The 121,896-nt window shown below is 38.6% G+C and overlaps 3 protein-coding genes across 9 annotated transcripts; all 3 read left to right on the top strand.

Moving 5' to 3' along the window:
* Positions 1-1,754: 1,754 nt before the first annotated feature.
* On the top strand, positions 1,755-12,516 carry LOC311072732 (NACHT, LRR and PYD domains-containing protein 12-like). 7 transcript variants are annotated; one of them, XM_084097924.1, is made up of 15 exons: positions 1,777-1,827; positions 2,093-2,155; positions 2,582-2,726; positions 2,929-3,039; positions 4,853-4,957; positions 5,054-5,117; positions 5,225-5,429; positions 5,518-7,312; positions 7,386-7,559; positions 7,648-7,815; positions 8,195-8,368; positions 9,626-9,784; positions 10,007-10,180; positions 11,243-11,413; positions 11,628-12,516. In XM_084097924.1, exons 3-15 carry the CDS (start codon positions 2,620-2,622, stop codon positions 11,785-11,787), a joined length of 3,567 nt encoding a protein of 1,188 aa, XP_083954050.1. In that variant the 5' UTR covers positions 1,777-1,827; positions 2,093-2,155; positions 2,582-2,619; the 3' UTR covers positions 11,788-12,516. The 7 variants fall into 7 exon arrangements, with proteins under 7 accessions (XP_083954046.1, XP_083954050.1, XP_083954052.1 ...); XM_084097926.1 differs by having other exon boundaries at positions 1,778-1,796; XM_084097923.1 differs by having other exon boundaries at positions 1,780-1,796; positions 2,084-2,155.
* On the top strand, positions 12,278-20,842 carry c1qtnf7 (C1q and TNF related 7). The gene is made up of 3 exons (XM_084097928.1): positions 12,278-12,407; positions 17,981-18,220; positions 19,002-20,842. The coding sequence occupies exons 1-3, from the start codon at positions 12,380-12,382 to the stop codon at positions 19,628-19,630; spliced, it is 897 nt and encodes a 298-aa protein (XP_083954054.1). The 5' UTR covers positions 12,278-12,379; the 3' UTR covers positions 19,631-20,842.
* A 1,587-nt stretch (positions 20,843-22,429) lies between these two features.
* cc2d2a (coiled-coil and C2 domain containing 2A) lies at positions 22,430-69,664 on the top strand. Its single transcript, XM_084099451.1, has 41 exons — positions 22,430-22,473; positions 22,742-22,839; positions 22,926-23,001; positions 24,403-24,459; positions 26,643-26,723; positions 27,314-27,431; positions 28,738-28,829; positions 28,908-29,009; positions 37,870-37,962; positions 38,205-38,423; positions 39,162-39,321; positions 39,398-39,534; positions 41,707-41,838; positions 47,181-47,390; positions 47,471-47,577; positions 48,827-48,967; positions 49,031-49,187; positions 49,349-49,593; positions 51,270-51,447; positions 51,531-51,684; positions 52,367-52,514; positions 52,593-52,731; positions 52,948-53,151; positions 54,109-54,201; positions 54,799-54,890; positions 55,278-55,292; positions 57,664-57,831; positions 57,905-57,998; positions 58,640-58,749; positions 59,780-59,876; positions 59,955-60,053; positions 61,926-62,102; positions 62,264-62,278; positions 63,810-64,013; positions 64,105-64,194; positions 64,968-65,081; positions 65,501-65,635; positions 67,150-67,272; positions 67,360-67,418; positions 68,164-68,341; positions 68,902-69,664. Exons 2-41 carry the CDS (start codon positions 22,826-22,828, stop codon positions 69,088-69,090), a joined length of 5,016 nt encoding a protein of 1,671 aa, XP_083955577.1. The 5' UTR covers positions 22,430-22,473; positions 22,742-22,825; the 3' UTR covers positions 69,091-69,664.
* Positions 69,665-121,896: the final 52,232 nt, after the last annotated feature.

Below are 121,896 nucleotides of genomic sequence, written 5' to 3'. Positions count from 1 at the left end.
TTGCGACCTATTTTAAGTCTATTGGATAATTTAAATATCTTTATTTTTGCATAGTAACTTATTTGATGTATTGTGTAAAACGCTGGACCCAGATTATGGTCTGAGTGAGTAGCGAAGGTGTTTCTGGGAACTTAAACCCGCAGTCCCTTTTTCCGTGTTCAACACTGTTGCTTCGTACGTGAATGTGTGGGTTTTCGTTGTTGTCGTTTTGAAAAATCATATTTATTTGACTATTTTTGTAGACAGATAACTATTTGATTTAAATTGTATTTTTCTATTTCTGTAGACCTCTGACTGTCACTTGATTTGCCCACGTATTTATGGTTACGTTCACACGCAAAAGGCTGTTTCTTGAATCATCATCATCATCCGTGCAGTTGTGTATGTGTGTGTGTGTGTGTGTGTGTGTGTGTATGAATCTATTTATGTATTATTGCTTAGCACACATGGATTTGATTACTATTTAAGTTGGTGGTGTAGTTTATTTGAAGGAAGGAAGCATTGAGGGTTCTACTATGTTCATGGAAAACACTTGAGACTCTCCCTGGTTAGATGGAGGGGTATCAGCCCTCCCCTCACTGATACTCAGAAACTTGAATATAACACATTTTGAAAGGCTTACTAACCTCGAATCTGTGTTGTGACGTGCAATACTGTTTCTAATGTTTGTATAAAAAAAGTGAGAATTGCAGTGTATACCTTTTTAAATGCAGATTTATTTTTTTCATTGCATATTTTGCAAATTTCTGATTCACAGTGTCATTTTTTACTGTCAGAAAAGATGAAACCCCTTTTTTTCATTGCAACTATTTTTAAATCCAGATATCTTTGTACTGATGTAAATGATTGTAGTTATTTTGGATAGTGTTTTGCTAACAAAAGGAGAAACTTTTTCATGCATATTTCTATTTCTTTTTTGTTTGTTGGTTTGTTTTTGTTTCTTGTTTTTTTTATTTTACTCTAATAGTAGCGAAATATTTGGGATAATTTTTCATATTATATGTCATTAATATTATTTTGTATTTTTATGTGGAAAGATATGAATATATAATTTTATGATGCTAACTGCTAAGATATTATTTCAATTTGGATTATTTTTAAAGCTAAAATCTTTGTAATAATGTTAATGTTCTAGTTTCTAAATCAAGTTTGTGTATAGATTCACACAAGTGGTTTATGAAGTGTTCAGACTGTAATTATTACTGAATGGCTCTTTGATATGCAAACTGAATATCATGTTGTTCCTTATTTTTTGATTTGTTTTGTATTTAAATGGGGTGTTGATTACAATCTTTTTCTTTGGTTTCCTGAATAAAGACCCATTCTGTTCAGACACAAGCCACGTCTCAGCTGCATTCTTTGGCTGAACTATTTGTGGTTTGGTCTGGTTTTTGCCATGTTGTTTGACATTTAGGAAGACATATGGCAGTGGTTGTGATTATTGTACAAAGCACTTTTTATAAAGTCGTTTTGTAAAGATTTCCACACGCAGCTCACGAGAGGAATTGAATTCACGAGCCCTTAGGCGCCCCCTGGAGGACAAAACACTGCCCAACCCGGAAGATTATTTAATTCAATTAATTAATTAATTAAAATTTCATTAATTAAAATTTGATGAAAGAGAAAATGAAAATTACCTGCAATATATATCATGTATATTGGCCAAGACAAGTTCACAACATAACCTCTGATGAATGACCTGACGTTACTGTGCCTGGCTCCGCCCATTAATCATGTAATGTTCAGTCTTGAATGAGAACAGAAACCGAAACTTCAGTCAAAGCGTTTCCTCACAGGTAGGCCTGCCGACGCACAAACACAAACAAGGTAATTAGACTTGTGCAGATAGTTGTACATACCCTCAGAATTTGTTAAACCTGTAAAATAAGATAACAGATTCCCCGATGGCGAAGATAATATTTTTACATTAAGCTTTTCCCGTCTTAAAAAGAGTAAAAATATGACAGGACAGGGTTATTCGTTCGTCGAAAAGTTGTGGGAACTCTGTGAAATTGTGTGTTTGTGTTAAAGATGATGTAAAGGCCATTCAAATTGGTCATGTGGAATTCTGTAAAAATATGAGGTGTTTCAGAAGCTGCTGAATGGCCAAGTGAATAAGAACCAAGATGACCATGACCGTGAAGATCAAATTCAGGTTTATTTACTTCTTTAAATATGCCGTGTGAAATTCAGTTTCCTTCAGTGTTCAAATTTAATGGGAGAAGGAAAAAGGAGAGAGAGAAAAATCTCTATCACCCTCTCTATGTCTCTCATAATTTGGAAAAACAAATAAATAAATAAAACATTTATTCCAGAATGAGAATTAAACACGTCTGGTCATTCTAGTCATCTGCACTAGACATGATTATTGATTAGGAAGTTCTAATGTAATGTTATTATTTTAGTATTATTATTATGTACTTTATGCACTACATAGAAGCCTTTTTTTTTTTTTTTTTTACTTTCAAAAACTCGTCCACATTTAAAAATTTGAACACTGGTGGCAATCATGTTATACACATACTGGTGCAAATGATGCTCAACTGACAGAAAGCACTTTGGGTGTCTTGTGCCACTATAGACTTTAGGACAGAGTAAGGTGGGCTGAAAAACGGCACCATGAGTGAGTCTAGTGAAATCAAAGATAATGTCACAACCAGCCACGAGGACAAAGATGACGGCAGCTTCTCTCCTACCGAACCTCACATGTTCAAAGAATCCGAAAGGTATGTTTTATTTTTATTTTTTATTTGTACTTGCTTATTACTGCATTTTCAACTAGAAAGAAGAAATGTAATATTTTCCATCTTCTCAGTATGTCTTTAATATAATTTGTCAATTTGATTGTTTTATACTAAAGTCTTTTGATTAGAACAGTTATTAAAATGAGCCTTATTCAGTTCCTGTTATTGACTGGTGTTTTTCTAGTGTTGAGGTTCATCAGCAGAAGAGAGTTGCATCTCCAGTGCTTAGCTGTGTTTCTATGAAGAGTAATGCATCAATGGATCCTCCAATTAAATTCCAGCAGGAAGGTCCAAGGTAAAACACATTTACTCAGTGAGACTATACTGGCGCCTTGCCTTGCTGATTTGACTGACAACTTTCTCATCATGAGCCAACATTCAAAATATTTCTTTCCTAGTTTAGTTTGCTAAATGTCTGTACTTAGAGCAGAAAATATAGATGGTTATTCAAAAGCACCATTGTCGATGCTCATTTTTAGTTGTAGGTGAAAATTTTGAAGATCCAGTTCAGATGAAGTGTAATATTTTCTAATAGTAACTCGATTTTAAACCTACATTATTGTTGCAAATTCTAATTTTTCTTATTTTTGTCACTGAGTAATATAATGTAAATATTACTGTTACTGTGCACAGGAAAAAGGAGAGGCGAGGATCTAATTACAGCAAAGTTTATTCAAAAACGCAAACAAAAGATAATCCAAACCAGTAATAGGAAAAAAATAAAATAAAGGAACAAGACAAGTTGCAAAGACAACTACCAACAACAGACTACTGAAACACAGGGGTATACATACACAGGGAAACAAGGGGCTAACAAGGAACAGGTGTGAACAATTAATCACTATGGAAACTAATGAGGGTAACTATAGGCAAATTCCAATCGGAAATTTGAAATCCGATCAGAAACAAGGTTGTGTTGTTGCAAAGTGCCGGATGAGCAGAAAATGACAATATAATGGAGATGACAGAACAGAATAAAGCCGCTCACATCAGCATGGGACACACACACTGGATCTGAACGGTTGCGATACAGTGTGGACAGTCAATCATTTTAGATCATATTCCAATCAAATAAATCCCAATCATAAATAATTGGATTTGGACTGACAGTGTGAACATAGCCAAAATTAAGACGTTTGGAACGCACATGGCAAAGGCAGCAATTAATAAAAGACCACATCATTTAATCATTAGCTTCACCTCGAATGTTACCACTACAAAGCTAGGCAGTGATAACAGGAAGATCTTAGTATTGCTGTTAATATGATACAAATAAAAGTACATTTATAATGGAGTTTTTAAAATATGCTTTACATGTGTTACCGATCAGCTCTTAAATTATAAGTTAAGCATTAAACACATTAGGCATTAAACAATTTTTTTTACCAATGAAACTTTTTTAAACTTAATATGAAATGGGTTATTATAGCCAATATCACAACAAAACAACTTATTCTGTGAATTATTGTGTTTATACGTTAACTCCAACTCTCGCGCCATATCTAGATTTAAAATGAACCGCGAGGACTTGACACCCTTGGTCACATGACCATAAATGATTAAATTACTTCCTTGTAGTGACCATAGCACATTCCCTTCGCTCACAAACTTGTGGAAGGGCCCTTTGTGAAGGGATTCAGTTGTTCACTTTCATTTGGGACGGCACTACAAATGGCGTCCCCTTCCCGAAATGCCCTTCAAGGGTGCAAAAAAGCAGTTTGGAATTGCCCTATGGAAACAAAAAAAGGCAGCTACGGAAATAAAGGCAAACAGGAACTAAACACAGTAAGTTAAACACTGGTACAAGGGGAACAGAAAATACTCAAGTCCATGTATCAAAACCAAGAAACACAGATCAAGAGAACATGTAATAATTACTCACTGACAGAAAAACAAGAATTTGCAAGATGCTTTTAAACTAAACGACTTTCAGTCATTCAAGATGTACATTTTATAAGTATTCATGTTCAGTTAAACCCATGTGTTGTTTGCACTATTCTCTACCATTTGAGCTCCCTTCACACCATGTATGTATGATGACGTTCTTCTCTTTACTTATGAATGAGGCTTTTCAGCCATTAAATCACTGTGTTTTGTTCTGCCAAAAGTCTCCCAGCAGACTGGCTTGGTTCTTCCGCCAACACCCATGTGTCCGTTCAGAGTAACTGGTCAATGGATCCACCAACTAATCTCCATATGGCTGATTCTGTATTGTATGTCTGGTCTTGTTTGTATTCTTTTTTACCCTCATAAATATTCGATCATAATTTTTCTGAATCAAAAAGTTGAATACATTGTTTTTTTCGCAGAGAGCAGCCAGTAGAATTGCACACTCAGTCATCCCGAAAGACACAAATGGCTGCTATTTTGAGGGTTAGCCTTTTTTTCATGTTTTACATCATTCACATTCAAAAGAATAGTATATTGTTGAATAAAATATTGTCTGAATATATTTTTCGTTTTTGTGCATTTTGCCTTAGCAACTTCAACGCAATGTGATCACTTTTGTAAAGAAGGAGCTCAGAAAAATCAACAGCGTTTTGGACTCTGATCTCACAGAGTGTACAGAGAGTCAACCAGAAGGAGAAGAAGATGGTCTTGAAGCCAAAGAAGCAGCAGTCAAAATCACATTGCACATATTGAAGTCTATGAAGGAGCAAAGCCTCTTTGACAAGCTACTTAAATGTTAGTATGTGTATATGAGTAGAACATAGTTATCCATTAAATACAGACAAAGTAACAATTTGATTGTTATCTTCCTTATTGTATTTAGTTCATCAGATTGACGCATATCAGCAAAAGCTTAAATCCAGTTTGAAGAACAGGAGCCAGTGTGTATTTGAAGGTATTGCTAAGCAAGGAAATCCATCCCTACTCAAGAAGATCTACACAGAGCTCTACATCACAGAAGGAGGGAGTGGAGAGGTCAACAATGAGCATGAGGTGAGACAGATTGAGACAGCATCCTGGAAACCAGAGACACAGGAAACACAGATCAAATGTAATGACATCTTTAAAGTCCTACCTGGGCAAAACAAACCCCTCAGAACTGTGCTGACTAAAGGAGTTGCTGGAATCGGAAAAACAGTCTCTGTGCAGAAGTTTGTTCTGGACTGGGCGGAAGGAAAAGCCAATCAGGATGTTCATTTCGTGTTCCCATTGCTTTTTCGGGAGCTTAATTTGGTTGGCAAAGAGGAGTACACTTTGGAGAAACTTGTTAATTTGTTCTTCAGAGAAATTGAGGGATTCAAATTTTCAAACTTTGAGAAATACAAAGTCATATTCATCTTTGATGGTTTGGATGAGTGTCGACTTCCTCTTGATTTTAGGGATAACATAAGGTGCTCTGATACAACTGAAGCCGCCTCAGTGGACGTGCTGCTGACCAACCTCATCAAGGGGAATCTGCTTCCTTCTGCTCTCATCTGGATCACCTCTCGGCCAGCAGCAACCAGTCAGATCCCTCCCGAGTGTGTCGACCAGGTCACAGAAGTCCGAGGGTTCAATGATCCTCAGAAGGCAGAGTATTTCAGGAAAAGAATACCTGATCAGAGTCTGGCCAACCAAATCATCACACACATCAAATCATCAAGAAGTCTGTACATTATGTGTCACATCCCAGTGTTCTGCTGGATTTCAGCCACTGTTCTAGAGAAAATGTTGGGTGACAAAGAGATTTTCCACATCCCCAAGTCTCTGACTGAAATGTACACACACTTCCTGATTTTCCAGACATTACAGATGAAGGATAAGTACAGGGATCTCTCGGATTCACACTTGACCAGAGACAACATTCTGTCACTTGGAAAACTGGCCTTCCAGCAATTGAGGAAAGGTTTTGTGATCTTTTATGAAGAAGACCTGGCAGAGTGTGGCATTGATGTCAAGGATGCCTCACTATACTCAGGACTGTGCACGCAGATCTTCAGAGAGGAGTTTGGCTTATACCAAAGGAAAGTCTATTGTTTCGTGCATCTGAGTTTCCAAGAGTATCTTGCAGCTTTGTTTGTTCACCTTCACTGGTTTACAACTCAAAAGCCCAGCAGCGATGAATTCAATATACCATTCCAAGACACAGACTTCGGAAAGCTCTGCATGGATTCATCTCTGTTTGACCTACATAAGAGTGCTGTAAATCAGGCTCTAGAGTCGAGGAATGGGCACTTTGACCTTTTCCTCCGCTTCCTTCTCGGCCTTTCACAGGAGCACAATGAGACCTTGTTTCGACACCTTTCAGTACAAATTGAACACACCGCACACAGCAGTGAGGACACAGTCAAGTACATAAAGGATAAGCTTGGGACAAGTCTTAGCTCAGAGAGGTCCATCAATCTATTCCACTGCCTTAATGAACTGAACGACCATTCTCTTGTAAAGGAAATCCAAACCTTCCTTCACTCTGGAAGACTTTCAATGGAGGTACTTTCAAATGCGCAGTGGTCAGCTCTGGTCTTTGTGCTGCTCACCAGTGACAAGGGACTGGAGACTTTTGACTTGAGAAAATTCTTCAAATCAGATGATTGTCTTTTGAAGCTTCATCCCGTTGTCAAAGTCTGCCAGACTGCCATGTAAGTGTCATCGACTTTTAAATAAAGGTTCAGTATTGAACACATTTTAAGAAATGTTTTTCATAATTCTTAGATTGTCCTCGTGTAAACTGACAAAGAAAAGCTGTCCAGCTCTGGCTTCTGTTCTTGAGTCCAATCCCAGTGTTCTGAGAGAACTGGACCTGAGTTTCAATGACCTTGAAGACAGAGGGGTGAAAAGTCTCTGCTCTGGGCTGAGGAGTCCACATTGCAAACTAGAGACACTAAAGTACTTTTATGCCTCTATTCTATTAACAGTATTAGAAATCAATACAATTGGTATATGGCTGTCCCTCTAACCTGTATTTTTTTTCTAGATTGGAGTTTTGTGGACTCAGAAGAGACAGCTGTTCAGCCCTTGTTGCTGCTCTTAAGTCAAACCCATCACATCTTAAGGAGCTGGACCTGAGCTGCAATAACATCGGAAATGAGGCCGCAACCTGGCTTGTGGGTTTATTGCCTGACTGTGGGCTGGAGACTCTCAGGTCTTTATTTATTTATTTATTAAAAAAAATTCAGTGACGTTTTGATGAATATTGATATGGCAGTTAACAACTTAGTGAATCTGGCCAAAGGATTTCAACCCCTGAACTCTTTCCGTAATCCTTTAATGAAGTAAACTTATCTTTGAATGGGTTGGAAAATGTAACAAATTTGCTCTTTCCAACCAAACCATGCAGTGCAGACCAATTGGTTGTGCACTAAAAGATACAGAATTACTAAAACCCAGTGGCAACATGGCACAGAGCAGCACATAACTATTTGGCTTCCCAAATTGCTAAAAACCACAAGAACTAGTAGAAAGAGTTGATGACCTCTGACTAATGTTTGCATCTTTCAAGAGCTTTTCAATGTCACTTGCAGACTTTCAAGCTGTGGGATCACAAAGGAGGCCTGTGCTTTCCTCACATCTGCTCTGAGTTCAAAACCATGCCAACTTAAGAAACTGGATCTGAGTGATAACAAACTTTGGGACTTGGGAGTCGGGCTGTTTTCTGGGTTACTTGCAAACCCGAACTGTAACATCGAAGAGTTGAGGTAGGCGTGTTATAATATTATCTCTGTAAAATTTCTTTTCTTTTAAGTTTTTGTACTGTTTAGGTGCCTGGAACAGAAGGTATGTCGTCAACTGTTGTATTTGTTCATTTGTTTAAACAGTATTGTGGTAAAAATGGAACACTATGGAAACAGCTTTTTTCTCCTGTACGCGACGGCGATTCTTCCTGTTGAATAAAGTGTTATATAAATGAGTGTCCTGTCATTCTAAAATACTCCTTTACCTCAGCGTCTGTGAAGTGGAGCAGGACAACGTCCCACCAGTTCTTGTTTAGGATTCTCATCCACATACGACTGGTTTTGGGCATTTTTACTGCGTGATAAATAAACAGCACGGCACAACGGTTCATGTGCTCTTTGTCTTCAAATTATGACCATAAATGGATAAATATTAAGCCTGCTGTTTAAAACAAATAAAGAACCAATGTAGGAGAATGGTTATTATGCGCAAACAGCGGGAAACTCTATATTTGTGCAGTGTGCGCATGTCAAAAAATTAATTCTGATTTAAAGCTTGTGAGATATAAACACACACATCGATCACTTGTTTAGCGTTCATGTAAACACTACATTCAGATTCATCAATCGGAATGAATTCAGTCCGATTAAAACAAAAGTTGTGCATGTAAACATAGCCAATGTTGACTACAAACACAGATTCTCTGTCATGCCGTTCTCTCAATATTTACGATTCTTTGCAGTCTTTAGCCGCTGTCTACAATGCGCTGGATCTTTCGATATTCACCGAAAGTAACTCACTCCCGCTGAATGTTTACTCTTTGAATTCTTGCACCAGAGAACAAAACAAGTCGACACCATAATGACTAAAAGTTTGCTAAGCAGTATTTCCTACTAAAGTAAGGTAGTATTTTACTCTTCAAGCATATCCATAACATAATGGTGGGAGTGGCCTTGGATGGCAACATGTTTTCTCTAGTCAGGTGTTTTCTGATCAAGTTTTATTGAAAGCCCATTTTTCCAGCGGTGAAGTAACCCTTTAAAATCTTTAAAATTTTAAAAATTTTATTTTAAAATTTTAAAATTTTAAAAATTTTATTTTAAAATTTTAAAATTTTAAAATTTTAAAATTTTAAAATTAAAATCTAAATTATAGATATAGTTCAAATTAGAACATATCTGCTGCCATGCTTAGCTACATAATTGCTGTATTTTTGGGCCATGTTTTTGTCAAAAGTAATAATAAAATAAAAAAACAACATATTTTTTCTCTTTTTTCAGATTAGAGAGATGCAATTTTACATTTAGAAGTTGTGGACTCAGTATGGAGCACTCTCGTCTCACAGCTCTAGATCTTTCTGACAATGACGTACAGGATTCTGGGATGAAGCAACTCGCGAACTCACTGAAGAATCCATCCTGTAAACTTCAGAAATTAAGGTTATGCTTCATTTTTCACAGCACTTGATCAGCCCTGTTATCGTATGTGACGTTTTTTTTTTTATAAATGATATTGTCTATAAGTTAATCACCTTGTTGAAACTCATGTACTCATAATAATCGACTACTCAACTGCTAGGCTTTACATGTGATATTTATTGACTATCATAGCATTATACTCTATAACTAGATGACTTGAAAACGTGTTGTCATATTCTGCAGGCTGTCGTGTTGCAGACTGACGGATAAGGGTTTCTCATCTCTGGCTTCAGCTCTGAGATCAAACCCCTTCAGCCTCAAAGAGCTGGATTTGAGCAACAATTTCCCTGGATGCTCTGGAATAATGCAGCTTTTTACAGTCCTTGGAGAAAAGAGCTGCGCTCTCGAAAAGATGTGGTCAGTATTTTCCAAAAGCATTTAAAAACAAAACATGGACCTACCATCTATATGCGGACGACACCCAACTTTACTTGCCTTTGAGGACAAATAGTAGGGACTTGAGTGCAAAACTCTTTAGGTGTCTAGAGGAACTAAAACTTGGATGGATGATAATCTTGTCCAGTTGAATAAACGGAAAACAGAAATTATTTTTGGCCATATAGTTTGTAATAAGACTGTAAATGATAACTTAGGCCCATGGGTTAGTTACCTGCAGGGTCAAGTAAAGAACTTGGGAGTCAACTTTTATTCCTCTGAAGTTCGATAGACAGATAAAAACTGTTGTTTGGAACTGCTTTTTTGTTATCTAAGGGCAATAGCCAAATAAATTCGATTCTCTCAGCTAGTGATTTGGAAAGAGTCATTCATGGTTTTATCTTTTCTCGTTTAGATTATTGTAATTGGGACCTGTCATGGTAATGTTGCACGTCCACCTAGTACAAATGTCACGGCAAGGATGCTTATGAATGCTAAGAAGACTGACCGTGTTACGTCATTGTTATCCTCACTGGGCTGGCTACCAATATAGGATTCATTACAAGATTTTGATATATGTTTTTAAAGCAATCAATGGAATGGCTCCAGAATATTTAGTTGAGCTTATTAAGCCTTATAATTTAAGTTTAATGCCAAGATCCATAAAACAAGCTCCTTTTACAATTCCCAGAGTGCGTCTCGAAGGCTGATCTCACTTTGTTTGTCGCTGGTCCAAGATTATGGAACAACCTGCCCATTAAGATTAGATCTTCCTCAACTTTACATATTTTTAAAGACTGTTTAAAGTCATACCTGTGCTTGCTTGCATTTTGACAGGTTTATATTATTTGCATTGGACAGCACTTTGGAGTTACTGTGAGGCATAAAAGGGGCTCTATAAATACCATAAAAAAGTATAATTGAGAGTAAATTATTTGGAGTAAGTGTTGGAGAGATGAGACTCGATGTTTGCATCAAGGATATCAATTATTAAAAGAAAATACATTTTTGAAGATTATAATTGATCTGTTTTTAATCCTGCAGCCTGGACTCTTGTAAACTCACGCCAGATATGTGTGGGCTAGTGGCTAAAGGTCTAAGCCAAAACTTCAGCCTGAAAGAGTTGAACATGAGCAACAACAGTCTTAAAGATGAAGGTGTTCGGTTGCTCTGTCTTGGACTACAGGAGGGCAGTTGTGCATTGAAGACTTTAAAGTAAGATCAAATAACCATTTACAAAATACCCTAATTTCTGTCTAATTTCATTTCATGTATGTGAACAAACAACAGTAATATAACATTACAACAAAACAAGTACACCCCAAAACAACAACAACCAAAACCAATTTAAATAAATAAAATACTCATTTGAGAGTGCAGGTTCAATGAACAACGTCATGACTTTGTTTCCATATGTTTTCGTTTTTAGGTTATCCAACTGTGCTTTCGGTGACAGCTGCTGTGAATACCTGGCATCAGTTCTCAGTTGTCAGTCCGTATCTGTTAAACTGGACCTTAGCAGAAACAACATCAGCCAGGAGATGGAGCAATTTCTGAGCTCTATATCAAACATCAATCTTTTATTCTAGTGTAGATGCAAGTGTAGTTTCACAGGTCAATTGGAAAGTTTAGGATTTTCAGTACCCTATGTATACTGTAGATATTAATGTAACAGGGGGTGGTGGTGGGGTGGGGGGGGGGGAGTACATGAAAAACAGAAGACAAAAAGTGTTCATGAAATGGAATAGAATGTAAAAAGACTTGCATTGAATTAGAAGACATAATAAAGTGCAAATATGCTGCAGTTTGTGCTTAAGTAATTGTCTCAGCAATACTTCATTGTTCTTTGTGTAGTGAGTGATTGCCGTGGCAAGCGTGACCTCACTAAGGAACTCGAGAGGTGTGTCTCTCATAGTCAGCACATCGGGAAAGCTGAACAATCACTGCAAAGATCTTACAGAGATGCACTCGTTCAGAGAGTTGATAAACAGAGACGGACAGAAGCATGAGGTTCGCTAAAGAGAAGCCAGAGAGAGTACAGATTGTGCCAGACACTATGTGCTGCAGGCATTTGGCTTGTTCATGGATGTACAGAGAGGAAGAAAGAAGAAAATAGGACACAGCTCAAAGTTAGGAGTTCAAAAAGGCCATTAAAGGACATTACTGAAAGACTAAATCAAGATGACGAAAACGATCCTGCAACTTACTGGCAAGTTACTATTTTTGTTGTAGTTGAAAGACATTGTATTTTTGTTTTTGTAATTGATTCTAAGATGTGCATTATAACGTTTCAATAAAAGCTGTGTTTTGATTTATCACCATTTGTTGTGTTGTTAAGAGATGTCAGAAGATTATGTTTTGCTAAGATTAGGTCTCGTTTTTTTCATGTGTTGGAAACGTAAGGAATAGTTCACACAAAAAAGTCATGTTGTTCAAAAACCCATCTGAGACCTTTTTCTTCTGTGAAACACTGAAGAAATGTGTGAGTAACAACTTAGATTAGGGTCTTTTTCCCTCACGCAAATATTGTATAGAGCACAAGTCATATGGATCACTGTTATTTTTTTAAGGTGCTTTCATGGAGTTTGTGCAATTTTAAAGGGGTCATGAACTGCACTGTTTTATCGTTTTATAATGTTTCCTGTGGTGCACTTATAATGTTAGAATGATTTTTCCATCAAAAATGGTCATACTTTTTCAATTCATTTTTCCTACTCTGATTTTAGCCTCTGATTTGAACTGTTTGAAGGGCCGTGTCTGCTGTGAGACTTCAGTGTAAACGCCCACTGCTGACATCTTTGCATATGCAATAAGTACTACATGTGGAACACTCTCGAAAACTTTTAGCACGTTTTTACTATTACAGCTCTCAAGGTTAACTAATCGTGAAAATCTATAGCATTATATTTAGATGGAGGCATTAAAGGTTGCAGTGATGATGAGCATGTAGTCGATCACAGACATGTTGAGTGCATGAATGCAGTGATCTCGTCATTGCAACTCAATTTCTGCACTCTTGCGAGTGCTTAATGCTTAAGAGATTAATTTATTATAACTGGAGTTTTGGCAAGAGTCTGTGGTGTTTGACAGCTCCAGCGATTAAGGGATATATATATATATATATATATATATAATTTAATCATAGTTTAAATAACAGATTATTTTCATCCTACTAAGAGAAACAATGTGAAGATGAACATTTAGTCACTGGTTTGATTTACTGACACATAGTCAAAGAACCTCTGACTGTACATGAATTATTACATATCAGAAATATAAATTGCCGGAATTGCGACTGATTTACCAAAGAATCCTCGGTGAAATAATACCGAATACAAATAAATAATGCTCAGATAAGACATTTACATTGTTGAAAATAAATAACCACATTTCTAGCATGAGATCCTTTGGAAGGTAATGTTATTTTAAATGTAATGATCCTGCATCTTTCTTCTCTCCTCGTCATCTCACTAAAACGCCAGTGGGCGGAGCCAAATCTGCAATGATGAAGTAGATGTTGATTTTCTTCTGCAGAATGTGTTAGATAGGCACATTCCACAAGTCCTTCGCTGGGCTTGGTAACAATTAAAGCTGATTTTGGACCAACAGCATGAGAGCGAGTAAATTATGCCAGAGCTTTACTTTTTGTGTGTGTGTAAAGTGTGTGTGTGTGTGTGTGTGAACGGTTCCTTTAACAGACTATAGTTCTGTGTTTAGACAGAGTTGAGTCTGTCTGTTGTCATAGTAGCAGTGTTTGTATATAATTTCACACTTCAGCTGATCATTACAGATGTTTCATTGCATTCTCAATCACAAATTGGATTTAAAAGCATATAAATGCGCGTTACGGTCCAATCTGCTGTCACAGCTGTGCTTGACTCATCAGACAGCACCAAATGTGTTTCTCCAGTAAAAGTATGAAGTACTCCTTTTCAATTTTACTTAATACTCAAGTACTTTATTTTAATGCCATTAAGTAAAAAGTACTGATTAATGACTTTGTCACACATTGATAACTACTGATAATTATTGATAATTCAAATGTGCAAACAAGTAAAAATAACAAAATATACCATATAGTATAAAAGAGGAAAAACAAAGTGTGTAAATGTGTTGACAGATATAAACTCAATTTAAAAACAGATGTCACATAGGACAAAACGTATTAACATTTTAAAAGAACGCTATGCAAACATGCACATTTTTTAGAAACTACGGCAGAGAAAATGCCTGGTCATGAATTTGTGTTATACAAATCAGTCTGTTTAAGGTTGTGGGTTGGTTTAGTGCTGGAAATCAGGTAATCTCACTATTCAAGTGGCATAATTCAGATAGTCAAAGATAAGCAAAGCAGCATGGATGTAGTCAAACTTTCTCTTGGCCAATACTACAACATGTGCTTGTTTTCATTATCAGATGTCTTTTGCAAATCTTGCAAACCTGAATACTGAAACTACCGAAAATCTGCCACCCAAATATTAAAGGAACAAACCGACTTTTTGGGACTTTAGCTTGGTGTTTGGTGTTTTAAGCCCCCAACGGCGCCTTCCAGGCAGCGAGGGGATGGGTAGGTTTAAGGTTGAGGGTAGGGTTAGCTGCCTCTAAGGAGCCATTGGGGGCTTAAAACACCATCGAGCCTTTAGCTTATTCACTGTATCCCCCAGAGTTAGATAAGTCCATACATACCCTTCTCATCTCTGTGCGTGCCGTAACTCTGTCTGACGCTCCCACCGCTAGCCTAGCTTAGCACAAAGACTGGAGGTAAACAGCTCCAGCTAGCATACTGCTCCCAGTAAGTGACAAAATAACACCAACATTTTCCTATTTACATGTTGTGATTTGTATAGTCACAGCCTGTACAAATAACAAGGTCCATATACGTGTGTATTGACAAGGGAGGATTAGTGGAGTACGAGGGCTGGGAGGAAAGCCCTGCCCACAACCCCACTGCGGTGGATGGGAATGCTATGGCCTTTGGAACAGTTTTTGTATTTTTGGAGGTGTTTGTAGATGCATTACTCCTATTTCTCCAGCATCTACAAACACCTCCAAAAATACAAAAACTGTTCCAAAGGCCATAGCATTCCCATCCACCGGTTGTGGGCAGGGCTTTCCTCCCAGCCCTCGTACTCCACTAATCCTCCCTTGTCAATACACACGTATATGGTCACGCTCCGGGGCAACGACTCCTGTCCTCTCTTCAGGCTTATCGATCACCACAGGCTGAAGTCCACTGGCTCTCGGATCTCCATCGTGCCGGTCGTCGGTGGCGGATGGCTGGTCTCTGGATGTGCAGTGGGGCTGGTATCGTCCTCAGCTGAGACAATGGTGAATGGGGAGTTAACCAGCACCCATGCCACAAATGCAGCGAAGTCTTCCCTTGGACCATCCACTAGAAGGTGTGCTTTGGACCGATCGCTCAATTTGGTGTGATAAAATACACAGAGGTCCGGGTAGTGTGTCTGGCACACAAGCTGGATAAAGTCCCGAGTCTGGTCTTCCAGCAGACGGTCTCCCTGCTCCAAGCACAGCAGGAATGTCCATGACAAAAAAGGAACAAAAAAGGGGAGGGACGGGTGTGCGTGCGTGTTGTGTTGTGTGTGTTTACACAGGGAACACGCATCCACTTTACAGATGAGACAAGACAACAAACTGAACAAAATAGGGAGTACTTAGGCCCCGTTTACACGTACATGGTTATTTTAAAAAACGGAGACATTTCCCTTCGTTTGTGCCCTTCGTTTACACGCAAACGGAGAATTCGACTCTGAAAACGATTCTTTCTAAAAACTCCGGCCAGAGTGGAGATTTTGGAAAACTTCATTTGCACATTTGCATGTAAACTGAGAAAAACTATTCGTTGCTGTTGTTGCTATTTTCGGGATTCTGATTGGCAAACGTGGGCTTGAGCTTCTCGTTACACTGCCACCTACAGGTTTGGCATGCTCTTGACAGCATATATACACAGGTTCGTGTAAATGAACACTTTTCTGAAAACTGACAGGTGTGCACAATGTTATTTTTGAAAACGGAGAGTGCGAAATGTCCGTTTATGAAAATAGCCGGCCACGTGTAAACGTAGCCTTATACAGGAACTAAACGAGGGAACTAATGAGATAATTGATGAACACCAGGTGAACTAAATGACTAATCAAACACAGGAAAACTAGGTCACAGGGGAAACACAATAAAACATAACGTAACTATGACAGTATGATAATAATTGCAGATTTTTTTGTGTGTTTTTTTTGTATTGAACATTGATGGAGCAACAGATTTTGTGTGAAAAAAAACCTTTTTTTTTTCTTCATTTTTAAAATTCTTGTGTATGATGTATGTAATGTATAAGGTGGCAAGATGGGCCTTTTAACCCACAGATACATGGGGCAAAAGGAGTTTATTGTTAAATAATATTAATATGTTTTTAACCATGTCTAAGTTAATACTTGTTCAAACTGTTGATTTATTTACCTTAAACAAAACTGAAAATCATTAATAGACCTTTGTCTCAAAATATATTAAATAATTGTAGTGATTCTTATTTGCTACTTAAATCTTCACCATTTAAAAACAAACAAACATCAATTTAGTGCAGATTCAACTTTGCGCTGCTGTCCAAGATCGCGTCAGGGATCAGACGGATCCCAAAAGCGGATGTTTTGAAAGTGCTGCGGCAAGTTTTTGTGCCATTTAGTGGTTTAGAGGAAAATGAAATCAAAGCTGCCTTTTACCCTACCCAACTTTAGCCCCGTTGTACCCTATATCTTATTTTAAGGATTCTTGGATATCACTGGAAAACAAGACTAAATGAAATTTTTCAGCATTAACATAGAGTAATTTGAAGGTATTTTGCAGCGTTTTGCACTCAAGTTTCTCTGTGATGTTGTAGCTCAGGAATGAGCTGGATCAGAGCCTCAGACCAATTACCATATCATCATTCAGAGAGGTCTATAAAATCACTCCTGCTACATGCCATGCATCTGTCAAAACACACACAGTCCTGCAAGAGTTCAGATTTTATTTGTGCATATTTGTGTATGTACTGTATGAACTCACTGTTTGGGTAATGCATGCCCGTGCACTTCTGAATTTGTTAGGACACATCGTGTGATCTTATTTGTATACTTGGAAGGGATACAGTGAGATGTATAATCAGAATCAATTGCTCATGCAGTTGTTTTCCCACTGAAAGCACGTGCTGAGAAGCTGTGCAGTCTGTTTCTGTCTCTTTCAAGACTGGACTTGCAGTTTTTCCTTTTCAAGAGTCTCAGTATTGTGTTTTCATTTCTATTATTTAGCATGTCCACATGCCTTTGGTAAGTTTCCCCTTAGGATCTGGTATCTCTTTTAGTGCTGTAGGTGTTTAAATTTTATAACATTATGTTTTTTTTTTCCTGATATGATGCAATAAAAAGCAAATAATAATGGTTGATGTACATAACGTATGTACATAACATCTGCATTTTTCTAATTTAATACACTTTTTTTTCAATTACAAATAATATCAGTGTGTGGGTGGTCAGCAGACAATCAAAACAATAAAGTGACCTGTTATGAAGTTCAAAAACAGCATTCATTAAGGGGTCATTAATCATCCTCTTCTACTTCATGTGGGATAGTTTATTATTCTGTAATAGTGACATATCTGAATCCTTATAAAAATATACTGGCTTGGGGACCAGCAGGCTAAAGGAAGAGTTCAGACAAAAATGAAAATTCTTGAGGTGAACAATTTGGTTCATTGTTTTTTTACTCCCTTGCTCTTCTATTTTTCTCACTTAGGTCTAAGGATGTGGACAATGGTGGGTGTGATCTGTCTCTCTCAGTGCATTATGGGACAGCAGCTGGAGGCCAGGTCCAAAGGAGCCCTGCCTCAATTCATTTGCAGCATTCCAGGGATGCCAGGGGCACAAGGAAAGTCTGGCCCCCCTGGGCCTCCTGGGGAGGATGGCCATGTCGGAATCCCTGGAAGAGATGGGAGGGATGGACGGAAGGGAGAAAAGGGAGAAAAAGGAGATCCAGGTAGAGTTCTCATTGAATCCAGTTCTCATTCAATGGTGTCAATGTAGGCAGATCAATAATATTGTTGAATATTAACTGTCCCCAACTAAGCAAGCCAAAAGCCAAAGGCGACGAAGTTGCAAGGAATCAAAACTCCATCAGGCAGCATTACAGGTCAGAAGTCAGAGTGGATCAGAACATTCAGAATATTTATCCAGTTTCATCTGGTTGAAGATCGGAGTCATCACGGAGACGGGTTTGTTGAGGATCAGTGCCAATGGCTGTTGTGTCGATGAGGCCTTCACAGGAGAGTCTAGTTGACACAACCTCTGCTGACACTTCTGGGATGTGTTGTGGTTGTGTCTCGGAGCAGGTCCTCCATCTGATCTGGATACGGCCCGGATCCGGCTGACTACAGTAAACCTCAGGATAAACAGAGAGACTAATATTAGCATAGATGCCATTCTTCTTATGATTTAACGAGTACATTGGTGTTAGTGGAAGTGTTCCTGGTTCTGACTGACCTAATTTATGCAGCCTAATTGATGAGTAGTCATCCAAATCTGCTCCTGGTGAGCTCCTGTCCTGCAGAGTTCAGCTCCAACCCCAATCTAACACACCTGAACCAGCTAATCAAGGTGTTCAGACTTACATGGAAATTGCGGGCAGGTGTGTCGGAGCAGGGTTGGATCTGAAGTCTGCAGGAAGGTAGCCCTCCTGGAGCAGGGTTGGAGATTCCTTATCTAGGGTATGGTTTTACCCCAAAAATTCAGCATCTTTAAGAGGACTGTGTTTGTTTCAGGGCCCAGAGGTCGATTCGGGCCAGTGGGAAAACTTGGAGATCGTGGGGAGAGAGGTTTCATTGGGAAACGTGGACCTGAGGGTGATCCTGGAGATTTAGGGCCTCCTGGTTCTGCAGGACGTCGTGGATATAAGGGTGACAAGGGCCAACGTGGCCCTCAGGGAGAACCAGGTATCTGCAGATGTGGAAGTTTGGTTCCCAAATCTGCTTTCTCAGTAGGCATCACCAGTAGCTACCCCACCGAACAATCCCCTATCAAGTTCAACAAAGTCCTGTTTAATGAAGGTGGCCACTACAACCCCGAGACGGGAAAATTCATCTGTGCATACCCAGGAATATACTACTTCTCTTATGACATAACTCTGGCCGACAAGCATCTGGCCATTGGGCTTGTCCATAACGGAGAGTACCGGATAAAGACTTTTGATGCCAACACCGGAAACCATGACGTAGCGTCTGGGTCAACCGTGATGTTTCTCAACCCAGAGGATGAGGTATGGCTGGAGATCTTCTACAAGGACCAGAACGGCCTGTTTTCTGACCCCGGCTGGGCTGACAGTCTGTTCTCTGGGTTTCTAATTTATGCAGATACAAACTATATGGATACATTGGCGGAAGACTACAAATAGCAGCTACGGTAACATCACTAAATGGTGCTACCTATGTACAGTCCATTCCTGTCTGTGACCCTGTATTGGGTCATGCTGTTATTTTCAGCACCTCATGCCATGAACGTTGCATTTACAGACACTGTTTCAATTGATAAAAAGCAGTTGTTAAGAAAAATAAATAAATAAATAAATAGTACAAACCTCAAGAACTCTGAATTCTGTTCCGTCAGCTGTTTTTGCACGGAAGAAGATCTGACTTGCTGAAAGTCACCATGTATATTGTTGACACGAAATACATTATGGTGAAAATGATGATGTTACCGATTATACAAAGGATGAGATCTTTTTTTGACACTTTATACTTATAATTGATCCGTGTGAAATCACAGTCAATCACACAGTTATGATCACTTAATGTCGCACTTTTTGAACCCAGCAATAAGACTCTAATGCTAATGGTTTCAACTGGGGATTTTACCATTGTTAGGCTGGTTTTTCTTTTCCCACATTTATTGGGAATTAACTTTTCCCATATTTTGTACAGTCTGTATATGGCCCACAGCATATTCAAATTCATATAAATCTCACTTAAAATATTTGTATATATATTTTAAGTGTTGATTATATGTCCAAGTTATTTTTATTAATGTTAATATTTACTCACTAAATATACAAAAAAAAGTTGATGCGAAATATTCATTCCCTTGAATTTGATCAATTTTACCCTTCCCTTTGCGAAGTGTTCATTACACTTGTATATTATAAATGTACAAAGAGTATATATTGTTTAATTTGCTGACCAATACACCATTGCTGAGTCTGACTATAATGACATTGTTTGGCATGTTCAGCTAATGCTACATTATTTATTTGCTATGAATTTACGAGTCAAATAAATCCAAATATTTGAACAGAAACTCCCATGGTTTTATTGTGTCGATGAGTCACTTGTATCTTGAATTCAGTTCAGTTTGTCATGGGAGAGTTCATGTGCTGTCAGAGAAAACAGCTCAACCATCTGGACTGTTCAGAGACCTTGACCTGAACAAAAGGATCTAATGGTGTTAGAGTTATATAATATTTGTTTTGAATATGCTGGAGATAAAAAAAAAAAAAAAAAAAAAAAAAGATTTTTTAAATCTGTTTATAAAAATAATAAATAATCAAACATTTTGTTTCAAGGTTGATTTCAAAGATCACATTTTAATAAATGGGATGATTGGACCAGTGTATCCGGCCTTTAATTCTGCTTATATGTGCATGTTAGTGTGTAATTCTTCTCCATATGACACCGACTAGAAATAGTGGGAAAATGTGTTATGGCCAGACAGATGATTTTGGCATTAAAAAGTTTTATATTTTATATATTACACTAAATATCAGTGTAGGCTACTTTATTACTGCCTGCTCTCTGTAAAACACCCTCTCTGAATTCTGATTACAACTATCTGAACAGGATCAAACAACATAAAGTACAGAATTAGTGAATGTATACTCACCATATTGGTTGGTTTTGCATTCTTTAGGAAAAGATGAAACTTGAACAGCTTTAGAGCATATTTTCTGGAGCAAACAGGAAATACTGTGAATAAGGCCTTATTTCTTCCACTAACGAAATACTTGTTTGCATATTGCAGTCGAATAGTTCTCTTTAGTGGTTTAGTCATCTTAGATTATAATTACAATCTACATTATAATCTTAGATTATATACAGTCCAATAAATAGTTGAAATCAAAACGGGGTGTAACGTTTGTTACTGGAACTGGTCTGTTTCAGAAATAATATCATTTTTAAATAATACATCTATTCTGTGTTTAATTAACATCACTCAGACTATGATTGATGTATGGTTGGTTTTGTTTAAATAATCCCCTCTGGCAGCAGGTCCAGTCACAGAAAAGAAGGAAAAGCCCCGAATCCCTTTTAACACATATCATTAAGACTATTCTTGTTATCATGAGCATCAATCGGTCTGAGATTACTGTACCTTTCATGAATAAAAGTGGAGTATTTTATGTATCATTCAAACACTTTGATACAGAGTAATGCTATATGGGTTGTAATGGTGATGATGAATAACGGTAATGCCAACATGGTAATGAATTCTGTATGGGAGACAGAAATAATACACTGGTTGTAGCGTGTGAGATACTGTAAATGTTGACCTGGTATAATGCAGTGTCGCATTTGTTAATATGTAACCAACTCGGTTGATAGTTGTTTTGTAAAATGGTAAGAAATATGCAGTGTTGTTGTCTATTGTTATTTGGGTTTATGAACAGGGGTGGGAGTCAATAAGCTTGTCTTCTTCCCACTCCTTTTCGAGCTGTAATGTAAATTATTTTGTCTTTTTTTCTCTTTTATTATGTATATATATATATTTCTGTTTTTCTTTCTTTAGCTCGAAATAAAATATTCAAATCAAATAATCAGGATTAATGAAAGCGGCAAATTCGTGGTATTATAATTTGAGTGTAAATTGTTATTGCATCTAAGACAATACTGCAGTAATATGTTAGACCTAATCTTTGAGAAAACACTCCTCGATGGAATACAATTAGGCTAGTTTAAAGGTTCAAGAATTATTTTTATTTTTTTTGTGAACATATTTTTGTTTTTACATTAATGATAATTTTAGTCGTATTGTAAACATTGTGTACAAACAAATAAAACATTCATGCAAAATGATCGGATTTAAGCGCTGCCTAGTGGCGTCAGCAGATTTATGTGATTGACGGGAGTCTGGGCCAATGAAAAGCCGCCCTGACACTGAGTGGGACGGACCGGACGCAAACCGCTGTGGGTTCGGTTGCAGCAGATTATTTACATCCGTTACCAGGCAGCGGTACGCAGCATGACGGTAAAACTCTACCAAAATACATATTTAATATCTGCTCCTTCAATGAATTTATGCTTTTCGCATTGTTGCAGTCTGGAAAGCATTTGCATTATTTTTTCACTCAGGGTGATGTTTATTTCCAGCACCGAGAGAATAACGTTACAGAGATTTACTTACTGCACTGGAACTTACTTTATAAGAGAAACATCATGTGTGTGTTTATAGACGAGCGTGTGTTTGCTGGGGATGAGACAGTCAGTCCCTCTGTTATAAACTCACTTTAATACAGTTTCATCAAGAAGTTCCTGTGAAGTCCTTACTTCTGATCTGATATGAATTGGGAAGACATCTGACATCAGTAATTGTATTCAAAATGTCTTCGCCCAGGTAATCTTCCCTTTTTACTACTTCAGGAATACAAAACATAAAGTGTGATTGTTGTACGAGTAAGTTTTCTGTCCTGTTGTCTTCAGTGATGTGCGGGAGAAGATGAGGAAGAAGAGGAGAGAACTGCAGGAGTCTTTAGGAAGAGTCAGAGATGATAAACAGGTTATGATCATAATCAGTATGCAGAACATTATTATTATTACTGGGGGTTTTCAACCTGGGGTCCCGGGAAAAGCCTGGAGAAAAACTTCTAAATAATAAGATTAAAATAAAATAAACAGTATTTAAATAAATTAATTTCAATCAAATGAATGAATACAAAATGTGATAAAAATAAAAATATTAGTTGTTCATCTATTAAATATCTTAAATTAGATTAAAATAAATAAATAAAAATGTATTCATATAAATAAATATAAATTAAACAAAAAATGTATAAAACAAATGTAATTATCTGTTGATACATTTACTGTAGTGAGTAGACACATATATAATGTATCTAAATAAAAACTAATTTTTGATTCATAATATAAATTTTTCAGTGTATAAATTGGGTGTTTTTTATGTAAATTTTAGGACAGGGTCCCTCACACGAGGATGATCATATTTGGGGGTCTGCATCATCTAAAGATTGAAAACCCCTGGTATAATATAATGAACAGTGATTGCCATTTACTATGTTTGCTGTTCATCACCTGTTTTTTACTTTTAGGCAATAGAGCGAAACCGTCGGGTTCCGGAAGTCCATTCATTTTCTCCATAGGGAAAACCGATAACTTCTAAACCTTTAAAGACCGCCCTACCGTGGGCCGTGAGGTTGTTAATCGATAGCATTTGCTTCTGTTGAAGCCGTCAACCCGCATTATTTCAGCTTAGTTTTAAAATAATCATGTTTATTAGCATAATTTGTGGTGAAAAACTACACCACCCATGATGCTGTGCAGAAATTACACCAATCAGAGAGTAGTAACAAGAAAACCCCGCCTCTTAGCTCCGCCCACTCCCATGACACACTGCGAATGACGTAATCATGACGCCCATCCCTACACTCTCTAAAAATATTGAAATGTTCATATATGCAATAAACCTAAAATATATAGTTTTTATACATATAATCAACATTTGTCAACGAGTAGTTTTATATTTTGCCATCATTTTTTATTTGATGATACTGTTCACAATGCTTCATGGGATTGTAGTTCTTTCCCTCACTAAAATTAAGTACACAGTCTGGTCCCTTTGTCTTTTTGTCCAATTTTCAAAACCTTTTTTTGCTTCAAATCACAGTTTCGTTGCTGGCTGGTTTGTTTCATTGCTAATATCCCTCTAACAATATTTTCAAATCCCTATGGGAGAAATGAAAAAAAAAAAAAAACTTCCGGAACCAGTGCCGCTGGAAAAGTGTGCGGGCACTATATGCACATGCACTTACATATTTGCTGTATTTTCTATCTGAAGTTGCTCGACATGTTTGTTATATTAGCATACGAGATGAGCAGAATAGCGCTATAGCTTCACTGAACACATGATTGTGATTGTCAAGTGTGTGCTGATCTGCTGTAGGCTCTGGTTCCGTCAGACTGGGATCTGTCTCGGGACACTGATCACACTGCGGTGGAGGTTGGTTCTGGACTCACCTTTTCATCTTCCTCTAGCGCTCTAACACTTCCCCTCTAGGCTTTCCTTCAGTGTTGCTTAGCTCTTAGTTCTCTCAGATATAAGCATTCTGTCGTCACTCACTCAGCAGAATCTCCACGCTGCTCTTTTCCACACAGTTCAAGTGGAGGGTGATTTAAGGAGTAAAGAGCACCACACCTGTGAATGTGTCTTTAAACTGGTGCATATGATTCCAGGTCTTCTGAAGCCATATGCTTTTACATGAAGCATATGAATCATATGGACCAGTTTTATTTTAATAGGCTGAGTAACACATTTCATTCAATGCTTTTCTTCTGGACTCTCTAGATCATTCTTCTTGTATCCAAGCATGTAACTTCCTTAAAAACTGCTTGTGACCAGTGGGGAAAATGCTGTGCGTTATCATGTGATGTAACTGGATTACTAACAGCTAGGCCTGTCACGATTATTGATTAATGATTGTGGTTATTTGACCTAGTCGCATTTATTTAATAAATAGATAACCGCAATAATTGGGTTTAATTGCACTGCATTATTATAGTATATTATATTATATTATATATTTTTTTAAAACCTGTTGGACTTGTTTTTGACTTTTAACCAGAATTCTGAAAACCTACAAACTGAAAAAAATAAAAATAAAAATGGTCACAATGGACATAAATATAGACATTTAAAACACACACACATATGTATATATATACATATGGAATATTACAATAAAAAATATATGATCATCAACACTGTCTAATGGACATTATATATACACTCACCTAAAGGATTATTAGGAACACCTGTTCAATTTCTCATTAATGCAATTATCTAATCAACCAATCACATGGCAGTTGCTTCAATGCATTTAGGGGTGTGGTCCTGGTCAAGACAATCTCCTGAACTCCAAACTGAATGTCAGAATGGGAAAGAAAGGTGATTTAAGCAATTTTGAGCGTGGCATGGTTGTTGGTGCCAGATGGGCCGGTCTGAGTATTTCACAATCTGCTCAGTTACTGGGATTTTCACACACAACCATTTCTAGGGTTTACAAAGAATGGTGTGAAAAGGGAAAAACATCCAGTATGCGGCAGTCCTGTGGGCGAAAATGCCTTGCTGATGCTAGAGGTCAGAGGAGAATGGGCCGACTGATTCAAGCTGATAGAAGAGCAACTTTGACTGAAATAACCACTCGTTACAACCGAGGTATGCAGCAAAGCATTTGTGAAGCCACAACACACACAACCTTGAGGCGGATGGGCTACAACAGCAGAAGACCCCACCGGGTACCACTCATCTCCACTACAAATAGGAAAAAGAGGCTACAATTTGCACAAGCTCACCAAAATTGGACAGTTGAAGACTGGAAAAATGTTGCCTGGTCTGATGAGTCTCGATTTCTGTTGAGACATTCAGATGGTAGAGTCAGAATTTGGCGTAAACAGAATGAGAACATGGATCCATCATGCCTTGTTACCACTGTGCAGGCTGGTGGTGGTGGTGTAATGGTGTGGGGGATGTTTTCTTGGCACACTTTAGGCCCCTTAGTGCCAATTGGGCATCGTTTAAATGCCATGGCCTACCTGAGCATTGTTTCTGACCATGTCCATCCCTTTATGAACACCATGTACCCATCCTCTGATGGCTACTTCCAGCAGGATAATGCACCATGTCACAAAGCTCGAATCATTTCAAATTGGTTTCTTGAACATGACAATGAGTTCACTGTACTAAAATGGCCCCCACAGTCACCAGATCTCAACCCAATAGAGCATCTTTGGGATGTGGTGGAACGGGAGCTTCGTGCCCTGGATGTGCATCCCACAAATCTCCATCAACTGCAAGATGCTATCCTATCAATATGGGCCAACATTTCTAAAGAATGCTTTCAGCACCTTGTTGAATCAATGCCACGTAGAATTAAGGCAGTTCTGAAGGCGAAAGGGGGTCAAACACAGTATTAGTATGGTGTTCCTAATAATCCTTTAGGTGAGTGTGTATATATATATATATATATATATATATATATATATATATATATATATATATATATATATATACACACACACACACACACACACACACATACATATATATATATATATATATGTGTATGTATATTTATTATACTTATTATATTTTTTATTGTAATATTCCTAAATATGTTATTTTAGGAGCTGGCAGGTGGAGAAGAGGACCCTGGTGAGACACTCAGACGCTCAGTGATGGCAAAGAGAATGAAAAAAAAGAAGAAGGTCAGGACTGTGCTAACTTTATAAATACATGTAGTGTATGATTACCAATATACAGAGTATTTTTTTATTTATTTTTTACGACTACTTGATACAATGATATTTCATTACTATTTTTTTTTTTTTTGAAAATAGTTATTAAAAGTTAAGTTATAATGCAATCAATTTTAATCATTAATTAATTATTTTTCTTTTTGACACAATAATGACTACTACAACAATAAAAAACATACTACTTATGAAAATTCCATTACTATTTATTTATTTAGAAAATGACAATAAAAAGTTAATAATGCAATCAGTTTTAACAATTTATTTGCTTCTTTTTTTGATACGATGATTAGCACAACAATAAAACATAATTTTAATTATGATTACTGTTATGCTATTTTCATAATTATTTTTATTTTAGAAAATGAATGGCTATAAAAAGTCAAGTAATAATACAAAGAATACATGAAATAGTTACTTTCCCTGCAGAAGTGTGAATATTGGTACAGGAGATCCTCCCTCTTCGAGGTTGGTAAAGCCTCAGACCTCCTGCACTTGATTGGTTCTGTCTGTAATGTCTGCGTGTGGTCTCCGTGTTGAAGCTGCTGAAGGAGAGGATGGTAGAGTCTCCTCCAGACGAGGAGGTGACAGCAGTGCCGGAGCGGGACAGACCTGATGATGATGATGAGGATGATGTACAGCCAGTGCGCTCACCGAGAGGTGAGGGAACTCTCCGGTTATAGACGTCATTACAGCGCCTAGGTTTCACTAGAGCTACGTCTACATTAATCCATAGATATCATATATAAAGGCTAGATGTCTCGTGCGCGCTGCTGGCCAATGCAGGTCGACGTCCGCACGTGGCGGCCATCTTGCCACAGTGTGCTCGCTCACTCGTTTAATGGTGCATATACTTTTAAATAACCATAACTTGCTCAATTTTCTACCGATTTTCAAACGGTTTGGTTTGTTATAAACGTCAGAGATGTAGTTATGACACTACATACATACACTGCATACATATGAATAATTATAACATACATGTTCAAGCATTCGGAATTATAGCCACGTTAATAACGTTTGTAAGAAACCAAACCGTTTGTAAATCCGTCAATATTTCAGCGAGATATGAGGATTTGTGTGCATGCAGATCACTCACCTTAATTCACAGCTTCACTGCGGTAAGATGGCCGAACGGTGATGCCGGAAGTGACTGCGCCCATAAGACATCTAGCGTTTATATATGATATCTATGCATTAATCCGGATAGATTTGAAAATGGAGTTTTCGTTTAAAAGCGCTCTCCGTCCACACTAGTGTTTTTAAGCGTTTTCAAAAAGTTTCTCATCCACACTGAAACGTCGGAAAACTCTCACAAAAGCTCACTGAGATGATACAGACAGAACAAGACATAATCAAGTTATCATAATTCTTCTGGCAGGATCATTTTATTTAGCTAAATATCTCAGCATTCACTGATCGCACACTGATTCACCAGGTCGCACTCACTCTCCATTATATGTTGGGTCTAAAACACTAAAACTGCTGTCATGTTTTTGCCGCAGATGCGAGTGAATTTTCTGTCATCTTTGCAGGACTGTGATATGAAGAGTGTGCAAAGCAACATATTTTAGCAACAGTGTGAAAGTGAATAGCTCATAACAGGCACAATACCGGTAGAAACATGAATATCTATTGGTACAATATGCGTCACATGACTGAACTTACGTCATTGTTTTTAAATACCTCCGTTTTCACAGTCCACACTACAACTTGAAAACGGCGTTTTCAAATGTATCCACTTTGTGGAGCGTTTTCAAAAAGCTTTGTTTTTGGTTGCTAAAAATGCCATCTCAGTGTGGAGAGAAAAGATGAGTTTTCAAACAAAAGCGTATTAGTGTGGACAAGGCCTGAGGGCTGGGTGCTAAAACAGTATATAGCATGTGACAACTAAAGAAATCATAATGTGAAGCTGTTCAGTTTGGTTTCTTTGCACACTATTCTTACATCCTCACAATCTCTCCAGATCTTCCTCCTCGTCCTGTGATGAGGCCGGGATCCAGCCAATCAGAGACCACCATGAGACAGCGCATGACTGAGAAGCTGAGAGCAGCGAAGGTGAAGTTCGTCTAAAATAGAAAGTGTATTTCAGGATATATTTCAGAATACTAACTCACGGTTGTGCCGTCCCTTCAGTCTAAAGCTGCCAGTCTTCTAGAGCAGGAAAGCATCATTGAGCCCGCCAGCCGGCTACAGAGTCTGCGGGACAGAGAAACCCTCACTCGATTCGACAGAGACGTAAGCACCCCTCCTTTGAAACAGGCAAATTAAAGAAAAAAAGAAAAATGTCAACATGTAATGTATGAAAAGTTAAATTGTCCTGGTATGGTCATGTTTAAAGTGTAGTACTCCCTTTAGTAATAAATGAGAGTGAGAGAGACGAAAACTGTGTTACTTCAGTGGTCCTCTCTGTTTTGTTTTTATTATTTAATCATAGTTTTCCATGTCATGAAACAATTGTAATTCTCAATAAATAAGTAAACAAATATACACACAAAGAAAACAAGAAATATAATAATAATAATAAATACAATATTCCAGACTCTCTCACAGTTATGATTCATTTCACACATAGATGATTGATACACTAACAGATTTTCTATAATAGAACTAAACCAAAATCATTAATAAAACAAACATCCAATTGAACTAAAATAGTAGACGCCAAAACATCTTAATAACAGTTCTTTTTCTGATATCTTATCATTTTTACTAACCTTTAGTAATAAATGAGAGTGAAAGAGACGAAATATACAGTGAAATATTACAAATATACAGTATATTTGTGACCCAAATATACAGGGCAGTCACACTCTCCCCAACAAACTAAGATGTCGTCCCGACATCAATACACACAAAGTCATAAACCAATCCACCAATTTAGTTTCACTTAACTCTCAAATAAAAGTAACAGATCACATATAGTTTTGCAATGCATATTTTCTCTAAGAAATGCATATACAGTATTCCATAAATACGTGACATATTCCTGTTTTACAGACAGTCCTTGTTGGCTGATTAACAGCTTCTCTGAGTTAAACAGTTCATGTTCTCTTGGCTTTTAACAGTCCATGTTCTCTCAGCCTAACAACAGTTTATCCTGTGTGAGTGCAACAGTCCCTTGTTTGGCAAGTTAATTGCAATTAATTAAGGCAGTCAGTGAATGTATGATGGCAATTTGTGTCAAAAGTTTGTGTGGTTAAAGTTATCTCTTGCATTTTGCACACTGTAGCATGTAGGAGTTCCAAAGTTTTCATATCTGAATCTCTCTGGTGGCCGTTGTTGTCGAGCTCCAGATGGTTCCTCTACAGGATTCATCTGCACAGTTAGGTGTTGAGGTAAATGTTGCTCTTCAGCGGGTACATTTTCTTCAGGTAAGTATCGTTCAGATAACTGTAGTTCTTCAGTAGGTGTTTTTTGTTCTTTAGTGGGTGACTCGACATTTGCTAGTTCATCTTGTTCCGATTCAGCTAGGTGTGGCAACACATTCGAGTTAAACATTTCCTCTGACTGTTCTGATGATTTTTCACAGGTAGGTAACAGTTGTGGTGTGGTTTCCACTTCTATCTGGTTATGACTATTTTGTTGGGCCCTAAACTGGTAAGGCTTTACTCGGACATAGTACTCATCGTCACTTTCACTGTCGTTCTCTAGCTCATGTTCCTCCCTTCTCTTGGAAGGTGAAGCTGCATGTTTTTGTTGGTGTTTTCGCTTTGGTGTAGAGTTTTGAGTCTGTGGAGTAACCAGAGGTAAGTGATCACAGGGGAGAAGATGATTTCGATGCAACACTCTTGCTCTACCTTTGCCCTGTTCTGGTTTCACTTCATAGATTGGAGTATCCTCAGCAGCCTGGCGGATGACAATATGGACTTCATCCTCCCAATAATTTCTAAGTTTCCCTGGACCCCCCCTTGGAGTCATGTTCTTCACGAGAACTCTACTGCCAGGATATAAATTTGTACATCTTACTTTTTGGTCATAATGTCTTTTGTTTCTCTCAGTATTCTTTTTCACATGTTCTCTGGCAATCTCATAGGCCTCTTGCATACCCTTTGTCCACCTCTCCACATATTCACTTTGACTTATGGAACTGTTATCTGGATTGAGGCCAAACAATGCGTCAACTGGAAGTCTTGGAGAGCGACCAAACAGGAGGTAGAAAGGTGAGAATCCAGTCACTTCGACTTCCAAGTATTTTTGGAGTTGGTCGAAGAGCTGATTTTCGAATTCCCTGCCTTGGTCATGGTGAATTCGTTAGGGAAACCCAAATCTCAGGGCAAAATCATTGAACAAACGGTCTGCTACAGTTTTTCCTGATTTTGAAGTTGTAGCATACACCTGCACGAATCGAGTGAAATGGTCGATAATAACAAGGATATACTCATAACCCCCCTTGCACTTATCCAAGTGAAGGAAGTCGATGGATACTAACTCAAATGGATGGGTTGTCTTAATGCTCTTGAGGGGTGCCCTTGTCTCTCTGCATGTTTTTTTTTTGTTTTATGCATGAACAGGTTCTCAGCACATAGTGTTCAATATCCTTTTGCATATAGGGCCAGAAGAAACGATCTCTAATGAGGCTGGTTGTGCGGTCAAGGCCTTGGTGGCCCATCTCGTCATGCAGTTCTCTCAAGACAGTTCTCTTAAACTGGGCAGGCACCACTTGCTGCATTCGCTGCATACATTATGCCATGCTCGTCCAACACCAGCTTGTCCCACTCACGTATTAGACCTCTCAATGTAGGATTGGCTGACCGGCACTGTTTGGAAGAAGGTCTACTTTCTAACTGCAAGTAGTCTATAATTTCTTTGACATTCTTGTCGTCCCTCTGTGCTTGTTGTATCTCTTTTTCTGATAATGAGTTGTAGGGTTCATCACCCATCTCCAATGATGCTGGTGTACACTGACAGACTAGTGTAAGGGGTGGATCTGGATCATTCTGAACATCCACAGCTTGAATTGTGGCTCCCACACACTATGATGAGAGTTCCTCCGTACATTCTCTCATTACTGTCTCTACATCTGTTGGCATTCTGGATAGTGAATCAGCATCCACATTCTCTTTACCTGGGCGATAGCGAATGGTGAAATGGAAGTCTGCAAGTTCAGCAACCCATCTGTATCCGGTGGCATTTAACTTTGCAGAGGAAAGTACATACGTGAGGGGATTGTTATCACTGAACACGGTAAAGGTAGGTGCATAATAGAGGTAGTCTCGAAACTTTTCTGTGATAGCCCATTTGAGGGCTAGAAACTCCAACTTTCCGCTGTGCAGGTGGTAATTTATCTCTGCAGTCGTCAAGGTCCTTGAACCATATGCTATCACTCTTAGCTTGCCATTCTGGTTCTGATATAAGACAGCACCAAGGCCTTGGTTGGACACATCTGTGTGAAGCACAAATGGTTGTGAAAAGCCTGGGAACCCCAGCACTGGAGGCTGTACCAAGCAATCAATCAGTTTTGACAATGTTTCTTGGTGATACTCCATCCACACAATTTGCTTACTAGATGGCACCACATGACTTTTTCGGCCTGTTCCTGTTTTGCTTTTACTCTTCTTTGGGCCTTCTTCTCTTTCAGTAGTGACTTTTAAAAGGTCGTAAAGGGGTTTGGCAATCCTTGAAAAGTCCTTGATATACTGGCGATAATAGCTCAGTAAGTAAGTAAGTAAGTAAGTAAGTAATTTTAATTTATAAAGCACATTTACACACAGCGCAAGCTGACCAAAGTGCTGTACACTCAAGGCCTAAGATCTTCCGTAACTCTCCCACAGTGCTTGGCCTCTTATCCTTAAGTGCTGTAATGGCAACAGTGTCAGCAGGGTCCATTCGACTGCCTTCTGCAGAAACAATTAGACCTAGGTAAAGCACCTCATTCTTGAACAGCTCACATTTCCGTGGTTTCAACTTTACTCCATGAACTTTTAACCGTTGTAACACCTTTCTTGTCGCTTCAAGATGTCTGTCAAAATTCTTTGTAAAAACCAGGATGTCATCCAGGTAAGGCACACACATTTCATCTCTTAGTCCTTCCAAGCACTCCTCCATGAAATGCTGAAATGCCGCAGGTGCATTCATGAGGCCGAAGGGGATACAAAACCCACTCATATAAACCCCAAGGTGTACTGAATGCTGTCAAATGTCTGCTCTCTGGGGACATAAAGCCTTGGTGGTAAGCTTTGCCCTGATCTAATACAGAAAACCATGCATTACCTCCTAAACTGTCCATAATGTCCTGTACTCTAGGGATAGGCTGGCGATCAGGCAGTGTCTTTCTATTGAGATCTCTATAGTCGATACACAACCTAAGGCTGCCATCCTTCTTACGAACACATACGATTGGCGAAGAGTAGGGAGAATGGGTTTTCTCAATCCAGCCCTGGGCAATCAAGTCATGCAGGTAGTCCTTCATTTCCTGATACAGTGGCTTAGGAGCTGAAGTGTATATGCGGACAACAGGCGTATTGTCAGTCAAGGAGATACCTAGTTGAAGACCCTTGATGCATCCCAATATCGTCATCTGACTTTGAAAACGATTGACACTCTTCTCGCAGCAACTGTTTAACTTTGTTTTGCTGGTGCATAGGTAAGTGACTTACATCAACAGGTGGGTCCCACAATTCTTCACTGTTACCTATGTCCGCGCTGGTGGCTTTTTCACCATCACTGATAATTGCAGTTGTTGCACAATGTGATGCTGCAGCTGGTAATACAGACTTTATTGACTGCATTGTCCCAAGCTCAGTTTTCCCTGCAAGCCTGATATCATGGTCCGTGATGTTCTGCACACTGATCTTAACCACTTGGTGACTTCCTTTTTTCAGAGTTAGTAGAGTTTCCATGGGTTCAAGACCATCTGGACACTGTGGATTTACATGTGGTTCGAACAGGAGAACACTGTCTTGCTTCACATATGACACTTTAACTTGACACTGTATCTGCATAATTGTGTGTTTTGGTATATTTACAGAGTTTTTCGTCGTTTTCACCAAGTATTCACTAGGATTCTCAGCAGTAACAAGATTAATGAAGCTCTGTATCTTATTTTTCTTCATGCCAGGGAAGGCATACTTAACAATCTTCTGCAAATGTCCTTTACTCTCTTCACTGTTTTCATTAATTTCACTCTGCCTCATCACTTGTTCAATCACGTTGTAGCCAATGATTGGCTTGGATAACCTTTGATCTTTTAAAACAAGAACAGGAATGACTAACTCCTTTATACTGTCAACAGGGGAAGCCAATTTGAAGGTTATCTCTACCCATCCAACATAAGGCATATTGGTCCCGTTGGCTGCCACAAGCTGCAGGCTATCTGGGGCATCTGTTGCCTCAGAAATGTCTTTCAGTCTCACCTCAGGTATGTACTTGTTCCTCCATTGTTCGTCTACAATACATACTTGGGAACCTGTGTCCCATAATGCCTCAGTTTTGTGCCCTTGTAAGTAGCAGGTTACCAGACATTGTTTGCCGACGAGAGAAGTTACAGGTGAGTATTTGTTGACTTAACATGAAGCTGTTAAGATGTTATCAAGTGGAGGAAACTTAGAGTGTTGCTGTGAATTTTCCAAGTGTTGCCTTGAATGTTGGTGGGACATTTTGGCTGTCTGGGTCACTCCCTGTCCCGTGGAGGCAACCCGTTCCCGTTTAAAGGAGTTCTATTTTGAAATCTTGCACCTCTGGTTCTGCAGCCTGCTGAAAAGTGCTCACTGCTACCACAACAATAACAATGAGTACATAGCTCCTCTGGTCCCCTTTGCTGGCAATGGAAGCACTGTCTTGTTCGTTGAGGATGTGACTGTCGAAACTGCTGAGGGTACTGTGGTGTCGATATTGTTGATGTAAATTGCTGGGGCGCTGTGTTCAGCTGTGGTAAGTCATATAGACTGTGGTGAGGCATATAGTGATGGTTGAGCCGCATACTATGTTGAGACTGGATGTTGCAAGGGTTGTGGTAATGATGTAGAATATGGTTGCAGACTGCGGAACTGTGATGTTGTATGTTGTTGCTGCGGAACAGCATTCTGTTGGGGTTTAGGGTGACGGGGCTGTAATGGATACTGACGCTGTTCATGTGTGGGGTGACTTGTTTCCCATGTTTGATTTGGCAGCTCTTTTCTCCACTCTGCTACTGGCTGGTAACTTTGTGAGAAATCCTGCGACGGCTGGTGAATCGTCGTCATCGTCACTGGAGTCTTATTACTGACTGCAAAACACTGAGGGACAGGTGAGGGCTGTTGAATTGTTTCTTTAATTTGCATTATTTCTTCGCTTAAACTTTTCAGTTGTGACATCAGGTCAAACTTTGTCTGTTTTGTTTGGTGTTTTGGTTCATGAACAGGTTCATTTAACTGTGTGACATGAACAGCAGCACTACGTTCGGATTTCCTTTTGCTTTGTCTTTTAGACTCATGGGAACAAGCAACATTTAATCTCTCCAACAACACTTCATCTGAAATTGTGGGGTCAGACAGAAATGGCTGGAGGTCACTCTGAATACGGTCATTCTGTAAGCCAGTCAGAACAGTATGAAGGAACATGTTTTGGACTAGAGCTGGGTCATATTTTAAGCCGGACTCATCTTCTTGTGAAGCAAACAGGATTTTCTGTCTTAGATCAAGAACACGAATGAGAAAGCTTTGTGGTGATTCTTTAGTACGCTGAGCCTCTGAAGTAAGCTGTTTGTATAGTTCTGTGGCATTTTTCTCTTGATAGTGAGAGCGGAGAATTCTTCTTAATGTTGGAAGCGTGAGGTCTGATTTGCCCTCGAGATAACTACGCAACTGAAGCCCAGGTGTGATCGCTTGAATGACCGAATCCATAATGTCTTGCTCAAGGTAGCCCTTATTCAACCCACTCTCTATTTGACGTGCAAGACTAGAGAATGACAATCTATCCTTCTGACCTGGCTCACCCATGAGACCTGAAATCTTTAAGTCTTTGTGCCATATGGCTGGTGCGATTTGTCTCTGTGATGCGTGTGGAGCATCCACCAGTGTATGATCAGTTGTTTCTTGTCGTGTTGTTGTACTCTGTGAGACAGCAGGACTTAAGTACACGGCAGACTCAGTCATACTTTCAAGTTGTCGAAATTGTTTTTGAGCTACCTTTATCTCTTTTTCAGGTGGTCTTAACTCTGTCCTCCGCTCAGTCCCATTTACATTAGTCATCATCATATCACTTAATTGCTCATTGATGCTGAGAAGCTCAGCCATGCCTCCATCCTCCAGTTCTTCTAATTCTTTTCTTAATAGATGATTACTGAGGAGATTTACTAAAGACAGGCGTGTTGAATTTCCAATGTCCCCTGAGGAAATGTTTAAGAATTGACAGAGTTATATGAGCTTTCCTCGTGTTAGTGTGCATAGTCGATCACCTATTTCTTCTTGAAGACTCTGAAGTGTATCCATCTCTATCTGCAGTGGCTGACAGTATGTGGAAAATGGATGTTTACCGTTGCTGACTTGACTTAGGCTGCCTTTAGTAATCACTGTACTCTGTTTTGTTTGAGGATGCCACAGTCGTCATGGCAACTCTCAACTCCCAACTGCCAATCCGAATTCAGAAAATGCAATTGTCCAGTGCAAACTCATTATAATTATAGTAGTTTAAATAAAACATACATAAACTGTAAATAAATTGAAATAGACATATATCAATACAAAATAATATATGTAAGGAATAATTGACGACAGGCCGTTGAATTATTAGAAAAATAATGCACACCCGAGGTGGTAATGCGGTCACGACGCGAAGCGGCTGCATGTTTTTTTCTTGTTATGAATTGTATCCTATTTTCCGTTATTACAGTTAACTACGCGAAGTGATATGGAACTGTAATGCGGTCAAGACCTGCCTGGAACTACTTTAGCCGTGCGTTTCCCTGAAAATAATGCACACCTTAGAACGTTCGTCAACCAATCAGATTCAAGCATTCAACGGCCCTGTAGTATAAATATATATAAACACTTAAACACTTTTGTGACCCAAATATACAGGGCAGTCACAAAAGCATTCTTTGTCTCATTTAGTTTCTCTGTCACCATAAACCAAGTATTATAATATATACTTCCGTTCAAAGTAGATTTCTTTTATTCAGCAAGGACCATTAAATTGATCAAAAGTGACAGTAAAGATAATGCTACAAAAGATTTTTATTTAAGTAAATGCTGTTATTATCTTTCTATTCATCAAAGAATCCTGAAAAAACACTGTTTCCACACAAATATTGAGCAGCACAACTGTTTTCAACACTGATAATAATCATAAATGTTTCTTGAGCATCAAATCATCATATTAGAGTGATTTCTGAAGGATCATGTGACACTGAAGACTGGAGTAATGATGCTGAAAATTCAGCTTTGATCACAGGAATAATTAGATTTTTACAACATATTCTCATGGAAATCAGTGATTTAAAGTTGTGATATTTCACAATATTACTGTTTTTACTATATTTTTAATCAAATAAATGCAGTCTTGGTGGTGAGCTTAAGAGACTTCTCTCAAAAACATTAAGTCCCCCTGTGGTGAAAGTCAAGTTTTTAATGTAGTTTATATGTCTATGTGGTGTTTTTAATATACTTTAAGACAAACCATGTGTACATTCATAAGTCATAACACCATTGCTGAGTATTTTCTTCTTAAAACTGCAGTGAACCAAAGACAGTCTCAAAAACACGCTTTGAAATCGCTGGTGTTTCTGACGTCACAAACTACCTTGTAACCAATCAGATCAACGTGTGATCGTCAACGATCTCTGAGCTGAGTGAGTGAGTGGAGGCGGGGCTCATTTGCATATTCATAGAACTGCGTATACTAAATGAGGCAAGGCTGTAGAGTTACATTCAAGATATTTTAAGGCATGAAGAAAAAAATTTCAAGGAAAAAATGCTTAAATATGTCCATTTGGTGATCAAAGATGAGTTTTAAATGATTGACTGCAGGGGGACTTCTGAAAAAAAACTTCTGAACAGTAGTAAATACAAATGATTTTATATGTTCATTTTATAATTAAGAGTAAAACACACCACCTCTCGTTTAGAAGTTTGAAATGTAATCTGATCTGCTCTCATCCTGTCATGGTGTCCTCCTCCAGACGGATCCAGATCTACGGGCTGATGAAGACTCTTCCTTCACTGCCAGGCTGAAGTTTCGTGATGTGGCCAGACGTGCAACCAAAGACATAAGGGTAAGAAGAGACTCCTGTTTCTGCTGGTAAGGTAAAGAAAGCAATAGATATTACATATTATAAAAGGATAGATTCTGACTTTTTAATATTTCATTACACTCTACATTGTGCATAGTTGCATGTGTGTATTAATAAATATGATATTTCCCACATCAGGTGAAGTATGTGAACAGAATTAATTAAGAAATACATTAGAAATCATCAAATCCTGACATAGATGCGTGTGTTTGGTTTCTGAGCAGACCGAAGCTGGTTTGCCGACCGCTGAAGAGGCGTACAACTTCTTCACCTTCAACTTCGACCCAGAGCCTCAACAGCAACACCCACGTAAGAAAAGACGTCCCGGGAGAAGAGAAGCAGAGGAGGGAGGAGAGGGGGAATCAGGGGAAGAAGACGGAGAGGATGAAGAAGAAGGGGAGGAAGAGAGGGAGTGTGAAGGAGAGGAAGAGTCTGAAGCCAGGGTGACTTGTGTTTGTGTGTTTGTTTCTGATTAGAATAAACAACAGAGACTGTTTATGGTATATGTACTTTATGTTAAGATCGACACTAACAAACAACAATGTAATTTCCACATGTAAATTATATCAGTGACCAAACGTTGACCATTCAATCAGCAGACATATTTTAGGGTCCGTGAACCAAAATATTGGGTAAAAAATGAGGGCTGTCAATGTTAACGCATGCGACTAATTCAAAATTAACGCGTTAAAATAATTTAACACAAATAAATTACTAAAGCCTGTGAAATTGCTTCATTAACGAAAATCGAACATTAGCGAAATCATTCAAACAATCGATCCAAACAGCGCTAAGTTAAAGAGAACCAGCTTGTTACATCAGAGATGAGACTCACGTCACGTTGTAGGTTTTCATTTTTACGATAAGTATGCGATTAATCATGATTAAAAATAGTAATTGACAGCTCTAGTTAAAATGTATATACATTAAACATATTTTAATATATGACTAGTCACCTTTTTAATACATTTTTTGCAGTTCATTGGGCAATGACTTATTATACAAATATATTTTAAGTTTTCGATACAGTGTCTCAATTAATATTAGCCCTTAAAAATTGCATTTATTGCAATTTTAAAGAATTACAACAACTACAAAAAAGTTTTAGATTAGATATAGCGTGTTTCATTACTTGCAGATTTCATCTCAACTACCCTTAATGCAATTCAATCCCTGTTTAGGATGAAGATGCTCCACTGGTCAGAGATGAGGAGGAGGATTTGTTCATCATTGACCAGTCAGCACAGGACTTCCTGGAAGTGAGGAGAGCGGAGTATATGGACTACAGTAGGCGACTGCAGAGGGAGCGAGAGGCACTGTTTGTTCCCAGCATGAGGACAGGTACACAAACAGAAACGCTCCTTATCTTAACCCTCTTCTGGCAGGTCGAATGATGGGTACACCTTGTGTCCCACAGTTCCTGCCTCGAGTAAGCTGGCCGAGAACGTGCGTCCCCGTTACCTGGAGGAGGAGGGGTTATATGTGGGCGAGAGGCCACACGTCTGCCTGACAAATCAGAACATTTTGGAAAACCGAATACTCAAGCAGGGCGAGGTAATGAAAAGAAATCATGATCGGGCAAGAGCACAAAACTTCATATACTAACATCTATAAAAATTAGGGATGCGCCGATATGAACATTTTGGCTGATACCGATAACCGATAACTCTTTATATTTGAAAGCCGATAATCGATATATATATATATAAGCCGATAAATCCAAATCTAAATCTGATTACAAAAACAAAAGTCTCACCATTAAAATCCATGTCCCAAGCACACAATTATAAAAATGTTTTCATAATTTCATGTAGTCTATATGACAGACACATGTTGCACTGAACTTTTCCAATCATATTTCAAGCAATTCAAAACCATTATGGTGAACAGTGCGCATCTGAAGTGTCTCAGCTGGAGGAAATAATACATTATTTATCAGCTTTATATATATTGGCCAAATTTCTTAATTGGGCCGTTAACGTTAACATTAAAAATGAACATGTATTGGCCGATACCGATATGGTGGTCGATAGTGAGGAAAATAAGTATTTGAACACCCTGCTATTTTGCAAGTTCTCCCACTTGGAGATCATGGAGGGGTCTGAAATTGTCATCGTAGGTGCATGTCCACTGTGAGAGACATAATCTAAAAAAAAAAATCCAGAAGTCACAATATATGATTTTTTAACTATTTATTTGTATGATACAGCTGCAAATAAGTATTTGAACACCTGTCTATCAGCTAGAATTCTGACCCTCAAAGACCTGTTAGTCTGCCTTTAAAATGTCCACCTCCACTCCATTTATTATCCTAAATTAGATGCACCTGTTTGAGGTCGTTAGCTGCATAAAGACACCTGTCCACCCCATACAATCAGTAAGAATCCAACTACTAACATGGCCAAGACCAAAGAGCTGTCCAAAGACACTAGAGACAAAATTGTACACCTCCACAAGGCTGGAAAGGGCTACGGGGAAATTGCCAAGCAGCTTGGTGAGAAAAGGTCCACTGTTGGAGCAATCATTAGAAAATGGAAGAAGCTAAACATGACTGTCAATCTCCCTCGGACTGGGGCTCCATGCAAGATCTCACCTCGTGGGGTCTCAATGATCCTAAGAAAGGTGAGAAATCAGCCCAGAACTACACGGGAGGAGCTGGTCAATGACCTGAAAAGAGCTGGGACCACCGTTTCCAAGGTTACTGTTAGTAATACACTAAGACGTCATGGTTTGAAATCATGCATGGCACGGAAGGTTCCCCTGCTTAAACCAGCACATGTCAAGGCCCGTTTTAAGTTTGCCAATGACCATTTGGATGATCCAGAGGAGTCATGGGAGAAAGTCATGTGGTCAGATGAGACCAAAATAGAACTTTTTGGTCATAATTCCACTAAACGTGTTTGGAGGAAGAAGAATGATGAGTACCATCCCAAGAACACCATCCCTACTGTGAAGCATGGGGGTGGTAGCATCATGCTTTGGGGGTGTTTTTCTGCACATGGGACAGGGCGACTGCACTGTATTAAGGAGAGGATGACCGGGGCCATGTATTGCGAGATTTTGGGGAACAACCTCCTTCCCTCAGTTAGAGCATTGAAGATGGGTCGAGGCTGGGTCTTCCAACATGACAATGACCCGAAGCACACAGCCAGGATAACCAAGGAGTGGCTCTGTAAGAAGCATATCAAGGTTCTGGCGTGGCCTAGCCAGTCTCCAGACCTAAACCCAATAGAGAATCTTTGGAGGGAGCTCAAACTCCGTGTTTCTCAGCGACAGCCCAGAAACCTGACTGATCTAGAGAAGATCTGTGTGGAGGAGTGGGCCAAAATCCCTCCTGCAGTGTGTGCAAACCTGGTGAAAAACTACAGGAAACGTTTGACCTCTGTAATTGCAAACAAAGGCTACTGTACCAAATATTAACATTGATTTTCTCAGGTGTTCAAATACTTATTTGCAGCTGTATCATACAAATAAATAGTTAAAAAATCATACATTGTGATTTCTGGATTTTTTTTTTTTAGATTGTCTCTCACAGTGGACATGCACCTACGATGACAGTTTCAGACCCCTCCATGATTTCTAAGTGGGAGTACTTGCAAAATAGCAGGGTGTTCAAATACTTATTTTCCTCACTGTATATCGTGCATTCCTAATGAAAATGATACTGTAAAAAACAAATGTTTACAAATGTTATTATCCTAATGTGAGTGTTTGTGGTTTGTGCAGGGAAGGAAGTGGTTTGGAGACGATGGGCGTATTCTGGCTCTGCCCGACCCAATCAAAGAGTCCTCCTCCAGACCGCCTCTCTTCCACCTGGAGGATGAGCTGGACCCTGCGCTGCAGACGGCCTACAGAAAGGTCAGAGATCCAGCTAAAGAGAACTATAATCACATTAGATTTTCTGTGTTTTTCTTCTCGGAAGCTTTGCGTTTTAATGAGCTGATAAAACATTTAAACTCAAATCAATATTTCATGTCTTAATTATTTACTTATGTGGCAAATAAGCGTGTACTAAGTTGCTCTGTAATAAGCACTTTGCGTTGGTTTTCTAATCACCATGTTTAGGTTTATTTTGTGATAACAACCGGCTGCATGTACATAATGCTTTATATTACAAACCCATTTTTTTGACAGTGTCCCGTTAATACAAGACCCCAGGCTGCTTCAATCAGTGCTTTCAAAAAATAACTAGTTATTAGATTTGGCAAAGGAGACATGACTCGTACGATGCACTGGTTTTGGATGACAGTTGTCTATGGTCCCAAGGCACCAGACCTCTGATGCTTGTCTTGAGATGAAGAATCCACTGTTTTCTTTCCCACATAAAATTATTGGAATCAACACAAAACCCTGTTTACAATCTATTTTCCTTTTCTTTTTTTTCTTTTTTTGACTTTAGAAGATAATTAATTCCAGGGACCCCAGGTCACTAGGTCTGGAAAACATGGAATAAAATCTCATGGCAAGTTGTGAAAATTTCTAAAGTGAATATTTTTTTTTACTAGCTTAGCTTAGCTCTAAATATATTTCATGCTCTTTTACGACTTTTAAAAATCATGCTAAAATACAATCCTGTAATGTTTACTAGCACTTTTTGGTTTCAAATCCTCCATGCAGCCTGTTTCCAGGCAATATGAACCACCAATAATATTTGTTAAGATGAGAGGTGTGAGAACGGAGATGGGATCCAGATGTGTGGTGATGTCACGGATTCTGCTGTGAGACGGGGCAGTGAGGTCACATGTGCCGGTCACGCCTTACAGAACTCAAAATAGGAGATATGTAATGGATATTAGGATGTACTCTCTCACACACACACACACACACACACACACACACACACACACACACACACACACACACACACACACAACGGAGTGATAACACACCCACTCAGCCATGTGTGTTTAATAAACCGAGATACTTGAAATGCAAATTGAAATGAATCAGAAGAACACACCATGAGGACATCTGAATATTAAAGTGCTCACAGACATGTGGAGCTAATTGACACAAAGTGTTCTGGTAATGCAACCCATTAAAACATAAAAGAGTGAGAATGAGAATCATGAAGTGGATATCAGGAGTGCATGGCTGATAACCAATTAGAAAGCCACAGTATACTCAGTCCTCATGCACAGTACAGGCAGTAGAGGAGTAGTGTTGACTATCAACCATTCAACCCTGTTACTAAGAAAGAAAAACGATTACAGGCACTTTCCATGGTACGCTACAAAACAGGACCTGACTCAAAGTTTTGTGTTTTTCCATTTTCTTTCAGAACAAGTGAATGTTGACATGTCAACTCTAATGTTATGATAAAGTTGCTAAATGCTAAAGTTGTCACGGTACGTGGTATTGAAGCACATGAAGGGGAGGAATAATACTAGGAGAAAGACTTAAATAACAATATTCTGGAAAACGCAGGAGTAAAACACGCACGCTAACGTTAACGAGAACCAACAAACACTAAGGGAGAACTGAAGGCTTATAAGCATGACCAAACAAAGGAAACTAATAAGTTGATAAGACACAGGTGAATGAAATGACTAATTAAACTAATTCTCACTATTAACTAGTTGCTAATTTGCATGCATTCACTAGGATATTGACTGTTTATTAGTACATATAAAGCACATATTAATGTCTTATTCTGCATGATTATATTCTACATCCCTTAATTCTAACCAATACCTAAACTTAACAACTACCTTACTAACTATTAATAAGCAGTACACAGAAGATAGTAGTTAATAGTTAGTTAATAGTGAGAACTGGACCCTAAACTCATATTTGGTCACAATCATCTACAAAACTGAAAAGCATCTCTTTGTGTTATAAAAGTGCAAAATAAACAGAATAATGAAAAATAAAACAGCAACATTTAAGCCATCATTTAAGGTCATACAGATAAGAGTAAGACGTCATTCGAAACTTAAACGTACAGTATGGATTTTTTTTCGCCACTAGGGGTCACTAACCTCTTACAATAACAAAGGCGTAGTTTGATGACGCAACATTTGCTAAGAATTATGGATCTTGTCGTCAACGTCAAGCCGACCGATCTAATAATGTTTATGGATGACTGAATACATCAATGCTTTTATCATGACTGTGATATGAAGCAGTTCGCGATTGCTAAGAGACAGCTATCAGCTCCACACGTGACGCGAGTCCCGCGGATATAACAGTTTTAAAAGGAATATGGACATTTCATTCTACCGAACTACACGCAGAATTACTACTCACAGGTCAGTTTATTAGACAAATTAAACTTGTGAGGTAATGCAGCACTGTTTCACTTGGTCTAACATTACACTATCACACTAAACTGCATTTGAATGTGTTGAAATGTATGTGTTAGTTTGTCTGTATGAGACTAGCAGTAAGCTAGATCAACATTAGAATAACATACAGATCATATTCCAACATTTTATCATTGTTGAACTATATAACATTGATTAGTTTTATGTAAATGTGCTCACCTGTTTAATAAAGTACATGTAGGAGCGGTCGAAGTCTCGGACGTGGAGCTCTCATTTATATACCGTCTATGGGAGCTCTCGGCATCTCGAAAACACCGCGCTGATATTGATTCTCGTTTTAGTTCTCCTTTTTTATCCAAAGTCTGCTTGCCATGGTCCATAATGTTTGAACGAAACAACAACAGCGTGCAGATAGACATTGCGAACTACACATTTGTCCACGTCTGTCGCTTTGGTTACTATCAGAGGGCTCTGGTTCATAGCTCTGGTTGCTATGGCAGCACGAGCGGAAACCAGGGACAACGCGGATATAATTACAAATTTCTCCTGGTTTGAAAGTTGTTGGAAACAGTCGGGATAATGTAAGTACACAACTAAAAAAAATATATAACATAGATATAGTGATTTTTGCTATTTTTAAAGCAAAAAAGTTACATATTGTGCCTTTAATTCTCACTCACAATAAAAACAAAACATTGTGCTTTTGTAAAATAAAGAAAACAATAAGGATGCTGCTTTCTGCCGTTCAGATTTCCTTTCCGTGAAGTTAATGGAGCGCATCACAAAGATTAATCTAAACTCAGTGTATCGGCTACTAGCAAGCTCTTGCGTGCCATTTGAACTCTTGCTTTGGGTTGGTGCGTAGATCAACTCTTCTTCTTCGGCTCTTCTTCCTGTTTTGGCGGTTAACAAACAGTGTTGCATTAAAAGGGTGGTATAATACCCTTTTCACAAGATGTAAAATACGTCTTTGAAGTTTTAGCTCAAAATACCCCACAGATATATTTATATAGCATGTTAAAGTTGTCACTTTTTGAGGGTGAGCAAAAACGCACCGTTTTGTGTATGTTCCTTTAAATGCAAATGAGCTGCTGCTCCCGGCACAGGGGGCGGAGCTTCAAGAGCTTGTGTGCTTTTACCTCACACAGACATGCACTGAAAATTTAAAAAACTTTTAGCCTTTTATGTTCAAACCGGAGTCAGACAATGATGGAGAGACTCAAGAAGAAGTGACAACATGTAGAAGCAACATGACATTTCTGAATGGTTAGTTGATGAATTAATGTAGCTTATGTGTAGTTATCTTCTAGTCATTGATTAGCATATTTTGTCTTGATAATCTATAAATCGTGCTCAGGGGGCGGGGTTTATGTAAATTCTAGGGTTGGTGATGTCACTAACCCGGGAGGAATGTGGTGTAGTCTCTACCAGCCGTTTGTTGTAGTCCTTAAAAAGCGATTTCTGTAAAAGAAAATATCTCCCTTTGCTTTGAACTTTGAGCGTTGTAACTTTGCAGATGTTGTTTATGCTCAAACAGCAACATTACACACTAACTAAAGTTAGAAAAGTGAAATCATAATCAACCACCCCTTTAACGCATGCTTCTGGATTGTAGTGTGGATCGCCTGTGACTGACTTTATTCATCATCTGACTGTATGCACCAAACTGTGGCGTTCTCACTGTCATGGTTCAGGACTAATACATATACCGTTACTCCCCTACTATATAGTATATATTGCTTTACATGAGTGTACTTTATGTATGTGGTAAATTTTGATAGTAGCTCTTTGTCAGAGCTATTAATTCATTATGTATTGATATTTGATGACGATTACGATACCTGTAAGGTTTTGTTCAATAAGTCTGATGAATAATTGTAGTCAATAGTTATGTTATTAGATTGATTTTAAATGGTAACTGTCGCCAAAATTGAACCTATTGTTAATCTAACTTTCGTGTAAAAGCATAATTAGAATGGAAACGCCACTTTTAAGATTGACCGTATTTTCGTTTTAGGTCAAAATGCCTTTTGAATGGGAGTGAATGGGGCACTTCTATGATGGCATAAAAATCGCTATTTTTAAAATACTAAGAAGGCTCGACACAACAACTGGAATTTTGTCAGTCAAAAGTAATCGAATCGAATGCAAAATTCCTGCCACCGTAAACACTAACTGATAAAGTGAGTCGTACAAAACCTTTCTTTTTAGCAAACTCTGTGAACACAAACAATATTCTCAATGCTGGAGTTCATGTGCAGAGCCCCTGGTGATACTTCAAACACAGTTTCATGTTGTGTCGAGCCTTCTTAGTGTTTTAAAAATAGCGATTTTGATGCTATCACTGTAGTGCCCCATTCACTCCCATTCACAAGGCATTTTGACCTAAAACGAAAATACAGTCAATCTTAAAAGTGGCGTTTCCATTCTAATTATGCTTTTAAACGAAAGTTTGCCTCGGGTAGATTAACAAAAAGAGCCTAGGTTCAATTTTGGCGAGAGTTACCCTTTAAATGTAAGATGAAGTTGTGGGAGTCTTTGAGGTCCGTCCAGGATTGAGCAGTGCAGTGTTTGGGAGTAGCAGAAGTTCTTCTGGTATGGAAGATTGTAGAGAAGCAGACGTTGAATCATTGAGATGCACCTTGAGCTGGTCACATGCACAAGTTGTGATTTGTAGATGTCGAAAAGCTGTCGAGCCAGAGCTGGATCTCTAATAACCTCAGGATAAGAATCCCAAGGGTTGGAAGGAAGCATAGTTAAACCACGGGACAAACTTAATATCCTTAAAGTTTTGTTCACTGACCCTTTGTTGTAAAATAACAAAAAATCTACTTTTAAGACTATTAGTGGAAATGCATAATGGATAATGAATGATACGTCTTCATATTGAATTAATGACATATGGTGTTTCCACGGTTGTCGGCTCTGTTTCAGGCTCTGAAGTCGAAGCATGTGAACCTCTACATATCTGGAATGGGCGATCCCCAGTCAGACTACCAGCTGGATGTAGATGTGTCGGGCCTCATCTTCTCCCATCATCCTCTCTTCAGCCGTGAACATGTGCTGGCAGCCCGTCTCGCCCAGCTGTACGATCAGCACCTGACCAGACAGCACAAGAGCCTCACGCGACTCCTGACCGATAAGGTAACGCAGAAGAGGGGCGTCAAAACCAAGCCTCCTGTTCTTAAAACTCATTCTGAATGTCTGTGTGTGTGTTTGTGTAGTTGAATGGCTTGAGGAACACGATCCATAATATGCTTGAGCTACACAGAGGAGAGGCTCTGAGTCAGGTGACCCAGCAGAGGATGGCAGAGTATAAACAGGAAGTGAGGTAAGAAACAGGGTTCGTACAAGGTGCTTGAATTTGACTTTTTGACATGGAAAACCCTTGAAAACAGCCATATTTGCGAAGAGGTACTTGAAAAGTGCTTGACTTATTTAAATTTATACCATGGTCTGGGTGAATACTCGATTCTGATTGGCTGCAGGGTGTCCATTAAAAAGTGATAGAGGACACCTAGTAAAGGAGTTCTGGTGAAACTGACTGTTTACCGTTACTTACTTACTTACGCCTACCGCCCAACTTTGGGCATAGGCCACGAACAAGGGCTCTCCAGTCGTCCCGGTCCTCGGCCAACTTCTCTAACTGTCCCCATGTGTGGCCAGACCTCTTCACATCTGCATCCAGGTCGCGGCGCCAGCTGTTCCTTGTTCCTTTCAGTTCCTTCCAGACTGTTTACCGTTCGAAATTAATAAATAAATGTGCTGGCTACATCAGCTGTGAGTAACCATAGCAACAGGCAGTCAAAGTATCTATACGGACTATAAATATCTCCGGTTGCTAAATAAACCGTCAGGTGTAACCAGGGAAACCAAGTTATTGTTTGTAAAAACTTTAGATTTCGATTGTAAAACTAATTAAAATATAAACTAATGTTTTAAAAATGTGTTATTTGGCAAGTGACCATGGTATAAGCGGGTTAATGCCCTTCGAGGTGTCCATTGTCAGGTATTAATGGACTTCGGCGGAGGCAATACCTGACAAAAAAATACCTCCGCTGCGCGTCGGACGGTTCACGCCTCACCGTCGTCCATTAATACCTGACAATGGACACCTCGAAGGGCATTAACCCTTACACAATATACTAATATATGAGTATTTGAAAAAGAACAAATGCAATCTTTTCACACAAAATTAACACTGCAGCCCGTCTGATAAACAGTACGCCAACATTATAATATAAAATATTCTTTATTGAACAATAATAGCAATTATAAACTTTGTATTTAATATATATATATTATTAAATACGTTGTAAGTTGTATTTTGGATATCTTATATCTGTAATTTGAGTTTAAAAAATACTAAAGATATTGTTTGATAAGTGCGATCTCTGATTGTAGTCCTTCAAAACCAAAAAAGTAGTGCTTGAAAAGTCCTCGAAAGTCCTGGAATTTAATTTTACAGTATCTGTACGAACCCTGAAGAAACTTCCAATCACCTCTACCTTCAGTATTATATTTATGATAGTCATTCTGTCACATTTAAATCTGTCCTCTGTATTCTCCTGTATATTCAGACACACTCGTCAGTTGCGTGATGTTGAGCAGGAAAAGGACAGAGCTCTCCTCAAAAGCATCATCAGAGTGTGGAAGGAGCTCAAAGCTCTCAGAGACTTCCAGAGATTCACCAACACGCCTTTCAAACTCTTCGTCAGGAGGTATGTCATCATATGTCGTGTCATATGTTTTGTGCTTTGTGTAATGTGGCTTTACCTCTGCAGGGAGAAGGTGGAGAGAGAGCAGGACGAGCAGGAGTATGAGAATGACATTGTGGCGGAAGTGGAAGAGCTGCAGGCGGAGACAGAGGAAGATTATCAGAAGAAGATGAGTGAATACAGAAAACAACATGAGCAATGGAAATCCTGGAAGAGAAAACAGGTATCACTACACATGCAGTGCAATCGCTTGCATTCTCATTGATAGTCGCCTTGTAACTCAATAACTTTCATTTAAAATCAATGATTTTGTCTCTTTGTTCCTGCAAATCATGAAACCAGATTTGACATGAGATGTTCACAACATGCTTCTGATTCTCTCAGAAAGTCTTAAAGAAAAAGCAGAAAAAGAAAAGACAGCAGGAGGAAGAAGAGGAGGATGAGGAAAGTGAGGAGGAGTTGGGAGAGGAGCCAGAGAAGCCGGATCCTCCCGAGAAACCAGACATGGGCTCCCTGGAAGAGCAAGTGCGGGAGAAGGCTGCCAGGATCCGCAGGAAACCTGGAGAACCGGTTCTGATTCCAGAACTTACCGTCTCCGGGCCCGTCACCCCCAATGAGCAGTGTCCTCGGTGAATGAACACACACACACACACACACACACTGATACACTTCCCTAAGACCTTCAGGGTATTGAGTGTCTTTAAAAAGATGAATAAATGAGGGCCGTTTACACAGAATGTGTTTTTCCATGTCACTGCTCTACTTTTCCATTGTTTTTCAATGTAAACACATGTTAGATGGATGTGTTTGACCTTTGCATGACGCGGCATTCTAAAGACGTGGCGGTCAAGTTAAAATGAGTTCAACTTCAGAAAATAAAATAAAATGTTTTGCATCACTGACCTACGTTTTGTGTGAATGGCCCCTAACGGTGTTATCCAAGGTAAGCAACACTTAGGGGACGTTTACACGGCAACGATATGCTTAAAACTGAGAAGTTTTTCCTTTGAGTTTTTTTCCTTTTCCTTTGAAAACGACTAAACACGCTGTATTCTGCTGCCAGGCCATTAGATGGCGATGAAACACTATAGACTGAACACGTAATACGCATGACGTCATCGTCTTCAGAGATTAGTGTTTTCGTTGTTTACCGTTTTTAAAAACGGTTGAAAACCCGTTTTCAAAAGATTGCGTTTTCAGGCAACCAAAACGCAGTTGTCGTGTAAATTAACGGCCAAAACGCATACAAATTTTACGTTTTTAGTAGAAAACGGTGTCGCGTAAACATCCCCTTACTTTTGCTCTTATTTGAGGTTAGTGATTTGAACAAACCCCTTAAACCAGGGATGCCCAATCCTATTCCTGGAGATCTACCTTCCTGTAAAGTTCAGCTCCAATCCTGATCAAACACACCTGAAGCAGCTAATTAAGATCTTCTGGAGCACTTGATGATTACAGACAGGTGTGTTGGAGCTGAATCTCCATGAACAGGATTGGGCACCCCTGACATAAACTGTCTTTAGTATTAAACTTCCAGGTATAACTTGTCGTATACTGTTTGTCCTGTATATGTAAATGAATGAAGCTTGTGGACATAAACAAAAAACCCCACCTAAAACACCTCAACAACCACACAGCAAAGCCCTGGCAACTACCTGCAATATTCCAGCAACGCCTTCGCAACTTCCCAGGATGTCCAAGCCTCCACCCTCAACACCCGTGCTACTGCTAAAACATGTAGAATAGGCCTACCTCAAGGCTGTGACACACAAAGCCAACGGTTGGCCAGTGTTGGGTCATTGTTGAGCATCTTTCAGCCTTGTTTGCAGTGTATTCTACACTGTTGACACTAGTAAAACAGTTGTAGTAAAGCAGTTGCTCATTATCATGCACCGAAACGGGTCGCTGTGAACAGAGCTGTTTTTGAGGAGGTAAAAAGGGTGTTGTTTTACACAACCATTGAGGAATTTTAACCAAAGTATATTACAAACTTTACACGAAGACCCTAAAGAATCATACCAACTTGTGGAAATGGGCATCCGATGACCCCTTTAAGGCAACGACACGAGGTGACAACACAGTCCGATTTGTTGCTGCTAGTTCTTTGATGTTGGTTTGATGTGTCTGGGCCTTTAGAAAGTCAAACTTCAATAACACCATTACAACTTTAAGACCACTCTGGACACCTTAACAACTCCCTGAAAACCCCCATCAACCCTTGCATTGTTTCAGTCACTTTTGCCTGGGTAAAGACTCAGAGTTTCTCCAGAAAAAGTAAACTAGTTTTTGTTTGTGCCTTGTCTAGTGCCGAGTTTGCTCGTAGAGAGGATGTGTCCAAACGTGCTCTCTTCATCAAGGTCCTGTACAACGATAAAGAAGTTTCCAGAACGGACAGTCGAGCCCTCAACATGGATTTCAGAGTCCACTTTGGTCAGATCTTCAACCTAAAGATTGTGAACTGGCCAGAGAGCATCAAACTGCAGGTACGGTTGGGTCGAGTGTATATGCACAATTCCATTGCCGTTTGTGTGTATGCGTTTCAGACATTCTGGATGTTGTCTCGCAGGTGTTTGAGGGTGTCGGCTCATCTTTCACCCTGCTGGTGGAGGTGTGTGTGCCGGTTCCAGAATCTTCTGTCCTGACCGGCAGTGCACCATCTGAGGAGATGGAGTTCAGCAGCAACCAGAGAGTCACCTTTAACCATGAGGGTGTTGGCAGTGGTAAGTCAGGGATAATGTACATCCAGCCGGTTGTTATCTCCGAATAAACCCCCGACAGGGTGATGAAGACCCCGACGCGAAACAGAGTTGATATATTTTATTATGTCTTTAAACGCAAAGCTTCCGCGGAGAGAGCCGTTGCTAGCGCGGCATGCTCAAACTAGACAGACATTTAAGAGATACAGTATACAGTCACACCACTTATTACACAACATTTCGCACATAAATAATTATGGAGATAAGAGATATTGATTTCAGATTAAACTGTTTTAAAATCATAGCTGTTTTCTTATAATCCAACAGTGTACAAAACAATAGTCACAAAATGGCAGCAGCTGCGTTTGTATGAAACAAGAGAGAGCGTGGATGGGATAATTAAATAACTGTACACAAAATATTTTTAATATTTTATTAGCTCACCAAATGCAAAACTTCCACGAAAAAAAAAAACAAGAGTATAGCGCTGCTGACTTCAGTAACCCGGATGAGCCTGTGTTTCTGTTTTCAGTGGTTGTTATCTAGGAATAACACACCGCTGGATGGCGCGATTGACCAATCAGAATCAAGTATTCCACAGAGCCGTGTAAAAAAACACTCTTAAAACCTGCCTAAACAAATTTCTGTGCGTCATAGTCATTCCCCCCAAAGCAAAGGCTGTTGTTTTATATCTCATTTGTGGTAGGTGTCCCGTTCTCTTTCGAGGCTGACGGCACCAGCACACATACCCTGCTGACGTCAGGGAAGCTCTCCTGCTGCGTGTCATGGGCTGTAGGGGAAGATGACGTCCCCCTTGCTCCCCCGTCCAGTCAGCCTACAGGGGGCATGTACAGGTCAGAGACCCAGCCCTGCATTAGCTTGTTGTTTTCAGAGTTGTGCTGCATAAGATGGACTGTTTTCTCTCTCTTCAGTGGTATTGGGCAGATGGACGCTATAGCCTGTATCGGGGCATCTAGTCTGAATGACAGGAAGAAATTGGGGAAGTGGGCGGCTGAGTCTCGCCTCGACCCTAACGACCCCAACAACACCTCCATCATGCAACTACTCTCGGTACATTTCCCAGAAATCTTGAATGCACCTTTAATCATTGTGAGTCACAAGACTGTGCCTATTAGCCATTCTAATTTGAAAAAAGACAGAAACCAGCACCGGTCCGTTGCCATTGATGGAGAAATATGCAGTTTAGTCAAAAAATATTTGAGTACTCAACACCACTGTAGAAAATACCAATATGAATCTTATTATTCTTGGTCTCTCTCTCTGTAGGTGGTGAGTGGTGGAGATATGGCGGTTCCCGAATACTTTCGTCTGGAGCAGCTTCAGGAGGAGTTTAATTTCGTGAGCGATGAGGAGCTGCAGCGTTCCCGTCGCTTCCGTCTCCTGAGGCTGCGGAGTCAGGAGGTGGCGGAGTTCCGGCACTTTAAATGCGTCCCCTCCATGGAGCGCGAGATATCCCAAAATGTGTTCCAGGTGAGATCACTTAACCTCTGTGAAAACCATAGACTGTGAAAAATATATGTCCGTACTGTCCGTGACGTATAGGTTTCTGAAGTGGGCGGAGCCGGCCGTCGCCATCTTGGCAGCGCGTCACTCCCGGAAAACAGAAAATGGGCAAAAAGGCGGGATTAGCTGAGGTGACGTGACGCTAACAGACAGCAGACAAACGGCTAGTAGTGACAGCAGCGGCAATCCACCTGTCACTCAAGTGGCCACAACCTTAATTATGCAGAACTTTAAGGCTTAATATAAATTAAACGGGTGAGATTTAAAAAAATTCACCCCCCTCACAGTTTTCATGAAGGGCAAAATTAGCTATATAGACTAAAACCACTTTCTATACCAGGCTGTAAACATGTTTTTTTCTGCAGTAAAATTGGCCATATTAACATGGGGGTTTATGGGATTGACTCTCTTTTGGAGCCTGTCTCTAGTGGCCAGTCGCTGAATTGCAGTTTAAGTCACTTCCATGTTGGATTCAAGAGATAGACCGGAAGGTTGCCGCTCGGTGAAAACGGCCTGTGTCCAACATTGTTACAACAGAACTGTCTATGAAGTGGTGGGTGTCCTAAGATTGTCCAGACTGGATGAATGGCCAAGGGCTTCAAAGAGATAGTGTTTGAAAAAGATACATAAAAATGGGAAGACCGTCCAGGTAGGAGTCGAAAGTTGCATTTAAAGATTAAATAGAAAACATTTTTTTTTAAATGGTCAATTATTATAGTTTATTGTAGTGCCACCTAGTGTCGAGTAGATGTCTGTGCAAGATGTCATGGCAAGTCTGTGACTGAAATGTACAGTTAATGTAGGTTTCCAGCACCTGCAGTGCAATGTAATAACAGTCTTATCTTTTAGGAAGCATGTAATTAGTTTATATGTTAATTGAACGTTAGAACAAATGGGTGGAATTGTGTCATTATTTTGTTTCAGGATTATGAGAAGAGACTAAAGGATGGCGAGATCATTGATACAAAAGAGCACATTGATTCACATCGAGCTCTCGTGGCCAAATATCTGCAAAAAGTGAGTGATGAGTTATTTTGCTTTCTTTCTTACTTGGACTAGCGTTCCAAAGTTTGGGGTCGGGAAGATTTTTACAAATATTTTTGAATGAAGTCTCTTAAGCTCACCTTGGCTGCATTTATTTGATCAAAAATAGAGCAAAACAGTATTTTTTTTAAATATTATTACAATTTCAAATGACTGTTTTCTATTTGAATATGCTGATTTGATGCTCAAGAAACATTTCTTATTATTATCAGTGTTGAAAACAGTTGAGCTGCTTCATATTTTTGTGGAAACAAATTGTTCTTTCAAGTTTCTTGTATGAAATTCAAAAGAATAGCATTTATTTAAAAATAAATCTTTATGTATGTCTTCACTGTCACTTTTGATCAATATAATGCATCCTTGATGAATAAAACTATTAAGTAAAAAAATCGCACCGACCCTAAATATCTTTTTTTTTCTTCTGTTTTGTCTTGATGTTTTAAACATGAAAGGACAGTGGACAGTAATGCGAGTTGTGTATAGGATAAATGCTGTATGTATGGATTGGTCTGCAAAGGGCCCTTAAAATCAAATTCCCTCTCAAATTCTCTGTTTGTCACTCTGTCTCAGGTTCGGGAGTCAGTCATCAATCGTTCCCTTATAGCGAAGCATCATTTCATCCTGTCCGATGTGGTTTCGGAGGACGAGGTTCCCAGCATCGGGTAAAACATCTCTATTGTTGATCTCATTTACTTCATTAGACTTTAAATAGAGGCGTATGGAGGCATCCTCATCTTTAAGACTCTGCCCACTCCTAGATGTCATATTCAGATATGGTCTGGTACACATACTCTCCCAGTAACAAATGCTGACACTTTCTTTCAAGCTAAATCCAGTTAATGCACTGTAGTTAATTAAATAACTATTGTATTTGATGATGATTATTATATAGAAGCAGTTTATGGTATGTTCATGCCATGGGCAGTGTAGTTTGAGCACGGACTGCAGAGCGCCAGTTTTTATCTATTTTATCTGTATAAAGTGATCTTTATTTGACAGCTCTCGTATTTTATTTCTCCTTTTTTTCTCCTGTATGTTTGTATATTCAGTGGTCCAGGTGCTGGGTATGTTCTGAGGATTTTTCCGTTCTTTTTTCAGTCTTTTGCATTCCTTTATTTTCCTTGTGTTCCTCCCCTCAGATCTGTGTGTTCATGAGATGCCATTTTCTGTAGAATTAGTCAGTGTAAAGTATGTTAGAGGAGTCCAGTCCCACACTGCAGTGTGTGTGTGTGTGTGTGTGTGTGTGTGTGTGTGTGTGTTACTGTGGAAATCACACACTCAGAGAGTGTTTGTGTGTTTGATCTGCTGTATGGTGAGTACTGATAGTGTGTTTAGAGCAACAGTACTAATGTATGTGTGTACTCACCCTCATGTTGTTACAAACCCATATCCTCAAAACACAGCAAAGCAAACACACACCTTTTGAGGTGCAAGTTAAAGGAAAAGACTTAATGCAAAGAGTATATAACTGCACACTCTCTTTAAGTCCCCCTGTGGTTAATCCAGTTTTTAATGTGGTTTATATGTCTATGTGGTGTTTTTAATATGCTTTAAGACAAACTATGTGTAAATTCAAGTCAAGTCAAGTCACCTTTATTTATATAGAGCTTTTAACAATGTGGATTGTTTCAAAGCAGCTTTACAGAGATAATAGGAAATTACCATAACAGACTGTTTAGGCTTTACAACAGCTCTAGGATAAAGTTATTGTCCAGCTAAAGTTAGTTCTGATTGATTGATTCACTTCCGTTGCGAAGACCATTAGTTATGAACTTAGGGGAAAACCCTTAACACGCTCCGGCTGCTCATCCGCGCAAAACAGTGCCTGGTGTCTCGAGAACGCACTCCCTGAAATAGGTTCGAAGGTGCAAATGATTATCCGTTATCTCTACGCAATCCTCAAAAACGCGAACCCGCGAAAACGCAGACGTTTCGCACATGCACATTACGTGTTCAGTCCAAAGGTATGCGCGTTTGAATATATATATATATAATTCATAAGTCGACACCATTGCTGAGTATTTTCTCCTTAAAACTGCAGTGAACCAAAGACAGTCTCAAAAACACGGCTTGAAATCGCTGGTGTTTCTGATGTCACAAACTACGTTGTAACCAATCAGATCAACGTGTGATCGTCAACGAGTGGATTTCTGAGCTGAGTGAGTGGAGGCGGGGCTCATTTGCATATTCATAGAACCACGTATACTAAATGAGGCAAGGGTGTAGAGTTACATTCAAGATATTTTAAGGCATGAAGAACATTTTTTCAAGGAAAAACGTTTAAATATGTAATTTTGGTGATCAAAGATGAGTTTTAAGGGATACAATTATTGACTACAGGGGGACCTTAAAGCTACACTGTGTAATTTTTTTAAGTTGATTCTTAGCAAAAAACTCTTTGTTCTTTCAAAATGATGTGTGCTCATTCATGTGTAATTACTTCCACCAACTAATCAAGTATTCTCGTAAGCGTAGAATCTGCCATTCAGAATACATACGAGCGAGTCGCTCGAATGGCGGCAGCCATGTTGCGCCTCCATCTTGAAAATACATTAGCCAAAGAGGGACATACCTGGAAATTCAAGCTTCGCCTTTCGTGCTTTTACACTCAGTGGCGCCGTGACGAATGCGAGGGGGAGATTACTCGCGACTGCCGGCAGATCTGAAACAATACGGCCACCGTAGGAGTTAAAACGCCCTTGGAATGGGAGGGGCTAGAAAGTAATATTCAGTTGGTAGTCATGAACAATTTCACCGCTAGATGGGAGAAAATCCTACACAGTGTAGCTTTAAGCACATTTTATTATTACCAAAGTTTTGCCACAACAAGTCGCCTTTGTCAAGGTATAATTCCTTGAAAAGGTAGGAATTAGCGTATCGAGGCATCCTCATCTTTAATGCCGAAATGTTGGTAATAATAAAATGTGCTTTAGTGAGTGTGCAGTTATATTCTCTTTGCATTATGTTCCAAACCCATATGACATTCTTTCTTTGTGGAGCACTAAAGGAGAGGTTTAGCTGAATGTTCAAGCTGCTCTTTTCCATATAATGAAATCATACATCGACCAACATTATAAAACGATTAAAGCTTTGTGTGAGGAACAGGCTGGAAGATAATCTTCTCTGCTTAAGCTTTCACAGCCACAGTGATATTCAGAACAACAGCATTATTGGGAGTATGATATTGCTTTTATACAGCAGATCAATAAACAAAATCCTTGCATTTTAGACACAATATTGTCAGTTACTTTGGCTCTGCCAGCTAAAATAATTCTAAAGCAAGTCAGTGCGGAATCAACACACTGTATGTGAGGCTGATGAAGTCCTGTGTCTCAGTGTCTATTGTTCAAGCTGAATGTTAACTGAAATCCCTCACTAATACTGCAGTGTGTTATGGGATATCTCCACACTGACTCTCAGCGGATGCTTTTTCAGGGTGTTGGGCTGGAACCTGTTCAAGCTGGCCGAGCCCAAGCGGCCCCTGAAGCCTCACAGGAAGGAGAGGAAGAAGGTGACCGCTCAAAACCTCTCCGATGGAGACATCAGACTCCTGGTCAACATTATCAGAGGATACGACATCCCTGTCCGCAGACATTATGTCAGGTACCCGTACACCCAGGAAAGTTAACCGATAAGAAGAATGCTTTCTCTCATGTATTGTTTGCTGTATTTTCAGCAAGCCCCCTGTGTCGGCTAAGTCTGGACGATCATTCACAGAGCCATTTGCAGCTCCTGTGTCGTCCCAGGGCAGTGAGTGGCCCTTCGGACAGGTAACAGCATGACGGCATCACTGCACTAATCCTGTACCTTTACTTGTAATTATATTTAAAAGTGCAGTAAACGATTTCTGAGAGACACTGTTTATATTAGAAATCGACACCCAAACAAACACACTCCGCCCCTAAAATAACTATAACTATGTTTCAACAACAACAACATATGTTGACTCCAAAGCCAATGTTACTCGCGTATCGAGCAAAAATAAAGAAACGTCTGAGTCCATTTTCAGTCCTACCCGCTCTCTGAAGTCTCTCCAGCGCTGGAAAGCTTTTCTAATATTAACGCTGGTCCTAAAGCTCTTGCCTGATCGTAAACTTCTTACAAATTTATTCATGACCTTTTTCCTCTTTGGTAATATCTCAGCTATCTCTCTTTCTATAGTCTTTCTACAAATGTCCAGCTTGTTCACTCTCTCTTCCCCCACCCCCCATCATGAGCGGATACGCCTCCTACCGATTGGCTACAAGAGTATCCGTGTTAAACTTTGTTTTTTCTCCTCTTTACACCATAGAAACACCATATTTTTTTCAGCACATACACAGAACAGACATCTAGCAAATAATCCCATTTTCAACAGCTTTTCTCAGAAATCGCTTACTGCAGCTTTAGTGTTGATGTATGTGTGTTTTAGCCTCTGATCAGGCCGTTTGTGGAGGTGTCTTTCCAGCGTTCAGTGCTTCAGACGTCCACCGCCGAGGGTCCAAACCCCTGCTGGAACGAGGAGATTGTTCTGCCGTTCAGGTCAGGCTCTGAGAGCCGGTGTAACATCACATCAGCATGTCACTATAGCTCTGTTCTCAAACCTAGTGAACGGCTTCTGTCTACATAGGCTGCTGTCTTCCTGACTGAAACCAAACCTCAACCGTGGCTCATTTGAAACGCTCTGCATAGTCAGCGGCTCCAAGCAACACACAAATAGCATGTTGCTAAACTAATCACACAATACTCTAATTAGCATAAAAATCCACAGCAACTAGAACAAAATGGGGGTAAAATAGGCCTTTTTTTCTTGATATTCTTCAGTATTGAATTAAACATACATATATTTAAAAAAATAATAATAGCACAAGTATTAAAAAAAAGTGCATCAGTAGTATCTATTATTTTTATATATATATATATATATATATATATTTAAATACATTTACAATAATAATATTTATTATTTCTTTTAACAAAATATAATTTTTATTTAATTTGTATTGATATTCTCCGGTATTGAATGAGTCATAAAAAAAAAAAAAAATACATTAATAATATTTATTATTTCGTTGAACAAAATATATATTTTTATTGATATTCTCCAGTATTGAATGAAGCATAAAGATTAAAAAATACATTAATAATAATTATTATTTCTTTGAACAAATTTTTATTGATATTCTCCAGTACTGAAGCATAAACATAAAAAAAAAGAATATTTATTATTTCTTTGAACAAAATGTATTTTTCTAATTGATATTCCTCAGTATTGAATGAAGCATAAATATATATATATATATTTTTTTTTAGATAAATGTATATTAATAATATTTATTTCTCTTGAAAATTTTCCATTTCTTCTGAGTTCCTTTTTTTCATTGTGTGATGATACAATTTGGCCAAACATGAGGTGTCTTAGAAGGCCCTTCATATTGAGAGTGCACCTATGATGCCTTAAAGTACTGGTTTGGTAGGCAGCTCACTAGGTTTTTAGTCAGAAGTGTTATTTCCTCAGTTTTCACATTGAGCTGAAGTATATTATCATCTTGTTTTCCTCGATCTCACTCAGTGCTCCAAACGGAGACTACAGCTCCACCAGTCTGCAGTCGGTCAGAGACGAGGTCTTCATCAACATCTTCGACGAGGTTCTCTGTGATGTGGTGGAGGTGAGAAACATTCAGACGTGTGTCATGTTAATCTTCATGATGTGATGATGACATGACGGTCGGTCTTCACTCCTTCAGGACGAGAGGGAGAGAGGAAACACCATTCACACCCGTATAGAGAGGCACTGGCTCGGCTCCATCAAGATTCCCTTCAGCACCATCTACCTGCAGTCTCGGGCAAGATGCTACACGCTAATACTTCATCTGTCTCTGTCATTTCATTCAACATTTCTAGTAGAAACGGTCATGTTCAAGGAATGAAATACAAGATTTCATGTATGAATGGAAACCCAAACCCTTTTTGGGTGTGTTCACATGTGGCAGGTTTGGTTAAATGAAATCAAGCTCTGGTGCGATTGCTCTGTTAGTAGTTTAATTGAATGAAGGCCCGTTCACTATAAAGATAACTATATTAGTGTCCACACCAGCGCATGATATTGTTCTGTTTATTCTAAGCGCACACTCCAGTTTTGTCGTCTGCCGCTTCAAAAGCTCTTTAAAGCAGGATGGATTCTGATTGGCTGTCAATGGTTTTATCATTCATCAGCTGAAAAAAAATAATTGTTCTGAAAGTGATTCCAACCATATCGGTTTACTGTGCCGTTATGGTTATAGTCGTGGTGTGGACTACGCTATTCTTTTATATTTAGAACGATTTTTAGAACTATATCTTTACATCAACCGTTTGGGGTCGTGTGATTTTTTTTTAATGTTTTTGAAAGAAATCTTTTATACTCACCAATCAAAACTTCAGTAAAAACAGAAATACTGTGAAATATTATCACAATTAAAAATAACTGTTTTCTATGGAAGCTTGTTTCAGCCATGGAATAAAACAAAAATAAAAATATTTTTTTTCTTCACAATTCCCACTTTTTTCCCATCTCAATTCCAACTTTTTCTCGCAATTCTGACTTTTATCTCACAATTCTCACTTTTTCTTCACAATTCTGCAAATCTGACTTTATTAATTTGCGACTTGATATCACAGAATTGCGAGAAGAAAAGTCAGAATTGTGAGTAAAAAATATTATGAGATAAAAAAAATTGCCTTTTTTATTCTGGCGGAAACAAGCATCCTTAGTTTTCCATTCAATATACTGTAAAATGTAATTTATTCCAGTTATCAAAGCTGAAGCAGTGTCAGCATCATTACTCTTGTCTTCCGTGTCACATGATCCTGCTCAAGGAACATTTCTTATTATCATTAAGCTGAACACAGCTGTGCTGCTTCATTTTTGTGTGGAAACCATGATACAGTTTTTCATTATTTTATGATGAATAGAAAGTTCAGAAAAGAACAGTGTTTATTTGAAACAGAAATCTTTTACAACATTATAAGCATGTTATCAGTTATCGCCCTTGGTGTGAATGTGCCTCAAGAGTAAACCACACACACCCAAAAAGTAGACCGAGATCCACTTCCAAATGCATTCTGGTGCGGTTCGACTGAAATATGAACCCAGCATAGACCAAAGACACCTAAACAAACCAAAAACAGGAGGTGATGTCACAAGATGCGACCCTAAAAAGGTCTGAATGCTCCAGCATGTCTGTTTTTTCTCACTATAGTCATGATGTTTCCCATCACAGTTCAGTACAGGATCAGAATTTCCTCACTGCAGATCTTCATTTGTGTGTGTGTGATAAAGGGATTCCTGACGCTGTTTTGTCTCATTTAACCATTTTATAAGCTCTTCACGAGTTCTCAGCTGATCTACACTCATACAACGAGCGCATTTAGCCCAGAACACAGTGTTGTTTTATATATTCGGTAAGTTCTGTTGCAAAATATACGTCATAAAAGCTGTTCTTTATTTTATATCTTTAGGTTCGGTGTTCAGAATGACAGTGAACACTAAGCAAACCAGGACTAAATGTATCATTTTCTTTTTTTTAGTCCGCACCAAAATAGCAAAGAGAACCGAACTACAAGTGTGAACACACCCTTTAAATCTGATTGGCTATTTTATTTCAGTAAAGCTGAAAATATCCAGGTTTGATTGATCGTGATCTTTGTTTAGTTGAATTTGTACGTTGTGTGTTTAGATTGACGGGACGTTTAAGGTGTCCACTCCTCCAGTGCTGCTGGGATACAGTAAGGAGCGAAGTTTGGGCAGTGAAGGGGGATACGACACCATCCGCAGCCAGAGCGAAGGCACCTTCCTCAGCCTCTTCATCACCATTGAACCCCAGCTGGTGCCTGGAGACACCATCAGAGAGAAGGTACAGGAGCCTGTGTGATGATGCAAATGAGCTCATGCATTTTAATCCTCATCTTCTTTACCAAAACGGCTTTTAGGAGTAAAGGAAGATTTTTATCATTTTTTTCAGTATTGTTTTCTCTCTCTCTCTGTTCTTTCTTGTCTTTGGACTGCTTTTAATAGATGAAGGAAATAAAGGTAACAGATTTGGAGTCTGATATCCCAGATATCCTAGTTTTATTAAGGAATATTCTGGGATCAGCACAAGTTCAGCAATGCTGTTGATTACCACAGGAAATATTTTCGAATTATCCCTCAATTACAATAAAATACACACTTTTCTTGGAGTATGACCAACATATTTTAACATTTTCTGTTAAGATGAGATCAGTGTTGTAACATTTATTAGTAGCCTTGTCTCTGTAAAGTTATAATGCCAGTGAACTGGGAGATTTTCACATGAAATGCACATGTCAGAAAGAGACAGGATCCACCCACAGGAAGCCAGAGCTGTAGCCCGCCTCTAAAAGGACCATTTAGAAACTTCACAGCTCATATAAAACACATTTGAAGTGGATAAATTAATAGAAGTGCTTTAACAAACACACAAGCCGCACATTTCTATTTGAAACATTTCAGAATGTCTTGCCCCATAGACTTTGATTGTATGTAAGTGCATTACACGATTTGTGTTTGTTTTCACTAATGGAGAGATCAGTTGTCGTGATCGACAGCATCTGTGAGCATCATAGAGCTTTACTTGCATCACTTGTAGCTTTACCCAGAACATCCCTGTGAGTGTTGTGTGTTTAGTGGAGCTCTGTTTAGATCAGTAAGAGTAGTATCTCTCCATGTCAGATTTACTTGTTTATACGCTACCATTCAGACGTTTGGGGTCAGTTAGATTTTTCTTTCTTCTTAAGAAATTAATAGTTTAATTCAGCAGGGATGCCATATAGTGATATTAAACATGCTTATAATGTTGTAAAAGATTTCTGTTTCAAATAAACACTGTTCTTTTCTGAACTTTCTATTCATCATAAAATAATGAAAAACTGTATCATGGTTTCCACACAAAAATGAAGCAGCACAGCTGTTTTCAGCTTAATGATAATAAGAAATGTTCCTTGAGCAGGATCATGTGACACGGAAGACAAGAGTAATGATGCTGACACTGCTTCAGCTTTGATCACTGGAATAAATTATATTTTACAGTATATTGAATGGAAAACTAAGGATGCTTGTTTCCGCCAGAATAAAAAAGGCAATTTTTTTTATTTCATAATATTTTTTACTCACAATTCTGACTTTTCTTCTCGCAATTGTGTGATATCAAGTCGCAAATTAATAAAGTCAGATTTGCGGAATTGTGAAGAAAAAGTGAGAATTGTGAGGGGAAAAAAGTGGGAATTGTGAAGAAAAAAGTCAGAATTGTGAGATAAAAAAAAGATTTTTTTTTATTTTTTATTCCATGGCTGAAACAAGCTTCCATAGAAAACATTTATTTTTAATTGTGATAATATTTCACAGTATTTCTGTTTTTACTGAAGTTTTGATTGGTGAGTATAAAAGATTTCTTTCAAAAACATAAAAAAATCACACGACCCCAAACGGTAGTGGATGTACTGTATCTAAGATTAGCAATGTCTAAAATTAACATTTTGCTCAAATGAATTAATATAAGAGAAAGCACTGTGCTAAATGACCTCTGACCTTTCCCTCCTCTCAGTTTGACACTCAGGAAGTTGAGCGTTTGCTGATAGCGAGTGAAGTCTTTGAGAAGGAGGCAAGCCGGCATTTCCCCGACCGGCCCTGTCTCTCCACCGTCATCGACATCAACGGCAAAACCGTGTTCGCCACACGCTTCATACGACCTCTGAACCCCCCGCAGGAGCTGCTGGACGCCTTCCCCAACAGCCCTCAGGAGACCGCGGTCCGTACACACACACACACACACACACACGTTCTGTGGCACTCCTTCTCTGGTGTCTTTCTGCTCATCCTCCCGTTCTGTCTCTCCTCAGGAGTTAGTTGCGCGATACGTGTCGCTCGTTCCCTCTCTTCCAGACAGCGTGTCGTTCGCAGGAGTCTGTGACTTATGGAGCACGTGCGACGTGAGGCGTTTCTCTCATCACTTGCTTCTGTTCTTTGAGTTTGTGTTATATATATATATACAGTCAAACCAAAATGTATTCAGACACCTTCAACATTTCTCACATTATCACAGTTTATTCGCTGTAGTTTAGAACAGTGGTTCCCAAACCTGTCCTGCCGGCTCACATGGGTTAATGAACTGATGAGTTGAATCAGGTGTGTTTGATTAGGGAGACAAAGAAAATGTGCAGTGTTGGGGTGCCGGCAGGACAGGTTTGGGAACCACTGGTTTAGAAAATGGTAATAAAACATGACAAGCACTCCGAGTGATCAGATCAGCTGATATTTCACTGGTTTTGTCCGTCCTTCTGTTAGACTGTCTCACAGATGAGTTATGTTGAATAGCTGTTAAATTTAACTACACAGTTAGATAATACCAGTTTAGCTCAAACGATTACCAAGCAATGCTTCATTTGTTCAGTCTGTGGTGTAAAAAGGTCACATTAGCAATTAAAGAAAAAACACTTCAGCAAAACATGGTCTGGTCAAAGTGTCTGAATCATATTTGGTCCTAAATTTTTATAAATGTTACTGGTAGAATTATATAATTATATAATATGTCACAGTTTACTTTATTTTGCCATCCTCATTTACATACATAAACTATAGTGCCCTGTACCCACTACTAGTAATAATATATATTAGTAAAACAATTCTTAAAGATTATATATTTTTTTAATTTGACTATATATATATATATATGTGCCCAATGTTTAATTTGTGCTGTTTTTAGCAATTCCTAACGCTGCTAGCTGGCGATGAGGAGGAGCATGCTGTTCTGCTCTGTAACTACTTCCTGTCAATGGGGAAACGGGCTTGGCTGATCATAGGATCCGCCATTCCTGAGGTGAGTCTCAGTCACAGGCTTCCAAGCTAATCGTGTTCGGCTAATTCACACGGGTCGAGTCCAGTCATTTCAATAGGAATCCACGCAATGAGAAATGTCACGTGACGATGAAAGATTTCGCATCAGATTCAAGTTGGTCACGCGAATTCGCCACACTTGACCAACAGAAAGCTTGGTTTGAACCACAGTGACTGGTGTGTGAGCTGTGCTTCTTATGATATGTCGCTACATATTGACAGAAGACAGGGACCATTTTTTGCAAAATGACCCACTTGCTATGCTAATGTGACCGCATCTGAAAGAATTGGTGGACAATCACATCTTTCTCATCTCTGTGTTAGAGAGACTGACAACATGCATCAGTGGAAATCAGTGGAGATGACATGTGTTTTTGTTTGACGCCTGTGTCATTGTTTCAGGGCCCTACGGCGTACGTTTTGACGTATGAGCAGAACCGCTATCTGATCTGGAATCCCAGCACCGGGCAGCACTACGGACAGTACGACATATTCTGCCCCCTACAGGCCATCGGCTGCCTGATCAACTCAGACAACGTTAGGATCACCACATAACACTCACATAACTCACCTAATCTGTGCTAAAATACATATTACAATCCATTTAAAATGCACTGCTGTTCAAAAGTTTGGAATAATTAAGATTTTGTATTGTTTTTAAAAGTCTCTTCTGCTCACCAAGACTGCAGTTATATTATTAAAAATGCAGTAAAACAGTAATATTGTGAAATATTATTATCATTTAAAATAACATTAGTATTTGCAGTATTGCAGCATCATTACTCCAGTCTTCAGTGTCACATGATCCTTCAGAAATCATTCTGATATGATGATTTAATGCTTAAGATACATTTAGTATTATTATTATCAATGTTGAAAACAGAATTTCAAAATGAATCAAATGTGCAATTATCAACAATAATATAGTGGTGAATAAATCAAAATGCATTTAATATTAATATAATATAATAGTGTATAAAACAGTAAAAAATTGCTCAAAAGTTAGAAAATTCCTGTTAATTTGTACATATCTGCCATCAGACAGTCTGACGTCGTTGCTACAGGTTTGCGTCTTGCTTCAGACTTGACTGACATGCATTCTGACATAGCGAGCTCGCTAACCATTCACCCTTTTTCTGTTCACAGTAAATTAAAATACAAGGAGCAAAATACAAGGTTTATGTCAGTAGTTGCATATTCATAACAGTGACAACAGCTTATTTAGAAAAGAAATCGATCATGTGTCAATTCAGTTCAAATCCACATATTCAAAAAATGTACATAATTCGTCAATACCTGTTTGTCATGTATAATACATCAATAATACATCAACTCTAATTTCATTTGATGATGTGAAGTGTAGTGGTCATTGCCCGGTCTTATTTATAAATCGGTTGAAACTATATAGTAGCCACTGTCTGTTTTCAGAAAAAAAAGATGCATATCGTTCTTTACATTCCGAATAGAGAGAAACATTTGCATTTGTGGAGCGATCTGGCTCTGACACTACAACTACAAACAAAGCACTCCACAAAACCATGTGTCATTAATAGTCAGAAGTGGTCAATTAACTCTTATTTGTGTAGGTTGTGGAAGCTGTGATACACTACCATTCAAATGTTTGGGGTAAGATTCATTTAAAAAAAAAAAATAATAATAATTATTCAGCAGGGACACATTCAATTGATTAAAAGTGACAGTAAAGGCTTTAATAATGTCACAAATAAATGTTGTTTCAATGTTTCCACAACTGTTTTCAACATTGATGATAATCAGAAATGATCACAGGAATAAATGACACTTTAAAATATATACACAACAGTTTTTTTTAAATTGTAATAATATTTCTCAATATTTTATTTTTGATCAAATAAATGCAGCCTTGGTGAGCAGAAGAGACTCAAAAACAAAAACAAAATATTTAAAAACTTTTGACCTGTTTGTACAAAAATGCAAAAATTTCTGTCTAAGCTGCACTGAAGTTGATTCCAGCGGTGTGATGTGGTCAAATAGTGTATGATTATTCGTATATTTGTGTCCGTGTGTCTCAGGTGTGGTTTAATATCCAGCCGTACGCTGCACCCGTGAGAATGAGTTTTGATGTCTCTAAGCCAAAGCTCTGGAAACCGTTTTTCTCGCGATCGTTCCCTGACCCCGGCCTCTCTAGTGTGCAGGTGAGGACGGCTCCACCAATCACAGGCCTCCATTAAACAGGGTCACACATTGTGTTGTCAGAATTGATTTTGAGTGATGTTTTTCAGCCGGAGGCACTAGTGTACAGACACACGGACAAAGCAGCTGCCATGGAGTTACAAGACAGGTTAGTTGTAAAAGTCTTGTTTAGACACGCACCAGTTCAGGGGTGTGAACACTTATGCAGTTTTTTTATCTCTTTTCTCTGAAATATGTCACTTTGGTAGTCAGTGGCATTGTAATTTTTACATTAAACGTGCTAAAGGTCTGATATGATTTATCTTTATTTCATGTTTTTTTAGGGATGCACGATATATCGGCCACCGTATCAGTATCGGCCGATATGTATTTATTTTTAATGTTATCGTTATCGGCCTGATAAGAAAATTTGGCATATAAAGCCGATAAATAATGTATTATTTCCTTCAGCTGAGACACTTCAGATGCGCACTGTTCAACATGATGGTTTTGAATTGCTTGAAATATGATTGGAATCACTTTGAAAAAGAAAATACAGTTAATGCAACACAAGTCTGTCATATCGGCTACATAAAAAACATCCTTATAATTGTGTGCTTGGGACAAGGATTTTAATGGTGAGACTTTTGTTTTTGTAATCAGGCTCTCAAAAATTATATAAAAATTTGGATTTCGATTTATCGGCCAATATATCGGTTATCATCTTTCAAATATAACGAATTATCGGTATCGGCCAAAATTTTCAAATCAGTGCATCCCTAATTTATTTACATCACAATAATCAGCTGTTTTAACAGGGGTGTGTAGACTTCTCATATCCACTGTAGGTACACATATTCTAAGGCATGTTATGAAATGATATTCATGCAGTAATCATCTGTGCTGTGATGTAGGATAGAGAAGGTTTTGAGGGAGAAGATCATGGACTGGCGTCCCCGTCGCCCCACTCGCTGGAACCGCTACTGCATCTCTACGCTACGCCAGTTCCTGCCAAAATTAGAGCTGAGCGGAGGACGAGAGGTGGCTGAGGAACATCGCCTCGAGCTGCAAAGCCTTCTGGGAGAATACAGGGTGAGTGCTCTGCTAGAAATTACGCTGTTAAATGTTCCCTGGTTTTGTTGTCTGGACTTTTATTTTGAAGTGTATTTTCTGTTCCCATCGTTCCCAGTGTTCACGTCCTCTGTTTAGTTCCTGGTATACTTTTTTTCTATAGTTACCCTTGTTTGTTGTTGCCATAGTGATTGATTACCCTCACCTGTTGTTAGTTAGCCTCTCGTTATCCTGCGTATTTGTTTCCCTTGTTCAGTGTCTGATGTTGTTGTCCTTTGTGAATGTATTGTGTGCTTCGTTATCAGTTGTTTTTGCCTGACTTTCCCTGTTTTTGGATTTACTCTGTGTTTGTCTACTTCTCCCTGTCCCGTGCATGGATTTACTCTTGTTTTGTTTGCGTAAATAAATGCTTATGTTGCAATCCTGATCTCCGTCTCTCCGAAACACTCCGCATTACAAATAGCGTGACATGCAGCCCAATTGCTAGCTCATTTAGCTAACACTGTTCTCAGATCAGTATAAGGGCCAGGCGTGCTCATTGAGATGATATTTAATCATACATATTAATTGTTCTGTTTCAGATATCTGGGTTTCCCCTGCACCTTCCTTTCTCGGAGATTCGGCCAATCATTGAAGCCGTTCACAGCACAGGGGTTCATAAGGCCGAAGCACCAAACGTCGAGTTTGCCCTGGCGGTCCACGTGCACCCGTACCCCGGTAACGTGCTCTCCGTTTGGGTCTACATCGCCTCCCTGCTCAGTGCACACTAGATCTCAGCAGAGCAATAATATAAAGACTTCTAGATATGCTGTATATGAAATCAATGTCATACATTTTTGATTTTGTAGTGCTCCTGTGCCTGCCAGTGTGTTTTAACACTACGTCTATTAATACTAGTTCTCTTATTTATTTTTTAAAGTAACTCAGTCTATGATGTTATTTATATGTGATTTAACTTTCTGTATGTTTTTCGTGCTTGTACTGAACCGATTTGTATGAAATAATTTTAGACCATTTTTATTACACTAGATTGCTAAGTTTGTACTTTTTTTTCCCTAGTATCGTTCTTTTAGGGTGAATCTCACAAAACCCACCAAGAACATGTCTAGGTCATATTGCACTTTCATATTTTCTTTTGATAATGAGGTAAAATATCACCTGAATATGTTCTTTACAGTTGAATGCTTTATTCCTTTATAGATATTTTTATATTTTAACTGTACTGGTTCAAGCTGAGGTAAGCACACTACTGAACTGAATCAGTTGATTGTTGATTTCGAAGTGTCGAAATAGTACATTATGCAATATTTGTGCTACAGAATAAAACGGTGCAGATGTTTTTAACTGTTCTCTGCTTTGCATGTGAAATTGTAAATCTTTCGAGAGACTCTTTCGTACAGAGAGATGTTATCACTGTGTGTGACTGATGTATTTGTCTGCCTCAGAGAGACAGAAACGGATCTATCAGATCTGTCAGCTGTTATCAGCTGTGTTTGGTTGGAACTTGTTGGGTCTTGCAGGTGTTTTTTGGTTATTAGTATCAGTGTGTTTATTTCACTCTTTACCTGCACACTTCATAGATACTGTGTGTTTGGCTCCTCTTTTTCCGAGGATCAAAATCTTGCTTTTTCAAATATTACCTTTATTATTGGTGTGTTTTATAGCTGTTTGTGAATGTAAAACGTCTGCAAAGTTTTAAATATCAAAGTCCACAACAAATAGTTTTTGTCTCCTAACAGAAAAAAATAAATAAAAATTCTGAACTGGTGAGACCAATCACAACAGACTGATCCATCTGACCAATCAGAGCAGAGTAGACCGATCACAACAGACTGATCCATCTGACCAATCAGAGCAGAGTAGACCGATCACAACAGACTGATCCATCTGACCAATCAGAGCAGAGTAGACCAATCACAACAGACTGATCCATCTGACCAATCAGAGCAGAGTAGACCGATCACAACAGACTGATCCATCTGACCAATCAGAGCAGAGTAGACCAATCACAACAGACTGATCCATCTGACCAATCAGAGCACAGTAGACCAATCACAACAGACTGATCCATCTGACCAATCAGAGCAGAGTAGACCAATCACAACAGACTGATCCATCTGACCAATCAGAGCATAGTAGACCAATCACAACAGACTGATCCATCTGACCAATCAGAGCACAGTAGACCAATCACAACAGACTGGGCCGGCTGACCAATCAGAGCAGAGTAGGTTCATGGAAAGGCGGGGTTTAGAGAGACAGAATCTTCGAACAAACCATTTTCAAACACTGTGAGAAAGGGAGTGATGCATGTAGATCTGTCATGGGAGACCTACCAAACAAAACTGGAAGCTTTTAAAATAGCGTAATAGGAAACTTTGGTGAAACATGACTCTTGAATGAAATGATTGAGATCAGACAGAAATGACAGATCTGCAGAGCTGTAGGTGCTACACACAGTCTGAAACAACATTTTATGTTTTATTCCGGTGTTTAGGAATAAATGTGTCTTTCCTGCTTCCTCTTTATTACCTCAGCGAGTAATATTTAGGTATTCATGTGTCTGACCTCAAGAACGTTTTGGAAATTCAGAACAAGTTGTTTTTTGTCCTGAGGAGGATATTTTGAGAAAGTTGCAGTTGTTTTCTCTTTACTCTCAGAAGATCAAGGAATCGTATGATTCTTCATGACAAGTGCTCTTTAAAGACGTGACCTGCACTGGAATGCTTTCAGATCAGAACTGAGCTCTGTAGAGATGCTCTAAATCCCCCCTTTCTCTCGCCCCGCTTTTCTGTATTAAACTCAGACAGCACAGAAAAAAACATTGGTACAAACTCTGAAAGCACAACAACATGCAAAAATAGCCAGAAAAGAAACCACTAGGGATATCAAGCATTGCTCTGAGATTATTACTAGGTTAAAGTAAATAATGTAATCACCACTAGATGGCTCCTCTTCATCATATGAGTTCAATTTATCCGCTCAAATCTGTTGTTTACCATGCTAAAGGACATGACCGCAGATCACAGCTGTATCAGATCAGGCCATTAGACACCAGACACATGACCGACCATCATGATTACTGGAGTACATGAAAGCGTGGTCATTGGTTCAAGCTGTAAAATAAAAAATAATCTCTGAGTTTTGTCAGATATTTTTAATTTCATACACGTTAGGGCGCAGATGGATGAAATAACCACTCTCATCCATGCATATGTCACAGTTTCCCTTTGTTCTTTGGACATTAATGACATATTGGACATGTATATAAACTATTGTTCAAACGTTTGGAGTCAGTAAACTTTTTATTACTTTTTATTATATTATATATTTATCAAATAACAACGTCATTCCTGTCGCTTCAAATCACCAACTCTCATTTTTAACTGCAAATCGGTGTCAGTGTGAACGGGCCTCCAGTGTGGAAAAGAGAGTGTGTTGCTGCACCGTCTGGTTAGGACATGGTGTAAGCTTCAACACGTCACTTGAGCTTTGAATCATAAAGCATCGCACGGCATTTCCGTTGAGCCTCTGTGATTCTCTTGAACTCATTGTTCTCTGGCATCTGATCAAACACCGCAGAATGAAAATGAAATGACTCTGTTGCAGTCATTATTCTGATGTAAGAGCAGCAGCACTGCTCTCTTTCATGTCTGTTTGGACACAAATAAGTGTATGTCTGTTATTTCCCTTAGGAATGTACAAATGGAGTATAGACAGCATCTCATGTATGTCAATGAAATTGCGGAAAAAACAGCCCTTGTTTGGATACACTGCATATACTGACCGAACTATAGCCATTCAGACGTAATCTGCAGAATCTTTCGTTTTTCCTCTCTGATTTTGGGTGAAAATTGGTGGATTTTTGCAGAGTTGGATTTGAACTTGGTCAAATGTGCTCTTATACATGTTTGAGCCTCTCTGGTTGGAAGTATTCTTCTTCTTGCTAGGGTGTTCTGTGTGGTTTCTAGGCGGTTCTTCCTGACCCGGGTCTAAACGGTCCAAGTCTCTTTAATATTCTGATTTCAGGATATTACATGGGTCCCTCCTTCATTGCTAAAATTACACATTTAAAGTATATTTAAAAAAGGTGCTGACACTAAAAACCATTCATGCTGCAAAATTACCCAACAAAACAGGCAACGTTTATGTCTATCATATAGACGTTTGATAAAGCAGTTCCTCCGAGAGCCAAAAGGAGGCAGCAGTGAGCTACAGCACTAAATGCCATATGAAGCACTGCAGTTCTTTATATTACTTCATTTGAATGCCGCTGCTGTGTTTGCATGAATGTGTGTGAATGTCATTCCATCAGATGTCTATGTGTGTGTGCGAGGTTGTAGATTATCCTGTCGAAGGCGTCATTGAGATGTTGCGGTCATGCGTGAAGTCAGATGGTGAAAGCCGGCATTGTGTGAGTCCAGCCTGAAACTTCGAGTCTAAATCTGGGCTCGAGGAGGAACTCACTGGCCCTGAAGAGAGCATGTTTCTCTGCTGAGCGCTACTGTCGGGTCACACTGGAGATGACCGGACCACAGCAAACTGTGACAAGAGAGAGAAAGGAAATGCAGAATAGTGGTTGGGTTGTGCTGAGTTTGGAAAGTCCCCTCTTTTCCCCTCAGAAGTGAACATCACCCTGACCTTAGCATAGTCACACACAAAAAGAATCATGGTAAAAATATTAATTATTGGGTTTGGCTACCCAATCACAACAACACAGAAATCTAAATCCATCAACCAACAAAATGTCCTGTCACTCATCATGGCTGGATAGAACTTTGCCTTCAATAAAAATTTTGTTCCTATCGTTTCTATTTGTATGAGTAATGCAATACTGTTATGTTGGCAATCTACAGTACACTTTAATGCATTTACAGTGCAAAATTCTGCAAACCCGTTGAGAGCAGGACAAAACCTGTCTATTCAATATAAAATCAAACATTTAATTTAGCTTTCATCTGCAGATAATTGTTTGGAAATATTCAAACCATAACCATCTGACCCCACGACCTACATACATAAACCCATGCACAGATTTATACCATCACACTTGCATACAACAAACACAAATGTACAGACATATTTGTGCACACTATTACACAGACACAAATGATATCTGAAGCAATCATTCTCACCCAATCTAGCTTTACACAGATAAAGTCCTCTCGTGTGATCTGTGGTTCTTCTAGAGGCCTGTGGACTCCTGGGTGATCTGGAGACCAGGCCAGGGACTCTCCTCCACTCCTCCCCACAGTGCTGCTCGCTTTATAGGCCACACACTCTTCTTTGTTGCTGTGATTTATGGAGCTCCATCTGTTACTGCTACTACTCTATTCACAACCAGGTATGTGTGCATGGAAAAACGTGTCTTGAGCTACTATTACTGTGAAGGATTGGGAATGAGGAAAGAATTTAAGAGAATTTGAAATAAGTGTGCATGTTTATTGTAGGCCCATCGAGTGTGTGTTTTTGCATATTAGGGAGCGCTATGTTACCTGATGCCTCAATGTGTTCTCATTGTGTTCTTTTAAATGTAACCTGCAATGATTCAGAGAGAATGTGTGAGGTGCATTCATTCACTTGATACTCTGATGCTGAGAGATACTGCGCGATACTGTGTGTGTGTGTGTGTGTGTGTGTGTGTGTGTGTGTGTGTGTGTGTTTGTGTGTGAACCCACAAAGAGCTCTATTTAATGTGTGAATGAGGGCTGATTGCACCTGAGTCAGTTTCCTACTGACCAACAGAGTCGTAATTGTTAGATTTTTTTCAGTCTGCATTCTTTGGCTGTGGTCTTGATTACCATCGCACACATTTCCCGGGGCTCTTGTTTTGAGATTCGTTCATTCTCCTTTTCCCTTCATCTGTTGGATATGTTTCGGCTGAGTGACACCATTAAGAGAGCATGTGGGAACGTGGACATTTTAGTTACTGTAGTAGAGAAAGAGATTCTTGAACTCAAGCATCAGTCAGATTTAAACACCTGTAATATTAGGTATAAAAATGAGAGTACGGCAGGAATGAGCCCCTGCCCATTTAATAGTGAAAGTGAACATCGCCCTGTGTAATGCGATTTCCCCCCCAACCCACCCCCCCCCCGGGAGGCGATTGCTACCAAGGGGGAAAGTACCTCTGATAATTTGAGGAAAGGACAATGACAATTGGCGAGTGGAATTTACCCCGGACATTCGGGCCTAAAAAAAGGAGATGTTGTGCATCCACTCAGATTTGTTCTTCACCTCTGCGAAGAAGCTGAGTATTGCTGGCGATAACAGGGCATCACAGCAGTCTCTCGACCTGGGCACGGATAAGTGCAGAGAGCTTTTCCTGGGCATTTTAGCTAAAAGAGCAGCTTTCTCCCAAAAGAGCTAAAAGCAAAGACAGAGAGAGTCTTTTAAAAAGATGCCTTTCTGCCTGTTTCTCTGGTTGCGGTCGATTTCTCTCATCATCGGACTGCGCCTCGCCTAGGTTTGGGTCGTTCCCACGCTGAGAAAGAGTTTGTGGATGGTACATGTCCTCATTTTGAGAACATGACCATGGCAATGTTGCGGTCGCGACTCTCTTTCCTTAGTCAGAGAAGGAGTCACTTCCGTCGCTCCCCACCCCGGTCCTTCTGCAATGCACAAGGCGGCCACGGCAAACACTGAAGGCGGCAACAACAGGAGCATTTCAACCGGGTCACGGCACGCCGCCACCTGGCGAAATCATCCTAGGCTCCCGTCCAGGGCCTGTAAGTTCACTTCGGTTACAGTTGGGGTTTACAGAGCAAGGTAGATGTTCCAGTACACCCACAGCCACAGGGTCGGGACACACTGCCTCCTGAAATGGCGACAGGCTCATCAGAACAGTCAGACTCGACTATGCGATTCAGTTCGCCAGGCACCCGGCCAGGTTCAACAGCGTCCTCTTTACCTCGGTGGCAGGCAAAGACGCCCCTGTCCAGCGTGTGGAAATTGCGGTCCTTTTGGCTGAGGACACAATAGAGCCTGTCCCTCCAGCCGAGATGAAGAAGGGATTTTACAGCCCTTGCTTCATCGTACCGAAGAAATGTGGAGGGTTAGACCTGCGAGTTTTGAATCGAGCCCTGCAAAGACTCCCGTCTAAGATGTAAATGCAGAAGCACTTTTTGACGTGTTTGCCAACTAGATTGGTTTGCAGCGAAAGACCTGAGGGACGCGTACTTTCATGTCTCAATTTTTACCTCAACTCAGACCGTTTCTTTGGTTTGGTTTTAAGGGTCAGGCATACCAGTACATGGTCCTCCCCTTTGGGCTGTCGCAGAGGTGGCACTTGCACCGCTAAGTGAAGTGGGTATGCGCATTCTCAATAATCTTGATGACTGGCTGATCCCAGCTCATTCTTGAGATTTATTGTGTGTGCACAGGGACCTGCTTCAGGTCAACTAGGAAAAGAGCAAGCTTTCCCCAGTGCAGGGAATCTCCTTTCTCGAAGGGAGCGCGTCTCACAAACCAACACAGCCAGTCAGTGCTGGATTGCCTGAAGTCATTCAGGTGAAAAACAGTGGTCCCTCTAAAACAATTTCAGAGGCTCCTGGGACATATGGCGTCCTCGACAGCCATAACGCCGCTCGGGTTGATGCGTATGAGACCACTTCAGCACTGGCTTCAGACTTGAGTCCTGAGATGGGCATGGCGCTGCATTATGTGGCTATTACACCAATCTGTCACCGTATGTTCAGCCCTTGCATTTCCACAGGCAGGGATTCCCCTAAAACAAATGTCCAGGAATTCAATGCCAAGCACAGAATTCGTGAAGTACGTCCATTTCAGGTCAGCCTGTACTTTTTGGCTAGGGGCTCCATATGTAGTGATTCCCTGATGGTAATCCAATCTGATGTATTGTCCACAGTACAGTTTTTCTGATGTTAAACTTGTGTATTCCCCTAGACAGAGCTCCGCTCTTCCATCAGTTGCTGTTTTTTGTAGACCTCCTCCCTTTTCAGGTAGGGACTTACCACAGAGACTTATTTCCACGTGTGGAACTTCCCAGTTGGTAAGTCCATGTGATGTTTTCTCCACATGTTAACCTCCTCTCTGGCAGGATGTGGTCTCCGTAGTGTTCTTTCTCCTTTCTCCGTTCTTTCATCGACGTGACTGATAGATGGTGAACTTCCTGGTTACTATTGTAATCTCCATTCCCTGATGACTACAATGCTGTCCTTTCTTCTACCTAATAGGAAGAGCACTTCCCCAGTGCTAATTTCTGAGCTGCAGAGCTGTGAAATTTTTATTTCAAAGGATCTATTTTAAGGATCTAATTTTTAGATCCAAAGAAAAGGATCTATTCGCATTGTAAGTCCCTGCGTGGCACAAAGGACCACACGGCCTGCGTTGGGGGTAGGTTAGGTTAAGATGTTGTGAGTGCACTTGTTACCTGGCACGCTGTAGCTGGCCCACATCTGCCCCGCCAAAACCTCAGTTTTAACCTAACTTCAGCTGTTCTGACGCTTTCCACAGGGACCCCTAGTGTCAGTATAGTGACATAACATCAAAGTGACTGACAGATGGTGAACTTCTTGGTTACTATTGTAATCTACATTCCCTGATGGACACGCTTTTGGCTCCTCAGCACAAACCTGAATGAGCGGATGCACGCCACCTTTTTTTATCCCCTTATGTCCGGTGGCACATGCAGATTCCACTCGTAAATTCTCATTGGCCGTTTCTCAAAGTATCAGAAGTGTTTGGGGCACCCAAGGGTGACACCCAGTGTCAGTACATCAATGTCTCGTTCCCTCCATCAGGGAATGGAGGTTACAATAGTAACCAAGGCGTTATCAACATCACAAATCTAGTAAGGTTTTTTCATATTTTCATTTTTAAAAAGTTTAATATACATTTATAATGCTATACTTTGTGTTATATTACCTTGGCAGTATATTACAAAAATGAATCAATGCTGCTGCGAGGGTGTTTCTAATACAGTGGCTGAGGGACTGACGGATTTGACATTTTTTTCTCTTCTGATTGCTCTAATCAATCTCTCAATATTTTTCCTGGAAACACTTTAGATTAGGGAACACATATTCACTATTAACTAGGAGGTTTCCCTCAATAAACTCCTAATTACTGCTTGTTGATAGTACTTACTAATGGTTATGTTAATATGGGGTATAGGGTTAAGGGATGCAGAATATGGTCATGCAGAATAAGCACTAATAAACACTAATAAACACTTTATAAACACTAATAAACAGCCCATTTGCTAGTATTATGCATGTTAATAAGCAACTATTTAATAGTGGATATGTTCCCTAATCTAGAGTGATACCTTTTCCCCTCTTTTGGAAAGCCGTGGAAATGCTATCATGGATTTTATTTTATTTTTATTTTTCTATCGCTTCTTTCTTTTGGGAGACAAAAACTCTATCTGCACTTTATCTGCACTTTTATCTTTGAAACTTTGCAGACATTTTACATTCACATTCAGCTATAAACACACTACATGAAAAGTAATATCTGAAAAAGCAGAATATGAGCATTTTACATTTCTGCAGAAATTAAAAACATTATTATACATTATATAAGAGGAGCATTCAGGTCAATGTGCTGTATGTACGAATGTATTATTTAAATAAATTAATTTATAACACTTTACAAACATTTAACATTTAATGTAACATTTAACACATAATTTAACATTAGTTAATAAAAATACAGCTGTTCATTTTTAGTTCATGTATGGTCAGGTCCATTAAATATTAACAGATACATCTTTTGATTTTAATAATGTATTAGTAAATGTTGAAATTAACCTTAACTGTCACGAACACAAGAAGGTGGTGTATCACTGGCCCCGCTGCCCCCCATCACTCACACGTGTGTGTGTGTGTGTGCACGCTCTGCATGTCTCTGGGCTAATTAGCCTGTGTGCTAATTACAGCGCTAACTTTAGCACTGCCGGCAGCTCGGGTCTAATCTGGGGCGGGCTGTGGGACAACCTGTCCCTGAGTGTGTGACGCACTCGCCCAGTTTAAAAAGATCTAGTTCTATCATCGGGGGATTCTGACACACACATGGCTGCAGGGCAAAATGAAGAGGAGAGAACGATGATAAATGGTGGAAGTTTTTGGAGGTGTGTGTGTGTGTGTGTGTTGTCCTGGTAAACCCTACGTTATGGGGACAAAATGTCCCCAAAGATGGCAGTATCCGAAATCCTTGTTCATTGGGGAATTGGTTGGTTCCCATGAGGAAAACGGCTTATAAATCATACTAAGATATGTTCTCTGAAAATGTAAAAATGCAGAAAATTGTCTGTGAGGTTGGTAGGTTTTGGGTTAGGAGATAAAATATACAGTTTCTACAGTATAAAAAATCGTTATGTCTGGAATGTCATTTCACATGAAAACCCACGTTTTATGGTGTGTGTGTGTGCGTGCGCGTGTGCGTGTAATTAACTCACCTATACTGTTATATTTTTATACTTTAATCTTGCTAACTTCACTTTTGTTGATGTCTTCAAGGTAAAAGTGATTCATAAATATTGGAAATTATACCTTTTAACGTTTTATTTTAGGATTAGGTTTAAGGTTTGATGCAGTCATTGTAATTAGCTTTATATCAAAATGTGTGTGTGTGTGGTGATAATCTGTCTTTTTTTCAGGTAAGTCAAACCTTTTCAAATGTCATTTCACAGTTTCACACTGACCCAGCATCAACTGAAGAGTGCGAGACATTTCACAAAGCAAAGCTGAATGTGATCACATTTCTTACTGCTTGCCGGAGGTCACAAGTAACTGATACCAGATATATTAGAGATTAGCAGCACAAAACCTGGTGAGGATGCACAGATCAGTGAAAGAGAGAAGCTTGGAGGGAGGGTGAGGTATTTGAAACTCTCTTCAGTTTTACAGCACACTTTAGCCAGCTGAAGAGAGACACAGAAAGTGTGCAAGGGGTCTTTTTTGGGGCTGTGTTCTCTGTGTTCTTTGAACAGGTACCATGATACTACATGTATTTGTACTTGGTAACGTTTTACTGCTGTTTTGGGGACATGTATTGTATTTGTTATTTTTGTGGACAATAACCATGGTATTACCATGGTGTTTGGACATGTGAACCCAATGGTGTTACTTAAATTGGAGTTCTGACAGAAAGATTGGCAGTTCAAAGGTGTGTTGGTGTGTGTTTCCCTTGCAACAAAGTACAGTAACTTATCGAGCCAATAATGGCTGTTTCCCAAAACTGTAGCAACTTACATACAGAACTGTTGTTAATGACGTCATGCATGTGGAGTAATGACATCTGCTAATTTATCTGTTAGAGACTAAATTAAAGTCAGATTATTACTATAATGAACATGGCATCTGATGGATATTTTGCCATTTTTATTCTCTGTTGTTTTGCATTATTTTCCAGATGTATTTTCAATATGTATTCCATCTTGTCTAGGGTTCACATACACACACTTCTGAAATGGTGCTTTCGTTCTCTTGGCAAACTAATATACTCTGAATGAAATTTATATCTATATGGAATTAAAGATATAAATTGTGCTGCATGTTAGCTTATTTTGCTCAAGATTAAAGTCCACATGCTAACAAGAATGTATATGCTCTTTGAAAATGTGTGTTGGAATCGTGCTTATGGGAAACATCAGATCGTTGAATTGTGTTGGTAACAACAAAACTCGCAATCATAGTTGGCGCTGTGAAACCCACCCCTGGTTTTGATGTCAAAAATGTGAATTAGTGGGATGTGCATATTAATTAGGTTATGCACTAATTATTTGACATGATCGTTCTCATCACAATGATTTGAGGTAACAATTATTATTTTTGCCCCATTCAAGAGCTCAGATGAACTTGGGACCTATTTCATTTAATTGACCAAATTCATTCCAGCATCAACCACTGTCTTTCCCGTGGTTTTGTGGATTAGTGGATAAATGTTGGGTTGAGCAAATACTTGATGGTCCAATGGTGTTGTTTGTGTTAAAGGGATTCTGAACTGAACATTTGCATTTTGTTTTGTGATTTCACTAGAATGTCTAGCAAGCCAGAAAGCATTTGGAGAACTGTAAGAATGAAAGAGATTGGAGCATGTGTTTGCAGGGACAACCACAATATCTAATCATACTGGCAGTCATAATGTAATTCCACACGAGGGATTATAACAAAGGTGTTTGAATTTTGGCCTATTTGTATAGTGTCTAGTGGCAGGATGTGTTGTGAGACTGCGAAAGCGCTGAAAGTTTAAACGCTGTGCGCCAGACAGAAGCCGTGCTGATGGGGATAACAGACGTCCAGGAGAAACCTCCTTCAGCTGATGGGGAAAACAGATGAGACATGACAGAATAAGGAGTGAGGTCAGGAGGGAAACACTGATATATGAAGGAATAGAGAGGTTAAAGTAGCCGAGGAAGAGGCTGATTAGTCACAGTTTCATTCCTCCCAGTGGGGTGATGTCGTCATTCAAGGTCAAGCCTGTCTTTCCTCTGATGTGAGGGCGAAGGAAAGCCAGAGAACGACAACAAAACTCCCTTTCGGTTGATGCAAGAAACTGCTTTAGCAGCTGATCTTAAATGTGATATAAAACATCTGTGTCGAATTTTCTTGTTATTTATTTATTCATTCATTTATTAGTGCTGAAAGTACTGGGATGTAGGTCGACATACACAAATGCAAGGTTGGTTTAGTTTTGTTCTGAAATGTGTCATGCAAGTACATCCACCGAAATTACCCAAAACAATTTGTCTCAGGAACTTTTTTCCCCAGACCTGTTGCTGTCTGCGTTTCCATCACGGTCTAAAGTACTGTGAAGATTTGGCAAATTAGTCCGGTGATGTACGACTGCACGCACCGCAACAGATTTTTTAAAAATGGTGGTTGAAATGAAATTCTGCGTGGAGTCAACCAATCAAAATGCAGCGTGAACTCAACCAATCAAAATGCAGCATGAACTCAACCAATCAGCATGTTCAGCACCCAAGTCCCACCCCCGAAAGTTCCTGAACTTTGTAAAAGTACTACCTCTCGAGCAGGGACTTTTTGAAGGGGCCATTTTTGAGGACCACCCCAAAGTCCCCAGTTCCTGGGGGAAGTTCCTGCGGTGGAAACACGGCTTATGTGTCACATTCTCAGTGTTACCACAAGGGGTGCTATAGTGGGCATTAGTGGAAACCATCATCTTCTAGGCATCATCACAAATTGGTAAGTAGTACCATGTTACCAAAAGGGATCAATACCATCCATTCAAAGCAAGTAACATTTTTATACTCCATGTTTTGTTAGCACTGGAAGCCAAGTTTTCTTCAATACTGACAGTGTATAATGTGAATCATAGATGAAAACAAACTGCATCAAACAAACCCCATTACCGTAAATACAAATTAATTAAATACTGCGTCCATGAAGAGCAAAAATTCAGAATTCAGTCTTTTGTAGCACACACAGACATCCAAACATTAGCCAACATAAACACATGGATCTTACTGACAGTCGTCTTCCGAAATGTTTAATCCACAGAAATGTGAATCCAAGAAATAGGGACAGAAAATTCTGGTCTTTGATTCTGACTGGTTGAGCTGGTTTCGAAGCCGCTGTAAATTATTCTATAAACATACACCTATGACTGCATTAACCAGGTATAACTATTTTTTAAAAGCAATAAACCCCGTGAAGCCATGATTTACAGTGAATTTAGAACAGCCGAGTGTAATTCACCGTAAACCACGGCTTCACAGGCCTTATGGCTTTAGTCTGGCTTTAAGACACACTAGAAAATAATCTTCCTAACAACTTAGAAAACAGGCAGCTCCAGTAGTAAGATGAAAAGATTTATCTTGAACTCTGTCATGTAAACTAGCATCTATAAACCTTAATTAAACAATTTAATAACCAACTAAATAGGAATTTATACCTGTAGGATATTAGCCACATTAGACCAGCGGTTTGGGAAATGAATGGATGATTCAGCTGTGGCACCTTCTTCTGGTCAGATGCGGGAATTCATTCAGTGCGCAACTCTCACAGTGCATTATGGGTATTCTCTAGCTGTATGGTGTACATTGGTTGTACACTCGTTATTGTGGTGCATTATGGGATTGAATGAGTGCACTTGATAATATCCACTATGGTTTCGGACACCACTACAGATGGCTGTCCCCTAAAATAGTGCCCTGTTTAAGGGTATGGGGGGGATTTTGAACACAGCCTGGGGTGCGTTTCCCGTACAACGACGTAACTCGCTGCATAGGTCAAGGCAACGGTGGCTAGAATTTGGAGAACAGATGTCGTCTTATTTTTTCAAACTTGAGAAAAATAGGGCTAAATATGATGTCTGATACTGCTCCATTGAGCTGTGATTATGGGGCGTGTTTCAACCGAATCAGGAAGGAAAATGCCTCTGCACTCAATTGGATAGACCTACAACCAATCAGAGCAACGGAGTAAGTGACGTATGTTCTTCATTCATGTTTCCGATCGACAAATGCCTTGATCGCGGTTCTCTGTTCCTCTTTTAAAATGAACGCGCTGTCGATATCTTCTATAACAGATACGATGGCAGAATCTACACATGATGTTTCATAAACAAAGTTCGGGAGGAGCACGTTCAAATAATCAATCCAATCAACTTGTCATCAAACAATTACCATGTCTACCCTATCAGCATGAGAGGAAGCATATATTTATTATTTATTCACTCTGTCAACTCAACATTCCTTGACAGTTTTCAGCATCCCTCCACTCACTCTCGGCTTGTTCTTCCACAGCCTGGAATACGGGGGCAGTACTTTGGGTTCGGGCCGAATACCGAGCCCGGAGCCTCTCCTCGGACAGCACGCCAAATATGCATTTATTCTATCTTATTTGTAAGTGTGAACTCGTGAAATCTCAATTCTCCAGCGGCAGCCATCTTTGTTGTAAACAAATTCAACCCAAGCGCTCTTTGGTGACGTGGATGATTACGTTACTGTTGCTCATCTGTCCATCATCGTATAAAGCCCGCCCGGACAATTTGATTGGTCCGAACAGCTTTTGTTTGGGCATAATAGCTCCTCAACGAATCAAGTCCAGACCGAACTTCCCGACCTAAAAATTTTGTGGGCGGGGCTAAGTTCAGCTGGCATCCAGGCTACCGTTTCCCAATATTGTTAAAAATTGTATTCAAATTATTATAGTTCTAAATTGAATCTAGCTGACTTAGTTACTTTCTGTAAGCACCTTGGTTATGTTAATTCTATTAATCAGGACGAAAACGGGGTTTTTTTAGGTTAAGGATTCTGATTCTGAGATTCTGTCTCCTTTCCTCCTCAAAGTGTATATAGAGAGCTTAAATTGCTCTGAACTTACAGCAAGTATGAAGCAGGGTGTAACTTAATACCTAAACCTAAAAAGGATACACTTTTCTTAGACAACTGGAGACCCATCAGCCTCCTTAATAATGATTATAAATTGTTTGTCCTTATTTTCTCAAGGTGTTTCAAGTCGATTTTGAACTCCAATATTGATGAAAATCAATCAGGTTTTATGAAAAGCCGCCATATTTTTTAATAATATTAGACATGTCTTCGACCTCATTGATTTCTCTGATCTTATTGAGGATGACAGTTTAATTTATTTATTTATTTATTTATTTTTATTTTTTTGACGTTTTCAAGGCTGTTGATGCTATTGAGCATCCTTTATTTTACTTTTTGGTTTTGAGCGTTTTGGTTTCGGGCCCTATTTTTGTAATGCCATGAAAACTCTGTTTGCAGGAGGCAATAGCTCAATGAAATTAGGACATGGTACGACCCAGATATTTCTTCTAGAAAGAGGAATTCGGCAAGGCTGTCCAGTCTCGGTATATCTTTTTCTTATTGTAGCACAGGCCTTCTGTCATTTTATTAAGGATAGTAAGCTAGAAGGAATTAATATTGCTGGTAGAAGTATTTTAATTAGTCAACTAGTGGATGACACAGCTTTAGGCAATTAAAAGTATTCACTTGTTTTCAAATGCCTCAGGTCTGTACCTTAATATAATTTTCTTTTCTTTTTAAATATTAGCCTTGAAAAGCTCCTCCCTTGTATCTATGGATGGTATCCCTGTTAAAGAAGCTGTTAATTATTTGGGAGTTGTTGTCGAAAAGTGAGCAAGATAGAGTTTCTCGGGTGACGTTACGGACACTACGTCCATATTCTTTTACAGTCTATGGGAACCACCCTGGTGGCTAGAGTGTGAAAGCCCCTTATGTTTAGTAAGGAAAAGGTACTCTTTAATTTTGTTTTGCATTTTGAAAATGTAATTTTTGGATATTTAAAGTATGATAACAGTGTGAATAAGGAGGCTTTTGTAATTAATTTGTTAATCTCATTAGTCAAATTTCACATTCACACGTGTAAGTTTTCTAACAAAACGTCCCTTTTCTTAGTATTCCTTAAAGAATTTGAAAATTACTGTTCAGTACTGTCTTCAAAATCTTTGATTGATACAAAGGTCTTGTATTTTTGAATGTTTTGTTTTTATTTTTAAAAAACATATTTTTTTTATGTTTTCTTTGCTCCCCTGGCTCAAAAATGTATGTAGTATAGTTTTGTTGTTTGAAGCATAAAAAAAAAAAAAAAAAAACTTTTAATGAATCTGTTTGAGATCAAATGAATGCTAGATGTTTTGCTATAAATTACGTACATGACATCTGAGGACTATTTCAATTTTTTTTCGCTCAGTTATTTCGCTTTTTTTCCAGATTCAGTCATAGGCTTGTTCTTAAGTACTATGCACATGCGCACTCTTCAAAAACAACGCTTTAAATCTTGTACTGTAAATTACATTTGTATGTATTCTAAACAAAATATATAGACTGTACTGAATGTCAGTTTGCTTATTTGTCTCAAGATAAGGATTTATTGAGTCCACATGTCATGCAAACTAGAAACTCAGCTTCTAACCACAGGTCGAGAGCTGTCGTTCCAAACACACAACTTTACGATGCTGTTGAAATGTTCATTGGAACGATGGTTTCGGGAAACACCGACTCGTTGAACTGCTGATACCAACAGAACTTGCGACCATAGTTGGCTAACGATGCTTTTGGGAAACGTCCCTGTGTGTCTTTTTATCAAGATGGCCGCCCTAGCCCCTGTTTAACCATGTGGCTTCCTTAGAAAACAACAGTTCTTCCTGGTCAGATAAAAGTCCATTTAAAGCGTGACTATAATATGAACTAAATCAACAAAAAAAGAAAGCCATTGTTTGACTCAAGCGTATCCTCATGAATCCATAATGTTCATCATATGTTACATAACACTGAATGTGAGAGGATGTCTCAAAACCCTTCATCTGGCTTTATGCTCCATTAAATACGTGACAAGATAATAACAGTGATTATGCTTTCACCGAACAGGGATTAACTCAATGTCTAGGTTCATCTGAGACCCTTTTTAGTCTTCATAAAGGCTCAGGCAAACACCTGTGTGATGAAACCGTGGTTTTGTGTGGAGAAACTCTTCATACTCCACAATAGGCCAGTAACTAGCGTGATGTAAGAGGGTTTGAAGTGAACCGAACTGTGACACCAGTGCTTATTGTGGAACACAGATGTTAAAGTGGCATTAGCAGCGCGTCAGTGAGTGTCTGTGTGTGGATTGGCCATTAATATAGCAAGGTGTTATGCAAACAATTGCTTGAAGAAAGCTTTTCTAACAGGTGTATGAATTAAGGCTGCAATTATAGTTCACAGGGCGTTTTGAGCTGTAATGTTCATGGGTCTCTGACTTCTGCTTCTAAAACCATCCAAGCATGTTTAAGTCAAAATCTTTAAGGAGTGTTCTGTGTTCAGTATACATGGCTGTGGCGTCGCATCTATGGCGTCATTCTGTCAATTATCTCAAAAAATATTTTGGGTTTGGCCCTTCAGTTTGTACAAACAAACAAAAATCATCTTCACAATAATGCACTTACAATGGAAGTTTATGGGCCAGCAAAAATGACAAAACTGACAAAAACTAATTCTTGAAACTAGCATAAATATTATTGGATCTTGAAGCTTGATTTAAAAACTCTCAAACATAGGCAAAAGCCCATTTGTGGTCTTATTTCAAGCAATATATTAAAATTAGTTCCTATTTCACAAAGTCATTGCATGTTTGTATGTAGCTCAACGTGATGCTAACAATGCTAAAGTCAGTGGTTCAATTGGAAAACACACATACTATTAAAATGAAGCTATACCATTAATGCACTGTGTGTGGAATTAATAATAGTAAGTTAAATTGTTAGATGATAAATAATTGATTAGCTTTGTATGCAATGCTTATAACACATTTGCTTAATTGAATGGATTTCTGTTTAGTTTCATGATCCAATAATATTTTGAATAGCTTATGATAGTTTCAAGAATTCTCACCAAGTTATTTGTCATCCAACCGGTGGATGATCTCGTTTGCTTTTAAAAGTGTTACTACACTGTAACAGGACATTTCCCAAACACACTTGAAGCGCTTGACCAATCACAACACACTGATCCAGCCGACCAATCAGAGCACAGAGTGCTTTTCAGAAGGAGGGGCTTCATAGAGACAGGAACTAAACAGAGCGTTACTGACAGACTGGGAAGAGAGGAGCTGCAACAATGGAGAATATGGGGAACATAATGTGTTTTTGAACATTCAAGCATGAAAACCTGTTCTAATAGAGCCAAAAAACAAGACTTTAAAAAAGGGCATAATAGGTAATCTTCAAAATATAATAACTTTAATTGTAATAGGCCTATCAAAAAACGCAATACAGCTGATTTTGGTATTACTGTTGTAAACACACTTGTGACTTTCTAACTTTGAAATGTTTTGGCCAGTGTTTTTTCACCCCATTTTACATTTATCCAACCTCTACATCCGCCCTTATCAATAGACAGACAGGCTTTAAAAACACAGCAGAGATGGCATTACACACCCTCTGTGGCATTTCCTCCACTTCCTGTGTGTGTGTGTGTGTGTGTGTGTGTGTTAATACTTAAATACATAACACGACTGGTCATGTGATCTTAGCATGCGGCGCCCATGCCCTGCTCCTAAAACTGCTTTTTCTGATAATATGAATATACATGTTATGAGTAAAACATTTGTTAGAAAAAAATAAATAAATACTGAGTGCATCTTGCTTGGATAGGATGAAATATTTGTAATATTGATCAAATTAAACACTTAAAATAATTGTGGACAGACAGTAAAACATTTCAATTTCCTCAGTTCAGAAAACATTGGCAAGTCTGGCTCAAAGTTAATGTAGTTGCATGTTAGTTGGCTGTAATGTGTAGACTATGTCTCTCTCAGACGCAGTATAGACAAAACAACGTCTGGATGATGTCGATAACTACAGCTGTCTCTGACTCATAATTGTGTGTCTCTTTTAATGTAATGCGAAGTGTCTGCGTCTCTCAGTAAGTCATTATTGGCTTTAATCACGTTTCATTATTTGAACCATCAGTTGCAGAAATGTGCAGTGAGTGCGAGACGCGATTACGCTCAAACCTTTCATTTAAAAATTACATTTCCTAATTTGAATGCAGACATCTATGACACATCTGGTCTTAGTTAAAACATCACTACTACTGTAAATATTTAAAAAAGGATTTTCTCATGCTGAAATGTTTCCCTGATGACATATTGCAACGATTACACACCACAATTACAGCCACTGGCTCTAAATATAACCATAACCGAAAATAAAACTGAGACGCCATATTAGAGGATTAATGTAAACACTCAATCCCAACTGGCTTTTTAACACTTTCACACACACTGGTTCTCTCTGAAACCCAGGCTTCCTAAGTAAATTCAATGGTATGGATAAGCTGAAAAATAAGTGTGCTAAATTGTAATGAATGTGCATGTACTTCGAATCTTACAGTACTATGAAAGTATTTATTTTTCAAATCTGTACTTGCAGATAATATTAATGAAATAAAAGGCCACTTACGTGTATTTAAAGAGAGTACACTTTCATGACTGTTTCTTAACCGTCTTAAATATACTTGTGCACCTCATAACTTTTGATTTATTGCATGTTCAGATATTCATGAAAATTTTGTGAAAATGCTGGCGGTGGCATGCAACCTTTTAAAAAAAAAACGCTGGCGGTGAAAGAGTTTATTATCATTTTTTTTTTTTACATTTGTTCTTTCTGCCTGCAAAGAGCGTCTATTTTTAAACATCTATTCAAAAACATTGTACACTGTATTCTGACAAAATAAAAGTCCCAATTCTCCAATGTTTCTCTTGAACAACAAAGATGCCGCAAATGAAAGTTCTCAATGTGAACATTTAATCCAATTCTTTCAACACCAAACGATCTGAACTATCCACGTTAATTTAATTGCACAATACTCTTCCTGTATGTCAACAAATTGACTTTTAAGGAATTTCAGGAGATCATCCGAGGCGGATATGATACTTGAAACCTCAATGATAACGGAAGTAAGTGCTTCTTTCTGTGCTGTGTCTCTTTTCTCTGCCTGTGCTTTTGTTGGCGTCTCTCGCTCTCTGTCTCTCTGCGTTTGCTGACAGACAACATGACATCACTCTCAGTGCCGGTAAGTGCAGAGTCCGGGAAAAGTCTGGGAATAAAGACGGGTCCCTTGGGTCCATCAGTCATCGGTGCACACGTCTGATCTCCTATCACTAGAGTGTACTGTCATAATAATCTTCATTATTATTCAGTGGGTGGTTTCGCTCAAGAGAAAGGCTCCAGGTTTCTGTACTCTTCTTTTATCGTACAAAGGTCAAGTTATGAACAAGTACACACTCATTGTCACTCAATATCATCCTCCTTCTTTCAGACTACTGTACTGTGAATATTTTAGCACTTGCATTTAATGTTTCTGAGACATTTGGGTTTGCTTGTTGCTGTTTAAGATCATGTAATAGTTTAAGATAATTGCCAGCTTCTCCTCTTTCTGTACCGATGGCATTTATTTATTTTTATACAGAGGCAAGTGTATTTGTAATTATAATCATAGATCTCTTTGTATTCAGTTCTTCATAGTATCCAGCGGCTTCACATAATTCGATATCTACAGAGGAATATCCCGACTGCTCTTTTCAATACAATGAAAGTCAGTGAGGACTTTTACAAAACACAGCATATAACTGTCCTTGTGCACTTTATTGCATTCTTCTAAAGCCACATGATAGGAGAGAGAAGTGACACAGTCTGATTCGTGAGTCAATTCTTTTAAATCACATCTTTTCAATGAATCAGTTGATCTACACAGAACACAGTCTGAATCATTTGTTCGTGAGTCGGAGTGATTCAGCTAAAACGAACCAGTGATGAGGAAGACTAACAGAGAATGGTTTCTAACACAAAGCTATCATATGACTTAATGAATCTTGTAATATAGTGCATATCAGAGTGACTAAACTTGACTGTACCAGTCCTCATTCACTTTCACTATTGAAAAGGCTAAATATTATCCTTTTGCATTCCAGAATGAACGCCATACGGTTTTGAAGTGAATAACACAACAGCATTGTCATTTTTTTATTTATTTGTCTTTATTTCTAAACACTGTAAAAAAATAAAGGCAACATGATTTTGAGTACAATTGTCTTCTTAACTGTCCTCAATAATGTCCCTTTGTTCAGTCAACTTAAATTTGTTTGTTCACTAAATGCTAATTGTCAAGGCAAGAAAGGCCTCATTTATGAAACGTGTGTATGCACAGATTCACTGTAAAAAAGTTGCTGCCTTTAGTACAATCAACCTGGATATTTAAGTCATTTCAACTTAAATTACATTAAACAGACTTAAAATGAGTTAAATCTTGTTTAATTGCTTAATTATAATCTATTGCTTAACTTATCATTTTAATGAGTTAAAGCAATGTAAAAACATGTGTTGTCATAACTTCTAATCATATATATTTTTTTACAGTGCATATGATTCTTTTTTTGTTGTGTGGAACGCCAAAGAATATTCTGCCTGTTGTTTCCCACAGTGTTCTTTTAGTATCATTTATATACAAATTATAAATATTTTGAATTAGCTTTTTTATTTTTCATTTTAGTTTAAGTTTTAATCATATTGTTATGTGGGTTTGTCATTTTTAAGCTTTTAATTTAGCTTTTTAATTTCAGTTTTTGTAATTTTAGTACTTTTACTAAAGTTTTTCATCTACTGTTTATTATTTTATTTCAGCTTTTAACTAAAAATGAAAATGGGGGCTGGGTCAGTCAAGCTTCACAATTTTGTGAAAAATTGCCATAAAACATCATAAAAATAACACGACACATGTGCTATATTCATGAAAAGTCATAATTTTTTAGTATGAGGAACAGATTAAAAAATATATTATTAAAACTATCCCTTTAAAGCTGCCTTTGCTGGAAGGCAATAAAGTGTCTGAAGAAAAATAAAATGGGAGACAAAACAGTAGGAGAATGTGAGATGGAGAGAAAGAAATATGTCATATGTGAACATGTTTTATGGACCCATCTACATTAAGCTCATTTGATCTGAGCTTTATGTAGACTGTAAAAAAAAAAAAGTTATGACAATGTATGTTTTTACATTGCTTTAACTCATCAAAATAAGTTAAGCAATTTTCTACTTTTTTTATGTTATACAAGATTCAAGTCAGCTTAATGTAATTTAAGTTGAAATTACTTAAACATCCAAGTTGATTGTACTTAAAAATTTAAGGCAGCAACTAATTTTTTTTTACAGTGTTGATCCACGCAAACTTTCATATTGATAAAAACGGTTTTTGACATTGAAAAGTGCTTAGTGCCACGCCAGGGTCTGAGCAGACGTATGCACTTTTCCATGTGAGAGAGTCGGAGAACTGCAGGTATATTTGGAAATAAGCAATTCTTGCCACTCACTGTTCTCAAGCAAAGCGTTTGGACGTTGATTGGTGATCTTTTATATGTTAATGACATTAATTAGGCAGTGTTTACAAGGCGGAGATCTGAAACCATTCAGCTCACACAATTTCAAGATCATTTGCGATTTATTAATTTCACTTCTGGAAGAGAGGCGTTCGTAGGTTTGTTTGTGCGTACGTTCATTTCTCTGAAACACACATACGCGGAAATTACCGTAAAATCAAATGTGGACGGTTTCTACGCAACATTTTATAAACGAGGCCCCAGATTTCTAATTCATACAGTTTTTCAACCACCAACATAAATTACATAAACAGTGTGAACAAACAGAAATATACACAACATATAACCAAGTACGTAAACAGAAAAACAATAATCATATAACTAATCATGCCACAATGCATGGTGGGAATTCACACTCTTAAAGTCGGCATGAAATTTTTTGTGCACCAATCATCCGTTTCCTTTTTTTTATTTATTTTTTATGGATTTAATTTTTAACCAAAATGCCATAACTGGATCTTCCAGTGAAAATGACAGACTTCTCTCTGGTGACATATGCTGGACTTCTCCAATCATTTAGTTAGTTTAAACCCCACCCCCTGCAAGCTTGCCTTCATATTCCTCCACTTTGAGTCACACCCACATCTCAACATCTAATCAACAACTGATACATTGAACCAAGTCCTGCCCTACATCTTTTTATTTTTTTATAAACCGTTACATTCGAATGTACAGCAAAATAACCTCTCTCTTAATCCATTTCATCATGACTTTAACAAGTCAGCATCACTGCTCAGTATTTAATTATTTTTTTTCCAGATGCTAGCTGAAGAATATTTTTGATCTTTGATTATTTTTTTAATGTGCATTAAGAGTAATTCACAAGTACCCATGGCCCAGTATGCTGGGTAAAATATAAAACATGTTATACAAAGTTACCTGAAATCAAATACCCAACAAAAAAATAAACAAATATAATAACAACCGTATTCAGAAGCACAAACTCTGGCACTGATATTTAACATTTCAAACTCTCACTCATCCTCTCCCACTCTCTTCAGTTCTCTCTCTCCGCCTCACGCTCCTTCATTTCTCACACTCTATCTCAGTATCTGCATTGTCTTCTGAAGAGGCATAATCAGATATGAACCCACTTTATGACATTTGCCTGGCTTGCTGTGACCTACATAAAGACATTGTGATCAGAATGTGGGTTAGATCACCACAACACACAATCATGACCAGGACAACACTGATTCACAGCACTAGTGTGAATCTAGGACCATACAAACGTCCAAATCTCTGCCTGGGCTCTTTTGAGCTGCAACAACTGTATTGTAATGATCCACAACAGCCTAGCATCATAGTGGCAAGAGTTTAATTGAACAAGCATTACTATAATTTTCTTCAGAAAATTAAAAAATCCAGTTACTATTGTATAAGATAAGAAAGTTAATAGTATTGTAGAGCTGTTGGGGGAATAGGAAAACACTGAAAACACCAAAACTTCCCAGAGTTTCAAAGTAAAAAAAACAAAACATCTACTGAATTTCTGGAAGTTATTTGGAAACCAAAACGATAGCCGTCTTCCAAGTGAAAGTGCTCAGATCTCCATGTAATTCCCTCCTCATCTATTAGTGTGTAGTCCTGCAGTCTGCCCACAGAGCTTGGCTTCTGCCCAGCCCCGCTCAATAGCTGCTTTTCAGGGGCTTTTAAAGACGGCTTGTTCATCAGCGGCGTCCCGCCACAGCAGCAGGAGGAGTAGAGACTGGAGCGCAGATGAACACAAACCCCACACCACTGTGGCTGATCAGATACTGACACAGTTCAACATGAGAACATGACCCAAGGGCTCAGTCGTAGCCCATACATTAAGAAAGTTTACTGGAATTTAAAGCTGAAATTGTGTCATTTTCTTCTTAATATGCAGTTCAACATGTTTTTTGATTAAAAAAATGTCAGTCAATCTATCACTTTATCAAGACAAGTAAAAATCCCTTGTCAAAAATATTAATATATTATCATAATTTGGAACCAATCCTAAAGACATCAAATATCTTCTGAATTGATCATTTTCAGTCATTTATCAAGTCCAGTCTCATGAAACCTGCCTGTGGCAACATTTTTGCAAAATTATATCATGTTGCTTCTTGCACTTTTCATGGCAGTTTCAAAACTGGCCATAACTGGCGATAATAAGTGCATTACATAAAGTAACATTTTATTAATACGACTGGTCCATGCACATATTACAGTACTTCGGAAATTAAATGTCCAGTTAATAGCGCTAAAATATTAATGCTTTTTAAAATAACATGCAACCCTTGAAAACAAATGAAAACCTGAAAAAAAAACGAAAAAAAAAAAACGCATTTGGTGAAGCAACTGTGCAATTTTGGATTGTTTCTACAAGGCTTTAACTCTTTTGTGGTCATGACTTTTGTGTCACGGGTCTCCTGGAAGCACCTCGAGGTCCTTCTCTGAGCAGAACACACAGAGGCTGTCTTTACCGTAATGTACCAGATGGACAAGGTCTAACAATTCCTCTGTATCTCTCAGGAGGATTCTAACTGCCACTAGATCCATTTGTTCGGTCTGTTCTTCTGTCAGCAACGGTTGCAATAACAATGAGAAACAACATGATCTAAATGAGACTTTTTTAACGAAAACTCAAAGAAACAAAATAGTCAGAGTACTTAGACTGGATTAACTGGGACAGAACAACCGGTAAATCAGACGAGAACAGACAAAAGAACCGAACAAAACAAAGGGCTTAAATACAAAAGGCAAACTACCTGTAATCAATGAAATGAACAACAGGTGCAACTGATAATCAAATCAACAAACCCAAACACACGAATTCAACCCATCCAAAAACAGAAACTAACACAGATTACCATAACGTGCCGCTGTCGTTGGTGTTTTACAGTGTTTTGTTGTTGTTGTTTTACAATCGAGACACTGTTAAACGTCGCTGTAGATTTAGCTTCACAGTACTGTAAAAACCTACAGTACAATACCATACTGTATGTCTATATTACAGTAAAATACCGTAATTTGCATTGCATTCTGGGTAATTTTGTTTGAGCGGGAACATTACAGTATATTTTAGTGTTACTGTAACCTAGCTATAACCTGGCAGTAATATGCCAGGCAATAATACAGGATTGCTGTAAACTGCACAACACAACTGCAGCTTGAAGAAGTACACTCACTGGAGAAGAACGGTGGATATCTGGATTTTTGGTAAGTACATTTTTAATTTTATAATAAGATTTTATGATTTTACGCTATAGTGTACATAGTTTTTAGTGTGAAATGACAGCATAAGTTTAGCTGGCGAACGTTGCAATCTCCCTCACCCATGTCTGAGTTAACGTTAGATGTCTAACTTACCCACTGACATTTTCAAATCTAACTCAGTTAGATAAACCTTAGGGTTCCAGAATCAGTTATTGTTGGAACGGTGGAAAGACAAATCGAGATGGTTTTGTGAGTTTTATTTTGTTTCTGTTGAGTTTAAATGAAGTGTGTCTTTTGGTGGTCAACAAGGTACAATTACTGCATTTGCCAATGGAGTCTGTTAGGTTTGAAGGATCTCATGATAACAAAAAAAGTCTGTCTCTGCAGGGATCCTTTAGTATCCGACCCGAGCTTGTCAGTGGTTAAAAAAAAAACACTTTATAGATGTAGTGACTGTGCTCAAACTGCAGTCCACACCAGATGACGGCTGCAGTGGTCGCTGTCCATATTGAACCAATTTGAATAAGTCACTTAGACACAAAAATACGTGAAAACAAGGCTTAAAAATACTAAAGTGGGTGATTTGGGCTTAGAGAGATTGGCTTTCAGTACCAGGTTAGCCTTTAACTTAATTTCATTAAGGCAGGGGACCCAGTATTCTGATTGTAATGACAAACAATGAGGTGTAAACTACCTTTATCAGAGATAATAATGATATATTAGGCAACAAAGACCAGTAGAATGCATGCCAAAAAAAACAAGTTAGAATATTTAGGTCAATCAGAAACGTATTATTTTTTACTAACCTAGATTTATTGTTGGAGTGAATGAAATACAGTGATGTGTTAGTTTATATGTCCTCAACAAGCAACACATAATTGAATAAAATGCATTTTGATTTCTTACAACTCTACAGTGTGGGTCAATTATCTTTGCACCCTGGGAATTATCACAAGACGAGTTTTCTGTAAGTAGGCCTATTAGACATTTTAATACAATGTTTTAAACTTTTAAAATTGGTTGTTTTTATTGCTTTTATTTTACCATTTATCTCTTACACTGTCTGCTCATCTGTATTGGTGCTGTGGTTTTGTCTGGATGTGTTTTTGTATGTCATGTGTGTTTTTTTTTGTGTGTGTGTGTTTTTTTTCCAGTTTTGGTCATCAGTGAGGAGTGCAATCTTCACCAGGTTCCAGTACCTGTACCTCAAAGTCATCCCAGCCAAGTTTAATGATTGAATAAAAATAATTTTGACAATAACATTGTTTGGATTGTCTTTTGATTTGTCTTTTGAGTCTGTACATTTGTGAAGTACAGTAGCATTATAATATAAATTTTATCTACTTAATAATCTACTTTTTTTTTTTTTTTTTTTTTTCGGGTTCCTTGCCACTGTTGCCTTTGGCTTGCTCAGTTGGGGATATTTTGGGAATATTTAATTTAATTTTATCAATCAATAAATTCCACTAGAAACAAACCTTGTTGTATTATTTTAATGTAATACTGTGAAGCTGCTTTGATACAATCTGTATTGTGAAAAGCGCTATACAAATATACTTGACTTGACTTGACTTGACATATTTTGATACTGTAATAACTACATATTATATAATTATTATATAATAGTATCATTATTAGTAATTATTATGAAAATTATAGTAATATTTAGCAGTAATGTATCAATATAGATATAATAGTACAACACCGTATAATAAATTACAGCAGAATCAGACCAAATGACAAAATATAATAAAAATACAGTAAAATACTGTTTTGTAGTCTACAGTACTGTTCTATGTACTGTAAATTGAATTACAGTACAATTGCTGTAAATCGAAATGCAGTAACATGCTGGCAACCGCACTGCCAGTAATGTACTGTAAAAATACAAGAAAATCGTTAACAGTGTTGGACACATTTCTCAATACTTAGTGCATTTTTTTTTTTAAACTCTTCACTCATTACTCCTCACCAATTGTCAACTTGGTACAGCAATTCATTTCACAATCAAAATGCACTAAAACTATCAAAACGCTTCATTCATGTCTCAGATCAACTCATTCTTCCATAACGTTAGCAAAGTTTGTCACAATTTTATGTTAGGTTTAAACTTAAATTTAACAGTTTTGAAAAGACATTTTAACATGTGCAAATTGACCTGTTGGTACATAGAGTTTTGGTGTGGTTGTGTCTAAGTGAGAAACGTTTTATGTAATTTGAAAGATATAGTCATTGAATAAATGTTGTGCTAAAGCAATGATAAATGATTCATAGTTTACCCCATATAGACTGATGTTGTGATCACTATGTGAAGAGTTTTGAAAAAGGACCTTAGTATTGAGAAATGTGTCCTAGCGATTGTAAAAAAAAAAAAAAACAGTGCCACCAGTGTTCTTTTCAGCTGGAAACCACAGTGGATTTCATGTATTGGTACATTTTGGAGTTAAGCAAAAATGTAGGTAAAGGCATGTTTTTCCTGTGAGCCTGGGCTGGAATTCTCGAAGGATCCCTAATTGCTCCCTTCAGGATTGGTGCCAAATTATGAATTATGAAACTCCATTAGCAATCCATCAGCATGCTTTTAGAGTTGTTGCACAACAACACATAATGCACCTGTTATTGCATGAAATGTTATTTCTGCAAGGTCCAAAAGTGAAGTGCAAAACATTATAGAGAAAGTCTAAAAGAACATTAAAGGGAAACTATTCTCCCTAATACTTTTCCTCTCCTCTCTTCAATGCAATCAATATTACATAGTCCAAATTACACTTAAAATCAAACAAAGAAATTGTGTTACAGTAAACAAATCACTATGTCTATGGACAGTCCCCTTTAAACATGAAAACCCAATGTGTCTGTGTGTTTGCGTGTTACATAAGCTCTATTATCAGTTATAAAGAAACAACATGCTGAGTGAATGATTATGTTCCAGGGAAAGCTCTGCAGGACGGCTGAAGATGTGGATGGCCTGTAATCAAAAGGTCTTGTCTAGACATCTCCCACATAGCTACTGTGCTTACGAAACATACACAACATATACACTGTGTGCAGCTTCTTTTCAACAGCACACATACAAATACTTGAACAGATCCAGACTGTGTGTTTGAACGGAAAAGCTCAGGGATGAATCCCTGCAGTGTAGATCTAAATACTTGACATTCCACCAAACATCTGAGAGAAAGACAAAACTGCTCAAAGGTGTTGTTGTTATTAGACTATATATTATATACTTTGTCTTTTTCCTGTCATTCAAGCTATTTGTAGACCTCAGAAGAACTCAAATTTATTGTAATTGGTGACATAAACCAAAATTTGGTTTTCATTTTTAGCGTAATTAAAAGGTGAAGTGTGTCATTTGTGTGTCGCCAAACAGTATTACATAAATAAATATTTACATTTTGTCCGACAAATAAATAAATACAAATCTATAGTTGATTGAAACAGTAAAAAAAAAAGAAGCTATCTGAGTTAAATATGCCATTAAATTTAATCTCTTAAATCATAAACAACATTCCCCTGAAATTATAAACATTCTGTATCCAAACAAAATGTATAATACTTTAAATATTGTATTTTATATACAGTCATTGCCAAAAATATAGGCACCCCTGCATTTATGTCAGATCATGTGCCACTTCTCCAGGAAATTGTTGCAATTACAAATGCTTTGGTATTTTCATGTTTATTTCCTTTGTTTACATTGCAGCAACACAAAAAAAGCTGAGGGAAAAACAAAAGCCAAATCTGAGACATTCCACACAGAACTCCAAAAACTGACTTATGCAATGCTCCGTTATCTCACCTGTAGCAATTCACATGTTCTGGCAATATAGAAATCACACTTGCAACCAGTTCAAATTGGGCAAAGTTGACTCAACCTTTGTGATGTGTGTCTGTGTGTACCACACTGAGCATGGAGAAGAGAAAGAAGATTAAAGAATTGTCTGATGATTTGAGAACCAAAATTGTAGAAAAGCATGGACAATCTCAAGGCTACAAGTCCATCTCCAGAGATCTTAATGTTCCTGAGTCCACAACATTGTCACTGCATTTACAGTAAATGTGGATAGGAGCAGGCTTCACTCAATGTGTATACTTGTCAACTTTAAGAGTGCTGGCCTAGATAATTAGAATACATAAAGTGGGAGAGAGGCCGCACTATGCTTAAATATATTTTTATTTTTATTTGCACAGACGCGTTTCGGCGCGTGCCTTCTTCAGTGTGCAACAAAGTAACAATGTAGCCAATCTTTTATGCCCACACCCATTACCACACCCATATTAACACAAGCCAATAATGTTAAAGTGATATCCAGTCAATAATGTCACTAATGTTTCAAACAGTCCATTAATGAAAGACAACGATTGTTATACATATAAAAACACTGAATATACAATACACATTTGTCTGCATTTACAGCGAATGGCTCAGTAGCTAATTTCCCTGGATGTGGACGAAAGAGATAAATTGATGAAAGATTACAACGAAGGATTGTTCAAATAGTGGATAAAGAACCTCAATTAACTTCCAAACAAATTCAAGCTGACCTGCGGGCACATGGTACTACAGTGTCAGCTCACACTATCTGTCGCCATCTGAATGAAAAGGGTTGGAGACCCAGGAGGACCCCACTGCTGGCACAGAAACTAAAAAAAAACAGGTTTGAGTTCGCCAAAACTTACCTGAGAAAGCCAAAATCCTTCTGGGAGAATGTGGACAGATGAGACTAAAATAGAGCTTTTTGGTAAAGCACATCCTTCTACTGTCTTCAGCAAAAGAAATGAGGCCTTCAAAGAAAAGAACATGGTCCCTACAAACATGGTGGAGGTTCACTGGTGTTTTGGGGTTGCTTTGCTGCTTCAGGCACTGTCTGTCATTGTCACTGACTGTATGCATGGCATTATGAAATCTGAAGACTACAACAGAATTGTTGGGCGCAATGTAGGGCCTAGTGTCAGAAAGCTGGGTCTTCGTCAGAGGTCATGGGTCTTACAGCAGGACAATGACATAAAGCATACTTCAAAAAGCACCCAAAAAGCACCCAAAAACTATATAAGACAAAGCGCAGGAAAGTTCTGAAGTGGCCAAAAATGAGTCTAGACATAAATCCCATAGAGCACCAGTGGAAAGATCTCAAAACAGCAGGTGGGAGAAGAACCCTTCAAATCCGAAAGATCTGGAGCAGTTGGCAAAAGAAGAGTGGTCTAAAATTACAGAAGAGAGGTGTAAGAAACTCATTGATGCTTACAGAAAGGGATTTATTTCAGTTATTTTTTCCAATGGGTGTGCTACCAAATATTAAGTTGAGGGTGTCAAAAATTTTGTCCACACCATTTTTGGAGTTTGGAAAACCAAATACATAAACATGAGAATACCAAAACATTTGTAATTGCAAAACTGTTCTGGGAAGTAGTGCATTATCTGAATATTTGCAGAAATGCAAGGGTACCAAAAGTTTTGGTTGTGACTGTATCTACAACTTTATTGTAACGCTCAGTCTTGTTTCAGTTTAGTGTTTGATGGACTTTTAGTTTGTATCACCTTGTTTTCCTGTGTTCTGTCCCTGTTTCCTTTCTTCCCCACTTTCCTACTCTTCATTTGTTACCAAGTTTAGTGATTTAGTTGCATACCTGTTTCGAGTCTGCTTAGTTTGCCCTTTGTATATATAGCCCTTAGTTTGTTCAGTTCTTTGTGTTTGTTTTACTGCCAAGTGTTTCTCCTGTGATTATCTTTGTTGTGCATTATCTTCTTTGTTTTTGTTTCTAAATAAAGTGCTATTAGATCCCCTTCTCCTCATTTTGCCTGACCTGCCATGACAGAACACAAGACCAACTGAACTTATGGATCTACCAGATGCCTTCATTAATTTTTCTCGGGAAGGACTTCCTCTGTGGGAATCATCCATCCACTTTTGTGAGTTGGATAATATCTCCAAGTTTGATGACAGCAGTTTAAAGACCATCTATTGGGTCTGCACGCAGAGCTGCTAGCGGGTGGACTTGCCAGAAAAGGGGAATCTCACTTGGGTCTGCCGACCCGGTGGTGATGGGCTCCACACACCCAAAGCCAATGCCAGCCTGCCAATGCTCGCCATGGAGCCAGAGCCAATGCCCACGACACAGAGCCTGAAGCCATGTACGTCCCAGTGGAGTTATTAGTGGAATTAGATGATTGGCAGAGCCAATTCCCAGCCACAAACCTCTTCCTCCTCTGGTGGTCCTGTCTGGCTGGCCGGATGTCCTGGTCACATCTGAAGTCCTCCCTCCTCCACTCGTCCCATCCAACCTTCAGTCTCCTTCTTCACCCAGCACCTATTATTATTCGCTGCCGTTGGTTCCGCCCAGTACCAGGTCTGTTTCATTGCCCAGCACCAAGTCTGTTTTGTTGCTGAGGAACCCACCCAGCCTCCCACTCCTCCACCTCTGCCAATCTCATCCAGGTCCTCTGCCCCGTCTCCGATAGCTCCCTTCCGCCCTTCGTGGCTCTGCTTGACTGCCCTGATTAGCCTTGGGCTTCTCGGTCTCCAGCTTCGCCTTGGTGTGGTGATTCCCTGGCTCCGCCTCGGGCCTCCATCGGCAAGGATCTCCACCGCCATCAGCTCCACGTCAGTCATCCCCCTTGGTCCACCTGGTAAGGCTCCACCATGGCTCCTCCCTCCCTCGACTCTGCCCAGGGCTTATTTAGTTGGATTCCTGCTGGGGGCTCCACCCTGGCTCCTCCATCCAGTGTCTCCTCCCTGGATACCCCCTCCTTCCACTCCCCCATGGACTGTAATGTCGTGAAGACGTGCCTTATTTGGAGGGTGGAATAATGTAACAGTAAATCTTGTTTCAGTCTAGTGTTTGATGGAATTTTATATTGTATCACCCTGTTTCCTTTTGTTCCCCACTTTCCTGGTTTTCATTTGTTACCATAGTTACTGTTTTAGTTGCACACCTGTTTCTAGTCTGTTTAGTTTGCCCTGTGTATATACAGGCCTTAGTTTGTTCAGTTTTTTTTGTCTTGTGTTGTTTTTACTGCAACGTGTTTCTACTGTGATCATCTTCATTGTAGATTCCTTTTTTTGTTTTTGTTTAGAAATAACGTGCTGGAGTTAGATCCCCTTCTCCTCGATGATAATGCCTTAAAAGGACAAATTTTTTCACAAATGTAATTTTCAAAATGTGCCGTAAATATACACTGCTATTCAAGAAGATTTAAAATACTTTTATTCAGCAAAGATGCATTAAATTGATCAAAAGTGACACTGTATTTGGTTGCGTTGTGAGTACTTGCAATACATGTGTTGTCAAATATTTTCTTTATTTGCTGGTGTTTTTTTCTATTTGCATAAGTTTTCTTCAATTGCAACGCATTGAGCTCTCTCAGCCACCATAGTGTTCCTTTGTTTCTAGTTTTAATTTATGTTTGTTTGTTCAATAAACCTCTTGCACTTATATCTGCTCTACTTCTGCCATCTCTTCCATTTCTACCAGACATTACAGCCACATCCCAAGCGAAATTATCTTTGTTATGCAGCCTTGTGACTGAAATTCACACAGGGCCTCATAACCCACAGATCTGACATGTAGTTCCACTCCAAACACCATTGATTTAGCTTTATGTCAACATGTTGAGACGCTCAGACAAACAGAGAAGTGTTTTGAAAACCCCAAACAGCTACAGTGTTCATACTTCATAATCACCCTATATGTCTTACTCTGCTCATTAAACTGGGGCATAAAAAGTAGTTTGAATTCCATACAGCTGGGGATGTATGTTTATAGAAACATAATGTTTCCAGAGCAAAAGTAATTAGGCTACTGTGGTTGTTGTGCTGTTAAATGTGTCTCTTTAATACAATATAATCTTTTATCTATTACAAATACTGCGTTGGACTATTAGAATCAGAAGAATAGGCAAAAAGCCTTTTCTGAAGCTCTCCACATGTTTTAATGAGGATGTGGCCTTTGGACGCTTTAAGCCATTTGTGATTGGCTGTCATTTGAGCTTTCTCCTGTGATGATTGGCTTGTTTTCACATGTTCCTGAGCGGTGCATGTGAGAAGTGCGTTAGCATTGTGTTTCGCCCTGCGGGGTTCACCTGTGACCCTCTTCCACACCCTCAGAGCACCCAGCAGAGCTTTACGTCGAGGTCACGACCTTTCACCTGTCTCTCACAAACTACCCACAGAGAGGTCACGCTTCAGAAGAGAGTGAGACGGAGAAAGAGAAATGTGCCTTCATCTTTTGTTTCTTGTCAGCAACACAAACCTACTTCCTCTCTCTGTCCCTCTCAGATTCATATTCAAGTTTATTAACAAAACTTTACACTGCCAAAGCATTATGAACATTAGTCTGTATGAGAACACATTTAGACACGTAAACAGTTTATATACTGTATATATATATATATATAATTAGAGAAAAAAGGTAGATTTCAGATTTTCATGCGAAAAAAGATAATAATAGGTAAGTTCACTTCTTCTCAACAAGACATGTTGTTTGTAGAATAAAAAGATATGCACCAAAGGTTTTGTCTTTTGTTGTGTCTTTGTATTTCTAATTAGCATAACTGAGAATCATCACAATAATCAACAGTGAATGAGGCTCTTCTGAGTGTGAATCTAATGCTTCTTTTCCGTACAACGACGGAGAGGAAGATGCACATCCTGTCCGGCTGAATGACTCTTCCTTGTTAGCGTACAGGAAACACAAGGAAAGACAGCTGTGTTGGCAGCCACAGACACACTTCAGTCCCAGCAGGGTAAACTTCTGTCTTCATGAGATCTGAACCAAACTCTCCTCCAAACATCTGCCCTTCATCTCTGCTCAGTTTTCTGTTACTTTACAGGGTCTGGCTTGCTTAAAAATGCAAAATATGGTTTGTTTTCCCCTTTATTTAATGCTACCTCATCACCATTACTATACTGTTATTGATCATACAACCATATAGGGGATCAGAATATCATAGAGACTTGAGAGCTCTTTTCTGGGCCAGTAAATGCCTAGTTCCCTTTCAAAGTAGAACGAGACACTGCGTCTTCCATTGACGCTATGGGGAACGCCATCAGCGTGACCAGTGTCTGAAGCATGTGTGCAATCATGACAATTTAATTGGCTGATGACTAACTGTGACGTCATTACTGGAGCGCCGTGAGTAGAAGAGGAGACCTACAATGTAAGTAATCAGCTTTTTTGTCTTCAGGAGCCGTTTATTTTTATTAGTGAAGGCTATCGTTATCGATAAAGACTCAAACAAGCATTTCAGGAAGTATGTGCCCCTGTGTCCCAGGTTTTTGACAGCTGAGGACACATGATCTGTGCTTTGTGTTTGAGCGAGGAGCACACACGTTCAGTACTCGAGGAAGCTAAATGTGCCCATATGATAAATTCAAAATACCTTCACGCTTGACCCTTTTCTCAAGGGAAGTGGGACAAGCGTCTGCAAAAATAAATAGCCAAAAGTAAAATAAAGGAAACATAGATTTGACTTCTTTATACCTTCTAGGCATTGAATGAAATTTACAAATAGTGAACTTGTCGCAACCTTTGTGAAAAAGAAAAAAACACTTTTACGATACTTTTAAAAAGAGTGTGCATTATGTTAATATTATATTTTAAAAGAATATACTTAAGTTCAAAGTGAATAATGTTTTCAGACACATTGCACGTGAACCGAAATTAAAAATTTCAAAAATGTATCATTATAATAAATGCAATTAGCTGAACAGTAGGACTTAAGTGCATTAAATGTAATTTCGCAATTACTTATATTGTCTTTTAAATAGGATTAAAGTGCACTGCTGAATGTACTAACAAGCTTTTATGGTAAACTAAAATATACATTTCTATTGAAATTTGTATGTCATTTATTTAAATACATTTGTAATTACACATTTGTAATGATGAAGTTGCAATTTAGTACATTTAAAATTTTAACGTTAAATGAAACATCAAATTACACACTACAGTTAAAATGATGATAAACTAGAAATTACTTGGAACTGAACATAAATTGACCGGAACGTAGAGCTGAGAACTATCAACACAGAGGGTGTTTGGTGTGTGACGGCAGACGCTGAGGGCAGTGCTGGTTTATAAAGATATTGAGGGCAGGGTGAGAAAGAAAAAAAGTTTTGCCATCAGAATCAGGTCAATCTCAGCAACAACACATTCACTCTTCTATCGTCTGTCTGAGGTAGAGGAACAGATTTTGAAAGCCCACATAAGCAGTATGAATTTCTGTGTAAATTATTTTGTAAAACTGTAGTATGCATCAGTTTACGGACAAATGGTTTTTACAAATGATTTATGCAGAAGTTCATTGTGATTGTGTTTCATGAATTAGGTACATATCTTTACAGGTAATTAGTATATATTGGTATTGGACTCAGTATGGGCATCTGTGTGTAATAGACACAAACCAAATATGTGAGGGACAATAGAAACAATTTTAAAAAGAAATGTGTGTGCTTGTTTATGTGATTTATGAGGACACACATTTGTATAATGACATGGGTATTACACTGGTTTTACAATGTAAACGTGGTTTAGGAGGAGAATTCCTGAGTCCTCGTAATTAAAATGGCTTCAAAACATATTACAATGTTTTATTAAAAATGTTAAAATTCAGAAGGTTTTCTGTGATGGGTAGGTTTAGGTGTAGGGTTAGTGTAAAAGGAGAGAATATACAGTTTGTACAGGATAAAAACCATTACCCCTATGGAATGTACTCATAATGATAGGTGCACTAACGTGTGTGTGTGTGTGTGTGTGTGTGTGTGTGTGTGTGTGTGTGTGTGTGTGTGTGTGTGTGTGTGTGTGTGTGTGTGTGTGTAAAAGGGTAACAGGAAAGGCATGGAAAACAGCTGTCGACCAATCAAGGCTGTTGTCTGTCATAACCTCATCAATCTGATTTTACTCTCTCAAACACACAACACATCCTGTTATGTTTTTGTCTGTTGATACTATAGTGCTTAATACTTTTTTTTTTTTTTTAAGTTAAAGTAAACCAAAAAACTTTACTGTTAAAATAAAACAAAGCAAAAATAGGTAACACTTTCTATGAAGTCCATGCATATAATGAATTATAACTCTGTATTACTATTCTATAAATATATTTATAAAGGCTCATTAAGACCTATACTGCATTATAAGAACAGTTATAGTTATAGTTTATATTATTTTTTTAATTACTTATAAGTCATGCATTTACTTTTTCAATGCACATGCTCATAATCCATTATACACTGATTTGTAAATGATCAAATATAAAATAGTTCCAGAGACTTTTCTTTGCTGTAGCAATTAGTTATCAATTAAATAATGCAAATGCATGACTTTGTGTGTGTGTGTGTGTGTGTGTGTGTGCGTGTGTGTGTGTTTGCTTCCTGAAATTCACACAGGTGTGGGTCTCAAGTGTTAGACTGTATCCTGGGGCAGCGGGCCAGGGCCTGTTCACCCGTGTTATATTTTGGTTGTGTATGCATGGATTCCTGTGTGTGTGTGTGTGTGTGTGTGTGTGCGTGCGTGTGTGTGTGCGTGCGTGCGTGCGTGCGTGCGTGCGTGTGTGTGTGTGTGTGTGTGTGTGTGTGTGTCTTCCATGTGTGAGCTAACCATTCTTTCACATTTCCTTGTTTTCATTCTATTGAGTTGTGTATTTTTTACAGTGAGAGTGTTTTGATGATGTTCACTGAGTTATTCCATATAAGTATCCAGGGCTAAATATGGATTAGAACGTTTGGTTCTTGTGGTTAGATGATGTTTAGGGCTGCATTTATTATTTTTACCTCAGTGTCTATTTTCTATCTGTCCCGTTCAGCCATGAGTCTGTTCCTCTGCTAGTGTGCAAGTTCTTCAGTAACATACCTGTCCATTATCTGCTACAGTCACATAAGGTCAGGGTTGAGGGTTCAGAGTTGGGCACACACTGGGCTCACTGATATGTGCATAGATGTTAGAGGCTACAGAGATGAAATGACCCTCATAGGTCAGTCAGAGTCTGTTGTCTGCCAAGAGGAGAAACTGGGATGTGATGTCAAAGGTCAAAGTTTGGGGGATAATGATGTGCAGACTAAAGTGCAGCCATGCATGTGTGGGCTGTCAACTTCAGACATTTCTACAGTTTGATTTCACTGTAATGTGATGAGACATCCCAGTTTCAGCAATTGTGCTGGTGGGCCCTAACAATTTACAAATTGGTAACACTTTATTTCGATGGTCCACTTTAGACATTCTCTAACTATGCATGTCAACTAGCTGTCATTATTAATGTTAGATTGTTAGCAGATTGTGCTTAATATCTGCTAACAGTACATGTCAACTTATTCTACTAACCTGAACCCTATACCTAACCTAACCTAACAGTCTACTAGTACTCTTATGAGAGTTAGTTGGCATGTAGTTGTAAAGTTGCAAATGAATGTCTAAAGTGGACTATCGAAATAAAGTGTAAGCCCTAAAATATATAAGTATGCCCTAGTTCCAGCTGTTAGGCTCACTGACAATGTCCTTCTCAGTAGCATTACATTAGAAGGCAGGACAACTGGTTATGTGCTATTAAGAGAGAGTTGATTTGTCAATACTCAAATTAGAAATCCTTTCAGTTTCTTCACACAACATACTTAAAAAGCTAATAATGTAATTTCATAAAATATAAAAAAACTGCAGAAGTTAATCGCTCACATTAAAGTGTTAATGTCGGGTGTTAAAGGCCCACTGAAGTGCCTTGGAACGCGCAGTTTTGTTTGATGCGTTGACGTAATTTCCACTGAAACAGGAAGCTGAGGCGGGACATATTGAATGGCTCCTCCCCCTTGTAAGTTTTGAATGCTTATATCTCCTAAATGCGAATTTTGTCATTGTTTTTGGAATACACCAGCTTATTCATAACCTTAAGGCTAACATATGCATACTAAAAGCTAAAAGAAACTTACATTCTGATTTCAGCGGGTCTTTAAAGCTATATCCCATTTTTATTATTGGGATACCTCAGGGTTCAGTACTTGGCCCCCTTCGTCTTCTCAGTATACATGTAAAACTGATGATTGATTGATGATGCCTGTGGGTGACTGGGGAGAAGAGTTGAAAATAGTTTCTCATGCATGCTTACCGGTCCTTTTGATGTTACATACACATTGCTTAGTATGTAATTCAGGAACATAACTTGTCCATAACTGGACCTCTCTCGCTACACAAGTTCACTTTTCAGCCTGATGACCCAATTTAGAATGGGTGGAAAAGTATAGGATACTGTTCAGCACGAAAAATTAAACCCCCAATGCAAAGCCAAGAAGAAACAGAGAGTCGAGTCAAATGAGAGGCATGAAAAAGCTAGGAAATCAGTTGCCTGGGCCCGCAGTTAATGATACAGTTTAGTGGTCACAATTTGAGTGTGTGAGAAAAAGAGCAAATATTCATTAGTTCAAATAGTTCCTGACTTCAACGTTCCCTTGGCATCGACTATTTTTATGGCAATGATCTTTTCTACATTTTCTTTCTCAGGACATTTTTATAGTCAAGAGAATCTAAAAAACTATCTTATTTTAGAAATTTAGGCCACAAGAAATACCTATTATATATTTATATATATAAAAAAGAAATGTATTTGTGGGAGTGCAGCATTTATCAGTGTCTCTTTACATTGGCAGAATATTTGTTTTTTGTTTGGATGAACACCAGAGTTTAAGTCACCATGTGCAGGTCCAGTTTCATGGCATATTAAATGCACTTTTACAAGATCTACTGACAGAATGGAGAAATCTGCTTGTTCTTTTTTTTCTAGCCTTCTTTACATAATTAAGAATACACACCACGCTTGTTTCTCTTGTTTCATTTGAAAATGACTTTATAAGCTCTTGCAAAATGACAAATATCATCTGTACAGGTGTGAATCTTGACATGTTTGTATAATGTGGATTTTTTTGGTTACACTTTATTTTGATGGTCCACATTAGACATTCTACTAACTATAAGTAACTTTGTACCTACATGTCAACTAACTCTCATTACAGTATTAGTAGACTGCTAGGGTTCGGGTTAGCAGAATAAGTTTCTTACACTGTAGGGTTAGGGTTAGGGTTAGAGTGTTAGTAGATATTAAGCAGGCAGTCTACTAATACTCTAATGAGAGTTAGTTGACATGTGGTTGTAAAGTTACTTATTAGAATGTTTAAAGTGGACCATCGAAATAAAGTGTTACTTTTATACTTAAAGTCCCCATGAACTAAACATTTAAGTTTTGTTGTCTTTTAGTATGAATATGTTAGCCTTACTGTTACTATAAGCTAGTGTGCTCCAAAACAATCTTTCGGAAAAGACAAAATTCGCATTTAGAAGATATATGTATTCAAAACTTACTCTCTCACTTCCGCCAATATGGATCAATGATTTTAAAGGTCCCGTTCTTCGTGATCCCATGTTTCAAACTTTAGTTAGTGTGTAATGTTGTTGTTAGAGTATAAATAATATCTGTAAAATTATAAAGCTCAAAGTTCAATGCCAAGCGAGATATTTTATTTAACAGACGTCGCCTACATCGAACGGCCCGTTTGGACTACATCCCTCTACTTCCTTCTTTAATGACGTCAGTAGAACAGTTTTTTGACTAACCTCCGCCCACAGGAATGCTCCCTCAACTCTACCGAAATTCGTTTATGTACTTGCGCACTTCTTATAACTTACTGTGTTTACTCAGCTCTTACGGTGATTTTCTGAAGTAAAACTGACGCTTCATCTTTTGTGTGATGTACAATAAACTTTAAACTCATCAGTATATGTTTGATCATCATTCAGACCTGGTCCGAAACAGCAGACTTGTAGGCTATTAATAAATAATGGATACATACAAGCAGATGGCAAATACGTTATAATAACCGTAATTAAACTACTAAACTATACCTGTTCCATCTCTATACAGCACTCTGACTCTGTAGGCATTATTGTCCGAATCGAAATTAACACCGTTACTGAGAGTTTCTGATATTATCATCATTCCGTGAGATGAAATTGTCCTGAGAGACTGAGCGCGAGCTCATGAAGCTCCGCCCCCTGGGTCGTCCAGCAGCAGCTTATTTGCATTTAAAGGGCACACACTAAAACAGCGCGTTTTTCTGAGCCCCAAAAAATGACAATTTAAACATGCTGTAAAAAATGATCTGTTGGGTATTTTGAGCTGAAACTTCACATACACACTCTGGGGACATCAGAGACTTATTTTACATCTTGTGAAAAGGGGCATAATACGGGACCTTTAATGACATCACTCTGCACTTCATCAGATTTTCTGTCCAATCAAATGCTCTCTAGAATCTGAAACTCCACCCCCTATATTATAAATCGCTGCGACTGAAATCGGTCACTTGTTCACACATTTGCTATCTCTACATGGCGAATGGCACATACATAGTGCACTATATAGTGCACAGGGAATGATTCAGACAGTGTAAATATGCTTTCCATTGGGGTGAATGAAGTCTGGTTTCACGTTAGAGTCACACGAACTGCTGGCGCACACACAGTCTGCTCCGGTCCAGAGACATGATAGCACAGGGCGGATTATATTAGATAATTAGAATTTTATTAGAAACGGCATTAGAAACAGCAATGATGAGTGGAAGAGATAACAACGGTGCCGTGCACCAACATAACTCACACATCTCAAACTGCACATCCTCAGCATGATTATGATCACTGTTTTGCTTTAGTAACAGTTTCATATTAAATCTAAAAGGGGAATCTATTAGACTGGCTGTCATAAGCTGTCAAATGCGGCTTTACCAAGCTCTACACTATTGGCTATTTTAAAAAGGGAGACGAGCTGATTGATATGTCCCCTCCTGTCTTCCTATTTCAGTGGAAATTACGTCAACACACTGAATGACTTTAAGGTGATTCCCAGAAAACATGTGATTTCCAGTTTCTATCTGCTGAGTTGATTTCTCTCAAGTTGTCGTTCAGAGAGAAACAAAACTCTGATGGCAACAGGAAGTAAACCCTGTTATTTGAGGCAATGACAAATGGCCATTTCCTGTCTGAGGAGGAAAGAATGTCCTCGATCTAAAACGGTACAACCTTCCTCAGCAGCACCCAGCAACAACGCCAGCTTTCTACAATCTAAATGTGTGTATGTTTTTCATAGCTGTGTGTTTTAGGAATGCCCTAGGGCCTCACTAACTGGCTGTTTTTGACGTGTGTGTGTGTGTGTGTGTGTGTGTGTGTGTGTGTGTGTGTGTGTGTTTGTGTTTTAGGAATTGTTAAAGAGTCTTAATGTAGGTCTCTGATCCACTCTGACACAAACACACACTACACATTTTAGAGACCCATGTTTTGTCTCGTTTTGGGATGTAGCATTCTGTGGGTGTGTGTAGTGCGATACTGATCTTGTTTACAGTTCAGTCAGCCATTTTGAGACCTTTCAGATTCAGGAAATGAGGGTAGGAATTTGTGTGTGTGTGTCTGTAACGTATTCATGGATATAATGGTCTTTTCAAAACACAACATGAGACATTTGGAGAGTTAAAGCCATTGCATGGGCTGTGCATCCATCCCTCACAGTCTTGTTTTCTTCTGTGAAATATTAAATGTGTTGTCTACCCTGATACGGTTTACTGGTGTGTTTCTCTGTGTGTTTGTTTCCTAATGTGTTGGACACCTGCTGAGGAAGCTTTTAAGAGCTTAGCCTGTCAGTCCTCCCCTTCACTCATCTTTAGCCTGACAGAAGCCTGAGGAACCCAAGGCTATTTTAATGCTTGTGTTGAAGTTCAAGACAGAGTGTCTTAACACCATCTAGTCTTGGTGGTCGCAGACAAATGGCCACGGAGTGTATCTGATCTGTTATATGGGGTGGGGGGGTTACTAAGGTCAAGTCCACTCTTTCAATGTTAAAATATACAAGTTTAATGTGCTAAGACAGGAGAAAAAAGCTGTGAGGCTAGATGATGTAATAATGCCATCTACCAGCTGAGACTAACCAGCTACCCTGTATTAACCAGCCGAACTTTGAGCCCTTTGTTTAATGTGCCCTTCAAGTGGAGTCAGAAATTCGTAATTACGAGTTCTGAGCACACGAATGACAGAACGTAGCTGTATTTACGAATTCTAGACTATACATGTGTTGCCAAGTTGGCAGGGGCCTGTTGATATGAATTATGATGGCGTTATTTAAATTTGACATGCTGTATATCAATCATGTTAAAGCTGTGATGTATGGAACAGCTGGTAGATAACATCCGTTAATCAAGTTAATCACTCTGCTTTCACAGTTTGCTTTATGTAACAAACATTTAGTTTGGTAACACTTTATTTTGATGGTCCGTTTTAGACATTCTGTTGACTATAAGTAAAATTGCACCTACATGTCAATTTATTCTACTAACATCTAACCCTTCCCATAACAGTCAGTCTACTAATACTCTACTAATACTCTAATAAGAGTTAGTTGACATGTAGGTGCAACATTACTTATGTCTAAAGGGAACCCTCAAAATAAAGTGTAAGCTTTTTAGTTTTGGTACCAAGTATAAATACGTGATAGAATCATTTTTATAATTTTGAATTCAGATGTAGTTTTTTGGGGGTTATTGTTCACAATATAATTATTTTGTTTTGTTTAGGCTACTATAATGAATGAGGTATGATGTCCCAGGTGCACTTGAAGACAGCATAAGCATCCTGACATCGTAACCTGGCTAAACCAACGGCGTGAGTTTGGGGCGGGACCTGTTTCAAAAACCATTAGCAAAACTTCCCTTGGGTTTGTTCTTAAAATGTACATAAAGTAAAAAAATTAAACTTGTCTTTTATTGGTAGTGCTAAAGTTGGGGTTAGTTATTATATAAAATCAATAGAAGTCTATGGTATGCCCTTTTTTTGATAGCTATATTTGGTTTGTTTGGTTTCTTCCACAAAATTTTCAGTTTTTGCCAGCTCCAAATACCATACCTCATTCCAGAGAAGAACACAGGACAGAGAGAAAGAGAGAAAGGTTTTAAAAACATAGTAAACAATCCTCTTTCAAGACAGCATAGCTGATATAAAACCTCATCAGGGATTGATTTTGAACATAGGCAAGTAACTCTGAGTGCAACACAAATAGTCATTCTCACACAAAACGCAAAGAGGACGCAATGATTTTAATAGAATTTGATGTTAGCATGTAGCTAAGCTAACAATGTGATAGTCTAAAAAGCACAAATCACAGCTCACAGAAACTTTGGGTAAAATAGTATTTTTAAATTTGTTTAAAGTATTTGTAGCCTACTGATGCCTTTTGACTTTGGCTTAGAATATCTTGTGGAAGATCTTTGTGAATTGTGCCTAAAAATGCTGTCTAGGTAGGATCTAACATCTGGTATAGTCTTGCAATAAATCATCACAACTTTTTTCAGTCTGATTCCAACAAACTGTGTTCGTAGATTCCTTGCTTGTGTCATGTGGCCCCGTCCATTGTGCTCATGACTGCAGCAGATGTGCGCTAAACAATGCAATGGATAAATAAAAGGAAACTGTATATAAATAGCCTTGTTTGTGTGTGTGTGTGTGTGTGTGTGTGTGCAGCTGCAAAGCTCAAGCATGTGAAGGCATTTGGACCTATAAAGACATTCAAAACTTCCAATATGGGCCCAATTTTTGTCCTAACTCTATGACTCTTTCACTCCTTTCAACAGGTGTTTGGCATGTGATGTAACAAAAATTAAATGTAATAAAGTGGGCATGTGTGCGTGCTTGTGTGTATGTGCGTGTGAAGATCTATATGCTGGCAGGCGCACAGGGTTGACGATTTAAATACATCTCAGATAAGAAACCCAGAAATAAATCTCTTTCTGTTACAGTGCTCCCACCTGACCTTAAACCACATTCACACACACACAGACACACAGAATAATGCTATCAGCCGCTGATAACGTCAGCGCTGAACACACTGATAAAACACAATGCTGCAGTGCTTCTGAAATGATGACCTCTTACAACATGCAGGAAATGATTATCAGTGCCAAAACGAAAAGAGAGAAAGAGAGAGACTGCAACAAATACATGAAAAGAGAGCAGAAAAGCCAGGGTGTGGTGGGCCTGATTTTGTGATCTAAATGGTCTAGTGAACCAATAAAAACCTGCATACCCTTAAGGTGTGGTCACATTTACCTTTGTTCAGCAAATTCACAGTAATTTCAGTAGGAATCCACGTAATTGGGAATGTGAGGACGAACGATTTCCTCACACGGATTTTACCACTTGTTCACTTTCTGTTCGGTCTGCTGGTGTCTGAGGCCGAATCCCAAAGTATACATCAGTTTTGGCCGTTTACACGACACAGTTTTCAACTAAAAACAGAAACAAAACGTGTTTCAAAGTGCACGTTTTGAGAACGAATCTGTTATCGTCTTAGTGTAAACTACAGAAATTTGAATTTGTGAAAACAGTGACATCATGTGCATGTTTATTACGTTTTCAGTCTATAGGCGAGTATTGTTTCTTCACAAAGTGACATCGCTACCTAATGGCCTGGCATGAATAATACAGCGATTTTAGTCATTTTTGCAGATCCGTGTAAACAGGGATCGCTTTGACAGCGTTGTCATTTGTATGTGGAAAAACGCAAAGGAAAAATATTTCCGTTTTTAGTGCATCATTAGCGTGTAAACGTACCCTTAGTGACTACAGAATAAAAATGCACATACAATGCACAAGTACTATGTTGATGATGAAATGTACATCACACGCACTGTAAGCATACCCTAACCTACATGTAAAAACTGAAGTATAATTTGGGCTTGAGGCTAATCTGTCAGTAGCTGCGTTTCCAGTACCCTTCAAATTGCGCCAATTGAAATTTCGAACTGAAAATATGCCCAATGGAAAAAAGTCAAGTTCACACAAAAAAAAATTAAGCTCGCATGTGGTGATTTTTCAGGCAATTCGAAAAAGGAATATTTTGCAAAACTGCAATGGAAACAGTTTTTCCGCATTTACAGGTCACCTGGTGTACGTTAAAGTCGATCATTCTTTAAAGAAGGCGCGGTATGTTTGGGCAGAAGACGAGACAGAGTTTTTCATTAAACTCATAAAAGACAAAAGTATTACAGGAATACTGGATTCTAAACAACAAAGAAATGCCACAATTGATCAAGAGCTTGAAGCAGAAGGAGGGAGAAACACCTCATATGTGCTGCTCACAAGTATAAGGGGCTTTTCTCGCCATTAATGTTGGATAACACGCTTATGTCTCCTTCCATTAAAAAATAATGGCTAGTGGTGGCTGAGATATATACGTAAAAATAAAAAAAGAGGAAAAAATTACGTTTTATTCACATAACATCAGTTAATGGAAACACCATCATTTCACAATAGTTTTTTATCGACATTTAAAAAATATCGCAAAAGTTTTGCGCAAATCTGTAATGGAAACGCAGATTACAGTGATCTTCACCATAACACCTGACCTGGGGTGCGTTTCCCATACAATGACGTTACTCACTGCCTAACTTCCATAGTACAATGCATCGATGGACAAAAATGAACTAGCTAGTTATGACCATTTCCTGTAACCGTAGTAACATGGTCATTAAAACTGGCCTTCGTTTGATTTTCCAGCAGGGATGGTATAAAATCCACTGCATGTTTAAGTTAGCTTATTTTTCCTATAGAGCATGGTCTAATGAAAGTCCACTTACAAGTCGTACTAACAAGGAACTTCTAACCACAGGTCGAGAGCAGTAGTTTCAGACACACACGTTTTGCTGTTTGTGAATGTTCATTGGAACTATGGTTTTGGGAAACAGTGGATAGTTAGTATTGATGGAACAGTTGGATAACAATGTTTCTGGGAAATGCACCTCTGGCAGAGGTTGATCTCTGGAGATATGTATTGAGTGAGTGTGGGTCGAGTTTATCGTTAAGAGCGAATTAGTTACATTTTAGTTGGATTTTCTCTGAAAGGAGAGCACTCTTACTCTGCTTCTAGAACTGACGCTCTCTTTCCTCCTGTCTTTCGTCCTAGTTTCCTGTATTCTGTGACAGCACCTTGGGGAGTTATGGGGCGAGGAGAACGAGAGCTGAGAGAGTAGAGGCTGTACAGGTTGTATTTAGTCGCTAAAGGTTCAGCTGTCCTATATTAGTGACACACTTGAGGCGAAAGACGAGCCGAGCAGTAAATTTGACAATCAGAGCTGTGTGTGTGACTGGGAGCTGGGACGGACCAGTATGTGTCAGACTAAAGAGTGGTGTGTGTGTGTGTGTGTTTTGTGTAAGGGTGGACATTACAGTTGTTTTCAGTTGAGATTTGGTTTCAAAGGCAGGTGTGTTACCGAGACCCTATTAAAGATTTGTGTGGGTGTGGTCGTGTTTGGTTTAGCCTTGGGGTGACACGTGAATGTCATCATGACCTTTTAGAAATGAAAGACACAATCCAAACAGCTGCAGGATCCAAAGATGTCACCAGGTTTGGATAACTTTAGGAGAAGTATCTAAGGGTACGTTCAGACTTCAGGTAAATGTGGCCCAAATCTGATTTTTATGACTTTTTGTCATGACAGTGTGAACGACACAAACCTCATGGAATCTGATCTTTTCGATTCTGATTCGGGCCACTTCACATATGCGATCCTGAATCCGATACAGGGCAGATGTTTTGCAATGCGACCTCAGTCTGAACAGTCACATCGGAAGTCACTCTAGAGCAACGTTCGTCTCTGTTTTTTCGCATTCTCATCTTTGATAAATTCATAAATTCGCTGTCTTCTGCGGCCGATTATACACATAAAACACTTACTTTAATGTCTTCCCTGTTTACTTCCTTATGACAGTGTGCATGCGGGTCAGTCCAGGACCATGATCTGTCGACTCTGGAATCTGATATTGGCCATATTAAAAAAAAAAAAAAAAAACATTTTTACAGCTATACAAAAAGAAAATCGTATGTGAGTCGGAGTCTGCACAAATATCTGCACTGACATCGCTTGGTGGTCTCGGCCCAACTAAAAACAGACTCTGGAGTGGTTTGCTTGTGATGAGAAAGCAATCTGACCCAATCAAGTTGTGTCATAATTCATAATGGGAAATGTGATAAAAAGCAGCCGTGTCTAATTGTGTGGTTAAGCACATTAGTTATCGCAGTTGAAAACTGAAGCTCTTAAAATGTTGTGTAATTGACCTTCTCTGAAACTGGAGCATTGCAAGAATGCTGGCCCAAAAAAAGCCTTGATTCCCACTCTGAAAAAAATATGTTTTATTAATTTTTAACAGTTAGAGTGGGAATCAAGGGTAACACTTTAGCTTAGGGTCCAATTCTCACTATTAACTAGTTGCTTATTAGCATGCATATTACTAGGATATTGGCTGTTTATTACATTAATGCCTTATTCTGCATGACCATATTCTACATCCCTTAATACCTAAACTTAACAACTAACTTACTAACTATTAATAAGCAGTCATTTTATTGTTTATTGAGTTCATTAAGTCATGGTTAATAGTTAGTTAGTGAGAATCGGACCCTAATCTAAAGTGTGACTGAATCAAGGCTTATACATTTGTATATGTGTGTATGTGTGTGTGGCAACAGCTAGTCCTCATCTTGATGGGTGAACACTATGAGCAGAATCCCATAACATAAAAGAGCACACTCTGACCAATGAGAGGACAGTTTTACACATGTGCATGAATGCATTTTTGATACGATTTGAAACGGTGCATTAAGAAAGCAAATTAAACCAAGGCAAAAGGTAACGTTGTAACAATCTGTTGTTTCAGAATAAAGCAAACTATCTACAGGTCTGAAAACGCTCTAAGACTAGACGCAACCCTTCACTTCTACAGAATATTCATGACGTGCAGTAATCATGAAATATATGCAGCTGTAAATTTGTGCAGCTGAAATATAATTTACACCTAGCAATAATATTCCTTCTCATTTTTGTTCTTGCAGAGGCACTTTACAAAAAAATTCTGGTTACACTTTATTTCGATGGTCCCCTTTAGACCTTTTTTTGACTATAGGTAACATTGCACCAACATGTCAACTAACTCTCATTAGAGTATTAGTAGAGTATTAGTAGACTGGTAGGGTTAGGGTTAGAATAAGTTGGCATGCACTTGCAAAGTTACTTATAGTCAGTTGAATGTCTGTCGAGGAGCATCATGATAAAGAGTTAGCAGATATTAAGCAGACAGTCTACTAATACTCTAATGAGAGTTAGTTGACAAGTATGTGCAACATTACTTAGTTAACAGAATATCTAAAGGGATCCATCAAAATGCAGTTACCAAAACTCTTACTTTAAATGTCACTTTTCAATATAAAAGACAAACAAAATAATGCATGGTCTCTGTGAGTTTCTAGATTTATTTAGATTTGTTTTTTTACAGACATAATCTATTATTTGTAACAGATTCATAAACGGACCTTCACATCTTCTCGTTGTTGTTTGTCCGCTCAGGGTAATGCTGGGAGCACCTGGGTCATAAACCTGGTTAGTAACGGTTGTCGACCACGCTCTTCTGTGGTATGTTTACAGTACCTTGGTTTTATTGTATAGTTAGCTAACATTAGAGCCGAGAGCTAACAGCACCCTGTTTGTAATTTTATAGCTAATGTAATTAGTCATTCATCACTTTGTTTTTTTTTAAGCCACATCACAATGAACTCCCCGCCCAGAGGGGAATTTTATTGCTCAATCTGGTAAACCTGAGACATTGTCGAGATACAGCGCTGTAACTAGGATCTCATGGACACCAGTGCAGAAACGCTTGACAGAAATGACATCATACAATAACACTTTCTAAATAAATATTTCCCAAGATTCCCTGGAGTATGTGTCACTTCTGCACTTGCACGGGGGATTGAGGGATTGACAGTGGATCAGAGAAAGCACTGAGAGTGGTTTAGAGTGTCCACAAGTAGAGAAATGCTAAACTGAATGCAAATGTTAAGTAAACATGCCAGGCAGAAGTCAGTCTGTCACGAGCGTTTCAAAGCCTGACAATTGTGCCAGAGTTTCTGCTGGATTTAGTGCATAAATCATATTGTTTACATATTACTATATTTAATTACAATTTTAAATGCAATTTGGATGTTTTCACTGTAACTGTTTAACTATAGTCCATTAAACTAACACAGTATCTTTAACTTTAACCTTGTGTGTATATATATATACAGTGGGGAGAACAAGTATTTGATACACTGCTGATTTTTTTATCATAGGTACACTTCAACTGTGAGAGACAGAATCTAAAACAAAAATCCAGAAAATCACATTGTATGATTTTTAAATAATTAATTTGCATTTTATTGCATGACATAAGTATTTGATCACCTACCAACCAGTAAGAATTCCGGCTCTCACAGACCTGTTAGTTTTTCTTTAAGAAGCCCTCCTGTTCTCCACTCATTACCTGTATTAACTGCACCTGTTTGAACTCGTTACCTGTATAAAAGACACCTGTCCACACACTCAATCAAACAGACTCCAACCTCTCCACAATGGCCAAGACCAGAGAGCTGTGTAAGGACATTAGGGATAAAATTGTAGACCTGCACAAGGCTGGGATAGGCTACAGGACAATAGGCAAGCAGCTTGGTGAGAAGGCAACTACTGTTGGCGCAATTATTAGAAAATGGAAGAAGTTCAAGATGACGGTCAATCTCCTTCGGTCTGGGGCACCATGCAAGATCTCACCTCGTGGGGCATCAATGATCATGAGGAAGGTGTTTGGAGGAAGAAGAAGGAGGAGTACAACCCCAAGAACACCATCCCAACCGTGAAGCATGGAGGTGGAAACATCATTCTTTGGGGATGCTTTTCTGCAAAGGGGACAGGGCGACTGCACCGTATTGAGGGGAGGATGGATGGGGCCATGTATCGCGAGAACAACCTCCTTCCCTCAGTAAGAGCATTGAAGATGGGTCGTGGCTGGGTCGACTATTTTTGACTGACAAAATGAAGTTTGCCTCGAGTAGATGAACAAAAAGACCCTAGGCTGCATTTTGGCGAGAGTTACCCTTTAAGTCTGGTCTTGTCTAGTCAACAACACTGATAGTTTATACACTGATAATCTACAACAATGATAGATTTCTCCCACGACAGTGGACACGCACTGTTAAGAGTCTCAAAATGTAATCTAGCAGGGGTGTATACGTGTTCAAAATACTGTGATAATGGGCCCCTGTTCTGTGGGCCCCGGTGCATTATCCCGCCTGCACTGCCAGTATTCATGCTACTGTTCAGATCTCTTCCGAAAGAAACCTGTAGCAACAAGTGACATCTAAAGAGATGGTGATTTCATGCTCTGTAAAACAACAGTATAAAAGTGAAATAAAACACTCAAGAAATATGAGATCAGAATGAGAATTATAAGGCTGTTTTATGTGCAGAACAGAGAGATGACTCACAGGTTCACCATCTGTGAACACACACACACACACACACTGCGTTTCTGCGCAGCATGCGGTGCTACAGTAGATCTGCCTGCAGCAGTTCACCGTGTTGATCTGTGTATTACAGGACACAGTCCAGGATATAAATTATACCTGCAGTCACAAATGTGTTGGATCTCTAAAGCATGTGTAAGCAAATATTTATACTGAAAACAGCTCCACCAGTTAAACTGGATCATGTCTATTACTAAATCCCTTCGAAAGAAGAAGCCCTGTGTATTTTGGCAATACTTACTAAATAATTACATTCTTAAGATTTCCTGGCTGAAGATTTCATGCTTTCCGTCTGCAAATGACAGCAGCACGGGAAGGAAGGATTTGAACAGAGAGATACGAAGCGCGGCAGGTTCGAGTGTTTCGGATTGCATAAAATAATAAAAGAAACGAACAAATACATGGCGAAAGAAGTGTTAGACAGCAGAAGAGGGGATTGGGATGATTTTTAATGAAACTTGGGAAGCGGATGGCCGTTACTCTTTCACATATCTGCATGTAGTGTGTGTGCATGTGTATGTGTGCGTGCCTATGAATGCATGCATTTGTATGTGTGCGTGTATGAAAAAAGTGTCGTAAATGAAAACTGTGCAACCCAATGTCACAAAAAAGACTTGTATATGTATTATAGTTCATTTTCAACTTTAAAGTGTTAGTTTCTTTCGTTCATGATTTTTTCTGTTTTTTCTAAATAAAAATGAGTAATTCTATTCTATTTTTTTATTTTTGTCTATTTAAATTCTATTTACAAACTGTAACTGTAATTTGTTGAAAGCTAATCTTTTTCTGAAAAAGATGACACCTTGCACATTAAGATAGCACATTGTTTTAGAATTGTACAGTCAAAAAATCTAAATATGTGAAAAACACCTATTTTAGCTTCAGGTTCTAAAGGGTTAACAGTTTACTTTGTTTTTTTGTAACTTCTCCATTAGTATGTCAGGTTTACCAACCTTGTCCACCTAACAAATCATCTATTACACTGTAGGAACCATCTAGTAACAACCTGACAACCACCCTCAGAATCCTGGTATCATTGTGGTGACTTTTGCAGGTAAACACCATTCACATTTTCTTCTAAATAGTAAAAAAATAAAATAAAATTGGGAGTTTTTCTGTTGAAGGTAGAAGGAAGTTTAGAAAGAATATTTGGTTCATCTGCTGTCTGTTTGTCTCTCAGTTTGCTGTGTCAGGACATTTTTTACATTTTGAGATACTCATACTTTTAGCTTGACAAACATCTGGGCCCTGTTAGTTCTTTGTGAATGCGTATACATGTCTAAGAGGAGTTTTGACACAGATAACCCTTCATTAGTCAGACATGTGCTCTCCTGTTTAACGGGTTTGGTCGTCCAGCCAACAATGAAAGCAGAAAACCAAGCCCAAATGAATTACAGAGTTTCTCTCTCTTCGTGTTTTCACATTTCAGATTTGTTTGGACAGGGAGAGACTTGTGTGTATTATGAAGTACTCACAATTTTCATTTTCAAAATATTTTATCTGAAAGATCAGTCCCCTGAACCACATACATCATTGTTCATAATGTAGAAAATAGACAATAATTTACTGATCATAGTATGATTAAAAACAAAACCCAGATAAAACATATCTATACTACGAAAAAAGCATAACTTTCACTCATCCTCAGCTCTCATAATTACTGAAAAAGGAGCATTTATTGAAACTAAGCCGCATGCCCATCCACAACTTTCTGACATCAAGCATGTGAATACATTTACATTTTTACACATCAACACCCTGACAGTCAACCATAACTTTCTAGCAACTCGCGAAGAGCCTCTAACTGTCCCTTAGGAACCACACAGCAACTTCCTTGGAATAAGCCTCAATACACTACACTATAAAAAATAAAAACGTAAAAATAAAGTAAAATATCCTAATTTAAATAAAGTTAAATAATTTTCTCTGCTCATCCTGGACTGAAGCACAGGCTCTACTCTCCAGCACAATGGTGACCCACAAACAGACCATACAGAAACACTTTAAATCCCAACAGAACATTAAACACTAACAGATCTCTCAAGATCTCAGCATCTTCACTCATTACAGTTCAGACTTTATTTCTTTCATACTGACGT

Source organism: Abramis brama (assembly GCF_963993115.1).
Source record: "Abramis brama genome assembly, chromosome: 22".
Lineage (NCBI taxonomy): Eukaryota > Metazoa > Chordata > Actinopteri > Cypriniformes > Leuciscidae > Abramis > Abramis brama.
Note: the sequence above shows the minus strand (reverse complement) of the source record. Positions and strands in the feature narration are given on the sequence as shown.

Bases quoted from the DNA above. Each gene is read 5' to 3' on its own strand.
- LOC311072732 (XM_084097920.1), top strand. From the start codon at position 2,620: ATGAGTGAGTCTAGTGAAATCAAAGATAATGTCACAACCAGCCACGAG. The intron at 5,118-5,224 runs GTTAGCCTTTTT...ATTTTGCCTTAG, and splicing joins AAATGGCTGCTATTTTGAGG to CAACTTCAACGCAATGTGAT. The intron at 9,785-10,006 runs GTTATGCTTCAT...CATATTCTGCAG, and splicing joins TGTAAACTTCAGAAATTAAG to GCTGTCGTGTTGCAGACTGA.
- cc2d2a (XM_084099451.1), top strand. The intron at 29,010-37,869 runs GTAAGCACCCCT...GTCCTCCTCCAG, and splicing joins TCACTCGATTCGACAGAGAC to ACGGATCCAGATCTACGGGC. The intron at 65,636-67,149 runs GTTAGGATCACC...CGTGTGTCTCAG, and splicing joins GCCTGATCAACTCAGACAAC to GTGTGGTTTAATATCCAGCC.
- c1qtnf7 (XM_084097928.1), top strand. From the start codon at position 12,380: ATGACGAAAACGATCCTGCAACTTACTG. The intron at 12,408-17,980 runs GCAAGTTACTAT...TTTCTCACTTAG, and splicing joins AACGATCCTGCAACTTACTG to GTCTAAGGATGTGGACAATG. The intron at 18,221-19,001 runs GTAGAGTTCTCA...TGTTTGTTTCAG, and splicing joins GGGAGAAAAAGGAGATCCAG to GGCCCAGAGGTCGATTCGGG.